This window comes from Microcebus murinus, chromosome 4 (assembly GCF_040939455.1).
Source record: "Microcebus murinus isolate Inina chromosome 4, M.murinus_Inina_mat1.0, whole genome shotgun sequence".
Lineage (NCBI taxonomy): Eukaryota > Metazoa > Chordata > Mammalia > Primates > Cheirogaleidae > Microcebus > Microcebus murinus.
The window spans coordinates 66,691,747-66,835,925 of record NC_134107.1 but is presented as its reverse complement, the minus strand read 5'-3'; positions in this window follow the sequence as shown (position 1 = coordinate 66,835,925).

Below are 144,179 nucleotides of genomic sequence, written 5' to 3'. Positions count from 1 at the left end.
TGTGTGTGAGAGAGAGAGAGAGAGAGAGAGAGAGAGAGAGAGAGAGAGAGAGAGATAATGCAATGAAAACAATCTTCTATGTTTTGTTTGTCTTATGGTAAGTTGTTCCAAATATAGGGGCAAGATAGGTTCTGTTAGCAGTAACAGATTCTTTAAGTATTTGGAGACCCACTAGGTTTTTAATCATAGGAGTGAGCTAATTATATTTGCTTTTTAAAAGCTCAGGCAGATAGTAGTGTGGATGAGGAGCAGAGGTAGAAAAGGCTGAACTGGGAACTGAGAAAATGGGATCCTCAAAATAACTTCCCCTACTACTTCTAATTTTGCTCGAACAAGTCTGTCCAGCTATGTATTGGGGTAAAAGTACAAAGAAGAGAGAAAGCAGGTGAATCTTGAGTTTCCTCTGAGATATGAAAGAATGTATGCTATTTCTTAAATACCCTGGATTGAGCACTCTTGCTGAGACCAGAAAATACAGCTTGTAGCCTATTTCCTAAAGGAAAAATAGTGGAAAGAAAGCTTTTTATCTGTTTAGTCTGTAAAATAAACTAATCTCCAACAGGCTTTCCTGTCAGTGCTAACTACCAGAACAGAGCTTTAATATAGAAGAGACAGTGAGGACAAGGAAAAATATTAGAATTATCCCAACTGGCCCATTTCTCTTCCTCAGTTTTTAAATAGAAATACCATATGGTTCCATATGATAGGACATCTTTAGTGCAGTGTTATATATAGTCTCTTTTTGGATACAATTGAATTTTTTATTTGTTTGCACTTTCATCCCCAAATAATTGATGATGTATGAATGTGAACCCAGAGTGCTAATGCCAGCAGACAGAGGATTTAACCGGAAAAAGTTTAAAGCATGAGTTCAAGTAATAGCAGCTTATTAGCATTTATTTTTCAACATTAAAACTAGATATATTTCTTTAGGGACAGTGCCAGCTACATAATTTGTGGAGCCCAATGCAAAATAAAAATGTGAAGGCCTGGCAGGGCAGAGGGGTCAATTTCCTATTTCCTGGTGCCCTCTGCCCTAATCCATGGCAAAGGGCAACCCCTCTGGGTTTACAACCTCCTTGCAGAAGCTTGCCTGGTATTGGGAATAGGGGTGAGTGAAAGGCTCTCTCTGAATTGCCCACCAAACTTGCTATGGTGCTGTTAGCCCAAGGCAGCAATGGTGGCTGCCTTGCTCCACCCCACACATGGACCCTCCCTTTGCCTGTGCCCAGGTCCCTGCAGGAGGGAGTGGGGGCAGGGGACAGACTGGGCCTTGACACTCACGGTGGTCCCTTGGTGGAGGTTGGTAGCAGGCTAGGGTGAAGAAGAAAGGATCCAGATTGGGGGTGAGTAGTGGTGAGGGGACTAGTTGGAGAATTAAGGAAGTGGCAGAAGGTGGTGGCAGATGTGTGATTTGAGGCTCCAAACTCCCCCTCTCTCCATGCTCCATTGTTCCAGCAGATTTTACTCACAAAACACCAATTCAAAGATAAAATTATTAAAAATTTTAAAATAGTGGCTAGAGAGCATTAAACACCAAGCTCATGGGCCCTTCTGAGCATGGAGTCCTTCAGGACTGCAAAGGTTGCAAGTCCATGAATCTGGCCCTATATAAGACAGGAAACAAAAAGAACCTTCAGGGTTGATGATGGACCAGGCAGGGTAGGATTCTTATGAAGAAAGTTGAAGCTAGTGAAGCAGTTTGTTAGGCTTGAGGAAGCGCACCTCTGGCTCCAACACCTCCTAGTATTTAACCTCTGGCAAATACCAGATGCAAATACTTTCTGGCTCTTCTCTGGCTCCAACACCACCTGGTATTTAACCTCTGACAAATACCTTCCCCAGGCGCAGTTTGTCTGCATCTCTTAAAATGGGGAAATGAAGAGAATTTAAGTGTGTCCGTGTATGCAAGTTCAAGGTCATGCAGCTAACCAGGGACAGAAGAGCTTAACCTTTCTGCTGTATAAGTCCCAAGTCCATGCTCTTTGCCTATAGGATTTTGTCTTCTGAGGTAACAATGTCAGTGGTTCTTAACCCTTTAGTGTGTTGAAACAGTCACAAATTAGTGAACTCCATAAATCTGCCATGGACAATAAAAAAGCACATGAAAGCCATTTTTCATACATTTTCAGGGGGTTCACAGAGCCCCAGAAGCCCATCTCGGGACCAGGTTGAGAGCCCCAAAGATGTGAAAAATACCTCACATATTGCTGAGACGTGTAACAGGCTTTCCGTCAGGATGTATTGAGTTTGTGCTAGCTGCAGTGCAGAACGCTGCATTCTCTTTCTTATTAATTTCATAGAATGTCTTGGCCAAAGCGTTTCTTTCTGGCTCTTGCTTTTTTTCTGCCTGTATTTTTTGTGGTAGAAACACATTTTCTACACTGACTTCTCCTCTGCAGGAAGATCTCCCTGCCTTATGGACACTCTGTTAGGAACAAGTCATCCTTTCTGAAGAAAAACAAGAGCAGTCTTTTGAAATGAATCCCTTTAAAGGACAGCTGGTGTGACATTAAGCTTCATTCCTTTCTGAGAGAGCCGCGATCACACTGGCTGGGCATGCGTGGGACGCAGCGCCCTTCCCTGTTCCAGCCGGGGCTGCAGGAGGCACCGGGCCGATAGATGGCGCCAGTAGCCCAGAATTGAAGTCCTCAGGCAAACGCCTGTGTGTTGTAGGCTCGGCAATGTATTATTTATGAGGGGAAATTAACTTTGAAATCTTCTTAGTTTGCCTCAAGCAAGATACGCAGTAAACCTGATTTTTTCAGTACAAGGTAACAAATAGTCTTTCTAACAAATTAGATGAATACTGATGTCTGCTTTCTGGTACTTTGGAGTTATGTGTATTTGGCTTTTTATTATTATTATTGATATTAAAAATTCCTCTGCTTTACAGAGAAGAATGTTCAAGTGGTCCTGTGAAGTCTTGGGAGAAAAAAAAATAAAAAGGTGAAAAGCCTGATGAAATGCAAAAGGCTCTCAGCCTGGAAATTTTGTATTGTTGCCTAAAAGGTAATTTGCAGCTCTCTCCATAGTCCATTGCTACGTTAGGCTGAGATGCAGTGTAGTGGGAAGAGTATTCTGCTTTGGAGTCAGGCAGGTCTAAATCTGAATTCCTTTTCTGCCATTTGGAAGTTGTGTGATTCTAGGTGATTTACTTAAATTTCCTAGTTTCTTTGTCCGTAAAATGGGTTTATGATACAACATATACACCATGTGGGGCATGTAAACTAGTTGGTGCAAGGTGAATAAATATTCAATAAATACTAGGTCCATTCCTCTTTTTAATATATTGCTGGACTGAAGATATTGCAGATGACCTATATTTATGCTATCTGTAAGACAGTTTTCAAGTGAGAATTTGTCTGAAACAAATGTTTAGAAATTGAGGAAACAAAGATGGATATATGTTTATGTAAGGCAGTTAGCATTTTATAGAATGGCAGGTGTACATGGGAGACAAGGACCATATGAATCATGGTGGCTCTGGACAGTGCATCCTGTCAACATAATATTACAAATAAAACCAACAACTGGAAATGACTGCTCTTAGAATAACAGTGAAATTTTGCATCATGGCAGAGCAATCACCTATGATTGGGTCAGATCTAAGTTTCAGTAGTTTCTAATTGTGAAACTTGGGACAGGTTGCATATAACTTCCCTGAACCTTGGTTTCCTGATATGTCAAATATGTATGGTATCATTATTTACCTATTCCATAATAACCGGATTGTCTTGAGGTTTAAATGACCTAGTGTATGATGGCAGCTTAGGCCAGTAGTAAGCATATAGTAAGCAGTTTTTATGGCTGCAGATATTGTTACTATTATAAGTCAGGATGTTTCAGTGGTTGTACCAAAAGACCTGGAGCTAGAAAATCTAGGATCAGGCTCTTGTTTTGTCACTTAAGTGCAGCATGAATTTGGGCAAATCCCTGACTTAGTTTTCTCCTTGATCAAGTGCTGATCATCATGGTAATAATCCCTGCACAAGCCACCTTGGTGGATTTTCCTGAACATTTGCTATAGCCTAACATAGCTGTAATTCAGAGATGTGGATGGAGGGGCTGAAAATCTTATTAGGAAAAGCCATGCAAAGGAAGCCCGGGGTAACTGTCTAGAGAAGAGGAACAGCTGCAGAGGAAGAAGATGGTAATGAGCTGAGAACAACCGGATGGCATCCAGAAGGGAAAAGAATTGCAATTACTTGCTGTTTCTTTCACAAGGAAAATGTGAAGGGAGAACAGCATATTCTAAAATGACCCAGGGAATCATGAGCACAGCTGACACCATACCACAGACAGTAATGAGGGAGACCTTGGGGAGGAGGAATCTAGATGGTGTCTGAAACTGGAGCTCTGGGGAAAATGACCCAAGAGGCGGCCTCTTTCTTCAGCCTTCTGAGTGAAGTGAAGGACACAGAGGGACATTTAGGCAGCTTGGGGAATTTTGGGGTCTGTGTGACACGGCCAACTTGATTATTGTTATTTATGATTTCTGAACTTTAATTACATTTGTCTTGAGTGGTTAGAAAAGATTTCTGACATTCTAGATATTTCCAGGAGGGGTTGAGGTGGTGACATCAACGACAAAGGTCATATGCCATGCAATTAATGTTACTAAGAATTGGCCTAGCTGTAAGATATCAAAGTGCTTTATAAACTGTACAGTGGCATACAAATGCTTGTCATATGCATAGCTCTACTTGCCGTCTTGAGTGGCAGAATGGTAAAGTGGACAGAATCTAACTTTGAAACCAGATGTCTTTGGGTCTGAATCTTGCCTCAGCCACTCACTAGTGGTAGGTACAAGTTGGGATAAAATGAATTCTAGGCGATGGAGCATAATACAGGCAAGAAGGAATAGAGGCAATTGGAAGGAAAGGAACCTTTTTCACGTTTAGGTAAATGTCAGCAGCAGGAAGGTCAAACAGGAAGTAACGAAGGTTTCAAGCAAGGGGATGTCACGAGCAATAGGAACCTAGGAACATTTCGGAGACCTGCACAAAGAAGCAGGCAGCCAGGTCCAGAAGGTCTGTCAGGGAGCAACCCTTAGCTGTCTTCTGAGATTCTGCGGCTCCAGCCTCTGCTATAACTGGAAAGGGCAAGGATGGTCCCAATTTTATTAATCTACCCAGGAAAAGTTTATTGAATACTCACCTTTGTGCCAAGTAATGTTTTAAGTGTTGGAAACACAGAAGCATAATGACAGTAAAGTTTCCTGGTTGCATGTAGCCCCTCAGATCCACTTTCTTTGTGTGATCAATTAACCCATCTTAGAGTTGATGGTCTTGTTCTGGTATGTGCTGGTCCAAGATGCTGGTGATGCCTTTCCTGTAGAAAATGCACAACTCCTATACTTAACAATGAACTCTCCTTGCTGTCCTTTGTTTTCAATCACTGGCTTGCTATGTCTTCTCCTTTTCAGATTCTGGACAATTCTAAGGGTTGCTTTTTGTTATTGTTGTTTGTTTCTGAATCTTTTGTGTTTAGCAGAGCATGAGGCATGTCCAATATGTCCAGCACACATTTGGCACTCAATAAAGGATTTTCAGAAATGTCATTCAGAAATGACCATAGGAAATTAATGAGTCATTTTCAAAAATATCTTGGTTGTACACCTAAATATTCATCCAAAATTATTGATAGCAATGACAGGAGATATGTAGGATATAAAAGAAATCTGCAAAAATTGATTGTAATGCTACTCATATCTTATTAATATAGAGCTTAGGTACTACTGAAAAAAATGCATTTCATGAAACTGACCAATGCTCCCATCCTGTACATTACCCAATGCCTGTATATTTACATTTTATATATTTTTCCTATGATACAACAGGTCTTTTTCTCATGGAAACGAATTATGTTGACTCAATGGGAAAAGCAAAGGAAGACACAAATGAAAGGAGATCTATGTCCTATTCCTGGGAGAAAATACTAATTGTCATAAAGATAATAATATCACCTAGTTCATATTCATATCGAATATAATATTAGAGTCTTTGTAAATATTTCATACATCTTGGCATTTTTGAAATATAAATCTTTATGTAAGAGTGGGCAAAACCTGGCTTGGGTGAGGCAAAGGCATTACATGTAACCAAAATGTTTGTAATCCCCATAATATTCTGAAATAAAGAAAAAAGTGAGCAAGAGTGCCAATAGCTTTTGTTTTTAAAGGCAATAATAATGTCATTGCTATATTATTTTAAAACATTTTAGAAAATAGCAATGATCAAAACTATATGATATGGAGCTGAAAAATTGATAAATTCAGAAATAGATTTAAATTGCTTAGGTAGATGTTTAAAAATATTTGTTAAAGAGAACTGAATACATCTTGGGCTTCAAGATTTCACAAAAGTAAGAAAAGAAACAAACATTGTATGTACTATTGGGTAGTTGAATACCAGTATAAAATATATTAACTTGAATTCATACCTTACTCTATACACTAAGACAAATTTCAGAAGGATCAAAGAGTTAAATATTTCTTTTACAGTTTGCAAAAATCTAGAAGGAAATGGCATAGTACGGTACATTTTCGCCAACTTTGAGAGCTTTTGTTTGGAGGTTGTAGTAGGGGAGCACAGCTACTTTTATACCCTTGTCCTGCTCTATCAGGGAAGGTTGTGCTCCTCAATCAAGCACATAGCTTTAAGAGGGACATATATGGAGCCATGAGGGAGGAAGGGGATACTGCCTAGCCAGCTAGATCAGCTGAATCAACCCTGGCGATCAGTGGGGTGACAGATGTTGCAACTAGATTGCCTTCACATCTGAAGATTTAACAAAAATATTGTAATAATGAGAAAAGAAATGAATATTGCATGTACTATTGGGCAGTTGAATACTGGGACAAAATATATTAACTTGAATTCATACCTTATTCTATCGACCAAGACAAATTTCAGAGGGGTCAGAAAGTTAAATATTTCTTTTAAAGTCTGCAAAAATCTACTTTCATGCCAACTTTGGATGGAATAGATATTTTTGCAAGCTAAAGTATGATAGAAGAAATATTTAAAAGAAACTAAAAGGCAGAAAACTGGATATATGGTAATCACAACTGATAAAAACTTTCAAATTAAATATATAGAAGCAACTAACTTTTAGGTAATGCCTAACAGCTTATAAAGGCTTTATATACTTGATTGATCTTCTAAAGCCCTCCTATTCAAAGTGAGTCCTCAGATCATCAGTGTTGGTATCAACTGAGGATTATTAGACGTACAGAATCCCAGACGTATAGAATCTGAGAACCCTTGAGTCAGAATCTGAATTGTAACAATATTCTCAGATGATTCATATCCACATTTAAGTTTGAGAAAATCTTTTCTAAATAACTTACTAAAGGAACTAAGGCATAACATGCTTTAATAATTTGTCCAGGATTGCAGAGTCACAGGAGTGAAATTAGACTTTCAGGGTTTTTTTTTAAACTGTAACTTCTTTCTTCATTCATTTATTCATTTATTCATTTGATACATATTGATTGAGTACCTATGTGTGGACACTGACCAGGGTTGGGTACAGTAGTGCCTTATTTGCCTGATCTTCACAGACCCTTTCCTAAAATACTTGTCCATGGTCTTTCCTCAGCACTAAGATGCTTCAGTTTAAACAGTAGAAAATACCATCATATTGAAAAATGTACTCCGCCATCAGTACATAAACATGAGTTAAAATATCATTAAAGTATGTCTTTTAATTTAACAAAATAAATATAAATGGTAAATCTCAATTTTGGTTCAAGATATAGAAAAATAAGTACATTCTTGCTGAGGGTAAAAAAAAAGTTTTTACCTGTCTAGAGCACAAGATAGTCATATGTGAGAAGAGCTATAAAACTATGTAAACCTTTTGACTATCATAGTCTATCCTTGGAAAAAATAGTCCAACAGAATAATTTCAATGGAATAATAAATGGGTATAAATAAAGATACCATAACTATATTTTTTTCTCACATCGTTATCAAAAGCAAAATAATTCAGATGTCCAATGTCATTAACGAATCAAGCATGTGCTATCATACAGCTACAGGGGTAAACAGAAAGTTGAAAACCCTTGCAAAAGCTTCCCTGCCATTGCTTAGAGAAGAAGGTCTACACTCTGTAGCTGAGCATCCTTTATAATCTAGTCTCAACCTTCTATCCAGATGCATGGGCCCTGCAACAGCAGGCTGCTTCTCCAGGCTGGGTTCTGCTATTCCTCCTAAAGGTTCTTGGCCTCTTTTTGATCCTGTACTTTTGCTCTTATTGTTCTCTCTTCATGCTCCATAATAAGACAGTCTCCTCTTATCTGAGGGGCATATGCTCTAAGGCCCCCAGTGGATGCTTAAAATTGAAGATAGTACCAAGCTCTGTATGCACTATGTTTTTTCCTATATACACATACCTATGATAAAGTTTAATTCATAATTAGGCACAGTAAGAGATTAATAATAACTAATAGATAAAATAGACTGATTATAATAACATAGTGTAATAAATGTTATGTAAATATGGTCTCTCTCTCTCTCAAAATATCTTATTTTACTGTACTCACCTATATTTGCACCTTGATTGACTACAGGTAACTGAAACTGCAGAAAGCAAAACTACAGGTAAAGGGGGACTACTGTGTTACACAGAAATCCTTTGTGATCTGTCCTGCCTTCCACTGCAGCCTCACCCTTTGGGGTTTCTCTTTTTGAAAGATTGGTTTGAGATAATCTGGATTCCCTGAATACACAGAGCCACATCACAATTCTGGACGCAGTCTTCATCTTCTGCTTGAGATTCTATCACTTCTCTGACAGGTAAACTCCTTCTCATCCTTGCAGAGTCATCTAGAAAGTACCTCCTCACCTTTTTTTAAAAAAAAAATCAAACATCATCTGCTCATTACCTCTTTATCGTGTTTCCATGGCACACTTTCTCATTACTTTAGCTTTGATCTTACTGTATTTAACTATTCTTTCTATTTTTCTTTTTTCATCAAATTTGAGCTGATTGAAGAGGACTTTCTTTTTTAAACCTTTGTTCATTTTCAGGATCTAACAAATATCTGACACATAGAAAGACATTAATATATGCTCATTTAAAGAAAGAAAGCATGGCTGAATATTTAGCTGCTGAAATATTTCTTATCCTTAATGTCAAGCTTGAATGCCACCTTTTCAAGTCTTTCTCATGGCAGCTGGACATGACTTTTCCTATCTCCAAATCCCCTTGGCACGTGTCACATTTTGTTCTTGTTTAGTAGTTATTTACTTGTCCTTGTTCTCTGCATGTCTCAGAGGCTAGCACATGCTAGGTCCTCATTATTCCTGAAGTTAATGAATGAATGAAACTTGCTAAATGCTTTGTAAAAATCCAGTGCCCTGACAGTTTCAACAAAGGGCCAAAGCTATAGTTCTCCTCAAATGATGCTTAGTTTATAAAGCAACATGGGTTGGGGAAGTAGATGCTGTCTTATCTTCAGCTTGAGAAATTTAGTGGAAGTAATTTTTCTTCAAATAGAACAAAAAATTTGATATTGCCAAGTGCCTGTCCACGAGTTTGCTTCATTGGAAGCATCACTGAAGGATAAGGGTGCTTCTGAACTTGTAATAATTCATTACATATTCTTTAACTACTCTTCACATGCCAAGAACTTTTCTAGGTCCTGGGAATAGTAAACAGATGTGGTCACCATTCTACTGAGTAGAGATAAAATATAAAAGTAAATAAATAAACCACATAATGTCAGATACTGCTGAGTGCTATGAACATAATGACAAGTCCCAAGAGGGTGACCTGAGTAGGAGCAGAGGTTATTTTAGATGTTGAGGGGTCAGCGAGGAGGTGATACTTGAACTGAGACATGAGCTATTAATACAGAACAGGATTCAGACTTACTGAGATATATATTTGATCATTTTGTTTTATAAAATGTTGAGAACTTTTTTTTCCCAATATGACACTAAACCTCTTGGAATGTCATATAAAGACCTTATGATTTGGCCTGTCTCTTCCTGACCAGCCTCACCTGCTTCAAGTCCACTATTCCCACTTGATGTTTCCGTATTACAAAAATGCTTGCAATTTCTACTGGTTTCTTCCTGTTAAAGTCCTATCCATACTTCAAGTCTCATTTACCTTCTAGTCCGGAGGAGGAGGAGCCTCTGCTCCTTTGTCTAACTATACTCTATACTTTTGTTGCGTTGCACTATAATGGCATACTTTTATGTCTCGCTTCCCTGAGGGCTGGGACTGTTTTATGCATGCCCAGAGACTGGCATTCAGTAAGTGTTTGGTGACATTGAATGTTGAATGGCAGATGCCCTCAATGGAAGCCAACCCATGAAAAGTGTCATTGAGAGTCCTGGGGAGCAGCAAGGGCATGCTGTGGGAGCAGGAGTGTGCCGGAAGGCTCCTGGGGCTCTCGAGAGAAAGCTCTCTTCTTATGCACTGAGCCACAGAGAACCTGGACATGAGCTTCCAGGATCCCTTCCAGTTTCTGACATCCTTTTCATGTTTGATATGTACTTCTGAGGTGGTGGATAGCAGTGCAAGGCAGGGTCATGATCTTGCCTTGGTTGACACACCTTCAAAGGTGGGCTCTTGAAGAAGGAAGACTAACTTGTTGCTTTAATTCTTGGCTCCATTGCCTCCTCCGTTTTCATCCTCAGCTACTGCTCATGACCTCCAGGGTCTCAGTGCTGCAGTCCTCTTCAACTGTTCTTTCATTTCCATGGTCTGACTCCAAACCCACTTTTTGCCTCAAAGGCCAGGCTCTCCTCTGAGCTACCTAAAGCCCAGTCAATGACTCTTTCTTATCAGCTTTCACTCATTGTCCTTCTGTAAATGGCTCTCTTTTCTTAGGAAGACTTGGTGCCCACTCATCCAATAACAACAATCAGCTCACCCAGCAGTTGATAAACACTATGAACCTGTTTCAGGGCTCTTCATTACGTTCTAACTTCAGGATGGTGTCTTTGTGATTTTCTCCAAACCTATTCTCTTGCTCATTCCCTTCATGCATTATTCTCAAGTCATTCCAAAGTAGAGCATCTTTGTCTGACCAAGGTACCCCTTCTTTGGCTGTGTGGTCTGCCACACCTGATGTGCCTTTCATTGTCTACCTTGAAAACACTATTTATCCTTTAGGACCCAGTTCACTTTCTCTGTGAAGGCTCTCTTTGTCTCCTGAGGGAATGTGAAATGCTTCATTCTTTGTAATCTTTTAGCATCCTACCGACCATTTACCACATTGGAGTACATGTTTATATCTCTTTTTCACCATTGTGACCTCCTACCTCCCACCATCCCTATATTGTGAACACTAAAGTCAGGAACTTTGTTCCTTTGTTTTCTTCATCTCTGTGTTCTTTGACATTGCCACAGGGTCTTTTAAAAGCTGCATATGTCATACATGTTTGTAGAAATAGTAGGTGAGTAAAAGATTATAAAATCCTACAAAGTTCTAAGATAAAGTCAATGAGTATAAGGTCAGAACTTGAACCACAGTTATCCAGTCTTAACATTTTAATAAATTTTCCAGATATACACTCATTAACCTAATTTGTTCTGACTATGTTTATTTCTGTATTTTAAAATGTATATTTATTTATTGGTAATCTATGTGCAGGGAAACTATGAGAGGCATGGATCTAGGTAAAATTGATAATCAGAAAGACTCAATCCCAGAAGGAGGGTGGTTCCTTTGACCAGGTAGTCAGCGGGGGCTTTACAAAGCAGGTGTCAGGGAGCTGGCTCTTAAGGGAAAGAGGCTTAGGAAAGGATTAGATATGAAAAGGGTATTTCTTTTTAAAACCAATCAGATTATACCTAAGGACATTTCCAGCATTGTATATTTCCATCTGTACCTAGTACTCTGGTCCACATTTGAGCAAATAGCACATTCTCATGACCTATGGAAATACTGAGTCCAGTGATGCATAACCTATAAAAGTGGCAGAAAATGCCCAGAGAAACAGCAAAAATGTGAAAAGTTTTTGTTGAAAGGCTCATCATTCACTTTTTCTCTGGGGAGGAGGAGAAATGGAGTCTGGCTGGATAACGGGGAAGTAGAAACCCATAAAAAGGGGACAAGAGGCTAATTATGCTGCTGCTGTCACTGAGCCCTGCTGCTCTGATTTGGCTCACAAATAGAACCAGTGCAGATGTAAATATTTGAGCTAAATGCTATTTTTATGTTTCAGCTCAAGGGTGCTAAAAACCTGCTTTATTTAAACTTAAACCCTGAGCTTTTTTGGGGAGGGTTCGTTTATAGTTACTAAAAACAAACATGCTCGATTAGAGTAACTTTCAGGGAACAAGGAAATTGCTTTTACTGAAAAGGATCTAAACCAATTGGCTTGGTCAGTGCATCAGCCTCATTCACATGAGTCTTGTATGGATTAGCCGCTAGGAAAGGACTGGTGGGTCTATACACAGAGGACATGGGTTTGAATCGCAGCTTCCTAATGGTGTGATCACCTTTTGTACTTTTTAACTTTCCTGAGTCTCAGATTCCTTAGCCCTGTGAAAGAAGGATAATAATGTTCAATTGTCGGTGTTATAATATGGTATGGTAGTTGGTAATTCAAGATGCCATTGCCAGTGATCCCAAATTCCTTGATCTATGAGGTGCCACATGGAGGACAAAGTCAAATGAATGTTTAATGGTGATATTTTTAGTCATTGTCATTGACTAGTCATTTCTAGTCGTGGTGTTCCAAGACCCAATACATTTCACCTGGTGAACTGAGCAGAGCCACATGGGGAACCATGAGGAATTCTTTTCTTTCAGCTAAGGCAAATCAAAGTTCTATTCTAGAAGCAAGAAAAGTGGTCTTCTAGTCTTCTCTTGGCTATTTAGGTTTTGTGTAATTTAGGAAAAAATTGCATCAAGGAAAAGGAAGGGAAATGAAAGTCTCCCCTGAAATCTGGAACAAAGTCATTATAAGAGCAAACTAATATTTTTGAGCACCTACTCTGTGTGCGGCTCTGCATGAAGCAGAATAGTATTCAACCTTTGTAGCAACCCTGTAAGTTAGTTACTATCATGTACACTTTATAATTGAGGAATGAGATTGGGAAGGGTGAAATGACAAGACTCAATAGCTGTCTGCCTGAGGTCTTACAGCTATAAGCAGGTACCAGGGAACAGACTTGAATTCATTCACTGAAATCAAGAGTCCACATGCATAGCTGGTCTACTTGCTACAGGAGACTGTATGGAGAATGTCCCCTGTGTCATCAGCTCTGTGTTTCCATATTCTTGCCCTGGGGAAAACACCTACCACCCCATTGAAACCAAAGGATGATATAAAAATGCCCCACATCATCCTTCAGAACTCTTAAAACCCATAAAGCCATATTATTAAAATGACAGGGAACCTTTACATCTAGTAGATGAAAACATTGGCATGAGAGCATTGAAACAGAGAGAAACTTAATTCCTTTTGTCACACCACAATGGCAAGTGTTATATTCCAGGTGTATAACTGATAACACAGTTGTCTTACCATGTAATTATTATTGCTTCCATTGGTGTTATCATAGTAGCAATTATCACCAAGTAACATATGGCATTTGGCAGTGACTTGGAAAACATCCTGTCATTTGGCTTCCTGATTTGGGGTGAGCATTGATGGTTTTGTCACTAATCTTGCCCTGCCAATTAATTGTTCCTCCTCCTCTTCAGCTATTGTCTCCCGTGGGGCTCCCATGGGAGTTGTACACACAGGGGACAATAGCAGATTGGGAAGCAAAGCACCACTTCGTCCTTAGCTGTACAAGTACCTGATTCCCTAAAACAAACATTTGATAAAGGTGAGGGAGGCAGTTTGGGTTAAGGCCTGAGGTCTGAAGGAGGCTCTCATCACCCCCTGGCTGCATGGAAGAAGTAAAAAAAGGAGGAGCTAGTCGAGTCTGTGAGGAGTGTGGACTCCAGCTAAACGTATCCACTTTATTGAATGTGTGGAGGAAGTGAGAGAGAACCAGAAATCCCTAAGAAGCCAGACTCTGCCTGTTTCTGTATCATATGGATATAGAAAGCAGCTCGGTGCCAGGCTGCTACTCTGTTGACATACAGTGACCCTTGGTGGTTTCCAGAACATTGAACAATCATATTAGCAACTGTACCCATGGAGAAGGACTACAGGGAATATGGCAATACAAGATCTGGCTTGGAAGGAGGGCTGCCCAGATAGTGATTTAACTTTTGTCATCATTTCTTCTAAAACAACAACAACAAAAAGTTACAACACAACAGACTGAGAATTAGCTTTGTCTTTTAACATCTTTATAGCTTTGCATAAGTAACCTCATACCTCTAAACATCAGAGGGCCAGCTGCAGTTACTATAAACACTACTAGCAGCATTGTACACTCTTTAACCTATTGAAAACTTCCACTTTCTGGTAAATTTTCAATTTCTTTTTATTTTTAAGAATAACATAAGACGTCAGCTTTTTTGGGAGTTCTTTTTTTTTATTCTTTTGCACAAAGAAGCAAGGTTGTTTTCATCTCATATAACTTACAAATTAACCTCAAGGAGTGAGGATGGCCATCCTTTCCTTGAAATGGGGACTAGGTGGGACCAGGCTCACTCATGAGCAAAGCGCCATCATCCTACCTACCAGACCCTCAGCGCATGTGATTATATTCATGCCTTAGTAACATTAAAAGTTAATACACCATTGGGCTTGCTTGTGAGAAGCTGAAACTGTGAATTTTCAATCCATAAATAGGCTGTTTTTGTCGAAGATAAATGAATAGTAGTTAATAACTTGTGTTTTGAAGTTAGTCAGGCCTCAGTATGAAACCCTGGCACTACCATTCATCAACTGTGTGACCTTGGTCAAGTTTCTTAAACTCTTCTAACCTTAGATTTCTCATTTGTAAAATGGAGACAATAGTAGGATCTACTGCTCAGTGTTATTATAAGAATTAATTGGATAGCGCATTAGTGTATATAAAACTGTAAAACACTTAGAACTTCTGGCACTTAATTGGCATTTAATAAATGTTAGTTGAAATGATCATCTCGTTACAACTCATTCTGCATTCTGAGTGCTAACAGTGTCTACAAAGAAAGTCTATGGGAGCTGTCCCCTCTGGTGCAGGCGGTAAAGGCATACACTGTATGAACATACAAATAATGATGAAACTTATTAAAGGTTATCTGCTCTTTATTATCAACATGGGTCAGCACTTCTAATCAATGTCAAAGATAACATGCTCCTTCTGCCCAGGGCAGACCACTTCCAGCCCTATTTCTTCCTTGGTACCTACTGGGAATAGGTGCCTTAATTATCTGGTTAGTCTTCAGGCTTCCATGTTTTAGGTTTAAGTCAATCTTTCTGTTCTTACCCATTGATCTGGACAGATGGCTACCTCGTTGTTATTCCAATCTACTATTTTGCATTTACTTCCTTGTTTTCCCCTTTGAATGGAACAATGATTGATATAGGCTGTACTATGTTAAATATACCCCAAATCTGTTCCCTTCTCACCATTTCCACCACCACTAACCTCCTCCTTCTGGAATGTTCTATTAAACTCCTAATTGGTCTCTCTCCTTATCCTCTTACCTCTATAATAGGTCATTTTCCAAGTAGTGGCCAGAATTCAAATTTAAAATGTAAGTTGATTTTCATTACTCTTCTGCTCAACACCCCTCCAGGGGATTTTCATCTAATCTACAATAAAATGCCAGTTCTGTGCCCCAGCTCACAAGGCCCTGAGTGTTCTGGTCCTTGCCAGATTATCTCTGACCTCTACCTCTTGTCACTTTATCTTTGCTTGTTTGTTTTACTCCAATCACCGAAGCTCTCTTGAACATGCCAAGCTTGTTTCTTCTGTCTCAAGGCCTTTTAATTTGGTTTTCCCTTTGTTTAAAAATACTCTATACTTAGATCTTTGCATGGCTCCCTTCCTTACTTTATTCACAGCTCTTGCTACATTTTTAAAATTCTCTTCTTTTATTTATTTATTTTTGTCATTTAATTTTTTTAAATTTCAGAATATTATTGGGGTACAAATGATTTGGTTACATAAATTGCTTTTGTACCATGCCCATCCCCCAGACAGTGTGCATTGTACCTGTTAGGTGTGATTTTACCCATTCCCCCTTCCCCCTCCCACCCGCTTGACATTTCTATTGCTCAGAACATACTTTGTTAACCACCCTGTCTAAAATGGCAACTCATCTATAGAAAATGCTCTTGGGCACCACCCGTGTCTTTTCAGGCTACCTTGGTAATCTTTTGCAGCTTTAGTGGACAGTTTCTTGTACACGCAGACAGCTTGCTACCTCACACATCTGTGTCTCTGTACAGGAAGGCTTTCTTGGGTCACAGGGTTTGCTTGGCTTATGAGTGGAGTGGGCCAGAAGTACAAAAGTTAAAGCTCAGAGTATTTTGGATGTTAACTGTTTATCATATGTATAGTTTGCAAATATTTTCTTCCATTCTGTAGATTATATCTTCACTCTGTTGATTGTTTCCTTTGCTGTGCAGAAATGTTTTGGTTTGATATAACCCAATTTGTCTATTTTTGCTCTTATTGCCTGTGCTTTTGGGGTCATAGCCATAAAAGAAAATGTAGTATATATACACAATGGAATACTATTTGACCATAAAAAGAAGAAAATCTTGTCATTTGTGACAACACAGATGAACCTGGAGGACACTATGTTAAGTGCAATAAGCCAGGCACATACAGACTAAATACCCAATGATCTCACTGACATGTGGAATCTAAAAAAAAGTTGCTCTGGTGGAAGTAGAGAGTAAAATGGTAGAGCTAGGGTGGTTGGGGGAAAAGGGGGCAGAAAAAATGGTGGCCAAAGGATACAAAGTTTCAGTTAGATGGGAGGAATAAATTCAAGACATCTATTGTACAACAGGGTGGCTGTAGTTAACAATACATTTGCAGCAGTCCCCAACCTTTTTGGCACCAGGGACCTGTTTCATGGAAAAGAATTTTTCCACTGACTAGGGTCAGGGGGTTGGTTTCCAGATGATTCAAGCATGTTACATTTATTGTGCAGTTTATTTCTATTATTATCATTATATTATAATATATAATGAAATAATTATACAACTCACCATAAAGCAGAATCAGTGGGAGCCCTGAGCTTGTTGTCCTGAAACTAGATGGTTCCACCTGGGGGTGATTGGAAACAGTGACACCTGGAGCATGTTGCTTATGTCCAGTCTACTCCACAATCTTGTTTTGGTCGCTGTCGCTGCAGAAAACCCTGCTTCACAAAGATAGGAAGTCGGAAATGAAAGCAGGCTTTTCAGTGCTTTTGTTGCAATCTCAGGATATTCCACCTTGAGTTTAAGCCAGTATGTATAGAGATTTGAAGTTGTCTCAAACATACTTTTTTTTTTAATTTTAATTTTTTATTTTAGTGTATTATGGGGGTACAAGTGTTAAGATTACATATATTGCCCATGCCCCCTTCCCCCTGGAGTAAGAGGTTCAAGTGTGTCCATCCCCCAAACGTTGCACATCTTACTCATTGTCAAACATACTTTTAAGGCCACCATCATTTGTGATCTCAAGCAGTTGATCCTCTTCTAGCACGGACAAGGTTGATTCACCTGGGTTATTCACAAATGGGTCATGGATCCATTCCTTCCCAGTTGAGGGGTCTTTTGTGGTTGGGAAGTAATGCTCAAACTCTTTTAAAGGGTGAGGTAGTTGATCATGCACCAGCTGGGAGAAAGAAGGCCCTTACTCGTTCTCTTTCAAAATCTCTGCTAATGTTTCAAACATGTCAAAAATCCCAATGTTCACTCATCACCCCCATAATTCCAGTTTGGTGTTGAATGCAGCCACTTTATCTGCTGACTTGAACACAGTTGTCATTCTCCTCTGAAGTGACAGATTGAGTTCGTTGAGCAGGTTGAATATGTCACACAAGTAACCAAGTTTTTCAACCATTCTGTGCCACTGAAATGTGTTGCCAGTGGTGACTATTTCTCTAAAAGAAAACTCACACCTACTGGGTACAATGCACACTATCTGAGGTGTGGACACACTTATAACTTTGACTCAAATGGTAAAAAAGCAATTTATGTAACCAAAATGTTTATACCCCTATAATATTCTGAAATAATAAAAAAAGGAAATCTCTAGAGTGACTCTTGTAACTCAAAAACTCTGGTCAGTGATCTACCTTTAGAAAGCCATCTCACTTCTACCTTTAGAAAGCCATAAGTGAAGATGTGTGTGCTTTTCATCCATCTCCTCACAGAGCTGCATGAACAGACATGAGTTAATGTCATGTACTTTAATGTGGTTGATAATTTTAATAATATCCTGCAAAATGTTGTTTAGTTTAGGTGACATTTTTCAGCTAACAAGCATTTCTCTGTGAATGACAGTGTGTACACTCATATTCAGAAGCGACCTCCTTGACCCAAGTAGTGAAACCACAAAGCCATCCAGTTGTGGCAGCCTCTCTGTCCATGCATATACCAACACAAAATGATCAATTCAATTTTCCTGATATGTAATCATTCAAAGATTTGAATAGTTCTTCAGCTGTGGTGTTGGTTAGCTACAAAAGAACACATAGCACATCCTCATGCACATCCTCCTGAAAAATATGTTTCACAAAAACAAGCATTGTTGCCTTGTTGTCAACAGTGGATGTAAAGTATTCTCATCACAAAAATGATAACAATGAAATATATGTGTTAATTAGCTAGATTTATCATTCCACAATGTCTATATATTTCAAAACATCATGTCTAAAATTTTATCTGTCAATTAAAAAAATAAATTAAATAATTAAGAGAGTTAGTGCCCCAAGGAACAATCCCCAACCAATTAGGGACAGGATTTGATAGATGCACATCCCAACTTCCTTACCTCTTGGTGGAACAGTTCTGAGTTATGTGTTACACTGCCTCTCCAATGGTCTTCCATGAAATTTACCTCCAGTTTTCCACATGGTAACCCACTCATCAAGGCATTCTTTGTTGACTTTTCTCACTTTCCCAGTCCTTTTGTAGTTTCCTGGGACCATCTACCAAATAAATTACGTGCACTCAAATATTTGCCTCAGGGTTTCTTTTTGGAGAACCCCAACTAGGTACCCTCATTTGTCATTTTCTATTCCATTTTTTTTGGTACTTATAAACTACATAAGGACAATGTCTTACTGTTAAATCTTCTGTGCCTTGCAAAGTGCCTGGCTCACAGTAGGCTCTCATTAAATCATTTTTCAGTGAATGGCTAAAGAATAGAGATGAAACTCTCAATTACTCACTTCCTTCTTTTGGATGATTTCTTTCAAACTTAGGAAAAGACAACAAAACTGGTGCCATAGTCTGGATGTAATCATTCTAACATAGTGAATGTCTTCTTTAGCATGTTAGTGTTTCATCTCCATTATTTCATTTTAACATTATTTGAATGTGTACAATGAAGGCATATTACATATTATATTTAGGTTCTTCATGCACCTTATATCTTTTAGTAATTGCAACTTTTCTATAATGTAGGTTTTATTATCCAGAGTCTGAAAATGTGGAAATTAAGGTTTATCTTAGGTCACAGAGTTTATATGTGGAAGGGTTAGGACTTAAATCCTGATGTGTCTCACACTTTTCCTCATACATACTACAGTCTAGGCAACTACTACCCTTATAAGTTGTAGCTTTAGTTTAGTTTTGTGTTAATCCAATTCTAAAGTTTAAATTGCCCAAAAGTGAGAGAGATGGTATATGTCAGTTCCCAGAAGACTTCTATAAGCACAAGAAAATAGCTGTTATAAGAAAGTACAATTCTATGAACTAGTGTTCCAAAGATGCAGGTGAAACCAAACGAATTTTCATGCCTGAGTTAATGCTCTATTGCTTTGATAGGAAGGTGAAAAGAAAGGGAAATAACTGCTATGCTAAGAAAGTTACAACAGATTATGATGTAGTAATAGTTTGTAGTTACAACTTATATCATGACAGTGTCAAATGTGTCTCTTTAATACATTTATACCAATGGCAGAATAATTGGAGAAAATTTATATTTATTGTGGAATCAAGGCAGGATGCTCCAGAGTTTACTTCTAAAGTGAATTTTACTTTAAGCAAATAATTTTAAAGCACAAGAATGACAAGGAATAGCTTTCATGTTTCTCTTTCTAATTGAAATAAGGTATTTACTTAAATCTGGGTTTATGGGATAAAAGTGATACATTTGAATGAACAATACTCCTTCTTTACGTATCGAACAATCCTTAAAGGGAATGCTAACCAAATTTAAGTGAAACTTCTGGTTTCCCTATTAACCCTCTGATTTTAAGTTAATAGAAGACAAAATTGTATCAGGAATTCTGGGCAAACAAGTATTTCAGTGAAGAAACAAAAGAAAATCATTGTCATTCTTGCTGTCCTTGTCTGGGAGACCAGTGTGGAATGATTGAAAAGGCCACTGGACCAGAAGTTGGAGACCCATGGTTAGCTCTGACTTGTCATTAATAAGTATGATATTGAACAAGTCTCCAATATTTCTTGGACTTGATTTCTTGCCTTAAGATTGAACTAGATGCTTTTTATGGGATCTTCCATTTTTAACATTCTGTGACATATGACTGTGTTATAGAAATGCATTCGATTGTTGATTTTAGTGGTGTCACAGAGGGGAAGTTGGCATTCGGAAAATACTGTTAATTGAGAGGAGAGTCAGCTAGGATCTAATAAAACAATTGGTGTAATTAGAATTTAGAGATATAATTTCATTTTGGACTCTGCTACTCTAACTCCTCATGTGTAAAGAACATATGCTTTGAAGTTGCAAAGACCAGGTTCAAATCTTACTTCTGGCACTTCCCAGCCTCTTGACCTTGATGAATTTATTTTTGATCCTTAGGTTCTTATTTCTGGAATGAAGATGATAATGTAGGCTCTGCTTCATACTGAGGGACGGGGAGGAGGAGGATATATGAATATATATCATATAATATGAATATATAATATTCATATTATATGAATACTATAGGGTGAAAGTTTTGAAAGCACACTATAGGAATGAAAATTACTATACTGATGTAAGATATTGGTATTGATTAAAAGGAGTAAAGTAGGAGGAAAAATAAAGCCTCAGGCTGTTTTTGAGAGATAGTTTAAGTCCCCAAACCAGTATGCACCTAGACAATGTTCTAATTTTTCTCATATTGAGGAAGGAACTTCTCAGAAATGTAAGTTTCTTCTAATCACAAAAATACCGACTTGCTGCTGTATGGGCTTCAAATGAAAATTAAAATCTTCAAAATGTTTAAAGAAATATGCAGTTAGCAAACTATGGGATCTTATAAAAAACTTTATTGAGCAACTATAAAGTTATGCACTGTGCCAGACTCTTTTCAGATGTTGTCTCGTTTTACTTTCGCAATGAGTCTGTGAAGTCGGTATAATTTTCCCCGTTACAACAAATGATTAAAGTCTAGAGAAATTGAATAACTTGACCAATGTCATATGACTGGTAAAGGGTAGAGCCCTGATTTAAATCATGTTTTTCAGAGATCAAAACTCATTCTCTTCCTTTTGCCCTATGTTGCCTCCATGTCGAGAAAAAAATAAATTATTTTTATAATAAATTGAGCTCCAACCTTGTGATAGACATTGAATCAGGCAGTTACATGAGACCTTTGAATCTTCGTAGAACGTCTCTTGAGTTTTATTTTCATTTTAAAGAAAGATTTTTTTTAATCTTCACTTTCTAGAATGATGGTGACACATCAGTAAATTGGTTTAAAAATCCAACGAACAAAGAAAATTGAAAACAAGCAACAAAATGAGTTTAGAGTAATAGAGGGAAAATTAATTTCCTACCATGATAGGCACACATACTTTAATATATACATATTAGTTGTGTTATATATGCTAGCATTTATATGCTAATTTTTAGAATGAATAATGCAATTGTTAGCTAGAGAGAACTAAAGGGTCAAAATTAATATATTGAAGATAAGGATTAATTGGGACTGGTTAAAAGACAACAGAATGGGCAATGATTTTTGGAATATCGGGCTCCACAAAAAACCATTTATAGTCATTGGCCATCTGTAGGATTAAAATGAAGTATAGATAGAACACATATAAAAATAAATGTTTCTCTTACCCTATTCAGGTATCTACCATGTGTCTAGCATCATGCTAAGAATTTTTACACTTATTATTTCATCTAATCTTCAAAATAGCCCTGCAATGTGTATATTATAATTTCCATTTTACCAATAAGAAAACCATAAGTCGCCTCTCCACTACCATGAAAGTAACCCTCAATAAATGCCATTTCTCTTTTCCAAGGAAGGGTAATAAAAGTCCTTGAACTTTAGGCCATCACTCACCTCTCATCATCTCACTCTATCTACTCTCTCTGGACAAAGTCATCCATTCGTGTGATTTTTATCAACTCTTATCTCTAGTCTGGGCCTTCTGAGATCCTGTCTCATTTATCTGGCTTACCACTTATTTCCCTTCTCCATATGGACATTGCATGGACTCTCAAGCACACCATCATGTAGAGAACTTGACGTCCTTTCCTGTAAATACATTCCTCCTTTATTCTTTGTCTCAGTTATTGACATCCTCAAGCTACCAGTGCAGAAAACTTTCTTTTTCTCCCTCTTTACATGTAACCAGACCTCAAACTGTATCCTTGTCATCTCACAGATATATCCACATCTGCCCATCTTCACTGTTCCTCCTATTGTTTTGGATATAACTTTATAACAAGTCTTACCATACCTGCTTCCTTTTGTCCCCTAAACAACAGGTCCTTGGCACTATTTGCAGTGCACAGGACAAAAGAGGCTACATTACTCCTTGACCCACTCACAGCTGCCTATAGTCCCTGTCCCTCTGGCAATACTTATCCTCTTTCCAAGATTCAGCTTGAATGTCACTTATTTTCTGAAGTCTATTTGTTTCTTTGCAAAAAAACTGGCTGTTCCATACATGGTGTACCTCTTTCTAGTATGGTAATGGAAGCAAATGAAACACATAATTTATTACACTGATTTATTTATAAGTCAATTTCCAAGATTGCACCAGAAACTCCTGGAGGGTGTAACCATGACTTATTCATCTCTGTATCCCACTGTCTAGAACAATAGGCAGTTCAATATGTCCTTGATAGATTTTTAAAACAAATGGAATAGATGCTGTTTTTGAATGTTTGATTTTTAAAATTTACTTAATTTAATGCAGCTAACTAAAACCACATTTAACACATATTTACATTTTAATTCAAATCTCTAGCTTTTAACAAAGTCACATTTTCTGAATAAATAAAATTTCAGTTTAAAATATTACAGCGTCATGATCTATGAGCAGATTCCTTCAATCCCAGGTGTGCTCTTTGGCAAATGCATGATTTTGCATATACTTGAGTTCTTCTAATACTAAGAAGGAAGTTGGGAAGAAATTTATATATATTATGTAATAATCTTTTCCTCACATAAAGATAGCTTTTTTAACTACTCCACCAGGAGGAAGTTTTATATAAATTTATAACACTAAGTTCAAGTAGTTTTCACCTTAATTTTTTTACTTTCTTTAGTTTGACCTGATGGTGGTTACTCTTTGTAGGAAAGCATTATGAATATGAGTCAGAAGACAAGAGTTTTGGTTCCTGGGCTGCTGTTTATATGTTTCATAACCTTAAGCAAACCACTTAAATGTCCTGAATCTCAGTTTCTTTATCTGGTTATTTCATAAGGAATTTGGCAAGGTCAAAGGGACATCATGTATATGAAAATGCTTTGTGTTTCACAAACTGTGGGGCAAAGCTCAGTGAAAAAGCAGCAAGGATAGAAAAAGGTTGGGGTTGGGACCAAACAGATAAATTTCAAAAGTTTGTTTTGCTATTTTTGTGTGACTTGGGCACATTACCTAACTTCTTTGAACATACTTGCCCCATCTGTAAAATGGGCGTTATAACATCTACCTCCTGCAGTTGTGGAGAAGATTAAAGGTGACAGAGCATTTAGGGTATCTGACATATAGTCATTGCTTGATAATTGGGGATAGCACAGGCAAGAGCAGCATTCAGTGTTTGAAATCCTCTTTCTGTATACGTCTTTTATCCTGTAGATTGATCACTGAGTAACCAAGACGAGTCTCTAATACGTGGTAAGCCAGAGCTAGTCTCCTCTGCGAGAATCAGGCTCATTTATAAACCAATGTTCCTGGAGCTGTCCACACTCTTTAAGAACAAGCATGTGCCAAGTATTTACTGTGCCTGAAACTCTCACATAACAGCAATAATTATTATAGTTTCCATTTATTACTCAGAGCCAGCTGCTATAATAGACACTTTGTATACCTTATCTTATTTAAACTTCAGGTCAGTTAAGTTAAGATGGGGATGACTATTGTTTTCATTTAAGATGATGAAACTTAGAAACTCACAGAAACAATTGGCTTTACTTACAGGTTAGCAAGCTGAAGGATCAGGAGAACTGAAGCTTTCTGATAATATAGCCAGTGTTTTTTCTACCACACAACAATCACAAGTGGGTCAAGCTCACTTTAGCACTTTGGCTATTTCTGGGGCTTTATACATCTGACTTGTTTTCCCTTTTGAGAGTGCCATCTCACACAGCACTGATTTGTTGATTCAGTCAACATTTATGACATGCCATCTCTGTGCCTTGAGATTATAATAAGTGCTAAAGGTAATAGGATAAAAATCTCAATCTATGTCCTCAAGGAACTCTGCGTCAAATAGAGCAAAGTAGAAATAATTATAATTTATTGAGTTTTGTGAAGTCAGTAGGCATCATAATGGTATTCGAGGAGTGCCAGGAAGGGCCATGGAAGATTTCCAAGCAAGGATGAATGTTTCATTGAAGACTTGGAGAATGAGAGTAACTTTGAGAAGGAGGAAAAGAGGGAAGGGGGAAAAGAATACATGAACAAAGGCATGAAGACATTTAACATTATAGCCCATTCAGAACTGTGAGAAGTTCAGGGTAGGGTGGAGACTAGAACATAGAGAGGCAAGAGAAGAGTCTAGGTGGATTTGCCAAAGATCAAATCACAGTGGACATTAAAAGCCATATCATATTTGAATTAATATTGTGGCAAGAAACAATCTTTTAAGCATGAAAATGAAAGGATGAGAGTAGAAGTTCAGATAGAGCTGTTTGAGGGAGCATGGATTGGAGGGGTAGCGCTGGAGGAGGGATACTAGGTAGGAGTCATCTAGTTTGAAGATGTCAAAGGCCTGGGCTCAGGTGGTTGTAGATTATTAGAGAGAAATGGAGGATGAAATCTAGGAGGCTGAATTGGCATAACTTAATGATTTGGTGGGATGTGAAGGATAAAAAGGTGTGTAGGAGATCCCCTGGATTCCTGTTTTCTATGACTGAAAGAAAAATAAAGGAAGAGGAATGTTAATTTTATTTGCTTAACAATATTTATTTATTATCTACTATGATCCAGGTTTTATTCTAGCACTGAAAAAAGCAGAATAATAAAAAATTTACCCTAAAATAAAAATCTACATTCTAGATAGATGATCATGAAGGCTAAAAAAGAAGAAATTAACATAGAAGAGAAATGACAGTTTGGGGGAGCAGGGCCTTCCAATTATGATCTTGGGCAAGTCATTTAACCTTTCTGAGCTCTTTTGTATCTCAGCCATAGAATAAGATTGTTCTGAGGTCAACAAAGCATTACATAATCATTTTGCATAGTGCATGACTCATTTTAATTATTTAATATTGGTTTTTATTTTTTATTCTTCATATTGTTACTATTATTTGGGACAATTTAGAGTAGTAAAAATTGAGAAATTGTATAATTGTGAGTGGCATTGGTTAAATAAACTATGGGCTATCAATATGAGATAAAATGCTGGGTAAAAAAAATAGATTATGAATTCTTCTCTGAGTGAGGGTAGAATGGGTAATTTAGACCAATCCCTCAATTGAGGACACCTACAAGATCTAGATAAAATATGAAATAAATCTGCTTAAGGATATTGGAGATGTAACAAGACAATGCAAATTAACAGCCAGACACTGCAGAGGACTGATATCTGGAGAATTGAGTCTAATATTTGGAATCACTTTTCCCTGGAAGAGTTTGCTTTCCAAGAGTTAGCTTTCCAGAGTTAGCTTTCAGAAGAAAGCTATAGAGAGCTAGACAAGCCAATTTTTTTTTTTTTTTTTGAGGTCTTGCAGGTTATATCTCCCTATTTCTTGGCAGCAACCACAGAGCAGTGGTAGGAAAACCAAGGTTGGCTTTGGAAAACAGCAACTAAAATCCCAGCTCTCTTATACACAAGAGCTTCTTTTCATTTCTTCATCTTCAGAATCAGAATATCAGTGTTGGGACTTTTAAAATAATTCAATGTATGTGAAAATTCATGATCGGGTGCCTGATACATTAAAATAATTCATTTTTACCTTTTGTACTTTAAATTATTACAAATTAACATAGAAAAATGCAATTAATCAACTCAAAAGTGTAAAGATTCAGTAAAAGTCATTAGAATAATTTACCCACATGACTTCCAGTTTAAAGATTATGCATTCACATAGAAATGATAAATACTTGAGGTGATGAATATCCTAAATACCCTGACTTGATAATTATATATACTATGCATATAACAACATATAATATGTATCCCATAAATATGTACAAATATTATATATCATTACAATTTTGAAAAGATAATGCATTAGTTAACATTGTACTTCATAAATTAACGATTCATGTTATAATTTATATAAACACTGCAAAGATGTGAAGGGGAAATGAAATAAAATTAGTAATCCAACTAAATAAATAAAAAGATATAAATAGGACAGGACAAATATAAATCGTAAATATAAAACTATATATCAATAATTACTTTCAATATAAATTGGTTAAGCATTCTTATTAAAAGATAGATATTTTTAGGCTCAATTATAAAATATCGTTAACATATTGAATTTTTGTAACCCTATAAGAAACACAAATGGACAAAAAGTTTAGAAATAAAATGATGGAAAAATGTGTCCTATACAATCACTAAGTGAAAGAGTGTCTTTATAGCTGTATTAATATCAAAGAAGACTTAAAAATTGTAAGGGATAACTAGGGATGCTTTACAATGAGAAAAGCTTCAATTTGTCATGATTATATAACGATTCTAAGTTTGTATGTATCCAGTGAAATAATCCTAGGATATATAAAATAAAATTCAACAAAACCAAAAGAAAATATAAATAAATCCATAATCATATGGGGAGATTTTCAAATCCCTTCTTTGCTTTTTTCTTCTCTCTGTAATTGATAGAGCAGATAGACTAAATCATTAAAGATACAGACTATTTGAACACATTAATGAACATGACCTAGTTGACATATATGGCATATTAAAGAAAGTATGTGTACTTTTAAAGTACCCAGAGACCTTTGCTTAAATTGACTTTATATTGTGTTATAAACATTTTTAAACATATTTCCAAAGGTTGAAATTGCACAGAGCTTTTTATCTGTCCACAGTAATAAAAAAATCTAGAAGTCAATACTAGAAAATAACTATATGTTATGGAAATCAAGTCGTATTTTTCTAAATAACCTATGGTCAAAGTAGAATTCATGATGTAAAGAAGAAAATATTTTGAACTGTGAATGATAATAAAAATATGACATATCAAAGCTTATAAACTATAGGTAAAGCATGAGTTGAGAGAAATGAATAGCTTTAAATGCACATAACAGAAAAAAACACTGAAAATTAATGATTTTAATATCCATTTTCAGAAGACAAAAAAATATCATTCTTACATACTCAACAAAAATTTGTATACATGGTCATCAAAAGATCTGCCTAGGAGTGCTCATAACAGTTCTTATAATAGCTAAAAAGCCTGAAAACACATAGTCTCCATCAATAGTAGAGTAACAAAATATAGTATGTTTTACTAGTGATATATTATACAGCAATGGGAATAAATAAACTACTACTGTACACAATATAGATGAATTTTGTATACTCAATGTGAGTAAAAGATGCTAGACACAAAAGAGTTTATGCTATATAATTTTATTTATATCAATTCCAAATACACATGAAAGTAATCTAATCTATTGGGGATGAGCAGCTATATAGCTCGTATATATATATATATATGAGCTATATATATGAGCTCATATATATGACTATATATGAGCAGCATGAACTCTAGTAAATGCATGCAATAATTCAATTTTACTAAAAATAATTATGGATGCAAATAATTCTATGATTAGAGAGAAATTTATAGATTAAACTATTACATAAAACAAAAGAAAGACATTTCAATAAAATAGGTATTTATTTAAAAAGTAGAAAAATGATAATGAATTAAACCTCAAAATTAGAGTATGGAAAATTGTAAAGTTAGGAGCAAAAAGTAAAGAACAAGAGAAAACAAACATATGAGAGAGGATTAATAAATCCAAAATTGATCCTTTAAAAAGACCAATAAAATTTATAAACTATTGGCAATACTGATAAAAATGAAAGAAGATATACAAACAATATCAGGAATGAAAGGAGTGTATCATTTTCATTTTTGTTGCCAATAAATTTGAAATTTCTATGTCAATAAATTCATATAAAATGGAGAAATTTCTAAAAAAATATAACACAAATTTGACAGAAGAAGAAATAGAAAATATGAATAGTCCTAGAATTACTGAAATCAGTGAATCCATAATTTAAAAAACCATCCAGAAGAGAAGGTACCATACCCAGATGGCTTCACCCATGAAATATGTCAAATATTTAAGAAATACATAATACCCATTTTGAATTTTTTTTCCACAAAAGATAGAAAAAAATGGAAGCTGCTGCATCTCAATATAGCTTTGACATGAAAGTATATAGGACTATCAACAGAAGGAAAACATAGGATCTCAAACCCTAAATAAATATTAATGAATATAAATATGCAATATATAAAAAAGACAATACATTCCAATTAAGTTCAACTTATTTTAGAAATGTAGGCTTGTTTTTATGTTCTTAAATCTATTTGTCCATCATATCAAAAGGCTAAAGAAAAAAATCATTTGCATATATCAATCGATACAGAAAAAGCATTTGACAAAATGCAGCACCCATCAAAATAAAAGTGTTCAGTAACACTTTTATTTAAGTCCTTCCTAGGAGGAGGAACTTCTTTAACCTGATAAAAGTCATCTACTTACAGCTAACATCATACTTAAGTATGGTGAAGATTGAATCCTTTCTCTTTAAGATTAAGAACAAGGCAAAGATGTTGCTTTCACTGTATATACACATATATTTAACACAGCATTGGAAGGTCTAACCACTGCAATAAGGTAAGAAATAATGACAAAAGTGTATATGTGGGGAGATAGAGACATGGATATGTGATCTAAAAATGTAATAAGGTATTCTTAAATCTGAGTAAGGCATTCAGTGAAGACATTATAGTGGGTACTGATAGTAAAAAAGTATCTATGGGAAGTGTCAGTGATGTCAGGGAATTGTTCAGGGGGAGCACTAGGAGAGGAAGGCTGGAAGATGGGGAGGTGTTTATCAGAGTTTAGAGGTGGTGCTGTTTTTGGTGGGAAGTCAAATGAATGACCATGAGGAAGGGTGGCTAAGGTGGAGAGAAGGAAGGGATCTTTGAAGAAGAGGTTGAGGCAATGAGAGCCCAAAGAACTGGATAGCTTTTACATAAGGATATCAAAGGCATTTAATAAAAAAGAAGTATTACTGAATATGTAAATAAAAAATCAAGCAAAAGCAAAAAAACTGAGTAGTTGAGGATCTATGTGTAATCTAGTTTGTGTTTGCTTAGAGGTTCGATGGGAAATCAGTTTGAAGTGTTAAGTTTAGGGATCCCTTCGAATGGAGGCTTCATGAGGGCCGGCATATTTCTCAGGTTTTATTCACTGATATAGTCCATGTATCCAGAACAGTGCCTGCCATGTGGCAGGTTTTCTGTAAATGTTTATTGCATGAATGCATAGGTATCATGAAGGACCTTGACCTCAAGAAGAGTAAGAATTGGATTCTACAGGCAGTGGTCAACCCAGAGGAGTTTCTGAGCAAGGGACTGGAATAGCCCTAGTGCTTCAGGAGGATTCATTCTGCAGGGGCAGGTCAGAGACACAAGTAAGGAAGAGGAAGATAGGGCTTACATGAGGCCAAAGACAGTAGGGAACAGAGGGGAGGGAAATGTCAGAGAGAGGCAGGTGAAACACAATTACAGAAACAAATTATGGCCAGTATACGTAGCAAATTTGAAGAGATTACCTAAATGCAAATATTTCTTTCAACATTTGACATTCGCAAGTCCTTTTCTTACAACCTGCTTCTTCCATCAATATCTTCTACAGTTGATTAAATACAGGACAGAAAACAGAATGCATCAGCCTGACATTTTTCTGGATCTAGGCTCTTGCCTTAGGATGAATGTTGCCTTTTGTTATGAAAACACTCCTGCTTACACCTCCTATTAGTAAAATAACTCCCCCTTCCCCCAGCCCATTGGGGTTTTACTTTGTCCTTCATAACACAATCTGTAAATTAGCAGAGACCCCATAATTTATCTTTGTGGTGCTGTGCTCATTTTATTTATAATACAGAAGCAATTAAAGTCGCTTTTATACAACACGGTCCTGATGACAGATGTGTGGCTGCCACTCCAACATGATGGCTGACATAAATCATTTGACGATCAAAGTGTCTGCCGACTTGCTAGTCTCTAGTTACAGCAGATGCCACCTCAGACAGCGTGACAGGGACATTCTTCACGGGAGCCTCATTTAAGTTAACTGCTTTACTTTGCTCCAGTTCTGGAATCTTGACAGCTTGGCTGGTTTGTGACAGCTGGGAAATTCTTCATGTGGCTTTCATAAGCCACCAAGGGTCATTCCATCCCCTATCCCCACCTCTGTAGGTTTCCATTTGCTTTCTAGCAGGACACACAAGAGCTTCATAATCTGGACCCAATCCATCATTCTGGCCTTGACGCCAGCCTTGCAACTCCTATCTCTCCCATTATACCACCTCCCCACAATCCACCAAATCTTACAATCTATAGGCACCACTCTCTTTGCAGTTCCCTGAACATGATGACCTCTTTCTCAACTGTGTCCTAGAGTATGAGGTTTCATACCCTTGAAATGATCTTCATCCTACATTCTCTACCTAGTATAATCCTATTCTCCTTGGTGACTCAGCTTAGTTGTTCTTGCCTCTATGAAGCATGTACAACCCACTTTCCATACAACTAGTTTCTCCTCTGCTTCCAAAACAGTGTCTTAATAATTTATTTTTTATCAGATCCATCAAGTTGATTAAATCATATTCATTAATTCATGGAGTTATAATTGTCATTGGTCTATGCAAGAGACCTCTCTTTTATTTCACTTTATTATTCCATTCTCTATCTTGACTCTTTACTTTTTTTCTTTTCTTTTTTCTTTTTTTTTTTTTGAGACAGAGTCTCACTCTGTTGCCGGGGCTAGAGTGCCATGGCATCAGCCTAGCTCACAGGAACCCAAATTCCAGGGCTCAAGCAATCCTACTGCCTCAGCCTCCCGAGTAGCTGGGACTACAGGCATGCACCACCATGCACGGCTAAGTTTTTCTATATATTTTTAGGTGGCCAATTACTTTCTTTCTATTTTTAGTAGAGACAGGGTCTCTCTCTTGCTCAGGCTGGTTTCGAACTCCTGACCTTGAGCGATCCTCCCTCCTCGGCCTCCCAGAGTGCCAGGATTACAGGCGTCGTGAGCCACCACACCTGGCCTACTAGTGAGTTTTAGCATGGCTTTATATACCTATAGCCATTTAGGTTTTTCCTTCTGTGAATTATTTATATCTTTATCATTTTGCTTTTTTTTTTTGCCTAATTACTCTATCAGATTGTAAGGTGGTATATATTAAAATCTCCAACTGCAATTTTATTTGATCTTTACCTACTTGTCGTTATTCTTGATACCCTCTGAGAGAGTTTCTCATCCTGATATTCAAACTCACGAATTTATTCTTTGTATGTATTCATTCTGTAAATTCAACCAATCTATTTACATTTTTATTTTAACTCTTACAGTTTTCTTGGTGCCCATTATTCTTGTTCCTGCTCATTGTCCATAGTATCCTCCTTGTGTGTTTGGAATATTTATGTTTATTTTGAGTTATTATTCTGATTAGTTCATTACAACTGCTTCAAACAATATAGGTTGCTCCATTTGTTTTTCCTTTTATAATGTCTGTATTTTGTATATCTTTCATGATCTTTTTTTGCAAGTGAATATTCCTCTGGCGATATCAGCTAGTTTGGTAGATAATATGTATTTGCAAAGAAGAATGAAATCTTGGAGCACACAATTCCCCCTCCCCATTACCCAGCTACTCTGTCTACCCAGGAATTTTTCATAGATTTTGGGTTAGTACCTGGGATCCATCAACTTCCTTATCTACTGTATAGTATATCTAGTTTAGGATTCAGGAAAGGAAATCAGCAGTCCATGTTATTTCACCAAGTTATGAACTAATCAGAAGTAGAATGCCTCCAAATACATATGTCTTTTTCATTATGTGTCCTGAAGGCTGGAGACTATATCCTATTCCTATTGAGTACCTATATATAAATACATGGTAATCATTTAATATACACTTGTCTATAATGAAGGAATAAAAGTGACACCTTCAAAAAAAAGTCCAGTCCTTAGGGATCACAAAAATAAACTTGACTTTTCTTTAAAGTCAACAAAACCTTGATTGATTAATTGTGATATGTCAGAAAGGAGGATTTGATTAATGCCTGTTATTTTTTCAAAACTTGTTATTAAAAATCCTTCTAAAATTAATTATTTTATTTGTTTGGCTTGGTGAAATTGGCATAACTGACTCTTGGTTAATCAAAGATTTTCAAATGTTCACGAAGGGAGTTATGGAGACATTTCTGGTTAATTGCAGCTACCCTAGAAATGAAAATTCAAGTAAAAATTTATCTCGGACTCCTCAGGCCTATTTGCTTTAACTGTCTGTAGTTATGTGTTCATGCCTTTCTCTCTGCTTTTTTCCTCTGTCTATAGCAGTGTTTCTTAACTGGGGCCAATTTTTTTCCCCTCCCCTCAGGGGACATTTGGCAATATCTGGAGACTGGGTAGAGGCCAGGGATCTTACTAAACATCTCACGATGCACAGGACAGCCCCTCACAACAGAGAATTGTCTGGGCCACAGTGTTAATAAACTACTATTAACCACTTTGGTATGAGCGTGGACTATAGTCGACAGCCACAGATGAACATGCACGGCGGCTTTAGCTGACAGCTGTGATATGAGTTTTCTAACTTTTCATTTATCAAAATAAAATTGAGAACACTTAAAAATAATGTAATAAAAACATATATGTATATGTAACCTATCCTGATTTACATTACAAGTAAAGCTGTCTGTAAAGTAAAACAAGCTTTCAGTGCTTTAAAGCTTTCCTCATCACACAAGAGCAAAACGGATCTGTCATCAACGCACAGCACAAACTATCCCGCGGACTATGAGTGCCGGCTGTGGGCAAGGTTTCGGGGCTGGTGAGCGCCATAGTGAAGTGGTTAAGAAACCCTTGACTGCAGGGATCCTGATTCCCTAGCTTATTTCTACTTCCGATCTCTCCAAGTGGTGTTGACTGTGCCTCTGGAAACAGGGAAATGCAATTCAAGTGTCCATTGTTATCCAGTCTATTTGCAACCTGAATTTGGCCACTAGAAATTCAAGATTCTAGGGATACCTACAATCCACCCTACCTCACTCTCTCTCTTTTTCTTTCTCTCTCATACCCAGCCACATTCTCTCTTTCTCTCTTTCACACATACACACATTCTCTCTCTCTCTCTCTCTCTCTCTCACACACACACACACAGCTGACAGTTGGCGTTGCTAGGATACCAACTTGAGTTGGTTGGACATCAGGGTCAGGTCTCTGTATGCTGATTCCTCAGTTTTGACCTTCAGTTTTTTCTAGTATGGGGTTTATTTTTTACATCCAGCTTTTTTTTTTTTCCTGAACACTAGATAACTCTCCTAAGATGTTCCCCTATTTGGATGGATAATTATAAGGTGAACAGGATAAGGCTGTACAGATGAGGGTTCAGATGATATCCTTGTCCTGCCTAGGAGAGCTGGGAAGGGATCACAGAGAAGGCAACACATGCATGGGATTCACAAAAGAGCAGGAAGGGGAAAGAACATTTCAGGTACTTTTTAGCATATAAAAAGTGTGACATTGTTTAAAGAATTATGCTTTAGGAATGAATGGGATAGTCCTGTAAATGTATGTCTGGTCCACATGGTGGAGAATAATGCATACCAAATGAGGAAGGAGGGAATTCATCCTATTGGAAAGTGGGAGCCCTCAAAGAGTTTGAGCAGCTCTGTGTTTGAAAATACTAATACTAATGGCACTGTGGAGGTTGCATTGGATGATCAGAAGGTAGTGATGATAGACCATCATGGAGGAATTTAAAAATTAAGTCAGAGACTAATCTATTGCCTCCCTCTGAGACCATCTATTTTCTGTGACCTTCCTTTTTTCTCCTAAGATGATATAGTTTAAAGCCCAATTTCTTATAAAAACTGCTTTTCAATTTCTAAAACGTATAGCCAGCAACCCTGTGGTCAAGCATCTGATCAATCATTTGACACATTTCCTATCCATCTCTTGCATTGTCATTGGAATAGATCTAGCTTTGATTCACTTCAGGGAAATTTTCCCGGAGTTTTGTACTAGAAAGCCATATCTCACAGTCAATGCCATTTAAGGCTCAGTCTTAACCATCTATCAAGAGGTTCTCAATTAATTTTACTGAGGCTAAAAGTCATTTATGATTACAGCCCTGTTATCTGAATATGTCTTCCTTATCTTTTACTGCCCCATGCTTCATTCTTGGCTCAACTACCATGGGTACCATTATTTTATTGGTAAGCCTTGGTCCTGTAGCTTCGAGCTCAAATTGATTAACTACTGCTCTTCTTCAATAGATAAAGCACATGACTAGCTTTTAGATTTCTCAGATAGAACTTATATACTTACATTTATTTTCTCTAATATCTCAGGAACAGCTCCTTCAATGCAGCTTGGAGTGATCAGACTTTCTGTGCCACAAAATCTGATACATGATTGCTCTCTTTTCTGGCTAACAACCAACAGGTCTAGGCATGTGTACAGAATTGAGAATAGCCTTTATCAATTACAATGGTTGTTTGTAGGCCATAGTGATAAGAAGGAGGAATATATAGTTATTACAGTTCTATGATTCATATTCTTATTAATGAGCACAGATTTGAAATTTAGCTCATCCAGAAGATTATAGAATGAGCTTTGCATGGTTTTGAGTCTCAGTTTTTTCAATTTTAAAATGGCAACATAAAGTCTATTTCATTAGGTTCTTTTGAAAATTGAATGAGACAACCCATATAAAGCACCTAATATATTTTATAAGTCATAATAGGTGATCAATAAATGCCCGCTTCCATTCATTTCAACAAACATGTATTCTAGACTTTTATGCATCATTGTCATATGCTAATTGCTGGTGATATAAAGATAAATAATATATAGACCCCTATTTCAAGGAGATTGTAGCTTAGTAGGGGAGACACTCATGTAAACAGACAAGTACCATTCTCTGTAGTGGGTACAAAATGGAGCAACACATAGAGTGGGGACCAAACAGAAGTAATTGGTAGTTAGTTTCACCTGGGGAAGAAGTCTTTCTGTAGTGTATGATAGGAAATATGAGTTTTAAATGGTATACAGGAAAATACTAGAAGGGCCTGGGAGAATGATTGGGGTTGGTGGATTGGACAGGCACTTGGAGAGAAGGAAAAATCAGGCTAAGGGAATGGCATTTGTAGTATGCACCTGCCCCTCTTTTTCCTTCTATTTTTTCCCTCCCACTTCATAATCAAACTCTGTTACTAAAATCTAAAGCTATGTCATGCTCTTTTTCAAGTGTTGAAGAGTAAGAATAAATTTGAAGATTAAAGATTTTGATCAATGGTATCCAAAGTAGAAAGGAGAATGAGTCCTTTCTTCATTAATTCAAAACGTTAATCATAGCTACTGACATAATGTTAAAGAATTTTCAAAGCATTATTTCACTTATATTGTTTCATTTAATTGAGCCCATATTCTTGTGTGGTAAGGATTATTAATCTCATTTTACTAAAAATGAGGAAAATGAAGTTATATGCCTGCCCAGGTCTCATGGAGGTAAATGGCAGGACTGGGACTTCACAAGTCTCTTGGAGACTGAATCCAGTGCTCCATCCTGTAGCACCAGGTCTTCCTCTGTAAACAAAGGGATTAAAAACAAGCTTGTATTTGACAAGAAAAAAAAGAATTGTGGTATAATCCTAATCAAGTTCTTTTGAAGCTTGGAAGGCTGATTTAAAAAAAGCCAGCTTATGTTAAAACTAGAGAAATTGGCTTAGAAACAGGGAATAAAAATAGTATAAACAGGGTTACCATCTAATTTATTAATATCACACAGACAAGAACATTTTGAGAATGAAGAATTAGGACTACAAGAGGTAACAATGACTATTTTGGGCCCATTGGGACAATACCGTCACCATAAGTATAGACTATTCACTAACTCATCTATTCATTTAACAAACGATTATCGATTGCCTACTCTGTGCAAGGCTCAGGGCATAGAGATAGGGATAACTTAATGAACAGTAGGAGAAATGTACTTACCAACAAAGAATAATAGCTACCAATTATTGAATATGTATATGTTCCAGGTACTCAGTTAGAAATGGAACATGTACTATCTCATTTTATGTTAAATAATTCCATAAAATACTAAACATGACTATTATCACATTAATATTATACACATATTACTATTAATATATTAATATTATTCCCATTTTACAGATGATATAACTGAGGTCAAATCACCTAATCAATCTGATTCAATGGGGGAGCTGACCTTCAAAATCACATCATGTCCCCACTTAAAGTGTGAGGATAATTTGGCTGCTTGAAACCACAATTCTAAAATAACATAGCCTCAGGAATCATACTCCTGGGTTCCCTCCTCCAACATGAATCTTCAGAATGTTGATATTTAATCAGACTATAAATTCTGAGTTGCTGTTTCAGGTAGGATTCATTTACCCATGATACAACATTTTGACTAAATTAGCTTATGCAATAAAGTAACATACTGGCTTGCACAACACAAAGTTCCAAAGGAAGATTTTGAGTATGCCTGTGGTCAATGTGTGTAAGTTGCCTTTATGACTTGTTTTATTTTATTTTTTTCCCTTTTTACATTTTTCTATCCCTTGACTCTGCTTTCCTTTATGTTGGCTATATTTTCAGAGAAAGTCTTCCCAAGGTTTCAAGACAGTTCTAACTTGCATTTTCCAAATCTAAGTCTAAAGGAAAAGAGTGAATATTTTTTCTCTGTCACTTAAGCAGAGTCACCAGTATCAGCTCTGACTGGAACTGATTCATTTGGCTCAAGAGTCACACACCTATTCCTAATGACTAAGAATAGGGGCATAGAGTAAGGCCCCATAACCTGATCCTGGATCCCAGAGTTGGAGGCTCCATCTGAATCACATGGTCTAACAACATGACCCGAGAAAGTGTGGGGCAAGTGACAATTTTCTTCTACATTCCACTTACCTTTTTTTTTTTTTTCCCTCTTGTGCCTCTTTGAGATAGTCATTCTGAAAACATTATTTATTGCTGGAAGACAGCGTCCCATTCATTGCAAGATTGATCTTTTCAATTTCCAGTGCTGGTGAGGGTATATCAAGCTTTAAAATAGAACTGAAGCTACTCATTTCTTTTTATGGATAATTAATTCACTCTTACAAAATAGGATTTATGCAAAGTAAGGAATTTAATTCTGGGTATAAAACAATTTTCTTCAATGGACCAAGATCAAATTTCTTCTCTTTCAACTTATGATTTTGAAAATAGTCCAATAAAGAATTAAACTCTGTAGTGTGTGATGACAAAGAATAACCAGCAAATTTAGTGGCACACAAGTTTCTATGAGACTTATTCTGTTTCCGAGGATGTTTCATTGAAACATTATCAATTGTATTATTAAAGACCTCGGGAAATGTCTGGACCTAGATTTTTGTAGGACCATGGAGAATAGTCAAGATTACTAAATTTATTTATCACAAAAGACATTTAAATGTTAAGACATTTAAATGATGGGACATCATTAGAAGGGACTTCATATTCCTGATCTATGTGTTTTTATAAGTATTGCCCCTAATGTGGGGGCCATATTCATCAACCATTCAGGGTGAGTCTGATATTGAACTAAATGAAGTAGACATGTACAATTTAGTTTCTAGAGGCCATATGATTTAGATTAGGTTTGGGGTTGCAGGCTGTAAAGTCAGGAGATTTGTGTTTTAATATCAGTGCAGCCACTTAGAATATTTGAGACCTGGGCAAGTTACTCAACCTTTAGTATTTTCATCTTTAAAATAGATTAATAATGATATTTAAAATTATATTGCTGTTACAGAATATATATATACCTGGAATGCTAGAAATTTAAAAGTTACATTGTTACGTTTTTCACTGCTAAAGTAATTATTTAGTTTGTCTTTCAAATTTTAGTAAAATTTAGTAGAAGCATAGCTGTTCATCTCCCAGATATAATTCAGGATGTATTTACTTCCTGATTTATCAATCTTTGGCATAGCCCTCCAACCTGTTATCACCTTCTCATCTTCAGTGACCTCCTATTTTGCTCTACTTAAAGATTCACTCTGTCAATCTAAATAACAGACAGAGAGAGACTCTCCAAAGATAGTAAGTTTATTCATAAGTGGGCATTGCAATGTGGAACTATGGTGCCATCATGAACTGTGGTAGTATTCAGGGCGGTAAAGGAAGACAAAGATTTTTAAAAGAAAGATGAGGAAACAATTATCCTTGGCTACGAGTATCTATAACAAGGGCAGTGTTGGTCTAAGGTTGGACAGACAGTTGCCGGGCAGATGTCCTTGCAGAAGTATTTTTTTGTGTAAGGTTTTGGTAGCCTTTGTGCAAATGTGTTCTGCTCCGTGGTCTGTTCCTTCTTCCCCTTGAAAATCTTGTTATTAGTATTTTTTTCTTTTCTCTATATTCTATCTCATCCTTTGCATGTAGTCTTCTGGATAGTTCTTGTTCTCAGGCAGATGTGTGTGAGACTTCCCTTTGTGGCCTTCCCAGGCTCTATTTTGTAAGAGTTTGACATAGGTGACTCCATTTTGATACTAACAACTTTCACAACTGCCATGGTGACCAAGTGATAATTTGGGCCTTGCTATCACCTGTAATTGCTTTCTTAAAGCTATCATTAATTCTAATTTCTCCTTTTTTTGCCACAAAGTTTTCTTCTAGTTTCAACTATGATCATTCTTCAACTTAAGAGAGATCCCCCTCTTCCATTTAGCCTTCTGTCTTCACCCAACCACATAACCTTTCCTTTATTCATTTTCTTTATTAAGTCTTGATTCCATGATATCATTTCAATAACACTTTTAATAATGACCTAAATCTCCATGCTCTAATATATTTTATCACAACCCTCTGGCAGAACACCAACCCTGGGTGAACCCAATAAACCCAGTCCTTTATTTTCACCATCACTACATCTGAGCAGCTAATGCTCCTGGAGAAATCCCCACTAGAGATTTATTTCTCTATAAACTTAAGTTCACTGGTCTCACCAAACGTTCATATTATATTGTTTTTGTTGGTCAACTCAATCTTCTACTCTCCATAAAAACTATTTTAAACAATCCCCATATGCGTCAGTTCTCTGGATACACTCCTTTTCTCTTCATACTCTTAGAAGATGACCTTAGCTCCCATTTATATAATAATAGAAAAAAATTCAAGTTACCATGGTGGAGCTGTCTTATTTGTTAATACCAAGCACAGACCTTTGTATACCTGCAAGTATCTAATCCTTTTCCCTTTCTTTTACAATAGAAAAACCAACAGTGTTCCTAGTGTAAGCTAATCGTACCTTCTCTGCTCTGTGTTATGCTCCTTCTTCCTCTCAGAAACCTTGTTATTATTTCTTCTCTTTTCTTTATATTCTACCCCATCCTCTGAATTAGTTGCTGCCAGTTAGAAATAACAATAACAATAGCCAACACTTATATGGCTTTTACTGTGTGCCAGGCACAGTCTTAGGTAACTTGTATATATTAACTCATTGCATGCTCACAGACACTCTATGAAGTATTATTGATATCCCCATTTTACAGATAAAGAAACCAGGTATAGAGAGATTTACTGCAGTGTCCAAGGTCATACAACTGGTAAGTGGTGGAGCAGGAATTTGATACCTACCATTTTGGCTCCAGACTTTATTTCTAAACACCATGTTATGCTCCATTTTAAATATTCACAAATATCTTCTTTTTATCATTGATCCCTTTGTCTCCTTCAGTTTTGTCTTATCTCCCTCTTCCATTTCACTGGAATACTACTTCTCCTTTTCCTTCTCCCCTTTCTTCCCTTTCCCTTTTCCTTCACCTTCCACTTCCTTCTCCTCCTCCTCCTTCTCCTCTTCTTCCTTTCCATTTGTGACCTCTATTCCTTATTTTATACTCCCCTCTCAGCCCACTTCAATTTAGTTTTGGCTCCATTATTTCACTAAAAAAGATCTTACTAAACTCACAAATTGTCTTTAGGTCCAATAGATCTTTCCCAATCCTTATTGTACTACTGAACACTAAATCTTATTCCTTCTAAGCACATTTTGGGTTCATTAACCATCTCCTCTTTATCCTGCCCTCCCTACTACCTTTCCCAGTTTCTTGTAACCATCATTCTACTCTCTAGCTTAATGAGTTCATTTTTTTAAGCTCCCACGTATGACTGAGTGAGAACATGTGATATTTGTCTTTTTATGCCTGGCTTATTTCACTTAACATAATGTCCTCCGGTTCCATCATGTTGATACAAAGTGATAGTGTTTTGTTTTGTTTTTCAGACAGGGTCTCACTCTGTTGTTCAGACTGGAGTGTAGCTCACTGTAGCCTTGAACTCCTGGGCTCAAGTGACCCTCCCAAATAGATGGGACTGCAGGCCCATACCACCATGATCAATTCATTTATTTTTATTTTTAGTTTTGTAGACATGGGGTCTCACTATGTTGCCCAGGCTGGTCTCCAACTCCTGGGCTTAAGCAATTCTCTTGCCTTGGCCTCCGAAAATGTTGGGATTACAGGTGTGAGCTATTGAACCCAGACTATTTTTTTCTACTGAATTCTTTGATTTCCTTATATATTCTGATTATTAATCCCTTATCAGATGGGTAGTTTGCAAGTATGTTCTACCATTCTGTGTGTTGTCTCTTCACTTTGTTGATTGTTTCCTTTGTTGTTCAGAAGCTTTTTAGCTTGATGTTATCCTATTTGCCCATTTCTGCTTTGGTTGCCTATGCTTTTGAGGTCTTACTCAAGGAATCTTTGCCCAGGTCAATGTCCTTGAGTGTTTCCACAATGCTTTTTTTTTAGTGGCTTCATAGTTTCAGTTATTAGATTCAAGTCTTTTAATTCATTTGATTTTATTTTTGTGTATGGCAAGAGATACATTTCTAGTTTATTCTTCTGCATATATATATATATCTAATTTTCCCAGCACCATTTATTAAAGAGATTGTCTTTTCTCCTATGTATGTTCCTGGCACCTTTGTCAACAATAAATTGACTGTAAGTGAATGGATTTATTTCTGGGATCTCTATTCTGTTTCATTGATTTTTGTGTCTGGTTTTATGCTGGAACCATGCTGTTTTGGCTACTATATCTTTGTAGTATAATTTGGAGTCAGGTAATGTGATGCCATCAGATTTGTTCTTTTTGCTCAGGTAGGATGGCTTTGGCTAATCTGGATTTCTTGAGGTTCTATATAAATTTTAGTATGATTTTTCCATTTTTGTGGAGAATGTCATTACTATTTTGATAGGAATTTCATTGCATCTATAGATTGAGTAGCATTTCAACAATACTGATTCTTCTAATCCGTGAACATGGAATATCTTTCCATTGTTTGTGTGTCCTCTTCAATTTCTTTCATTAATGTCTTATATTTTTTCTTGTAGAGACCTTTCACTTCTTTGGTTAAGTTTAGGTATTTTATTTTATTTGTAGCTATTGTAAATGGGATTACTATCTTGTTTTCTTTTTCTGATTATTTGTTGTTGGCATAGAGAAATGCTACCAATTTTTGTATGTCAATTTTTTATCCTGCAGCTTTACTGAATTTGTTTATCAGTTCTAATAGTTTTTTTGGTGTAGTCTTTTGAGAACCTATATGACAAAGCATGTAGTAAAATTGCTCTAAATTACTCCTTAGCCAGACAAAGCTTCTCGTCACTTTACGTAATAGAATTAATGTCACTGCCAGAATCGATATTCTCGAATTAAAGATGCCCAGTGCCTCTGCTTTCGTAGGGAATCCAAACATCTAAGGGATCCATGAGGCCAAGCCAGAAGGTGAGTATAGTGTCCCCCACAGTTGAAAGTGAGAAAGTCTAGAGGTGAACAATACAATACATTCAGGAAGGATCATTGAAGGTCAAAGCTACAGATGATTCATATCCAAAAGGGCCACCTAGGCAAGGAAGGCTTGAGCTGAGGAAGTGTTAAAACTAGAAATGTCTCGGTATTTCATGCAATGTTATATAATGAAAATTAATAATCATAAAATAGTTTTTATCCACACACACACACACAAAAACTAGAAATGTATTTTCTTAAGACTGTTGATCCTCTTATTGGAAAGAAAACTAACAGATATGTCTCTTACATCTCTTTATATCTCAAAAGGCATTACAGAAGAAATATCAGAAAATGTCTTGAATCATGTGTAGAAATATTACAAACAGTCAAAGAAAGGCAAGTAAAGGAAACAGCACAAATTAGCCTGATGTATTCAGAGACTACAAGAGGTAAAGGTGTATGAACTGCACAAGATGCAAGAGGAGAGATGTAGAGGCAGAAGTGACTTAGACCTGTACATAAAGTATGGCCATTCTTCAAGTGGTGCTGGTTACTGGAACTTGCAATTGTCTGAACAGCTTTATAGGTAGTCAGTGTTAACTATATTAGCTCTTTCCCAGGAAACTAAAGATTACTTGTTTGCCATACACTGGAGAAAAGAATCCCTTTTCAATAAATGGTGCTGGGAAAACTGGATAGCCACCTGTAGAAGGCTAAAGCAGGACCCACACCTTTCACCTCTCACAAAAATCAACTCACGCTGGATAACAGACTTAAACCTAAGATATGAAACTATTAGAAATCTAGAGGAAAATGTTGGAAACACTCTCCTAGACATCGGCCTAGGCAAAGAGTTTATGAAGAAGTCCCCAAAGGCAATCACAGCAGCAACAAAAATAAATAAATGGGACATGATCAAACTACAAAGCTTCTGCACAGCCAAAGAAACAGTAATGAAAATAAACAGACAACCTACAGAATGGGGAAAAATTTTTGCATCCTATGCATCTGATAAGGGGCTGATAACTAGAATATACATAGAACTCACGAAAATCAGCAAGAAAAAATCAAATAACCCTATTAAAAAGTGGGCAAAGGACTTGAACAGAAACTTTTCTAAAGAAGACAGAAGAATGGCCAACAAACATATGAAAAAATGCTCAACATCTCTAATCATCAGGGAAATGCAAATCAAAACCACAATGAGATATCACTTAACTCCAGTGAGAATGGCCTCTATCAAAAAGTCTCCAAACAATAAATGCTGGCGTGGATGTGGAGAGAGAGGAACACTCCTACATTGCTGTTGGGACTGCAAACTAGTTCAACCTCTGTGGAAAGCAATATGGAGATACCTTAAAGCGATACAAGTGAATCTACCATTTGATCCAGCAATCCCATTGCTGGGCATCTACCCAAAAGATCCAATGACATTCTACAAAAAAGACACCTGCACTCGAATGTTTATAGCAGCACAATTCATAATTGCAAGGCTGTGGAAACAGCCCAAGTGCCCATCAATCCAAGAATGGATTAATAAAATGTGGTATATGTATACCATGGAGTACTATTCAGCTCTAAGAAACAACGGTGATATAGCACATCTTATATTTTCCTGGTTAGAGCTGGAACTCATACTACTAAGTGAAGTTTCCCAAGAATGGAAAAACAAGCACCACATATACTCACCAGAAAACTGGTATTAACTGAGCAGCCCCTAAGTATACACATAGGTACTACAGTAATAGGGTATTGGGCAGGTGGGCAGGAGGGGGTGGGTATATATATACACAAGGAGTAAGATGTGCACCATCTGGGGGATGGTCATGCTGGAAACTCAGACTTGTGGGGGTAAGGGGGAAAGGGCATTTATTGAAACCATAAAATCTGTACCCCCATAATATGCCAAAATAAAAAAAAAGTAAAAAAAAAGATTACTTGTTTGCCTTTTTAATAATTAGACTGTCACTTTTTATGAATTAGAGAAAAGCTAGCTCAATCTTTATAAAACTTAAAGACCTAAACCATAAACAATAGATAATTAATTTTGTAATATTAATACTGTATCACTTTCTGATTCTAAAAATAAAACATGGTTTTGACTTAATACAAAAAAGAGAATAAATAGAAAAACTATCTCTTGTTCTATCATCTAGAAATAAAGACTTTATCATTTCTTTTTCTGATTATGTGATGCACATTTGTTGAAAATTATCTTCCTGACAAATTCATCCTTTAAAACTCATTGAATATATTTCTTCTGTGCAATCTCTCATCACCCAAGGGTAATTGATCTACTTCTATGATATATCTATATCATCTATTCACTTTGATTATTGTGCTCATTACTTAATATTCTAGCTTTTTTCCCCTGTGTATTCCACTAAAATTTGCTTTTCCAAGGCAAAGGTTTTATATATTTGTGTTCCCTGCATGTACATACTGTGCCCAGCTTGTTAAGCTCTGAATAGTTGTTTACAAGTGAATGAATGAATGAATGATGATCAATTTATAAATTACAGCATGTAATCTTATGGAGGTCAGGGAAATGGGCTTGCATACTTTTATTCATCTATTTATTCAAATTGAATTTGTGTTTATTAGACTACATTGGAATCAAATGGATTAATTTTTATTGCCTGAAATAAACTTTAAAAACAAAATTAAGATAATCTTATATTTGTAGGAATATAGATTATAGAATTATGGAAAATTGATATGGAAGATATTTTTAAATGCTGAATTTTACAAATACAAGAGGTTAAGATTACTGTATATTTAAAATGCTGATGTATTTAGGCCTTAGGCCATATATTTCTATTTAAAAATTTTTTAAATTATTGCTTTCTCTGTTTTTTTTTTAATTCTATTATCCTACAAGAAGATTGTAGTTGGTACTCAATGAATGAATGTTAAATAACTCACTGTTTTTATTAACAAGAAAAGAAAGAGCTTTCATTTTTTGAATAAATAATTATGGATCCCTTATTTGATGTGATTAAACCAATAAATTTAATTTTGGGGCTTTATTAATGTATAAACAATAGAACTGGAGAAGGCATAGCAATTGTTTGGTGTATGTAGGTTGTTCAATAAAACCCAGAAACACTAAGTGACCTGGCCAACGTCACACTGATTTTTAGTGTTAGAGGTAAGTCTAGGACACAAATGCCAGAATCTACCTAACTTATGAATGCAGTAGGTAGCTGAAGGGTGGCCAAGTAATAAAGCTGGATTCTTTGGGCCTGCATATCTGTTTTCTCTCTAGCTACGATGGGCCCATCTACAGCTATCCTGCTCTGTCCTACCATTAATGAGTATGTGGAAGGAGAGAGCCCAGGTTTATTGCTGCTGGAAGAGTAGTTATTTGGGGCTTGCCTTTTTTGGTTCTCAGAATGGTGGTGGGTAGATGGATAAACTTCTCTTAAAGAACCAAAGCAATATGGAAAGATGGTAAAGCCTCATGGCTAGCCTAAATTTTGGCTTTGAAGCATGTAAGACTTACCCAATGAGGGCCCCAAGAGTGGCTGTCAGGATCCCATAGGACCCTATTCATCTTCCTGGGGGAGGCAATATGAATCACATGGACCAGGAGAATATTGTCTGTTGAAGGGAAGAGCGTTTCAGGGTTGGTGAAAGTGTTGGAAGGAATTATTCCTGCCCTCTGCATGCTCCACGGTCAGAGTTGCAGAATTGCTGAATGGGATGCAAACAGCTAGAACTAATTTTGCAGAGTTTGATAGCTGGTTTGTGGCTTATTGAGGTTAGAGATGGACTCTTTTTTAAAATGTAGCTGATGTGGAAATTGGTAGGCCAGATGATGAGAGCCTGAACAGTAGGGTTGCAGGCTGTACGGCAGATTACACATTAGATATTCCACAGATAAGTTCATTAAAAGCGTTATTTCAGCTGACAGAACAGCACTCGCATAGAGCTGCCAGATTTGATGCTGTAAAGGAAGCATATCACTTTGGAAATAAATTACACTTTGTATTAGCTGAATGATATATTAATCTTTTCCACCACTGAAGCAGGAGAGAGAATGAGTAGTGAATGTTAACACAGCATTATATGGATACCCATTTGCAGTTCCTGCTTCTTTGACATGCATGGGCATGGAATTAAAAAACTGTCTTGAAAGAAAGTTTAACTTACTGTGATATTTAAAACAACTTTTCTTTTGTGATTTATTTAGTTACAAGAACTGAAGCAGCTTGAAAATTTAATTCTTTGGGTCACTGATTGTCCCATTACAAAAGGCTGCAGAAGGTTTCCAATTTTTAAAAAGCATCTCCAATAAAAATTATCCTTCAATATGGATTCTTTTTAAAGGATTTGGGATAAATAAGACACCTCCAATTGAAGAGCAGTCACAGCTCCTTCCAAGGTGGGAGATTAGAACGAACACAAGATTCCAGCTTGTACAGACCTGAGTTCTTACATCTACCAGCTATGACACAAAGGGCAGGTTATAAAAAGTCTCTGAGCCTCATTTCCATCATCTGTAAAATGAGAACCCTCATTATGTCTTGCAGAGATGCTATGAGGAGAAATGAGATATCATATATAACGTAGTTAGCACTATACATACAATAAATTGATTTTGTTTTTCTTCTTCCTTCTTTTGGGAGAAGAGAGATAGTCCCAAAGCTAATCACACTCTGTTTCTGGTTCCTCTTCCTAACAAGGATTTGAGCTTGTGAAATTATTTTTTAAAAGAACAAGGCTGTGGTGGAAAAAAAAATAAAGCTGATGGGTTCTGTCTTTGGCTCATTTATCCAGTTTATTTTTGAATAAAGTTCAAGACCAGCCTAGGTAACATAGCAAGAGCCTATCAAAGAAAAGAAAAGAAAGACAAGAATATGGGCTTGGAAGCCAGACATACTATGTACTAGGGGCCTACAGGCCTTTTGAGTCCTAGCTCTGCCACTCACTAGCTGTGAAATCTGGGGAAATTTATGAAACCTCTCTGAATCTCATTTATTCACCTATGGAATGGAAATAAGAGTATTTCAAAGGGCTACCATGGGTACAAAATAAGATAATAAATGAGAGTGTTTGGCAAAGTACCAAAGAATCAGAATAAAGCAACTTCTCACTATTATTATTATTATTATCATTAACATTCCTGCAGATGGGATTTAAGAACCGTTCCAGAATACCGTTTTCGTTTGGAACCCGGATGTTGGATGATCTTCTCAACACTTCTGCCACCCCACGCTTCTAATTTACTGTTTTGTATGATTCGCGTGCACATTCAACTCTTCTACTGAGGCGAAACTCCATTGTGATGAAGGATCTGTGTATCACATTCCCAAGGCCTAGGCCAGAGCCTGGCACTTAACAGAAGTTTAATAAATGGTGGTTAAGTAAATAAACAGGGGGACAGTATTGTGGTGGAGGAGGTGAGAATCCTTCCTGTTTTTAATCCAGGATGGCTGGAGTCGTGGGAAGAATGGTGTTAATGGGCATGGAGCAACATCACTAGTTCATTTATTAAGTACCTACTTAGTGTGGAAGGTACTTTGCCAAACATTTCCATTTATTATCTCATTTCATATCCACGCCAGCTCTTTGAAGTACTCTTATTTCCAGTCTATAGATGAAGAAATGAAGATCAGGGAGGTTTCACAAGTTTCCCCAGATTTCACAGCTAGTGAGTGGCAGAGCTAGGACTCAAAAGGCCTGTAGGCCTGTGTGTAGCGTGTCTGCCTTGCAAGCTTGTATTCTTTTCATTTATTTATTTTTATAGAGAAGGATCTCACTGTGCTGCCCAGTCTGGTCTCAAAGTCCCAGGCTCAAGCAGTCTTCCACTTTGGTCTCCTAAGTAGCTGGGATTACAGATGCGAGCCACTGTGCCCAGCAAAGCCCGTGTTCCTGACACTGCTCTGGAGGGCTTGTGACCTGCAGGCTGTGCTTGGCATGGTGTCCAAGTCCCCACAGAGACCATTACAGAAGGCCACCGGTCATTCAGAGCTGGATTTATAAATTCATTGAGGTGCTTTTAAAAACAATTTTCATTGTGGCGAAGACCATATAACATAAAATTTGCCATTTTAACCATTTTTAAGTGTACAGTTCACTAGTGTTAAGTATATTCACATTATTGGGCAATAGAGCTCCAGAACATTTTCATTTTGTGAAACTGAAACTCTATACCCATTGAGCAACAACTCCTATTAACATTTTCCCCTTTCTTCCCAGGCTCTGGTAACCACCATTCTACTTTACTTTGTGCCTCTATGAATTTGATTACTTTAGATATCTCATATAGGTGGAATTATATAGTATTTGTCTTTTTGTGAATGGCTTATTCCACTTAGCAGAGTATCAGAATATCTACAAGGTTCATTCATGTTGTAGCATGTTACAGGATGGCCATCCTTTTTAGGGCTGAGTAACATTCCATTTTATGCAAACACTACATTTCGTTTATCCATTCATTTATCAATGGCTATTTGCATTGCTTCTACCTCTTAGCTATTGTGACTAGTGCCACCATGAATACGAGTGTGGAAATACCTCTTTGAGATCCTGCTACCAATTCTCTTGGATATATACCCAGAAGTGGAATTGCTGGATCATATGACAATACTAGTTTTAATTGTTTGAGGAGCCACCACACTGTTTCCCATAGCAGGTTTTACTCTTTAACAATCCCTCCAACAGTGCACACGGGTTCCAATTTCTTTGTATCCTCACTGACACTTTTTATTTTCTGTTGTTTTGATAGTAGCTGTACTCATGAGTATAAGATAATATCCCATGGTGGTTTTGATTTTCATTTCTCTAATGGTTAGTGATGGGGCCTAGATGATCTTAGCAGTTGGAGTTAGTCATGTAGTGCTTTTGGGGTATACATGAATAACTATGTTCTAGGCAGTTTGTAACTAGGTGAATTTCTGGAAGAGTTAGAGTCTTAACTGGAATGTATGGGTTTATGGGAAATTACTGTCGAAGCAGTTTGTAGTCTTATCATGGAACATTTGGGTCCAAATGAGTTGGTGTTAAAATGATCTGAGTTTAGGTAGTTTGCATTGCACATCAAGGCTTGGATGTAAGTCATGGTAGAGTTTGTCTTGCAACTTGTGGTGCAATTTGATTCTTCACTTTTTGCCAAGGCCACTTGCCAATGCCTCACCTGATGCTCTCTCCCTGGTAATCTACAACCAGGTGCCTATCTGTCAAGGTTACTATAATAATTGGTTAAGAAAACAAAAATATAGTTCTTTACACAGTACTTGGTAGATAACAAGTACTGATTTGTAGCAGATGAGGGACTGTGGTAGTAATAGTGTAGCACTACTAGTGAATATGTAAAGTGGTAATCATGGAGACAGTGACAGGTGTAGCAATAGCTATTTTTTCCAAACTCTGTACTTCCAACCAATCCTATTACCACTGCCCTGGTGTAGGAACTTATCCTTTCTTACTTAGATCATTAATTCCCTCCTCCTCTACCCTATCCAACTAAAACACCACTGACAGAATGATTTGCCTAATATCCAAGTCTGAGACAGTCACTATCCTAGGTGAAACCCCCTGGTGGCTATTCCTCACTCTCGGGAGAAAGTGTAGGTCCTCACCAAGCTGCACTCAGCCTTCCTTAGCTACATGTCTGCCCAGGCCTTCAGCTTCCTCTTCCACGACTCTCTGGTCATAGTATTTCTTCTTCAGAGCTCCCAAATGCTTTAGTATCTTTCATATCTCATGCTGCATTGTTTTTCTTAAAGTGTTGATCTGTACATACCTCAATCAAAGCTTACTTAAAAGAGTAAAAGGATACCACTCATGCTTTCCATTTTGGGTTCAATTCTTTTTTCTCCTTTCTTTTTCTCCCCATTCCCTTTTCCCACCCTACTCTCCCTCCACCTCACTTCTGTCTACTGCTATAATAATGTCATATTAATTACTTAGAATGTATCTTTTAAATTATTTTCCATGTTCATACAATGTTATGTAAGCAGACATGTATATCTATTTGCATACATATACTTATTTACACATGTTACTTGATATCTCCAATCTTTAATATCAACTCCTATGAAACTTAAGACCATGCAAACATCTCTGAGTCTTTACTTTAGGGGAGAAATATGGGTAAAATATCATTGTTTCACCAAGCCACTCTGTTCCTGACTCAGTTACTAACTGAAGGGCCCAGTATCTTTGAGAGCTTGATATTTTTAATTTGAAAGTCCCATTGTCATTTCTATCACCTTAGACAGGAATGTTAAGAAGAGGTCATTGGCAAATTACTGACTCTAGATGAACAATTTGCTCTTAATTAAAAAACCTGATGAAACTCTCTCTGGGAAATGAACTCATTCAAATGGGAGATAATTTAAGCTTGTCCACTCAGAACATTTTCTCTCTATTTTTCCTTCACCCAGTACATAAAATTTTTATTTTGTCTTGTGATATAAATTGAATCTGACAGGAGAAAAAAACTCTTTTCATTCAAACCATAAAATTATTATGTTGTCTGAGTTAACATTGTGTTTTCCCTTCAGAAAAATAATGAGTATTGCTTTTCCTAGGGTGATCGTCTGGCAGCAAAAGAGAATGTGGCAAAATTACTCCTTACTGGGGTTTCAGATTTGGAAAGGAAACACTGTATCACTAATTACAAATGGGACTCTAAGTCTGAAGGCCAGAGTTCAAGCCCAGTTCTGTCATTTAACAGCTGGGTGAACTTGGAAAAATAACTGAAACTTGGTTTTTCATCTGTAAAAAGAATAATAATCCCTGGATTATATTGATGGCAGTTCTAAGGATCAAATAAAGTAATGGTTGTGAAAGGGCTGAATGACTGTAATGAATAATGTAAATATGAATGCTTATCAATATTAATGCCTGCTGCAGCTGATGCATTGTGAGAAATGATTTCACACCTGACAGTCTGCCAGACAAGACACCCACCAATCAATGAAGATGGTCACTAAGCAGAATGTCCTTATGTCATTAGAATGGAAAATTAAGCCCAACTTCTCCTTATACTCTACATTCCCCAGTATAAAATGAGGAAACCAAGGCCCAGAAGGGTGAATTGAGTTGAGAGAAGTCACACAGCTAGTTAGGGGAAGAACAGGACTGATTATTCCATTCTGTGCCCATTATTCTTTCTAAAACAACCCTGCTTCTAACCTTATTAAATTATAGTGCTCTGGCTTGATATGAACAATTACAAGAGGAGAAGAGGGAGGAGATTGGAAGTTTGTTCCACCATTCCCATTTATCCGTGGAAGTTCACTTTTGCCTATTGTTTGATGTAAAGGAGAGCTTGGACTGAATTGAAATGAAATATCAAATTCTTAAGACACAGGCTACCTTCACCTCCTGGGCTGTTGTGGTGATTAAGTGAATGGTAACAATAGATCAATAATTGCACAGCATATTGGAACAATGTTTCCAAAGTAGTATTCCAAAGAATACTTGTTCTAGGCAATCTGCTCAAATGAAGTAGATACTTACTGCATTGATACACCATTCTTGGAGATTCACAATGTAGATCAGCTTCTTAAAGCTCTTAAACAATCTCACAACAAAGACAATCTGTTTAATTTTGTTTAAAAGTTAAACTAACAAATTTCTTTGTTCAGTGAAAACTGTTTTCCCCTTGAAGCATCTAATATTTTCCGCTGTCTAGTTCTTCCTCTTGCACCTGAGAAGAAAAGGATATCTTTAAATGACAGTGTCTCCATAAGGGGCCTGTATACTGCTGTCCCTGCCATTGCCTCTCCATTTTGTGCAGGCCTGGGTAGAAAGAAAATGGGCTGCTTTAATTTGTTGGGCCTGAGAGAGTTCTCTGAAACGACAAGAGGAAGAATTCAATGTCAGGTTGGACTTTATGATCAATGACCAGATGCAAATGCAGGCCCCTTTGCAGATGCCAGAGTAAGCAGACAATGACATCCCCAAATCAGATTAGATTATCACATCTCTGTGAAGAACCATGTGGATAGAATATGTCTAGGTTCAGTTGCTGTTTGTCCCCAATACCTTGATATATGAAAGCCCCTCATCTATTCTTCCCACAACTTAGAGCAAATTAGGTAGAGGAAACCTTGAACTTCTATTTAAATCCTGAATTTACTGGGGGAAGAACTGGACCAAGAATCATTCTTCATCTTCAGTCAAATGGGAACTTGAAATAAAAATCACATTCAGAAATAGAAAAATAAAGTTGAATTTTTTGTGTCCCTGAGTTTGTGGCTTTATAAAAATATTGTACCTATTATAAATTTCACATTAGAATCTTCTGTTTCTACTGTGGCTACTCTCACAGCTCTAGAAAATTGGTCATTTGCTTAATACATTAAAACATTTTTGAACTTCTATTTTAAACATTATTCTATGTATATTAAAAAGAATAAGACACATTCCAAAAAGAATAAGATGTGCTCCTTCTTTCCAAGTTGTTCCTAGACCAGTAATGCACAACTATGTTGTAATAGATGGTCAATTGGAGACAGAGTTTAGAAGTTGACTCTACTGTGTTGATTGGTGAGGAAATTCAGGAGAAAATCGCTTTTGTAGTAGGATGGAAGGGCATTAAATTTATCTCATAGAAGTAAAATGACTTAAGTTTATAAGTTATAAAAAAAGAACAGACTGAAAAGACCTAGGAGAAGGATAGATAAAACAGACTAAAACAAAGCTGGTAGAATATCTTGTGTTCTTTGAACTGTATGAGTGAAGGGGGAAAAGGTAACAGTGTTTTAGTAGTTAAAGAATTCCAAAATCCATGAACTGCCATACACCATTCTTGATTGCCCTGGCTCTGGGTCCTCCAATTTATAATTATAATATTATAATGAGACAAATGATGTAGAGGTGAACTATACAAGAGGGTGGAATCACACTTGTTAAAGGTAATTTTTCTCTAGGGAAAGTCTGAGGAAGATTCAGGAGAGATGTAAGTCATAAAATGTTGACAGGGAGATAATCAAATTATATATTAAAAGGTCAAATTTTGCTTAGCTTCTGGGAGGGCTTCTGTGAATGGTAGCTGCTTGTTATTTCTCCTAGTGATTTGGTTACATAAAGTTAAAATAAGTCTGGTAATGTATATATTTATGTGTTCCTGTCTATTTTTCCTGTTGAGGCTGGTACCTGGAATGAACTTTGGAACACAAAAGTACTGAAAAGTTCTAGGATTGTATTCCTGTACAATTTGTTTGGGGAATCATCAACTTTAGCTCCTGCCATTTAGTTTATATTGCTCTCTTTATCCCTTACTTTGGTCCTGGAAGGCTGAAATCATCTGGGTGGAGATGTAGAATTAGAACCTGGTATAAATGATTTAGTGTATAAAATCATCTGGAATGCTCATAGGAATAGTCTCAGCCATATATGTTTTATTTAATACTAATTTGGTTTAGAAATGGGTATAGCTTTTCATGTCCATAAAGAAACCTGTAAAGATTTAGTTCAATGAATAGATTTGGAATTATCTTTGAGCAGTGGAACAAGTCTTCTATATATGGATAGGGGTGAGCCTGGGGTGGGCAGCATGAGAAGAGCATCCATCTGCAAAATTTGGAACTGGAATGACTAAGAAATTACTGTAAGACAATACATCCAGCAATGACCATCCTGGTAGCAACATCTTTGTAAGTTCAATAGCTTCCTACCAGTTAGTTTTAAGTTCTTATGCTGAATCTAAGAGAAAGCCTAGGAGGACCAACTGAGAAAGATATGTTCCATTAGGGGAAGAATGACCACAAGTTTTATGGAGGCTCTCATGGCCAGGAAGTATATATCACTCTTATTATGTATGTATCTTCTCTAAAGTGTATAGTTATCAATCCAGAGTAAAAAACCAGGTGGGGCAGTGTCCCAGGTAATGTCCATAAGAACAGGAAGATAACTTGCAAACCATAAAATAGATTGTTCTTGAAGATTCTTTGAGCCTGCCTCCAAGACTCAAGAGTACTGGTCCTCATGGAAGAGGCCAGAGTGTAGTAAGATAGGCTCAAGGGCAGAGAGAGTTTAGGTAAACTGTAAAATGACTCAAAAATATTTTTCTCCTTCTAAATCTTAAGTTTTGGTAAAGAACTCTGATAATTATTGTTCTGGGTATATTGTCTTTTTGCCCACCCTACCGCAAATGCCTATTAGCTCTAATTCAGCAAAGTCATTCACAATACAAATGTGCTAAAACATAAGATATTGTTATATGAAATAGAGCTTAATATATGATAATATCTTATTATATTATGTTAAGATAATTTCAATTCAGTATTTAGGAGAACTATGAGCCTTTTTGAAAATGACAAATCTCTCAATTTTTATATTCTCACACATACAACTACCTAGCCATGCCACATTTACACACACACACACACTCTCTCTCTCTCTCTCTCTCTCTCTCTCTCTCTCTCTCTCTCCCTCTCTCTTTTCACAAATCAAATTGAGTTAGATGTTGTTTAACAACTTATCGGTGAAAATGCTATGTTACAACTTAAATCAAGTATAAAATCACCAAATGACAATTTTTACTCCAACTAGTTTCCATTATTTGTGCACAGAATTGCTAGACCTTTTGTTGCCTGCAAGGAGAGAGAGAGAGAGAGACTTCAAACAGACACGTTTTATAACAGAATATTAACAGTTAAAAGTTTTAACTTGCAGCCAGTCTTTTTAAAAAGCATTTTTTGGGGGAAGCAATCAATGAAGTCCAAGCTTTTGCTAACCTACTACCAACTCTAAACTGTTGGCAGTTTTCTAATTTCCCTTGTTTTTTAGTCCTGGTTTTGTTGACAATTCACTTTCCACTAAGTTATCATTTTGTGACATTGTGGATATTAGATATTGTCATTCTCAATGCCTCTAAGATGTTGAAAATCAATGTTTAAAATGACTATATCAAAGGAGTGAACAATGATATTATATATAACATAAAATATGTTCAGCTAATATACTTTATATAAAAAGGGAGCTAGAGGAGAAATTTAAATTAAATCTCAAAATACAACGTTTACTGTTATTCTTTATGAAATGCATTGCAACATTAGTTAAGGTGCCAAATTATCTATGTGTTTATATCACCTGCTGTTTCTCCAGGGGAGGGTGGCATTAGAGCTCTAATTCTCTCTGTTTTGAGACAATTGGTGCTGTGTTCAGGCAATGCTGGGTCCACTTTGCAGATAGGGAGTCAAAGAAAAAGTGAAAGGAAAGGGAAACTTTTCAACTCTGTAATTTTATTTTACAATCTTCTATGGCTGTGCTGTTCCATACAGTAGCCAGTAAGCCCACTAATTAAATTTAAATTACTAAAATTACATCAAATTTTTAAAAATTTTCTTCCTTATGTGCACTAACCATACTTCATCTGCTCATTAGCCACTTGTGGTTAGTGGCTACTGTTTTGAATGACAGTGTTCTGTATTAAAGAACCCTTCCATCATCATAGGAAGCTTTATTGGGTAGAACTTCTCTATAGGACAGAACCTCTATGCTCATACATTAAAGGCTTATAAAGGATACAATGGATTTTACACATTCTTTTTAAAATTTTTTTAAATTTCTTTTTACTTTTTTTAATTTCCACATATTATGGGGGTACAGATTTTAAGGTTTCAATAAATGCCCTTTCCCCCTGCCCCCACAAGTCTGAGTTTCCAGAATGACCATCCCCCAGATGGTGCACATCTCACTTATTATGTATACATATACCCGCCCCCTCCCCCCTGCCCAATACCCTATTACTGTAATACCTATGTGTATACTTAGGGGCTGCTCAGTTAATACCAGTTTGCTGGTGAGTATATGTGTGCTTGTTTTACCATTCTTGGGAAACTTCACTTAGTAGTATGGCTTCCAGCTCTAACCAGGAAAATATAAGAAGTGCTATATCACCATTGTTTCTTAGAGCTGAATAGTACTCCATGGTATACACAAACCACATTTTATTAATACATTCTTGGATTGATGGGCACTTGGGCTGTTTCCACAGCCTTGCAATTATGAATTGTGCTGCTATAAACATTCGAGTGCAGGTGTCTTTTTTGTAGAATGTCATTGGATCTTTTGGGTAGATGCCCAGCAATGGGATTGCTGGATCAAATGGTAGATTCACTTGTATTGCTTTAAGGTATCCTCCATATTGCTTTCCACAGAGGTTGAACTAGTTTGCAGTCCCAACAGCAATGTAGGAGTGTTCCTTTCTCTCCGTATCCACGCCAGCATTTGTTATTTGGAGACTTTTTGATAAAGGCGATTCTCACTGGAGTTAAGTGATATCTCATTGTGGTTTTGATTTGCATTTCCCTGATGATTAGAGATGATGAGCATTTTTTCATATGTTTGTTGGCCATTCTTCTGTCTTCTTTAGAAAAGTTTCTGTTCAAGTCCTTTGCCCACTTTTTAATAGGGTTATTTGATTTTTTCTTGCTGATTTTCGTGAGTTCTAAGTATATTCTAGTTATCAGCCCTTTATCGGATACATAGGATGCAAAAAATTTTCCTCATTCTGTAGGTTGTCTGTTTACTTTCATGACTGTTTCTTTGGCTGTGCAGAAGCTTTGTAGTTTGATCATGTCCCATTTATTTATTTTTGTTGCTGCTGTGATTGCCTTTGGGGACTTCTTCATAAACTCTTTGCGTAGGCCGATGTCTAGGAGAGTGTTTCCAACATTTTCCTCTAGAATTCTAATAGTTTCATGCCTTAGGTTTTTTTTTTTTGTGAGTTGATTTTTGAGAGAGGTGAAAGGTGTGGGTCCTGCTTTAGCCTTCTACAGGTGGCTATCCAGTTTTCCCAGCACCATTTATTGAAAAGGGATTCTTTCCCCCAGCATATGTTTTTGTCTGCTTTGTCAAAGATTAGATGGCTATATGAGGATGGTTTTATATCAGGATTCTCACATCTGTTGCACTGGTCAATATTCCTATTTTTGTGCCAATACCAGATTGTTTTTATTACTACAGCTTTGTAGTATAGTTCGATATCTGGCATATTGTTTTTGTTGCCATTTTGTTTTTGTTGCCTAGAATTGCTCTTGATATTCGGGGTCTTCTTTGTTTCCATACAAAGCGTAAAATTATTTTTCCTATATCTGTGAAGAATGCTGATGGGATTTTAATAGGTATTGCATTGAATCTGTAGATCACTTTGGGTAGTATAGACATTTTAATGATGTTGAGTCTGCCGATCCACGAGCATGGAATGGATTTCCATCTGTTTACATCCTCTGCTATTTCCTTCCTCAGTGTTTCATAGTTCTCCCTGTAGAGGTCTTTTACCTCCTTGGTTAAGTGTACTCCTAGGTACTTTAATTGCTTTCTTGCTATTGTGAAGGATATTGAGTTTTTCATTGGGTTCTCAATTAGATTGTTGTTGGTGTATATGAATGCCTCTGATTTCTGTGTATTGATTTTGTATCCTGAGACTTTACTAAATTCATTTATCAGTTCCAGGAGTTTCTTGGTTGAATATTTGGGGTTTTCTAGATATAATATCTTATCATCAGCAAACAGTGAAAGTTTGAGCTCTTCTGCCCCTATTTGGATAACTTTAATTCCACTTTCCTGTCTGATTGCTGTAGCCAGGACTTCCAGCACTATATTGAATAGAAGTGGAGATAGTGGGCAGCCTTGTTTGGTTCCAGTTCTAAGTGGGAATGCTTTCAGTTTTTCCCCATTCAGTATGATGTTGGCTATGGGTCTGTCATATATGGCTTGTATCATTTTTAGGTATGTCCCTTCTATGCCTATTTTCTTAAGTGTTCATATCATGAAAGGGTGTTGAATTTTGTCAAAAGCTTTTTCTGCATCTATTGAGACAATCATGTGGTCTTTGTTTTTGCTTCTGTTTATGTGGTGAATTGCATTTATAGATTTATGTATGTTGAACCATCCCTGCATCCCTGGGATGAAGCCCACTTGGTCATGATAGATTATTTTTTTGATAAGCGTCTGGATTCGGTTAGCTAAGATTTTGTTGAAAATTTTTGCATCTATATTCGTTAGGGATATTGGTCTGTAGTTTTCTTTTTTTGTTGCATCCTTTCCTGGTTTTGGTATCAGAGTAATATTCGCTTCATAAAAGGTGTCCGAGAGGTTTTCGTTCTTCTCGATGTTGTGGAATAGTTTCTGCAAGATAGGTACTAGTTCTTCTTTGTAAGTGTGGTAAAATTCGGGTGTGAAGCCATCTGGACCGGGACTTTTCTTTTTAGGGAGATTTTTAATTGCTGTTTCTATTTCAGCTGTTGAGATTGGTCTGTTCAGGGAATCTATTTCTTCCTGATTGAGCCTAGGGAGGCTGTGTGTTTCTAGAAATTTGTCCATTTCCTCCACATTTTCCAATTTTTGTGAATAAAAATTTTTGTAGTACTCATAAATTATATCTTGTATCTCTTTGGGATCAGTTGTGATATCTCCTTTTTTTATTCCTGATGGAGCTTATTAGAGATTTCTCTTTTCTGCTTTTAGTTAGCTTAGCCAGTGGCATGTCAATTTTGTTTATTTTTTCAAAGAACCAACTTTTTGTTTTGTTAATCTCCTGAATAGCTTCCCTGTTTTCAATTTCATTTAGTTCTGAGTTGATCTTGTTGATTTCACTTCTTCTGCTGGATTTGGGGCTGGTCTGTTCTTCTTTTTCCAGCTCTTTGAGTTGTTTCATTAGATTGTCTATTTGTGATCTTTTTGACTTTTGGTTATAAACATTTATGGAGATAAACTTTCCTCTCAGAACTGCTTTAGCTGTGTCCCAGAGGATTTGATAACTTGTCTCTCCATTGTCATTTTCTTCATAGAATTTTTTTATTTCTATCTTGATTTCTGCATTTATGAAGTAATCATTTAGTAGGAGGTTGTTTAATTTCCACATTTTTGTGTAGAAATGTGAGTTTCTGTTACGGTTGATTTCTACTTTTATTCCACTGTGATCTTAGAAGGTACATGGTATGATTTCTATTTTTTTAAATTTCTTGAGGTTTACTTTGTGTCCTAGGATATCGTCAATCTTAGAGAATGTCCTGTGTGCTGATGAGAAGAATGTATATTCAGTGGATTTTGGGTAGAATGTTCTGTAAATGTCAGTCAGACCCAATTGTTCTAGAGTTTTGTTTAAGTCCATTATTTCTTTATTAATTTTCTGTTTGGAGGATCTGTCTTGTGCCGTCAGTGGGGTGTTGAAATCTCCGGTGATTATGGAGTTGCTATTAATCCATTCACTTAGCTCCAGTAAGGTTTGCTTTATGAATCTGGGTGTACCTAAGTTGGGTGCATATATATTTAAAATTGTTATCTCTTCTTGTTGAAGTGTGCCCTTCACCATTATATAATGACCCTCTTTGTCTTTCACTACTTTTCTTGCTTTAGAAACTAAATCATCTGAAATTAGAACTGCCATGCCAGCCTTCTTTTGGCTTCTATTTGCTGTGAATACTGATCTCCACCCTTTAATTTTAATCTATATTCATCCTTGCAGGTTAGATGTGTTTCCTGAAGATAGCATATACTTGGCTTGTATTTTCTTATCCATTCAGCCAGCCTATGTCTCTTGAGTGGAGAGTTTAAGCCATTCACATTTATTGAGAAAACTGATAGGTAAGGTAGATTACAGTTCATTCTGTTGGGTTGCATGTTGTTGCTATGATTTCTGCCTTGAGCCATTGTAATATCTGGCCTTTAATCTTTGGCTTTTGGTTGTTTTTATATTCATGGGTTATTATGATGATGTTGTGTGCAACGCTGTTTTGAGTACTTCTTGTAGGGCTGAACTGGTCTTGGTGAATTCTCTGAGCCTTTGCTTGTCTGAGAATGTCTTTATTTCTCCTTCATATATGAAGCTTAGTTTTGTAAGGAATAAGATTCTAGGCTGAGCATTCTTGTGTTTCAAAATAGTGATAATGGGGCCCCAGTCTCTCCTTGCTTGTAAAGTCTCATTAGAGAAGTCTGGTGTTATTCGAATTGGCTTTCCCTTGTATGTTACTTGCTTCTTTCATCTTACAGCTCTTAGAAGGGCCTCTTTAGTTGATATTTTGGTCAGTCTGATGACTGCATGTCGTGACGTCTTCCTGTTTGCATTGAATCTCCCAGGGGTCCTCTGAGCTTCTTGAACTTGTATATCGAGATTTTGAGCAAGGCCTGGGAAATTTTCCTCTATTATATCTTCAAACAGCTTGTCCAACCCTTGAGTGTTGTCTTCTTCCCCTTCTGGTAAGCCTATGACCCTCACATTAGGTTTCTTCACATAATCCCACATCTCTTGTAGGCTTTGCTCTTTCTCTTGTTTCTCTGCTCTATTTCTGTGACTGATTTATTTAATTGGTGGGTGTTATCTTCAAGCTCTGAGATTCTTTCTTCTGTTTGATCTACCCTGTTCTTGAGACTTTCCACTGTATTTTGTAGTTACCTGAATTGATTCTTCATTTCCAGGAGTTCAGTTAAACTTTTCTTCATTGTGTCTATTTCCTTAGTGAACTTTTTTTCCAGATCCAGGAGGCTTTTTGTGGTTTCTTTGTATTGGTTATTGAGTTGTTCTTGCAGGTCAGTGTGTGTTCTTATGATCCACATACGAAATTCCTCTTCTGTCATTTTGGTTGCCTGATTTTGGTTGGTGCCTGTTTTTAGGGGGCTGGGGCCCTTCTTTGGGGGTGTGTTTTCTGCTTGGTTCTCCGTATTTCCTGAGTTCCTTCGCTGATTTCTTCCCATGTCGATCAGTTGTTGTTTGTTTTCTTTAGGTTTTTGTTTGGGTATTCACACGCCTTCTTTAATTTCTAAGCCTGTAGGTGGTGTCTGTGGGTGAGATTCGACCACTCCCTGTATAATGAGTCAGCAGGTGTTGTGAAAAGGGTGTGCAGGATGCTGTCCCTGACAGTAGGTGGCACTTGCTTGGAGGAACAGGCTAGGCTGTTGTTTTTATGTCCTGTTATCAGCTCTTGTTCCTGTAGAGAGAACTCTAGTGCCTCAGGTGGTGGGTGGGGTCCTGGGACTTCCAGGTGTGTCTTTTTCTCCCCTTCAGTGAGGACTTGTCTAGGAGAGAGTCTGGGTGAGCTGGGTTGGGTAAGCCTGCCCTCAGGTACCGCCAATGCCATTAGCAGGGGTCAAAGTTCTGTTCTCTGCTTCCAGGCAAAGCTGACAGGTAGGGGCTGGAATGGCCTGGCTCAGTCAGAGAGTCAGCATATAGGAGTGGGGCTGTCTGAGACTTGCAGTCTGGAGCGGGCCTGGCTTCTTTCCACTGTCCCCAACTCCGCAGCTACTCCTGGGTCTCTGCCAGCAGGCCAGACCACATGCCAGCAGGCCTCCCCTGGCTGTGCTGCCTGCGGGGAGGTTCCCTGCGCAGGAATGCCACCTGGACTGGGTGCATGGCCTCCTTTTGGGGGGAGGGCTGCCCTCTAGGACGCCGATATGCCCCTGGAGGCACACACACCTCAGTAGGCTGTTCACAAATATCCCTTCTATGCCCCAGGCAATGCGAGGCCTCGTGCCCGGGATCTGATCTGCAGGTCCGACCTCTGGGTCCCAGAGTTCAAACTATATCCCCACCAGGGAGAGCAGTTCCAGTCCCAATTCACCCACAGGGAGCCCAAGCTGGGTCTACGTCTCTCAGCCTCTGAGTCTGCAGCGTTCTCCTGGGCTCACCGTGCCAGCAGCACCTGGGAGGGCTGGCAGGTAGGGAGCTCACAGTCTGAGTTCCCCTTAGTCAGCTGTAGGGCCCCAGAAGAGAAGGTCCCGTTCCCTGTAGGTGCCTCCGGCTGGTAGCTGTATTGTCTCTCTGGGCAGCCCGGGTAGGGTCGGGGGAGGGGAGGAGGAGGCAATATGGCGTCTGCCGCGTGGCTCGGGTCTGTGCACACGGAGGTGCCCTGAGGAAGTTGGGAGCCTGGTGCCGCATCCGCTACTGGCTTACCGCTCACTGGCAGCGGCCGTTGCTGGGCTTGTGTCCGCAGGTCTGTCCACTCGCTGTGGAGCCCACCAGCAGTCTGGGATGCAGGGGAGGGGAAATGGCCGATCCACCTACACTTCCTGCTGGTCTCCGGGCTGCTCCGGGGGGTCCCAGCTTCCAGTTATCCTCCGTGACCTCCTCCTGTGGAGTCTCCCGTGGCCTCAGGTACTCCTCCTTCCGACTCTCATCTGATGTAGGCTCGTCTTCTTGCTTCTTTCTTCTAATTTCTGCTAGAATCTGTCTTTTTTGCAGAGACACTCTGTCTGGTGGTGTTTCTCATCCGCCATCTTCTGGGCACCCCACCAGTCAATTCTTAATCCTCAGTCAATTAGAGAAACTGAGAGGCTGTGGATTTTTAAGGAAAGTATCAATAACTTTCAACAGGTTGCAAAAAACTTTGATCTGAACATTTCTCAACCTTGGCATACTTCCTCCACTAACTTCCCCTCCTCACCTCCTTTTTCAGATTGGATTTTACACATTCTTATTTTAGAGTAAAGTGAAAAGAAACAGTGACCAATGTGGAACATCAACACAAAATTATGAACTCTCCCTTCCTTTTAAAGGAATTTCTCTTGTGTCAGAAAGAGGTTGCAGCAGCCTCTCCTCTATTACAGCCACATGCTAACAATTTAAAAATTTACTTCCGTATTTGCACTAACCATATTTCACATGTTTCATGTGAAACAATGTAATGTTCACCTCTAACCTGGATTTTGGCCAGTGATATGATACCATTTTCTACCTAAAGAACTGTATCTTTTTGGATATGAATTAATTTCATATCTTGCAGCAAAATACATCAAGATGAGTCTGAGTCATCTTGTTTTGAGGAAAAAATATCAACCCGGAAAGAGGATTACTAGTTGTCAAATAAGAATAATTTGAAAATAAGCAACAATGATCATAATCAATAGACTTAAATTGCATATTTTGAATGATTCAGGAATTAACAATAACACAAAAATAATAAAGGTAACACAAGATGGGATAAAGATGATCATAATACATAGAAGAATTTGCAATGTCATGCATTAAAATGCTATATATGGACCAATCTAAATTTTGTAAGTCCTGAACTGGAGTTTAGACCAACAATTAGGTCTAAACCACAACCACAAATTATTGACAAATGAGAAATTAGAGGATTGCTGATCAGAATATAAGGATATGAATAATACTGAGATAATGTTTTGTTAAAACAAGGTGAAATTTGTAGAAAGGCAGGTATAAAAGCTAAGAGAATGTTGAGTGTGGGCTATTGATCAAAGGAGGAATCCAGTGGAGAAATCTTTTTTTTAGGAATAGGGGGAAGCTGTCAATTGATTAGAAAGAGAAGGAATTGTTATTAAGTCTGAAAAAAATGTAGAAAAAGAGATCAAACAGGGATACCAACTGGCAGAACACTAGACTCTGTGAATCAAGGGACCAAAGACATACACAATTGGATCAACTAGAATTATCCTTAATTATGTGCATTTTTATATAAAATTAAATTAAATATGTATGTGTACCACTCTGGCAGGTGGCAACCTTCTTCTTAAAGTTTCCTCTCTCTCCTTTCTTACTGGCCAGTAGTGTGAAACAGTCCATTGCACTAAGTGAAGGAGAACCAGGAGTCAAGAATGTATGCATGATGTGGAGAGACACAACAGAGGGAATACTCCTGTCTAGAGAAGACTCACAGAATTGATGACATTTCATATGTGGGACTCAAGAATGAGTAGGTGTTTTCTGCTCTACTAATGGGGGAGTTGGTGGAAGGAAAAGAGAACCTTTCAAGGAGAAAGCATAGTATTTGCAAAAATAAGGAAACAAGAAATGCAGGGAGCATTTAAGAACTGCAACTATTTGGACAGTTTAGAGTATAGGATGCCAAGCAGAGTGTGATAAGGTATGTTTCAGATCATGGCAGGCCTTCAATACTGGTGCAAAGCACCTGCAACTTATAAGACAAGCACTCCATTGGAAAAAAAATATGAATAGATTTAACTGGCTTTGAGTATTTGCACAGGCAAACAATATTTTAACCTCCAGCCATAAAATCCCAAATTCATTGTTTGGATTTTTCATTGCAAACAGATGAAAGAAGAATATTCATCTCAGGCTTTAAAAAAAGGAGGTGAATTTAATTTTAAAGAAATCAATATGAGCTCTTCTATTGATATTGACAATTCATATTAAGCTCCAGGTAAAGCAAATGCAATCAATTATGTATCACAGGCTAACTTTAGCATCCTCTCTCGCCATCTTGAGATCCTTAACAAAATTACATCTACAAAATCCTCCTTGCCATATAACATAACATTTGCAGATTCCAGGGATTAGGACCTAGATGTACTTGGGGGGAGTTATTTAGCCTACCATACGAAGTGACCCAAATCACCAGTTTCTGAATTGAAAGCTTGCTGAGAGATAATTACCACCATGTTTGAATAACAGTACAGAGGCCCATAAGCTGCTGAGCAATTCTTTAACAGCAGCCTGTCTTTCTGACCTTATGTGGTCAGAAAGATAGGCTGCTTTTTTAGAAAACTGTCTACTTGGTTGCAATCTTGGGGATAATCATTCAGCACCCTGCTTGCTCATCTTTCTGCAACCCCCCCAAAACAACAACAACAACAACAAACCAAAAAAAAAACAAAGAAAAACCAAACCAACATAAAACAAAAGAACAAAATACCTGCAGACCCTGTGATTTTAACTTTTATTTGTTATTCTTATAACAAATGCTGAATATAACACAGCCATTGTATTTCTTCTTTAATATTCATGGAAATCCAGTGGAATAGGTATTACTTTTACCACTTTGTAAATAAGGAAACCAAAGCTCAGGGTAGTTATGTACCCAAGGTCATATAAGAAGTGACAGGTCTGTCAAATTCAAAAACACATTATCTTTTTACTACACTGCTATTAAGCATTGCAGGGAGACAGGCAGTTTAGGATGTTACATATAGAGAAAGTTACGACAGTTCTAGAGATTTTGTTAAGCTCTTGGGGTTACCATGCCTGGCTGATAGTTTCTCAGTCTCTCTTCTAGAGTTCCCACAGGCAGCAGTGTCTTACTGCTTTCTTCCTTTCTTCCTGAGGGTAGTATCATGACCTCATTATAAAAGGGAGGAAATAGAGGTACAAAGAGATTTAATAACTTGCTCAAGGTCATGGAGGGACTGCTGGAAAATGCATCCAGTTATTAAAATTAATACCAACTAATAGTTAAGACACTTTATGTTATTTTACTTTAAAATAACAGCCTTTTTAATTCTCAAGCATGGATTACAGATGAGAGTAGCTTCCACAATTAGGTGTCAAGCCATAAGCTTTTACTACCATAGTGATCCATTAATAAAGATGGAAAAGAATCAATCAGTATCTTGTTTTGATGAAAAAGATTCAACTGCTTACTCCTAAGCTACGGGGAAATCTGGAGTCTAGAGGAATTTTTCTCTCAAGGAGATTTGACATCATCTATAAATATGAATCAAGGGGAAGGGGAAGGTATATAAAGATCAATTTATTATAGAATATCTATCCTGCTCACATTTAGTGGTAGCTATTATGTGCCAGCTAGACCCTGAATTCCATTCTTATATGCTAGTTCTTATTCTCATAGTCACCTAAAGAGTAAGTTTTCTTAGCTTTTTTTAAAAATAAACTTTACTTTTATAGCAGTTTTACGTTCACAGAAAAATTGAGCAGAAGGTACATAGATTTCCCATATACCATCTGCCCCTACACATGCACAGTCTTCCCAACTATGGATATCCTGCATCATAGTGGTACATGATGAACCTACACTGATGCATCATTAGCACTTACAGTAAATAGATTATATTAGGGTTCACTCTGGATGTTGTAAATTCTGTGTTTTGACATATTATAATGACATGTATTTACTATCTTGGTATATTCACTGCTCCAAAAATCCTCTGTGCTCATCCTATTCATCCTTTCCTCCCCCTAACTTCTGATCACATTACTGTCTTCATAGTTTTGCCTTTTCCAGAATGTCACAGAATTGGAATTATATAGTATGTAGCCTTTTGAGATTGGTTTATTTCACTTAGTAATATTCACTTAAGTTTCCTCTGTATATTTTCATGGCTCATTTATTTCTTGTTTTATTTAAATTTTTTTAAACTTCAGCATATTATGGTGGTACAAATGCTTAACTTACATATATTGCCTTTGCCCCTCCCAAGTCAGAGCTTCAAGCGTGTTCATCCCTCAGATGGTGCACACCGCACCGATTAGGTCTGTACCTACCCATCCTCTCCTCCCCTTCCAATCTGCCTGACACCTGATGAATGTTATTACTATATGTGCACTTAAGTGTTGATCAGTTAACATCAATTTGATGGTGAGTACATATGGTGCTTGTTTTTCCATTCTTATGACATTTCACATAGTAGAGTGGGTTCCAGTTCTATCCAAGATAATATAAGAGGTGCTAGATCACCACTGTTTTTTTTTTTGTTTTTTTGTTTTTGTTTTTTTTTTAGATCACTACTATTTTTGTGGCTGAGTGAAACTCCATGGTATACATTTGCCACATTTTATTAAACCACTCATGTATTGAGGGACACTTTGCAGTTGTGAATTGTGCTGCTATAACATTTGAGTACAGATATCTTTTTTACAGAGTGTCTTTTGTTCTTTTGGGTAGATGCCCAGTAATGGGATTGCTGGATCAAATGGTAGTTCTACTTGTAGCTCTTTGAGGTATCTTCATATTGCTTTCCACAGAGGTTGTACTAGTTTGCAGTCCCACCAGCAGTGTAAGAGTGTTCCTATCTCTCTGCATCCATGCCAACATTTTTTGTTTTGGGACTTTTTGATAAAGGCTATTCTCACTGGAGTTAAGTGATATCTCATTGTGGTTTTGATTTGCAATTCCCTGATGATTAGAGACGTTGAGTATTTTTTCATATGTTTGTTGGCCATTAGTCTACCTTCTTTTGAAAAGTTTTTGTTCATGTCCCTTGCCCATGTTTTGATTGGTTTGTTTGAATTTTTCTTGCTGATTTTCCTGAGTTCTAAATAGATTCTAGCAATCAGCCCTTATCAGATGTGTAACATGTGAATATTTTCTCTCATTCGGTAGGTTGTCTGTATGCTCTCCTCATAGTTTCCTTGGCTGTGTAGAAGCTTTTTAATTTGATCAGGTTCCAGTTATTTATTTTTGTTGTTGCTATGATTGACTTTGGGGTATTCTTCATAAATTCTTTGCCTAGGCCAATGTCTATAAGAGTTTTCACAACATTTTCTTCTAGAATTCTCATAGTTTCTGCCTTAGGTTTAAGTCTGTTATCCACTGTGATTTGATTTGTGTGGGAGGTGAAAGGTACAGATCTTGTTTCAGTCTTCTACATGTGGTTATCCAATTTTCCCAGCACCATATATTGAATAATGATTCTTTTCCCTATAGTATATTTTTGTCTGCTTTTGTCAAAAATTAGATGGCTATATGAAAATGGTTTTATATTTGGGTTCTCAATTCTGTTCCATTGGTTGATGTCTTTGTTCTTGTGCAAGTACTATGCTGTTTTAGTGGACTTACGTTTCTGTTGTAAGAATTAAGAAATAACAGAAGCAAATATCCTAAACTAAATAATAATTTAAGTCTATTATCCATCATAAGTTGATTTTTGTAAGAGGTGAAAAGTGCAGTTCCTCTTTGTCTTCTACACATGGCTATCCTATCCAGGGCTCCGAGCTGGGCAAGAAAGCTTTATCATATAGGGTCCTCCTGTTTTCCTGCAGAAAGTAACTATTTTGGAATGTTCCCCACAATAAATTCAGAGTACTCAGGCAATCCTTGCCCATGTGAAGGAAACCTAGGTTTTCCAGCTGTTTCCTTCTCTTGCATTTGTCTTAGATCTATCTACTCTTTGCCCCTGGGTAGCCCAGCTTTTGTGTTACGTTCATTCTAATATGTGAGGACAGCTTTAGTATAATTTTTAGATCTTAGTTAGTTTTCCATTGAACTTGTTTCAAAGGAAACATGGGTCTTAATATTTTGTTCATAAATAAAAATAATACTTCATATGTGATCAATATAAAACACAGTGGGACTGTTACCTCTTTCATTTATATACTACACTTATAATACTTTAGTCTAACATTAAATTAGCTATTTTCATGTAGCAATGTCAACCCATATTGAGCTTACTGTCAGTTTTTGTCTAGGCTTTTTACACACAAATGGTAATTACTTAATATCTTAATCATAATGTACTTGTGCATTTGATTTTTAGAGGCTTAGTGGAATGTTTACATTTATCTTCATTAAATTTCATTATAGTAATTTGGCTTGTCTTACAAGGCTGTTGACATGTTTGATTCCATTGTTCTCAGTAGCATCCCTGTAATTTAATTCAATAATCTTGTCTTCTGAATTTTTTCCAATGGTTTATTAAAAAAAAATAAAAACACTGACCAGCAAAGAATCAAACAGATGTATCTATAACCCACTTAAATATAAATAATATAAATTAGTTAAAACTCAAATGTGGTCATTTATTTATTTATACTCCAGCATTATCATATTATATTAACAATATAACATAAGAGATATGATAGACATCTTAGTGTAATATCAAGCATTAAGAATATTATTGGAGGCTATTTCCTATTTCTCAAGCTTATATTACCTTCAAATTAAGATCATCTTTAATAGTTTTTTTTTTCGTAAACACAGAAAATTCCAATTTAAAATAGTTTTAAAAATACTATGAATACTTGTCTTACATAGCCTTAGGCCCAAAAAAAAATACCATGAATAATTTATATTTTTCCTTTATATTCTTTTTTTACATATCTATCTTTGTTTCTAGATATGACCTATACTATATTAATTCTATATCTTGAAAAATTAAAACATTTTAATGTGTATGGGTTGACTAAAAAGTAAAAATTTAATATTTTGGGTTTTTAATTTTTAATTTTTATGGGTACCTAATAGTTGTATTAATATATATTTGTAGGGTACATGTGATGTTTTTATGCAGGCATATAATGTATATTAATCAAATCAAAGTAATTGAGGTATGCATCACCTCAAGGATTTAGCATTTTGTTGTGCTAGGAACATTCCATTTCCACTTTTTTATAGTTATTTTAAAGTATACCACACTTATATTGTTGACTACAGTTACTTTGTTATTATATATTGTACATTCTAACTATCTAACTATATTTTGGAATGCATTAACCATCTCCACTTTATCCTCCACTTCCAGCTACCCTTCCCAGTCTTTGGTAATGATTATTCCACTTTCTCTCTCCATGAGATCAATTGTTTTACTATCTAGATCCCCAACATGAGTGAGAATAGGTGAGATTTGTCTTTCTGGGCTTGGCTTATTTAACTTTGCATAATGTTCTCCAGTTCCATCCATGTTGTTGATAATGACAGGATTTCACTCTTTTTAATTGCTCTATAATATTCTATTGTGTATATGTAGCACACTTTCTCTTTTTAAAAAAAATTTCAATATAATAAGGGGGTACAAATGTTTTTGTTACATGGATAGCTTTTATAATGTGTTGGTTAGGGCTATAAGTGTGTTCATCATGTAAATAGTGTTAATTGTACCTGTTAGGTGGCTTTTACTCCTCCCAACCCCCCCTTCTTAATTTCAAAATATTTTCACTTCTTTTAGTGCTTGTGTATGCCCATCAATTAGTTCCAAATTATTAGACAGTGTATGCGGTGTAGCTTTTCCATTCTTGTGATACTTCACAAAGAATAATGGTGTCTAGTTCCATCCAAAGTACTGCAAAAGAAATTAATTCATTTCTTTCTCTGGCTGAGTAGTACTCCATGGTATATGTATATACACCATATTGTGTTAATCCATTCATGAATTGATGGGCCATTGTGTTGATTCCACATGTCTGCAATTGTGAAGTGTGCTATGATACACTTTCAAATGCAGGTGTCTTTTTAAGAAAATGACTTCTTTTCTTTTGGGTAGATATCCAGTAATGGGATTGCTAGGTCAAATGGTAGGTCTACTTTTAGTTCTTTGAGAACTCTCCATACTGTTTTCCAAGAAGTTGAACTAATTTGCAAGCCCAACAACAGTGTAAAAACGTCCCTTCCTCTCTGCATTCATGACAGCATCTATTGTTTTGGACTTTTTAAGAAAAGCCATTCTAACAGGGGTAAGTTGATATCTCATTGTGATTTTAATTTGCATTTCCCTGATAATTATTGGTGTTGAGTATTTTCTTCATATGTTTGTTGGCCATTCGTCTATGTACTTTTGAAAAGAATTTGTTCCTGTATTTTTTCCCCACAATGGGTTTATTTGGTTTTTTTCTTGATGACTTGTTTGAGTTTTTAATAGATTCTGGATATTAACCTTTTATAAGATGTATAATTTAAGAATATTTTCTTTCATTATGTAGTTGTCTGTTTTCTCTGCTGATTATTTTCTTTGCTGTGAGGAAGTTTTTAGTTTAATCAAGTTCCATATACTTATTTTTGTTGTTGCTATAATTGCTTTGGGGTCTTAGTCATAAATTCTTTGCCTAGGGCCATATCTAGAAGAGTTTTCTTTGTACATTTTCTTCTAGGATTTTTATGGTTTCATGCCTTATATTTATGTCTTTTATCCATCTTGAATTAATTTTTGTGAGAGTTGAGAGGTACAGGTCCTGTTTCAGCCTTCTATATGTGGCTATCCAATTTTCACAGCACCATTTATTCAATATGGCTTCTTCTCCCCAGTATATGCTGTTGTCTGCTTTATCAAAGATCAGTTGGTAGTAGGTAGATGGTTTTATATCTGGGTTCTCTGTTTTGTTCCATTGGTCTATGTCTCTCTTTTCATGCCAATGTCATGCTGTTTTGGTTACTATAGCCTTATTTTATAGCTTGAAGTCTGGTAATGTGATGCCTCCATATGTATTCTTTATGTGTAAAGATTCCTTTGGCTTTTTGAGCTCTTTTTTGGTTTTAAACGAAGCTTAGAGTTATTTTTTCTATAGCTGTAAAATATGTTGTTGGTTTTTTCATGGGGATTGGACTGAGTCTCTAAATCACTTTAGGCAGTATGGACATTTTAACAATGATGATTCTACTACTCCATGAGCATGATATGTTATTCCAATTGCTTGTGTCTTCTGTAATTTCTTTTCTTGGTGTTTTGTAGTTCTCCTTATAGAGAACTTTCACCTCCTTGGTTAAGTATATTCTCAAGTATTGTATTTTCTTTGTAGCCATTGTGAATAGTATTGAGTCTTTATTTGACTCTCAGCTTGATTATTATTAGTTTATAAAAATGCTTCTGATTTCTGTAAATTTGTTTTATAACTTGAGATTTTGCTGCATTTATTTATCATTTCCAGGAGTGTTTTGGTAGTGTATTTGTGCTTTTCTACCTACAAGATCATATCATCAGCAAAAGCAACAGTTTGACTTCCTCTTTCCGGATTTGGATACCATTTTTTTCTTTCTCTTGTCTGATTGCTCTGGCTAGGACTTCCATCACTATGTTGAACGGAGTGGTGACAGTGGGCACCCTTGTCTGGTTTCAGTTCCTGAAGGGGATACTTTCAACTTTTCCCCATTCAGCATGAAATTGGGTGTGGGTTTGTCATATATGGCTCTTAGAATTTTGAAACATATTTCTTCTATGCCTAGTTTGTTCAGGACTTTTACCATGAAAGGGTGCTGGATTTTGTCAAATGCTTTTTCTGCATCTATTGAGATGATTATATGGTCTTTGTTTTTGCTTCTGTTTATGTGGTGAATCATGTTTATTGATTATGTATGTTGAATCATCCTAGCATCCCTGAGATCTACTTGGTCATAGTGGATCATTTTTTTGATGTGCTGTTAAACTTAGTTTGCTGGTATTTTATTGAGCATTTTTACATCTATATTCATAAGGAATATTGGTCTGTAGTTTTCTTTTTTTGTCATGTCCTTTCCTGGCTTAGGTATCAAGGTGAAACTGGCTACCTAGAATGAGTTGGGGAGGATTCCCTCCTCCTCGATGTTATGGAACAATTTCTGCAGTATGGGTACCAGCTCTTCTTTGTAGATTTGGCAGACTTCAGCTATGAATTTGTCTCATCTGGGGCTTTTTCTTGTTTGAAGATTTTTATTAATGCTTTGATCTCGTTGCTCTGTATTCATCTTTTTAGGATTTCTATTTCTTCTTATTTGAATCTTGGGAGGTTTGTGTTTCCATAAATTTGTCCATATTCTCTATGTTTCCTAGTTTATGTGCATAGAGATTTTCATAGCATTCATGGATGGTATTTTGTATTTCTGCATATCAGCTGTAATATCTTATTTTTTATTTTAGATTGAGCATATTTGGGTACTTTCTCTTTTATTCATGGTTAATCTAGCTGGAGGTATTTTAATTTTTATCTTTTCAAAGAACCAACTCTTGCTTCATTGATCATTTTTTGCCTGTTTGTTTTTCATTGCATTTAGTTCTGCTCTGACTTTTGTTATTTCTTTTCTTATGCTGTCTTTGGGTTTTGCTTTGTCTTCCTTTTCTAGTTCATTGAAATGTGTCATTAGGTTAATTTGTAATCTTTCTGTCTTTCTGATGTAAGCAATTAAGGCTATAAATTTTCCCCTTAGGACTGCTCTTGCTTAATCCCATGTGTTTCTTTTGCTGCTTAGTTCAAGGAGTGGTTTGATTTCCATTTTAATTTATTATTGACTCAATAATAGTTCAGCCATTGGTTGTTTAATTTTCATAACTTTGTGTAGATTTGACCATTTCTCTTGGAATTGATTTCTTATTTTAGTCTACTGTGTTCTGAGAAGATCCATGGTATGATTTTGATATTTTTGAATTTGTTGAGACATGTTTTGTGACCTAAGGTATGATCAGTCTTGAATCATATCCGTGTACTGATGAGAAGAATGGATATTCAGTAGTGTCTTGGTAGATTGTTCCATAAGAGTCTGTTAGGCTCGCCTTTGTTCTAGAGCTGTTTAAATCTAATGTTTCTTTATTTATTTTCTGCTCTGATAATCTGTCCAGCTTTGACAGTGACATGTTGAAATCCGCAGAAATTATAATGCTGTTGTTTATCTCTTTGCTTAGATCTATTAGAATTTATCTTATGAATCTGGGAGCTTTTGTGTTAGGTGCACATATATTTAGGATTTTTATGTCTTCTTGTTGAATTGCTCCCTTTACCATAATATAATGACCATCTTTGTCTTTCTTTACTAATGTTGATTTAAAGTCATTTTTTTCTCTTATGAGAATGACTACACTTGCTTGCTTTTGGTTTCCATTTGCATCTATTATTTTTAGATCTCTTCATCTTGAGTCTGTGTGAGTCTTTATGAATCTCTACCCACACTTTGAATCCTTGTGGGTAGAGACTGGGTTTCTACTCAGAAGAAAAGTATTCATTATATCAATTTGCTGGTGAGTGCATGTGGTGCTTGTTTTTCCATTCTTGATTGAGATACTTCACTTAATAGAATGGGTTCCAGCTCTATCCAGGAAAATACAAGAGGTGTTATATCACTATTGTTTCTTAAAGCTGAATAGTACTCCATAGTATACATATATCACATTTTATTAATCCACTCATGAATTGATGGGCACTTGGGTTGTTTCTACAACTTTGCAATTGTGAATTGTGCTGCTATAAACACAATTACCTTAGTGGACATATAGGAATAACATTTATCAGGTGTTGGGCAGGTGGGAGGGGGGAGGGGATGGGTATATACAAACACAATGAATGAGATGTGCAATGTTTGGGGGATGGTCATGCTTGAGGCTCTGACTCAAGGAGGGGGGCATGGGCAATACAGGTAACCTTAACACTTGTACCCCCATAATACACTACAATAAAAATAAAATAAAATAAAATAAAAAGTATTCATTATATAAAAAAGACACCTACACTCATATGTTGATAACAACATAATTCACAATTATATATAGGTATATATAGCACATTACATATACGTAATATATTCATATCTATTGTGCGTGCGTGTGTGTGTGTGTGTGTGTGTGTGTGTATAATGGAATGCTACTCTGCCATATAAAGGAATAAAATAATATCTTTTGTAGCAACTTGCATGAAACTGAAGGTCATTATTTTAAGTAAAGGTACCAAAGAATGGAAAACAAAATGTCACATGTTCTCATAAGTGGGAGTTAAGCTGTGGATATGCATGGTAATAAAGGATAGTATGAAGGTCACTGGAGACTCTTAAGTGTTGGAGAGGGAGGGACGTGAGAAATAAAAAATTTCCTATTGGGTACAATGTACACTATTTAGGTGACAAGTACTCTAAAAGCCCAGACTTTACCACTACATATTATATCCATGTAACAAAACTCTACTTTTACCCCCTAAATCTAGTGTAATATGAAAAAAAGTTATGGTTTCAGATTATCTTTTTAATTAGATCATCAGTATAAGTTTAATTATAGGCTTATATTAATCACATTATATAAGTGTCATTATACTTTCCTAATAATAATGATAAAATTCTTCATATAAATTGATATCAGTAATCACTATTCCAATTTCCTACCACTACCTAGTCACTGTTATGGCTCAGCTCTGAATGGTTCTGTAAAAAGAAAATCAAAGTCTTAGGGCTACTCCCCCAATTCCTTATGGTAAAAGAGAAGATAAAAGCCTAGGACACCTGTGAAGAACAGACCCCACTGATCATTCATTAAGGAAATTTCTTGCTAACCTACCTAAGCAAGGGCATGCAAATTATACCTATGTATAGCACCTAAAACTAAAGTCTGTTTGATTCCACACTAATAATGAAATACAAGTTTATCCTGCAGGTAACATTACTGGAGACAAGACAGAATCAGATACTCTTCCACCTACCCAGGGACATCTACATAATTGATACTTCCTTCACTCCCTTATTTTATGTAATATGTAGATTTCATGGGCCTCACAAGAATGTAACCACTCATCAGCCCCACTCCCCACCCCTGCCTTTTTCCTTCTGTCTGTATGCCTTTAAAATGCCAAGGCTCCAACCTTCCCTTTGGAAAAACAGCCATAGCTTGTCTATGGTTCATGTTTTTCCTGGGTGCATCCTCAAAATCTTGGCTTAAAAACTTCCATTGATGGAGATTTTTGCCTTGGTCATTTATTTGGGTTAATAGTTCACATTGATAATTATCAGCCAAGTTCAAAAGAAAGGTTGTACTATCTTCTTAGTTGCTAGGATTGGCCCAGAGTACTCAGTCGATGTTGCTATTCCCAGGGAAGAATGAAAGTTTTGGATATGCAGCTTGGTTAAGGTTCTCCTTTATCCCTCTTCTACCTATCTTCTGGTAACCTTTTCTATTTAATTCCCTCTCATATAAGCTTTCTATTTTATTATTAATTTAATAACATATAATTATTTTTCTAATTCAATGTTAAAGTAGCTATTATAATTTTTATGTACCCATAAAACTCCATCATTACATTTTTTAGAAATGAGTATAAAATATGACACTTGCATTGGTAGTAAATATTTGATGAATTGAAATTCAAAGTTTGGAAATATAATAACTCAAAAAATCACACTTATTAATTCTTTTTTTACAGAACAACATTTATTACATAGTAGTAAGAATAAAGTTACACAGGGAAATCTTAAAAGATTTGTGTAGGGCCCTGGGTACCAGCTTAATGAAGTGGTATTTTATTTTTGAAACAATGGAGAATAATCAAAAGATTTAGAGAAGGTTTTGTGGAACGCAAAAGGATTTTTGGTGTTTGGGGAAGATTTAATCTTTCATTAAAGTATAGGTAGAGAATGGAGGACATTTAGGCTGTAGTTCTTGTCTAAGTGGTGAAAATAATGCAGTTGATGAATGCAAATCATTTAATTATAGGCTTATAGTAATCACATTACATAATTGCCATTATGCTTTCCTAATAATAATGATAAAATTCTTCATATAAATTGATATTAGTAATCACTATTCCAATTTCCTACCACTACCTAGTCACTGTTACGGCTCAGTTACAAATCATCAGTTACAAAGACAAATTTCATTCATGAACTTATTGCTGCTCAGCCAGGTTCATTGCCTGCTGCCCAAGAGGAGGCCGATACACAGAGACAGCAGGTGTTACAGCAGAGAAAGGGTTTACTTCTGCATAGAACTAAGCGAGGAGACAGGAGAAATTTCTCAAATCTGCCTCTGAAAATTTGAAAGAAAGGATTTTCAAAGACAGTTTGGTGGGCAAAAGGCAAGGCAATTAGATTTGCTAACTGGCTGGGTTTGGGGCAGAACCACAGGAGTATAGGAATTGTCTTCTTTGCTGACCAGGTTCTTGGGTGAGGGTCACAAGACCAGTTGAGTGAGTTCCTCAGTATGGGCCACTGGTCTGTGTGGGTCAGCTGTTGCACTGGAATGAGAGACCTGGAAGATATCTCATAAACTACTCCTAGGTTTCAAAAAGCTGATATTATCTATGGAGAAAGCTAAAGATCTTTATGACCACCAGCTATGTGACTACAGAGTAGCAATTATAGAGAAGCAAAGAGGGAGACAGTGACTAATTATTATCAAACAAACAAGGGGACAGTGGCTGATTATTATTATTGTTAGCTAGGCTTGTGCCTTCACTGAGTTTTGGGCCCTTACCCCAGTTCTTACCTTGTACCCCTTTATTGATTTGTAAGAGTGGCTTCAAACTTATTACTTCAATGTTTGCACAAACAGTTATTGCATCCCTATTATAATGCTGTGCTATGATTGGTACTGAGGATACCCCAAATGAATAAGACAAGTTTCTTGCCCTACCTTAGAGTTGTGTGAAGTAAAGGTGATCTGACATAAGTGAATTAACAGAGTTTAAAGCAGGGTGCTGTTATGAGAGCAAATCTATGGGAGGCAGTAGCTAAGTCTACAGTAATGCTCATAGATTTGCCTAAATAATTCTTTCATTAAAATCTTGTTTGAACTCGAATTTTCAAACTCTTTTTGGTTTCCAGAATTATGAGAGAATTTTAGCAAATACTCCTTTCATCTATGTATGGCTTTGCATTACCAGATTGGAAATGAAAACAACAGTATTGAGCAGATACCATTATAAAAGTGCCCTCCTGGTGTGCAGTACACAAGCACCTCTCACTATGTTAATATCATTCAGAATATATTTTTGGGTATTGTTTCATTTTTATTTCACTGTCTTCAGTGTCTATAAGAATGCTGAGCAATGAGTAAATTCTTAAGGAATGCCTATTGAAATGTCATCGTTGAATCAGTACAATTGCCTGCTGTTAACCTTTGTTTTTCTTCTCTCCACATATTTAATGATGATATGTTTAAAAGAAAGTTTTATGACTTAAAATAATCTATGAATCCATGATCAGCTTTACTGCCTCATTTAATTCTGCCCACCTTGGCTAAGGCATTGAAAAACAAAGCAGTACCTCTTTGTGTTTTTTCATATTTTGACCATGATTCTCAGTTGCAAAATACTGGTCCCTGGCTAGCATTCATGTGACAGCTTCCCCTAAGAATGTTAAGCAGGCAATGATGATGCTTTATAATTACAGTACTTGAAATGATTGGAAATAAATTGACACTCCAATTATAGATGTATGAAAGAGGCACCAGTATATCACAGTCAAGTCCATTAATTTCCAAAGTGGTTCAGGCCATCTCACTGTTTTGGTGACATTCCTTATTCACAGCTGCAATGAATCACTCTGAATTGTGGTGCCTCAAAATTAACAAGCTGAAGGACATTTTTTTTTTTTTTACCTAAAATATCTCAGGTTATTTTTTTCCTAAAGAAAAAACAAAATCAGACAGGAGTCTAAAGACATACTATTAAATTCTGTAATTCTGTATATAGAGTTCAGAATATCTGGAGCAATAGAGTTTTGATAAACTTTGTTTTTATTCTTTTAAAAAATATGTGAAAATCTATTTCTCAATATTCTTGAATTAATAGCATCAACTTTTCCAAATCTGTCAAAACTAAATTAGGAAAGTGGCATTCTTCGGTGTTTAATTTTCGGTCTTGAATATGAATATCTGTTTGAGTTAGACCTAATATCAAATGAATATCTATTTGAGTTAGACCTAAAATATCACCTTTTACATAAAAGTAGCCTGAGAAATACCCTAAATGTTTCTAAAAGTATCTCTGTAATGGTCATAGGTTGAAATTACCATACATCTGCTTTCAGAAGGTTTAGACATATGAATGACTGTTATCCATGGATTTCTCTAAAACATGACATTCATTTAATTCTCATAGCTAAATCCTATTAATACAATCTATTCAGGTTACAGCTATAAGATTCTAGAGGCACGCTCAACATAGTTATTAAATAAATTAATAAGTAAATCTGTAATTGACCAATAGATACTAAGGTCTTTCATTGCATGATGCATTCCTTATGGCTAGGATCTATGCCTTATTCATACATTGTACACATACTTGTCATGTACGGGGTGTTGAATAAATATTTATGGAGTGACTGTCCTTGACTATGGCCAAAGTATAATTTAATTACCCATAAATTTAAAATACATGCAAAGAAGATAGAGGAATATTATGGAGAAAATGTGACATGACAATAAATTCAAATTAGATATTAAATTTTAAATGTTTATTATGGAAAAATACATCAAGGTTTTCGTACAAAAATTAAATACTGTGTAAAGGTGAAATCTGCTGGCATAATTTATATGAGATATTTTTCACACTAAAATACTATTGTAAAACTTTTTATTTTACTGTAGAACTTTAGAATATTTTATCAAAAGTACTCGAAAGTCATTCATTCTTTTTTGTTCATATTTGTCCTATAAAATGTCAAGACTATACATAAGTAAAGCAACCATATTGTGAACCTCTTTGTATCCATCATCCATCCTTAACAGCTGTTATCATATGGCTAATATGGTGTCACTTATTTTCTCAACCACTATCTGTCCTCCACCAGGGAATTGTATTGAAGTACTATGAACTTCAAAATCATTTTAGTTATATCATTTTCATTATTTGTATTTCAGCATTGAATCCCTGTAAGATAAAGACTTTTAAGATATAACCACAATACCCTTATCACATATAAAAATTAACAATTTCTTAAATATTCATATATAGTGCTCATGTATGCATTCATAGTGTTCTTCAATGCATATATATTTATGTGTAACCTTATTCTTTTTTTTCTTCATTTTAAAGTCAATTTGTTTGAACCTAGATTCAAAGTCCACACCTCTGAGACATCTGTTCAGATTGGTGCTTACACCTGTCTTTTCCTTTTTCCTCATTTCTTCCCTCCTTTTCTATCTAACCTTTCTTTTCATCTCTTAATTATTTACTGTGGGGCAGGTGCAAGGTATATGAGAGGTTTTAGGAACTCAAAGATGAATAGAATATGTTATAGGTCTATTGTATTAAGCTCTGTGCCCTGGATTCCTATAATGATATCTTTGCCCACTAGTCACAAATACAGTACTTTCAAGGTTATAGACTTATATTTATTCTATTCCTTTTGCCTAGAAAGTTTTACTCCACCAACCTATCTATTCTCAAACTCTGAGGCTCATTCCAAATGGTACTTGCTTTAGGGAGCTTTTCTTGATTATCCAAATAAAATTCATCTGTTTCCTTTCCCATAGCCACTTATATATGCCATAATTTAGCAAGTTTGTCTTGTTTTACCATTGTTTGTGTATCCTCATATCCCTCACTAGATTGAACATTTTTATTATTAATTATTTTTATTTATAATTGATGCATAATAATTACATATTTATGGGATACAGTCTGATGTTTCAATGAGTGTGTTTATTGTATAATGATAAAATCAGGGTAATTACCATGTCTATTACTTTAAACATTTATTATTTCTTTGTGGTGTCAGCATTCAAAATCTTTTTTTCCAGCTATCTTGAAGTAGCCACTACATTGTTATTTGCTATAGTCACCCTGTGTAATTGAACACCACAACTTATTCTGCCTGTCAAACTATAGCTTTGTTCTATAGACTAACCTTTCCAAGGGCACCCCTTCCTCCTACTCTCCTCAGCCTCTCATTACTACTATTCTACCCTCTACTTCTATGAAATAAACTTTTTAAAATTCCAAATCTGAGTAATATCATACAGAGTTTGTCTCTCTGTGCATGGCTTATTTATCTTAAAATAATATCCTCCAAGTTCATCTATGTTGCCATGAATGACAGCATATCATTGTGTTTTATGGCTGAATAGCATTCCATTGTGTGTGTGTGTATGTGTGTGTGCATTGTTAATGAAATTGTTTTCTTGGTTTATCTTTCAGATAGTAAATGATATTTTTAATGTACCATAGAAGTCAGTTTATTAGTATCTTACTGAGATTTTTTTTTTTTTGCTACTATGTCCATCAGGGATATTGGCCTGTAGTTTTCTATTTATGGTGTGTTCTTGTCTGGTTTTGGAATCAGAGTAATGTTGGCCTTGTAAAATAAGTGAGAAAGTGTTCTTTCCTCATCAATTTTATGAAATACTTGAGAAGAATTGGTATTAGTTCTTTAAATGCTTGGTAGAATTCAGCAGTGAAGCCATCAGGTCCTAGATACTTTATTCTTCTTTCTTTTTCTTCCTTCTTCCTTCTTCTTCCTCCTTTATCTTCCTCTTTCCTCTTCCTTCATGTTCCTCCTTCCTCTTCCTTCCTCCTTCTTCTCCTTTTCTTTTTTTAATGGTAGAATTTTAATTAATGCTTCAATCTTCTCACTTATTGGTAAGTTCACATTGTCTATTTCTTGGTAAGTTGTTAGTTTCCAGGAATTTATCTATTTCTTTTAGGTTTTTCAACTTGTTTGCATATAATAGTCTTTAGTAATCTCATATGATCTTTTATATTTCTATATTAGTTGTGATGTCTCCTTTTCCATATCTGAGTTTATTTATTTGGGTCTTTTATCTTTTTTCTTAGTTTTCTTAGTACATATGATAAAAATACTTTAGATTTTCTCTCTCCCTTTTTATCAAAAAGACACCTGAACTTGAATATTTGTTAAAGAACACTTCACAATTACAAGGATGTGGAAATAACTCAAGTACCCATCAATTCATGAGTGGATCAATAAAATGTGGTATATGTATAACATGGTGTACTACTCAGCCATGAAAAAGGATACAGCAATTTGGATGGAACGCGAGGTCATTATTCTAAGTGAAGTATCTTAAGAATGGAAAAATAAACACCATATGTACTCTCTAATAAATTGGAACTAAGTAATAGGCATGTAAGTAAAGTAAAAGTCATTGGAAATCACTCAGGGGGAAGAGAGGAAGGGCAAAAACCTATGTAATGGGTACAATGAACACTATTGGGGTGACGGGCACACTTATAGCTTTGACTCAAACCATGTATCAAAAACATCTACACCCCCTTAATATTTTGAAATAATATTTTAAAAAACACAATGGCTTCTTTTACTTTGGGATTTAATTTTAAACATGTTGGAATCTGGTTCAATTTATGACTTTTACTTTTGAATAAGGTTGTTTTCCTCTGAATAAATATTGGTTGTTATTTTTTCTTACTTTATCTGATCATCAACTATAACAATTATCTAAATAATATTAAAAAACATATTATTTGAAATTCACAATCTTCTTTGCTAGTAGCTAAAAGATCTAGTGGTTACAATGACAGTCAGAGTCCATGTAGTTTGCAGAGTAGCAGAATGCAATTTTAATAATTCTGTGAAAACTTCATTTCAGAATAAGTTAATTTAGCAACTACATTAAATGAGCTGGTATGGTAAGAAGCAAGTACAAAGCCATGTGGATTTTTCTTATCATCGCCTCTTTGGTCCTTTTCTCTTGCCTTCTTCTTCCCCATCCCTGGATAATGTCTCAGGCAGATCCAGTTGCTTTTCCGGTTACCTTTAGGCCCTAAGAATTTTGTAATCAAGCAATTCCAAAGTCTTATTTAATCAAAACTTCTATTCTCTTCCTACTCTGTCTTGGATCAGGCCATCAGTGATTGAAGAAGACTGCAGTGAGGCAGGGAGCTTGTAATTTCTTTATTTCATTGACGTTCTCTGCTGTTTCCCCTCCACCTACCTCTCAAATGGCAGATCTGGCTCCTCCAGGGTTGAAGGGGATTGGGAAGGAGAGAGGTAAGGAGCAGAAGGTTTTACCTGATTTGTGTAGCTGTAGAGTTGCATTTGTATCAATCTAGTCTATCCAGAAGATAGGAACTACACAGTAGGTTAAAATGGGGAATTTTCACATGAATCATTATTAATTATGATAAAAGAGTAACAAAAAGATGTAAGGAAACTACATGGCACTCTAGGGCTGAGGGAGTGTATCCAAGGAAGAAGAAACTTGGAAGGTGTTCAGGCCTTCTTGTAGGAGAGAGAATAGTTCAGTCCCTGGTAGCAGAGAGGTTCCCTTGTTTGGCCAGCCTGGAGCTGGTGGGAGTTGCTGCCAATAATGGGCAACCTTCCGCAGCATAAGCAGGGTAGCAGGACATCAGCAGCCAGGGGTGTGGGCTCTCCGTGGGAGTCTGGCACAGGACAGGCTAGGGGCCTTTAGAGCACGTGGTCTGCATAGGGCTCTGGTTTCCAGGTTGAGAGGGCTGTGGAAAGGTTATCACCAGGCGTAGCTGCAAGGTCACGGAGGGACTGCATTCTGGGCCCATGGCTGGGGCAGCTTTCCACCGGATGGATGATGTTACACCTATGCTGCTTCCCTCACCTCCCCTGCCTTGGTGAAAACTGCAGGACAGCCTCTTTCTCCTGCAATGTTTGTGTAGCACCTTGTACTGAGAAAGCTTAACATTGAGCTCACTTTAAAGGAGAAATGCTTAAAGAAATTTTATTACAGAGCATACATTGAAGGCTGCATTCTGAACTAAGAGGAAATAAATTGATAACTGACACGGTGATCATGAGATGAGGAAGGTATTAAATCCTGATTTTCTTTTTTCTCATGATTTGTTTTGTGTGTTCTTTGAAGAGTCCCATTTGCTGTCTCCTGCCTCTTCACACTGATTGTTCACAGCTCCCCTGTTGGCTCCCTGGCTTTCAGCATTGTACCACTCTCCTGGGTCACTTCTTCCTTCCATCTTCAGTAGGGGACCCCAAGCCTGGTTCTCATCTAATGCCTTCGCTCTCATTTCAGGAGAAATGTAAACCCTATCAATGTAGCCCTCTTTTAGCCACAGACCTTCCTGTTCAGACTTTCCAGGCCTGAGTCAGATACCAATCCCTAGGTACCTCAAACTGGAGGAATATCTGTCCAGTCCTCTGTCATGAAACCTCCCTCATTTGGGAGAATCATCCTCTCTTTCATTCTTGTAAGGCTCCCCATGGCCTCAACACACATACAGACATATGGACTACTCCCTCAGAACATGAACTTGCTGTCATTCTCTTCAATCCTTCCATGATGCAGCTTGAATGTGGGTGAGTGGTGGGTACTGGCAGGACTGATTTCATAATCTCAGAGCATGTCAGGCATATGGGGTCTACCATCTCCCTAAGAGGTTAGTGCTCGTGACTGGCATTCTTGAATTTTTTTCTACATTTTGGGTCTTAGGCAACAATGGGATAAAGGAACACATTTTAATAATTGATAAAAGGATATCATTTCCATACGCTTTCCTCGTAACTGTTCTCACCTTCATGTCTCTGTAGTTGAAAGTCCAAATTTTTATTTTCTCCTCACAAATCTCAAGATGGAGCCCATTACCTTATCCACTCTAATAACTACATATTTTCCTCACATTCTTAGGAATCGTACTACCTTTCCTTTTTTATTTATGATATCACAAGCTCAGTTTCTTTTTCTTAAATTCTTTTTTGAAGAAGCCAATCACTACTTGTTTGATTTCCCAATGGGTAATAACCACAAATACCTTGCAGAACATGATTAGTGATGATGAAGGGCAATTTCTGCTAACTGGCTGGGGCAAATTTCCCCCAGCTACTATTTGGGAAAATGCCCAAAGTATAGATTAACTTCAAAGTCTCTGGAACAAGTTCTTGAGAGTATCTCATATGTGGGTGAGGGGAAAATTCTGGCAAGCTGATTTTATAATCTTTCAGTTTTTCCTACCACCTCACTTAGGGTGTGGGCTGTTTGGTATTCTTGAAATTTTTTCGCTTTCTAAGTGGCTGAAGCAATGCTCAATTGTTTTCCTAGTGGTCAAATAATGACTGCCGATTTGAAAATTTTTAATAATAAAATTTTTATGTTATATGCATGAAGAGCTAGATGACCATATTGCTAAGAGGGCTGTGGTACATTTGGACAACAAAGAAAAACTCTCTGGTTATCATAGAGGCAGTTATTTACATTTTGTGTTTAGTACATGGCTAGTCAGTTGACAACACTGGAGCTGTCACGCCATCTGTGACTTGACTTAAGGACCCATTTAGAGATTTATGTTGCAGATCCTGTACCGCCCTACACAGCAGAGGCCTTTCTGTATTTGCCAAATTTGAACCAGAGTTTATATTAAACATCTACATAAGGGATTAAGAAATGTTGATCATTGCAAGCAGTAAAACAAAAGGTTTTATTGAGTTCATCATGATGAAAACTTCGTGTATAACCTTCCCATTTAATGCGCTATCTGCTCTATCTACTGAGAAAAACATTCCATTGTTTCTGCAAGAAGATGTGGTGTTTCCTAGCCACAATTGATAGGGAGGAAGGCAAAACTTTTTATATTCTTCTTTCTTGGGGAAGCCAAAAATTAGTAAAGTATGAAGATCCAGAAATAGGTTGAAAATACAGAGACAACCAGCAAGAGCACTGACTTCACAATTTAGATATAGGCTGGTTATAACTGAGGGGTACACATTCAAAATATCTCTTCCGCATAAAAAGCGTGCAGGGGAAGAAAGCCACTGGGCTTTCAGAAGCAGGAACATTATTTTGGTGAGTTCGTCATTGCCCGTGATCTGCCCTGCATTTTCCTTAATTCTAGTTGCGTGTTCTATATACTATGTGGCCTCTTTTTGAATGAGTTTGGAAGTTCTTCTCATTTTCTTCTCTAATTGTTAAACTCCTCTTCATCTTTCCATAACCAACTGTGACAGCTCCTGTTCTGAGCATTCCACTCCTATGACCCAGGCAGAGGGTGATAATCTATCCATTCACTCTCTTCCCTGACAAAACATTTTTTATTCTTTTGTTTTAGAACCTGCTATATTTGAAAAGTAATCACTATGTCATCTATCTATTTATCTATCTATGTTCATTATCATCAACTTATCATCTCTTTCTTACCTATTTAAATGTAAACTCATCTAAGGTAAGACCTGTGTATAATTTGACTTCTTGTCCTACAGTTCCAGGTACATAGGGGCATATCTCAATTTATTGCACGTCACTTTATTGCACTTCATAGATATTGTGTCTTTTACAAATGGAAGGTTCGTAGCAACTCTGAATTGAGCAAGTCTTTCAATGCCATTTTCCAACAGTATGTGCTCACTTCATGTCTCTGTGTCATGTTTGTAATTCTCATAATATTTCTTTTTCTTCTCTTTTTTCTTTTTTCCTTTTTTTTTTTGAGACAAGGTCTCACTCTGTTGCTCAGGCTAGAGTATAGTGGTGTCATCATAGCTCACTGCAACCTCCAACTCCTGGCCTTAAGCAATCCTCCTACCTTAGCCTCCCAAGTAGCTAGGGCTACAGCCACCACGTGTGGCTAATTTTTCTATTTTTTTGTAGAGATGGGTTCTCACTATGTTGTTCAGGCTGGTCTCAAACTCCCTGCTTCAAGTGATCCTCCTGCCTTGGCCTCCCCAAATACCAGGATTATAGGCATGAGCCACCATGCCTGGCCAATTCTCACAATATTTCAAGCTTTTTCATCATTATTCTATCTATTTTGCTGATCTGTGATCAGTGGTCATTGATGTTACTATTATAGTTGTTTTGGGGTGCCATGAGCTGAGCCCATGTAAGATAATAAATTTGATAGATAAATGTTGTGTATTATGACTCCTCCACTAAAGGAGTTCCTCCACCTTTCTCCCTCTCTTCAGATCTCCCTATTCTCCGAGATACAGCAATACTGAAATTAGGCCAATTAATAATCTTACAATGGCTTCTAGATATTCGAGTGGAGGGAATAGTTACACATCTTTCACTTTAAATCAAAACTAGATATGATTAAGCTTATCACTCATGTATTGATGGGCACGTGGGTGGTTTCCACACCTTTGCGATCGTGGACTGTGCTGCTATAAACATTCAAGTGCAGGTGTCCCATTTGTAGAGTGTCATTTGATCTTTTGGGTAGATACCCAGTAGTGGAATTGCTGGATCAAATGGTAGATCTACTTGTATTGCTTTAAGGTATCTCCATATTGCTTTCCATAGAGGCTGAACCAGTTTGCAGTCCCATCAGCAGTGTAGGAGTGCTCCTATCTCTCCATATCCACGCCAACATTTATTGTTTGGGGACATTTTGATAAAGGCCATTCTTACTGGAGATAAATGATATCTCATTGCAGTTTTGATTTGCATTTCCCTGACCCATTCTACTAAGTGATGTATCTCAAGAATGGAAAAACAAGCACCACATGTACTTACCAGCAAATTGGCATTAACGATCAACACTCTAGTGGACATATAGGAATAACATTTATTGGGTGTCGGGTGGGTGGGGGGAGAGGAGAGGCATGGGCAATATATGTAACCTTAACATTTGTACCCCCATAATATGCTGAAATAAAAAAAAAATAAAAAAGAAATGATTAAGCTTAATGAAGAAGGCATGTCAAAAGCAGATAGGCCAAAACTAGGCTTCCTGTGACAAACAGTTAGCCAAGTTGTTAGCCAAATGCAAAAAGGCTCTTGAAGGAAAATAAAAGTGCAACTCCAGTGAAAACACAAATGATAAGAAAGTCAAACAGTCTTCTTGCTGATACGGAGCAAGTTTAAGTGGTTTGGATAGAAGATTAAACTAGACATGACTTTCCCGTAAGTCAAAGCCTTATCTAAAAGAAGGCCTAACACTTTTCAATTCTATGAAGAGTGAGAGGGTTTGAAGCTAGCAGAAGTTGGTTCATGAGGTTTAAGGAAAGAAGCCATCTCCACAACATAAAACTGTAAGGTGAAGCAGCAGCAAGTGCTGATGGAGAAGCTGTAACAAGTTATCCAGAAGACCTATTTAAGATAACTGATGAAGGTAGCTACAACATATTTTCAAGTTAGAAGAAACATACTTATATTAGAAGAAGATGCCATCCAGGATTTTTACAACTAGAGAGAAGTCAGTCCCTGGGTTCAAAGCTTCAAACGACAGGCTGACTCTCTTGTTATGGGCTAATGAATTTGTTGATTTTAAGTTGGAGCCAATGCTCGCTTACCATTTTGAAAATGCTAGGCCCCTTAAGAATTATGCTAAATCTACTCTGCCTGTGCCTATAAATGGAACAAAGCCTAGACGACAGCACATCTGCTTACAACATGGTTTAATGAATACTTTATGCCCACTGTTGAGACCTACTGCTCAGAACAAAAGAATTCTTTTCAAAATATTCTTTTCAAAATATTACTGCTCCTTGACAATGCACCTGGTCACCCAGGAGTTCTGATGGAGATGTACAAGGAGATGAATGAGGTTTTCATGCCTGCTAACATAACATCCAGTCTGCATAACATGCATATCTTAACCCCATGGATTAAGGAATAATTTTGATTTTAAGTCATTATTTAAGAAATACATTTTATAAGGCTCTAGATGCCATAGGTAGTGATTCCTCTGATAGATATGGGTAAAGAAAATGGAAAACCTCTTGGAAAGGATTTACCTTTGTAGATGCCACCAAGAACATTTGTGATTCACATGAGAGGAGGTCAAAATAGTAACATTAATATGAGTTTGAAGGAAGTTAATTCTAACCCTCATGAATGACATTGAAGTGACTTCAGTAGACGAAGTCACTGCACATGTGGTGGAAATAGTAAGGTAACCAGAATCAGAAGTGGACCCTGAAGATGTGACTGAATTGTTAGAATCTCATGATAAAACTTAAACACCTGGATGAGCAAAGAGGGTAGTTCCTTGATATGGAATCTACTCCTGGTGAAGATGCTGTGAATGTTATTGACATTACTACAAAGGACATAGAATATTATATAAACTTAATTGATAAAGCAGTGGCAGTGTTTGAGAGGATTAACACCAATTTCGAAAGAAGTTCCACCATGAGTAAAATGCTGGCAAGCAGCATCGTGTGCTACAGAAAAAACTTTCATGAGAGGAAGAGTCAATCAATGCAGCAAACTTCATTGTTATCTTATTTTTACAAATTTCCACAGCCATTCCAGCCTTTAGAAACCACCACCCTGACCAGTTAGCAGTCATCGACATCTAGGCAAGACCCTCCACTAAGGAAACATTATGACTCGCTGAAGGCTCAGATAATCTTCAGCATTTTTTAGCAATAAAGTATTTTTTAATTAAGGTATATACATTATTTTTCAATGTAATGATATTACACATTTAAAACACTACAGTTTAGTGTAAATATAATTTTTATATGCACTGGGAAACCAAAATAATTGTGTGATTGCTTATTATGGTGATTTGAAACTAAACTCACAATATCTCCAAGGTATGTCTATAGTAGTTGGTCAAATAGCTGGGTAATAAAAAAAGATTTCTGTGCAATGAAGTCAGTTGTAAATACTGAATATTTTGAAAGGAAATTATAGTATTTTCGGTTTCTTTTTCTTTAGCCTTTGTGCTTTCATTAACCAAACAGTTGGTTCTGGCTGCTGTCAAGCTTTTTGAAACAGAGACAGGAGGTTTCAAAACAATGCTGTATACACAGAGCACAGATGCTCCTCATTTTTTTCCCCCAAGTTCCTTCTTTTTAAGGCCACAAAATTTTGCCAAAAATTCTGGAGGAAGTCAACAAAACATGACGTAGAGCATGTGTCCAATCTGTAGCAGCTTCTCTGATTCATGTGGTCAAGCAAAAGCAAATATCTTAGATATCTACTGTTTACCAGGCACTGGGCAAAAAATCTACCTTGAATGAGTCATATGATAGTTCTTTGCCATCAATGGTAAGTAATGATCGGGGTGGGCAGGAAGAGCTAAGGCAATGGTGCTTGTTTATAGTGGATGATTAAGGGAGAGGTGAATTTTTAGGTTGAGTTGGATATCTGTGTGAACACAAAGAAGCTCAAGTAAAGAAAGTTTTCATTTCTCTCCCACTGCCTTAATTTAGATTCTCTTCCTGTCTTCCAAGACTTATCTGTCTCCACACTTTTCTCCATTATACCCATCTTGTATACCGCAGCGAAGATTATATTTCTGCTCATATTAATACCTTGATGAAAACCTTCAATGACTTCCCATTGATATCCTTAGCATGGCTTACAAAGTTCTTTGTTACTTGATCTCTTCCCACTTCTTCAGCCACATCTATGCCACTCTCTGTCTTGTATATTAAATGATAATTTTTTATGTCTATATCCATTTGTTCATAAATACCTTGAGTGCAGATCCCAAATGTTATTTATCTTTTTTTTCCCTTAGCTACTAACATAATGTTTACTATATAGTAAAAGCTCAACGGTTGTAAGCACATTGGTTTATTGAGGTCAGGGACCTTGTATATTTCTATTAAATATTTCTAGCTCTTACCACACTTCCTAGTATATTATGGGCGTTCAAACAATTTTGTTTAAATGACCTAAACTGAAATGAGGCCTTCTACAGCAATAAAAGTTTTTGAAATATTAATTTTTTTGAATATGGCATCTGTCCTTCATTGCAGCAATTTTTCTCCAATCATCCTTAGTGTGTGACAAGTTCACTGTGATAGCTGAGATACTATCTCTAGGCCTGAATTTCCCAGTCCCTCTCTAGGAAAGTCAATATTTGCATTCTACTCTGTTTTCTGGCTCTATATTGTTTGTTTGATGTCTAACCCAACCTTTAGTTTGCAAGTTTAATTCAGTTCAATTAAATTTGATGGCCATCTTTCTATTAGTTAAACATATCATATTAAGTTGAACCATATGAATTTTCTAATATGTGAGAATTCTCAATTTATAACAATAGTAACTTCATATGGTGGGCAAAGAATATTTGAACTTTCTTAAATTTTTTCTCTGTTTTCTCAATAATGTCATAAGGGTAGAATGTCAACTATATTGCTAAGCATCATTGATTATGATAAAAATGATTGAGTGCTAGGTTAAGATTAAAGGAGCTACATATGAATTATAAATATCTTATGCAAATGGCGTACCCTTAGACTTTCTGAGTATAGTAACTCTTGTAACTGCCATGTGTTGAAGGAACCTGGAAGATATGCTTATGGAGTTGTTCCAAGAGCTATTGATTTCTGTGGGAAGTGAGGCTTCTAACCTGGGTTGGTTCCCACACTGCCTATGGCAGGGAAGCTCTAAATTAGATCCCCAAATCCCCTGACTCCTGATAGTCATGCCCTTATATAATCGCTTCTCCTTAAGTGTGGGCTGGACCTAATGACTCATCTCTAACACATAGAAAATAACAAAAGTAGTAGAATGGCAATTTTAAAATTAGGTTACAAAAAGACCCTGGATTTGTTCTTATCAAACCTATCTTGCTGTCTTGCTTTATCACTCTGATGTAAACCTGGGACTATGTTGTGAGCTGCTCCCCTGTGGAGAAGGCTTACATAACAAGGAACTGAGGGTAGGTAGCATCTGGCCAAAATAAAGGAACTGAGGCCTTTAGTCCAATAGCATGTGAGGAACTGAACTCCGCCAATAACGAAGGCAATGAGCTTATAAATGAATCCTCCCCACGTCAAGTCTTGAGATTACAGAAGCCCTCGCTGACACCTTGATTACAGCTTTGTGAGAGACCCTGAGTCAGAAGACTTAGCTAAGTTGAACCCAGATTCCTGACCTACAAAAACTGTGATGTTAAAAAAAAAAGGTTTATTGTTTTAAGCTTGCAACTTTTGGGGTAATTTGTTATCAATAGATATAAATAGGTAATAGATAATGTTAGATAATATTAGTTATCAATAGATAACTAATACCCTGTCTGATGTGAGTTTCATCTCCTTGCATCTGAGCAGTCACCTGGGAAATAGGTATGTCCCAGAAAGCTATGTGCTGGATGACTACAGGGATTCTTGCTGATGAGGAATACTTGATGCTGCCCTGCTGGCAAATGGGGTTTCTTTTCTATATCCCAGCGATGCTAAAATATAGTCTATGGTCATGTGAGTTAGAATTTTAGTTGTACCTATGAAGATCTTCTGGTAGCTACAGACATAAAGACAAGCCTAATTTATTTCAGGTACTGTGTTAGAAACTGGAAATAGAATTATAGAGATAGTCTATGGTCAAAAGGAAAAAAATAGACATGTAAATAAGTAAAATATGGTATTAGAGATTATCATTTATTAAATGCATATGGTATTTTGGGATTGGAGCTTTAGAAGATGCTTCGAACATGTATTATCCCTAATAATCATTATAGTTCTTACAAGGTAAATATTATCCCTGTTTAATAGATTAAAAAACTGAACCTAAGAAAAGTTTATGGATTGTGTCAATACTACAAGTCTAAGAAGTGGGCAGATCTGGGATTGAATCTCATATCTTTCTGAATTAGAAGTCTGTTCCTTTTCACTTCTATACATCAAGCCTGGAGATATCTTGGACGATAAAGATATCTGCTATATATAGGAAGGTTGGGAGGCTGGAGTGGACTTCAAAGAAAGAAGAGTTGTCCATGTAAATTAGACAAGATTTTCCACAGCTCTAGACTAACTGTGACTACTAGGGGAGTCCTACTTCATCTCTTTATGGACGAAATGGGGCCAAACATGCTAGGTCTTTCTCTTTACATCCCCACATGTTGCTTGAGAATCTATTAAACACTTATCAATCTTAGGCAATGTTTGCCACATCTCTCTTCTGGGAACCCTGCATACTGTCTTTAGGTTCTATGATACTTTACTTTCTTAGTTGTTCTTCCTGAACTTCTCTTTATTAGAATTCTTAAAATTGTTTTTTTAATTGTTAATATATATATATTATATATATATACACACACACATACACAACTATACACTTAAAATGGCTACATTGCAAATAATGCTTTATTATTTGCATAAAATATGGCTACATTGCAAATAATGCATTTATTATTTGCATAAAATAGTAACTAAAATTATTTGCAATTTAACCACTTTAAGTGTATAATTCAATGGCCATTAATTACATTCAAAATATTGTGCAACCATCACTATTATCTTTTTCCAAACTTTTTCATCACTTCAAAGAGAAACTCTGTACCCATTAAGCAATAATTTCCCCATTCTTTACTCTCCCCAGCCTCTGCTAGTCCTTAATTTACTTTCTGTTACTGTAAATTTGTCTATCCTAGGTATTTCATATTAGTGAAATCATAACATTTTCCATTGTGTTTCTTGCTTATTTTACTTAGAATAATGTTTTTAAGGTTCATCCATGTTGAAGCATGTATCAGAACTTCTTTCCTTTTTATGTCTGAATACTATTCTGTCATATGTATATACATAATTATGTTTACCTATTTATCTATGGATGGACATTTGGGTCATTTCCACCATTTGATTGTGAAATAGGTAGAGTCCATATAAAATTATTTGTGGGTATTAGTTGTTTTCCTCCCTATAGCCTTAGTGTTTGCTACTTCCAGGCACCAAAGTGTTCCTCTTGTCAGGGACCACTTTTAACTTGAAGCTTTCAGAACTATAATGTGATATGATTTCAGCTGCAAATAAATTTGAGATTTACCTATAATCCTAAAGATTTTGTGGAATTATTTCTATACAACATCCTTCTCCCTTATCAAAGCCATGCAAACTTTCCTTGAATTTGCCTGGGATTGGGATAGGTTTAGAAGTGTTTATTTAGGTCATTTTACCTAGATGAATTGCCTTTGGAGATAAAGACATTATTGCTCCTGAGCTTTTGTTGCTCTACCCTAATCCTTGGGAGACTCTCAAAATCTAAGCTCTTCCGAGGTTTGGCAAAATCCCTCAGAATTAAAGTGGTTTCAGTCTTCTGCTCACCTCCTTGGATTTCTACCTTTGCTTAGATTTTGGTGTAATGATTCATAAGTATCTTGTCAACTCTACTTTATTTTAGAAAATTTAAAAAATATTTTAACCCAAATTTTTAATTATTTGCTATCAGAAGTTTGATCCAAATACTTGACCTATCAAATTAACAGAAAGAGGAAGTGTCATTTATATCTCTTAAGTTTTTTTTATAGTTTATTTTATTGAGATTTCTGTGCTTTAGTTTGTATAATTTCTTCTGATTTAGTTTCCAGTCCTCAATTTTTCTGTTTAGATAGGTTTAATCAGTTGTTTTATCCTTCCCATTGATTTTTTTGGGAGGGAGGGCACATACCTTATCAAATAATCCAAGGTGTTCAGTGTATGGTTTGTTGAGGTTTTCAAAGATGTATACACTTGTATAATCAGAACCTCAATTAGGATTTAAATTGTTTCCACATCCCAGTACATTCTAAATTTTAGTGTGGCTCTTTCTATTTAGTATTCCCTCACAAACCACACTGTTCTAATATCTACAATTAAAGCTTAGTTTTTCCTGTTCCCTAAAATTTTATATAAATGGTATCATATAGAGTATATTATTTTTTATCTCATTACTTATACTCAACAGCATATTTTTCAGATTCATGTTTGGTGTTATGTTTATCAGTACTTCACTGCTTTTTTTAATTTTATCATATTATGGGGGTATAAATGTTGCTAAGGTTACATATGTTGCCCTTGCCCCCTCCCCCCAGTCAGAGCTTCAAGCATATCCATCCTCCAGGTGGTGCACATAGCACTCATTATGTAAGTCTACACCCATCCCCTCCTCCCCCTTCCCACCTGCCTGACACTCGATAAATGCGTTTTTTTTTATTTTTTTGACATTTTGGTTACATTTTATATCTTTGCCTCTCCCTAGGAAGGGTTAGAGGTATGCCCTTCCCCTCCACAATGCTCACCACATTCCTAAGATATCTGTCTACCCCTGCTAACCCCTGAATCCCTGGTGAACACCACTACCATTTGAACACCATAGTTTTAATCAGTCAGTACCAATTTGATGGCGAGTAGATGTGGAGCCCATCTTCCTGATCTTGTGTTGCCTCACTTTGGATAATGAGCGTAAGCTTAATCCAGGATAGTATAAGCGGTGCTAGCTCGCTGTCATTTCTTAGAATTGAGTAATATTCCATTGTGAGCATATACCAAATTTTAATCATCCACTCATGAATTGATGGGCACTTGGGTTGTTTCCATATCTTTGCAATAGTGAATTGTGCTGCCATAAACATTTGGGTGCAGATGTCTTTATAATAGAATGTCTTATGCTTTTTTGGGTAGATGCCCAATAATGCTATTGCTAGGTCGAATGGTATTTCTAATTTTAGCTGTTTGAGGTATATCCAAATTCTTTTCCACAAAGGTTGCACTAATTTTCAATCCCACCAGCAGTGTAAGAGTGTTCCTGTCTCTTCACATCCTTGCCAGCATTTGTTGTTTTGGGATTTCTTGATACTTGCCATTCTCATTGGGGTTAGGTGGTATCTCATTGTGGTTTTGATTTACATTTCTCTAATGGTTAGAGATGTTGAACATTCTTTTTATGTGTTTGCAGTCCATTCTGTCTTCTTTGGAGAAATTTCTGCTCATTTCCATTGCCCATTTCTTGATGGGGTTGTTTGATTTTTCTTGTTAATTCTTTTGAGTTCTAGATAGACTCTTGTTATTAGACCTTTATCAGAAGTGTAGAGAGCAAATATTTTCTCCCATTCTGTGGGTTGTCTATTTGTTCTAATGATAGTTTCCTTGGCTGTGCAGAAGCCTTTTAATTTGATCAGATCCTATTTGTTTATTTTTGATGCTGCAGTGATTGCCTTGGGGGTCTTCCTCAATAATTCTTTGCCTAGACGAATGTCTGATGGGGTTTTCCCAACATCTTCTTCTAGGTTTCTTAAGGTTTCATGCCTTAGGTTTAAATCTGTTATCCATCTTGAGCAGATTTTTGTGAGAGGTGAGAGGCAGGGATCCTGATTCATTCTTCTGCATGTAGCTATCCAGTTTTCCCAGCACCATTTATTGAAGAGAGATTCCCACTATCTCCTATTCAACATAGTACTTCACTGCTTTGAATTTTTAGTAGCGTTCCATTTTTTGAATCTGCCATAATCTGTTAATCACTTGATAATGGACATCTGGGTTATTTCCATATCTTGGCTATTATAATACTTCTTGTATATTTTATTTTGTGTGGAGCTATGTTTTTATTTCTCTAGGGTTACTACCTAAAGGTAGAATTGCTGGGGCTATTTGAAAATCTGAAGATCTTTGGTTATCTAAGAAATCTATTATTTGTTGTTTCTGCTGAATCATATGGTTATTTGTTTCCTTTGCATTTATTAATATTTTATTGGTTCAACTTAATCTGTATGCAACCTGATGGTATAAATTAATGATGCCTTCCTTCAGAGGGTTTCATTTGTTTCTGTTGGGAGCTGGAGGGCACTGCTGATTTAGTGCTGCATTAGTCCTGTTTAAAGGGTTGGGGAGCACTCCCAGGTTCTTCTCCATCTTCATTTCGGCTCAGGACAGCTTAAGCACTGATGTAGACATCTGCCCTAGAGTAACCTGGCTTCCATATTCTCTTACAGTCTACCACCCTCAAATCCTATTTTTAGCAATTTGTTGCTGTTGTTGTTCTTCCTTTCCTCCTTCCTTTCTTTCTTTTTCCCTTGATTTCCTTTACTTCCTTATGTGTTTGCAATTTATTATAAAGCTTGTTGAAATACGTCCAAGAATCAGTTCTACTGTCATGGGAGTGTCCTTCTACACTGCCATACTGCAGAAAGGGAAGTCAAGAAACTGATCTCTAGGCTAGGAAAGTCACTCCACTTCATTTAGTCTCAGAAAATTTTCCCTGTGTGAAATGGAGACTCTAATAAGGGCACCTCACGACAATGTTGAGGATTGTAGAGGTAGTGTTTGTGAACTCACTTTGTAACCATTGGTTACACATCAGTTAGCATGTAGAAAATGTTCAATTATTTCTTGTCAAATGAACCAGTAAATGAACATAAAGGCCTTACCTCCTGTGGATCTAGAGAGAAAAATTGGAGCATGCTTAACAGTTTTTCTCACTAAGGCTGGAGAAAGTCTTGGCAGTGCTATCCCCTCCCTGTGAAGACATGCTGGGAGTAAACAAGAAATAAAAGGAAAATGTGAAGAGAATGTTGCTTGTATATATGAGATTCTACTGGGGATACTTGAGAAGAGTAGGTGGAAGATGATGTGAGAAACATGTTGACAGCATAAAATGCAAGGAAGATGGTTAGTGAACTTAAGAACAGCTGCAAAAGGAAGGAATGGAGAACAACAACAATCAGAAAACTGCCAAAAGAATAAAATACTGAAATAAATTTTTATTTCAAGCTCCTATTGTCTGAGAAGCAGCTATATATAATATGTATGCTCTACTTGCTGTACTCTTCCTTATTAATAAATCACCAACAATCATGTTCTTTGATGCTGTCTGTATAATTTAATTTCATTAATTTTTGTTTTTTAATACCAACACTGCCAGGCTCTTTTGTGTGATTATTTTAAACAATGCTTACATCAACAAAGTGAGGTGAGCATTTCAAAATCACTCTTTCTCCAGTTAATACAACTGAAGTGACTCATGTACTTCTTCCCTTTTGTTTTTAAGACACGATTCAGAGTCTTTCTAATAGCATTTTTTTTCTTTTTAGAATGCCTCCCCTTGACCCACAGCTTAGATTTTTCATAATAATCATTGCATAAAAACAGGTTCTGCTTTATATATGTCTGGATTCTGTGATGAACTTTTGTGTCTTGCATGCATCAAAAGCAATTGGGCAGGTCTTTAGAATTTAGAGTTTAATTATGGATCTGATTGCATTTATTGTCCTTTATAGTCTTTCTCTTTGGTTGACAGATTTTTTTAAGAATATGGTTTTTACTTTACTTTTTAAATTCTTTTTTGTAATAATAAATCAGTGCTAACACAAGAGACTTTAATCAGGAAAAAATAAGAGAAATAAGTGGTTGTGTTAATACATAGAATGCATACAATGAAACCTATAGGTTTCAAAGCTCTGAGTTTTGTAGAAGTAAACCAGGAGATGGAAAATCATACTTTATGTGATTCAGTGTTCATAGGGTAAAAAAAGACACATTGTTTGCAAGTAGCTCATGTATTACTAAATTTTTTCTTGTTTGTCCTCATGGAAAGATATTTTATAACATGGTGAATATCTCGCTGGGAAGCATCTCTCCAGAAAATGCAGTTTCAGTTGATGAGACTACTTTTTACTATGTCCTTTGTATTATGATAATGCATATAAATACAGCAAAATTCAATGAAAGCAATTCTATATGGGAAATTATGATGCAGTCTAGGTGTGTAACTCTCACATCTAATTTAGGAATGCCAAACCCTGTAGAACAATTTAAAGAGGTTTATTCTGAGCCAAATTTGAGGACCCTGGCCAGGAGCCATGCCCAAGAAGGCTTGAGCAAGTGGACTCGCTGTGCTTGGGTTACAGTTTGGTTTTGTACATTTCAGGGAGACAAAAATTACAGGTAAAGTCATAAATCAATACATGGAAGGCATACATTGGTTTGGCACGGAAAGGTGGGACACTTCAAAGTGGGTGTGGGTTTAAAGATTCTTTGATTTGTAATTGGTTAAAGAAATGAAGCTTTGTCTAAACGCTTGGAATGTTTTGAGTTAAGATAAAGAAGCCTGTTAATCAGAGACAAGCAACCAGGTGTATACTTAGACTCAAGTGATTTGTTATGTAAATTGAGGACCTATAGATCTGTCTTGCATCACTTTAGGTCTGTTAATGAGTTACAAAGGATATCTACAAAAAGGGAGGAGGCATGATGAGGCATTCTGATATCCCTTCTCATGGCCAGTACCTCAGTTTTGGGATATCACCTTGACTAAAAGGGGGTCCATTCAGTCATTTGGTTGGGGGGAGACCTAAGATTTTATTTTTGTTCACAGGAATATATGTAGATCATAAATATAGATAGATAGATAGATAATATGTATATGCATAATGTAGGAATATGTGAGTGTGTATATACACACATACACACACATATATTCTATATGTATATTCCTTTCATCCACTTTCATACCTAGAAGACCAGGAATCCTTTGCTATCTACCTAACACTCTCACCTCAGTTATGTAAAAGATAACTGGAGATGCCAAAAAAAGTGATTGGGGATTGGAGCTGCATTTTTAAAAGAGCACTGTTAGTGTGCTATGAGTCCTGAAGATTCATGAAGCAGTGGTGTTGGCAATTCTCCCTTCTCTTCATGTCAAGTTAGAGGATATTCAAGGAGGCCACTTGGATAACTTGCCTGTGTGTCCCCTGAGTCTGTCAAAATGTAGAGCCTGCTACTGCACCTATGCCCGGTTCTAAAAGTGAACGCATGTAGATAGCTGGAGTTGCCTGGCTGACAGCAGGGTGAAGGGTGGTAGCTGCATTTTAGAAGTACCTGTGCTTCTAAAGGTGTATGTACTGCAGAACAAAGGTGTATGTGTGTGTGTGTGTGTGTGTGTGTGTGTGTAAGAGAGAGAGAGAGAGAGAGAGAGAGAGAGAGAGGGGTGACTGAGGCCACATTAAAGGGCTATTGCTAAAGGAATTGCCTGGAGGGATGATGAGACATTAACAATAGGGAAAGCGTATATGAAAATCTCCACATACAATTGGAGGTTGAAAGGAGAATGTATTATTCATCTTAGGGCACTGTAGGAAGAGACAGCAGCAATTGGATTGAAGGGTCTTCTGTGAACAACCTACTAAAGCATTTGAGGAGAGAAAGCCTTAGTTTAAATATCTCTTAAGCCTGAAAGCCCAGATATGAGTACATAGCATGCCAGTTCCTCCTTTCTGCCTTTTAGACCTTTTTTGCTTCCAAATCTCTCGTATCTCCCCTATGTTCAACCCAGAAGATACCAGAAACAGCCTATAAATAGGAAAAGAAGAATAAAAGCACAGAATAAAGAAAATAAATCAAACATATGCCTTTAAAGCATATTTAAGTTGAGGTAGGGCAAAAATTTTAAATCTGAATAAAATCTAGATTTTATTTATTTTATTCTTACACTTAGTTGAGCATACAGCTACTAAGTGATGATTGTTTTGTGATTTAGAAACAACATTCAAGGAGCAGTTATTAAATAGGCTGCATACAAAATATATCTGAATGGGCTTTGGGTAAGAAGAAGGATAACATTTTTTTCCAATTGCATTTCATAAGCCCAGCTTGGTAAGATTGATATAAACTGTGCACACTTGCAATTTGTACTCTAAAATAGGTTTTACTAGCTAAAACATAAAATGACTAACAATAGCCATAATTTGTATGTTATTGGTGTGAAATGATTTGAGTGATCTGTTCATAGCACCACATTCATGTATTAGATACTGGACCCATGAATAATAGGTTATTCATGGCTTGATGGATCTACCCATCTTCAGATGCCAGCCTCTATAGCAAATAGTGCTTTAATTTTTAAAATTACTTAACTTATAAAGTGGATAATTTCAAAAATAAGATATGTTTTAGAAGAATGTATGGTTTGAATTATTCCTATGCTTGGCTTTCTAGGTAAGTAATTTCTATTTTATGGAGAGTCAGAAACAAAGAATGTTTAAAATGGTAACAGATAGTTCTAGGCAAGTACCTGGGATTCTTAGACTGAATTGTAAGAAAAATGGTGATTTTAGGTGTTTCATTTGACTCAGAGCAAAACCCCAAGGAACAGTTGACTTCAGCCCATGGCAAGAATAAGGTGGCAGGAGCTAGGTGATCTATTAGGTCCCTAATCAAATTGAGGAACTTGAGTACTTAATCATCGGACAGTGAGAAGAAAACTGAATCCAGGTGAGTATGCAAAGGATTGGTGTCCACCTACATGCTCAGGGCACCGGAGTAAGGCAGAACAACAAATTGCAGAAACCACCTGTCTTATGTGGGGAGTTAAGATTTCATCTCTAATGTTTCACCAGTATTGTTCTTGTCCCTAATAACCTTCAGGTGGAAAAAGCCAGTGGCCTACTGTCAGTCCCCTTTTTACTCATTTTATCGGCATAGCATGACAAATTTGATCCTCCTTCCATCTTGAAATATTTTATTCGTTATGCTTCTCAGACACATACTGCCTGGGTCCTCCTCCTGTTACCAAACACTTGGCACTTGGCCTCGAGGCTGCATCAGAACAACAAGAACAAGTGGTTTGAGGTGAAGGAAAGAGAAGTTTATTACTTTGTTGGCAAAGGAGGAAAATGGTATACTATCATCTCAAAACCCAAATTCTTGGCCATAAGCAGAAATACAGAGCTTTTAAAGGGAGGGCCCTCCTTTTAGGCTATTGTTGTTAATGATTATAATTGTCCCATCTCTGCTGAAGACAAAGCTGTGACCTCTGCCCACCTGGGAGGCCCACCCAGACCTCTGCTGGCCAGGCCTGGGCCTGGGATAGAGTCTCTGGGCCTGGGATGGAGTTGACAGTTCAGCTGAGCTATCTTCTGTAACACAAAGAACAAAAGACTACTTTCATTCTTTATATTTTTAATCATTTCTATCTAGCAGTTCTTCTATGCTTATAATCTTTTCATGGCTCCCAGGGTAAAATAAAATTTTTTTGCCCTAGATTATAAGGCCTCACATGATTTTTCCCCATCCCTTCCCAGCTATCTTTCTCTCATTATCTTTCACTACCCTCTCCTTGGCTCATGCCTTCCTTCTTCCTATTCTTTTGAGTACACTACACATACTCCCACCTCAGGGACTGGGCATTACTGTTCCCTCTACCTGGAGATAACCAGAACTTTCTTTCTCACTTCCTGTCTTTTCTTAAATGTTGACTCATCAGAGGGAAGTTTCCAACTACACTATATAAAATGGCATTCCATCCTAGTTACTCTGAGTCTTCTTGCATGCTTTATTTTTCTTTGTAGGACTGATCAAATTAAATGTTTATTGTTTATTGTTCATCTATCCCAGTAGACTATAAACTCCAGCATTGGCAGGAATTTTGTTTTTTAAACTTTGTTTTGTTTAATAAAGTTGGTTTTATTGTCAGCACCTATCACAATACCTAGGGCATGATCAATACTCAATAAGTATTTGTTGATAAATGAATTAGTATCTACTGATGTGCTCACTGTCTTGGTCAAGGTTGACTCAGGAAGGGGATATAGTCTTAGTATTGGGGACATTATTGTTTGTACTTGGAACAAACTGCAAAAATCAGGGAATGATATTGAATTGCAAACTCAGTTTTGTTTTTTTTTTCTTTTTGAGACAGAGTCTCACTTTGTTGTCTGGGCTACAGTGCTGTGGCATCAGCCTAGCTCACAGCAACCTCAAACTCCTGGGCTCAAGCAATCCTTCTGTCTCAGCCTCCTGAGTAGCTAGGACTACAGGCATGTGCCACCATGCCTGGCTAATTTTTTTTCTATTTTTAGTTGTTTGGCTAATTTCTTTCTATTTATAATAGATGCATGGTCTCGCTTTTGCTCAAGCTGGTCTTGAACTCCTGAGCTCAAGCAATCCTCCCGCCTCAGCCTCCCAGTGTGCTAGGATTACAGGCATGAGCCACCGCTCCTAGCCCAGACTCAGTTTGACAGGTTAAATAAGTATTCAAATTGAACAATTCAAAGTGGTTATCTAAACAACTATTTGCTTTTCCTAATCAATACCTACAGGAGGCCACTAATAATATAGTACTCTTGGTTTATTTGTAAAAGGTAGTGGTTTTAGAGGGATTGCTCTAGTTTTTGGACCTACATGTTTTTCCATTTTGTTTATTCCACTTATTTCTTTCTTTTTGTTTTTCTATTTGAGTGCAGCTGGATTTAATCTGTGAGATTCTAGAAAACAGAACAGAGATCAGTGGATGAAGATATTGAGAAAGGACTCTGTGATTAGTTTGTGTAACCAAACGATACATTCTTTGTCAGTATTAATGTTAAAATTGTTTGACCACTGGTGGGAGTATTACAGATGGGAACACAGCACTGAATTTTTATTTTAGACACGCCTATGTTAACTAATCATTTTACCAGCACTGTAGGGCTAGGAGTATAAAAAAGAAACCCCAAACAATATGTCCGTTAATATTGAGGGAAGGCAAGATAGTCATAGCCTTTATTTATATCCATGCTTTTTGTCCTGTAGTAGACCATAAACCAATCAAAGGCAGTGACTGCATTTGATAAGACTGACAATAATGATGGTTATGACACCAATGCTAATGGCATCAATGATGACAATGTTTGTCTCTAGGTAGTTAAAAGCAAAGGCTCTGAAACCAGACTCTAGTTCAAATTATGGCTCTACCACTTACAAAACATATGAGAAATTTCAAGTTATTTAATTCTTATGGATCTTAACTGCCTTATTTAGAAAAAGAGGATAATGAAAGTATCTATTCCAACTTACTCTATAGAGTTATGTTGAGGATTAGTTGTGGAAAAATATGCAAAGTATTTATCACAGAACCTAATCATAGCAAGTGCTCAATATACCTTAGCATAAGCAATAAAATTTACAATAAAAGTGATAATAGCAAAACAAATGCAATACTAATTACAGTGTTTGCCATTATCATCCTTATAGTGAGTAGCTATTAAAGCTGTGAGTCTATTAGTTTATGTTGCAGGTGGGCCTGCCCACCTGGCCTGTGAGAATGCGCCAGCCTCAGGAGGCTCTGTGTCCCTGTCTCAAGCCCTGCTTTTATTTGCCATGCAAATTACAGGATAGCACAGGGCGAGAACAGCCCTGGTATAAAACTGGGAGTTCTGTGCAGCCTGTTGGGGTGGTTTCGTGTCCTCATTATTGGAGAAGAAAATGTATTCAGCATCATCTAGGTCCTTTTGTGCCCACATTTCCATATTGATTAAACCTTACCATTCCTGGCTTCTTCAAATTGCTCTCTCATGTCTCATCTCCTTGTTGCCTTGCCATCTGTTTAATGTGTCTCTTACTGGCCTGATAAGTTAGGCTTCATTTTTCTTTGCAGGTTTCCTGCAATCAGTCAAGTAAAAATAAAAATGATAAATAAGCATCTATTGGGTGCCTACTATATTTCTGGTACTTTGCATAATGTTATCTAATTCACAGTAATCCTATCAAATGGGAGTTATAGCTTTTTCTACTTGACAAATGAGGAAACATTCCCATAAAACTACCAACGGGAAGAACTGAGAATTAAACTCTACATCCACTGCTCTTACCGTAAGTCTACTTTTTCCAATGCTTAAAGGCAGCACCATGTGTCTGGCAATCTAAGAGGAAAAAGCTAATCTAAGTAAGGCAAGGGTTCTGCCCACAAGGAGCTTGCAATTTAGATGAGAATTCAAAAAAAGCACAGGCCTGTATTATCCAGGTGGGTAGTAGAAATGGATGCAATTGTCCATGCAAATGCAATAGTGGGTGATAGGAAATAGGACAAATTGGGGAATGCATTTCCCTTTTAAGAAGGACAGTTACTACTCAACTCTTTGTAGGCATGAAGGAAGATAAATCCATTGTTTCCCTCTGAATTTTTAAGAGAAACAGGAAATTTGGATTTTTGTGTATCTTCTTACTTTTAAATATTGGGAATTGAAGAAAAAAACCAAAACAATAATAACAGTAGCAATACATGGACCTATAGAATGAGCTTTATAGTGGAGCTTGTTATCATTTCCCTGACATGTCTGGCAAAATAATTTCTTTTCTGTTTTTGCAGCACCAGAATGTTTTCATATCAGGCCTGATATAGCCTGGAATGTATGAGGGTGGTGTATGAAAGCTTGGTTATATATCATGTAACTCATGCTTATATTGTAAAGTATGGAGCTTTGAGATCAATGGATGCTCCAGGCCAAGAATAGGTGGTACTTGGCATATACACAGATTAGCTTAAATGCATAAAGGTGGCTGTTATGCTTCCAAGAGTTTTGATATGATTATTGATCATATAGATGTTGTCATCTACAACTGTGAGGCTTTGGGCTAGAAATCTACACATGTCTCTATACCATGGAGACCCTGGCTAATTTCTCTGTAGGATATCTTGACTATTTTTATTTTACTTTATATAGTTCAAGTAAGTAGACTCTGTTTGATTTACCCAGGTTGTTCCATATCTGGTATTTCTGCCATTTCTTACTCATTATTGGCATCTGTCAATTGAGTGGTTGTGTAGAGTTCATAAAAGGCAACTGTAGGCTTGTTCTCATCTGCCAAATAGAGACCTCTGGCCCAGATCTTGAAATAAAATGTGCCCATTAGAATTGTGAACTGAGAATTCAGAGGTACACAAAATAAACAAACAAAAAAACACAAGAAATAAAACTGGTTCCCAGAGTTCTGGAGGAAGATAAATTCCTATGAATCTGGAAGGTGCAACATGGCCAGTCTTCAAAGTGAGGAATAATGATGATGAGCAAAAGATAGAGGGACATTTCATCTATGGAGGGAATAAGGTGAGAGAGAAGGTTTAAGGTCAGACACTAATTGGCAATATATACTCAAGAGCACCAAAATAAAAGCCGTCCTAAAGCATGAAGTTTCTGAGAAAGAGTCACTGAATGATAAGGGCCAAGAACTTTAGATTACACCCAATAGGGGTGGGAGAACATTAATGATTCTCTAAGAAACATTTGATTCTATAAATATTTCTATCACTTATGTACACAAAAGTAACTTCCAGGTAGTAGGTTTATTACGATGAATTACAAACTCACTTCCTGCCCTCATGACATTTACAGTGCAATGAATACAACAGCCATGGATCACATAAGCATGCAAATAAATACATAGTTGTAAATGGTGCTAAGTATTGTGAGAGCATGTAACAATAGGAGGACTTAAGGAAGTCTGTGGAAACAGAGATGGGTTTCTGGAGGATGGTGCTTAAACATTTGAGTTAAGATTTGAAAGACAAGTAAAATAACCAAGAGTGAACAAAACAGTGTGTATGAGGGCCCTGAGGAGAAGGAAGCATAGCTCTACAAGGGGAGAAAGACCAGTGTGGCCGGAGCACAGAGAAACGGGGAGGTTTGTGCAAAATGAGGCTTTACTTAGGTAGAAAGGTACCAAGGGATTTTGCTCTTTTATTCCAAGAGAATGGAAAACCGTTAAATGGCTTAAAATGGGAGGGGGGTGATGACAAGGTTCCATCTAAATTTCTAGAAGGCAGCTGGGGCCAGAGGGCCTAGGAACACCTGAATGCTTTGGCCCAATTGGCCTTTCTTCTTATGAAGAACTATAGAGATATAAGCACAAAAAAGATTTTCAAAAAAGACAAAATGAAATTTAGTTAGTTTTATGAACAATATTTGCTCCTCTTTTGTTGGGACTTCATATCTTCTCAGCTATACCTCTTACCCTAGCAATGCTTTCCCAGCTGATATCTCGAGGCTTGTTTTTTTTTTTTTTCTTTTTTAATATCTAGGTTTTTGACCAGACTTTTGAAGCTGTAATAAGACAGTGCCTTGGCTCAGGTTCCTGCCTTGTGTCTTTAATGTCCAGCCTTGGGGCTTCTCTTTTAACATCATAGGATCTCTTTTGTATCCATGTACGTGCAAACTGTCAATGTGGGGAGTTAATGCCAATGTGGTTACCTTTGAATCAGGTAGACACAGGCAATTGATAAATGTTTCACCATTAGTATACTGGGGAAAATGATTCTGAGACAAATTTCCAAGGAAAGATTATTATGAAGATCCCTACAGAAGCCTTATAAAAGCCCTAGGGGAGCCAAATGGTACATAGTTTTATATTGTCTTTCCCTTTTTCCTTTCTTTTTTCTTCCTTTCTTTCTTTTTAACTTTTAATTTTTTTTACTTCAGCATATTATGGGGTATAAATGTTTAGGTTACATATATTGCCTTTGCCCCACCCGAGTCAGAGCTTCAAGGGTGTCCATCCCCCAGATGGTGCACACTGCACCCATTAGATGTGAATATACCCATCCCTTCCTCCCCTCTCCTACCTGCCTGACCTATCCTGCAGGAATTATTCCACAACACCAAGAAGGAAGGAATCCTCCTCAACACAACATTTGTAACACTCCCTGCCCTATATTCTCACCCCTTGGGATCACTTTCCATAAAAAGCAAACAAACAAACAAACAAAAATTATAAGCATGTATGCTTTGGTCTCAGGCTTCAATTTTCAAGAGAATTCCAGCTAAGACTGAAGCTCCATCCCAACTTTGAATTAAGAAATTGGCTGATCTAGCAAATAACGTCTGGGGTCTCTGCCTAGCTTAACACCTTTTGTTTTTCATAGAAGACCATTTTTTTCTTCCTAATTCTAACCAGCCGAAGGTGGTCACTGACATACATTTTTGTAGTTTCCCATTTAGACTATATTTTTCAATCATAATGAAGTTAAATTAGAAATGAATAACAACTTAACTAAAATTATATTCCCAAATACTTGGAGGCTTAAGACATATTTCTACATTGATGAAAAGTCAATGAAGATATTCTAAAGAAATTATAAAACACATAACTGAATACTAATAAAAATAGTCACATCAAAACTTATAAATGCAATCAAAATGTTACTTTAAGGAAAAATTTTAATCATGAATACTTATATTAGGTGGGAAAATAATCTGAATTTTTTAGAATACATTCAATTTAAGACACTGATAAATACATAACAAACTAAACCCCAAGAAAAGAAAAACATAAGTAATAAAAGTAAAAGCAGAAGTTAATGCCAAAGATAAACTAAAGAGGATAAGTAAAGCCAAAAGTTGGTTCTTTGAAAAGGTTAAAAGACTAGACAAACCTGTGACAAAATTTATTATGAAAAAATATATCATGGGATTTCTAGGTCTTAGTAAATGTATATGTTCAGCTTTAGTAGATCTTGACCAACAGTTTCCCAACTGACCCCCTCAGCAGTATGTGAGCATTTTATTTGCTCAACAGCCTTACCTTCCTTTTTTTAATTTCAAAATATTCAGGAGAATTGTATAATTTCTTCCTTATATGTTTCGTAAAATTCATGAGTGAGTCGCTCTAGGGATGACCTTTCTATTATGAAGGTCATTAATAATTGGTTCAATTTCTTTCATATGTAGATAGATTATTCATGTTTATTTCTCCATGTGTGATTTTCAGTAGTTTGTGTCTTTCAAAGAATTGACTCATTTTATCTAAGTTATCAAACGTGTGGGCATCAATTTTTTTTTCATAGTATTCCTATATAATCCTTTTAATGTCCACAAAATGAATAATAATGACCCTCTTCTATTTCTGATAATGGTAGTTTGTGTACATGGATTCGCTCATTCTCTCTTTCTCTCCTTCTGTCATATGGATGACTAGAGGTTTACCAATTTTATTGATCTTTTCAAAGAACTAACCTTTGTTTTTGTTGATTTTCTTCCTTGTTTGCCTGTTTTCAAGGAATGTTATCAAGGATAAAGAGGAGCATTACATAATGATGAATGAAGCAATACTCCAAGAAGACACAACAAACCTTAATGTGCATGTGACTAAAAACGGAGTGTCAAAGCATGTGAAACAAAAACTGATAGAATTTAAAGGAGAAATAAATGAATTTATTATGATAATTGGAGACTTTAGTCCCATCTATTAGAAATGGGCAGATTCAGCAGGCTGAAAATCAGTAAGGACATAGTTGAGCTCAACAGCCCTATCAATCAACTGTATGTAGTGATATCTATAGACTAATTCATCCAACAATAACAGTTATACACTATTCTAAAGTCATAAAACATACCTTAACATATTTAAAGGAATAGAAATCACATAAAGTATGCTCTCAGACCATAATGGAATTACACTAGTAGTTAATAACAGAAAGGTAGTTGGAAAATTCCCAAATACTTGGAGATTAAGCAACAAAATTCTATATAAGACTTGAGTCAAAGAAGAAATACTAAGAGTAATTTTGAAAATACACTGAACTAAATAAAAATACAACACATCAATATTTGTTAGATACGGCAAAAGCAGTGCTTGCAGAAAATTTATGCATTGAATGCGTCTGTTAGAAAAGAAGATTTAAAAACAATAACATAAGCTTTCACATTAGGAAACTAGAGAATAAAAGGGCAATTCAAATCCAAAGCAAGCAGAAGAAAATAAATAATAAATATTAAAGCAGAAATTAGTGAATTTGAACATAGGAAATCAGAGGAGAAAATCAACAAAACCCAAAGCTGTTTCTTTAAAAGGATTAATTAATTGACAAGCCTCTAGCCAAGATAGCCACCAAAAAAGAGAGGGGACATAAATTATTAAGATGATAAATTAAAGGAGGATATCACCAAAGAGCTCACAGACATGAAAAAGCTAACAAAAGAATGCTCTGAACAACTCTATGCCTACAAATTTGATAATGAAATGGACCAATTCCTTGCAAGACACAGTCTGACAAAGCTTACACAAGAAGAAATAGACAATTTAAAAATAGGGTTATATCTATAAAAGACATTGAATCAATAATTAATAACCTTCCAAAGGAGAAAACACCAGACCTAAATAGATTCACTAGTGAATTATATCATATACATAGGGATATACCAGCTTTCTACAATTTCTTTCAGAAGATACAAGAAGATTGAATACTTCTTAACTCACTCTATGTGGGCAGCATTACCCTAATACCTAAACCTCACAAAGACATTACAAGAAAAGAAAACTACAGACAACCTCTCATGAACATAGATGGAAAAATCCTCAACAGAATTTAGCAAATCAAATCCAAAAATGTACAAAAAGAATTATATACCATGATAAAATAGGATTTATCCCAGGCATGTAAGGCTGGTTCAACATTAACAAGTCAATTAATGTAATCCAACACATCAACAGGATAAAAAGAAAAAATGTCACATGATTATTTGAATAGATGGAGAAAAACCATTTGACAAAATCCAACACCCATTCTCGATAAAACTGTCAGGAAACAAAAAATAGAGGGGAACTTCCTCAGCTTGAAAATGAGCATCTATAAAAACACCCATACATAACATTACACTTAATGGTGAGAAACTTGGAGCTTTCCTAAGACCACAAGCAAGGCAAGGTTGTTTCATTTTACCACACTTTTCAACATCATGCTGGAAGTCTTAGTTAATTCAGCGAGATAAGAAAAGTATATAAATGGTAGACAAGTTAGGAAGAAAGAAACAAAACTATCTTTGTAGATGGCATTCTTCTCTTTGTAAAAAATATGAGAGAATTGACAAAAAAAAAAAAAAAATCCCGGGACTAATAAGCAATTATAACAAGGTTGAAGGATACAAGGTTAATATACAAAAGTCAATCACTTTCCTATATACCAGCAATGAACAAATAAAATTTGAAATTAAATATTTTGAAGGCATCTTCAAGATTCCCATTTCAGCAGGGCTTGAGTTATAAACCTCAGTGAGATTCTAGTTATCTCTGTTTTACTGTTAACCTGCTAGCTTTGTGTGATACCAAATAGCTCTCTGCTCTCTTTAATTTTGCTAATGGCTTTCTCAGCCTTGAAAGTGTCTCTGTCTGTCTGTCCGTCTGTCTGTCTGTCTTTCTCCCTTGGCTGCTATCTTCCAACTTCTACTCTTTGATATAACACGGTGCACCTGGTGAGAGCCCCTTGGGAAGTAATTGGCAGGCATGTATACAATTTGCTCCGAATCTGATATTCTTCAGGATCACATCCAACACGTTGACCCATGTGTGGCCATTAAACTTTTGTTTGTTTCTTCTTACACAAGCAAAGTTTGTTATATACAGTGGGTTTGATCCTCAGCCTTCAGATTTCCATTTGAAAAGGATTATAACTTTTTTGAATTTAGTTCCTTTATTCTTTTTAACATCATTAACTCTCTGATGAGATTAAAAACAAACACTGATTTTTTTTTACATTATTCAGTGTTTTCTTGTTATTTTGTTGTAGAAAGTGGTATCTTGTGATCTTTTGCATCCTAACCAAAAATGGAAACTTCTTTGTTCTGTTTCTATTTTTATTTTTTTCTCATTTAATTATAGATTTGAAAATTTGTTATAGACAAGCATTCATATTTTGCCTGGTGAGTCACTGGGAATGATACTCTAAAATATTAAATAAATTTATGGTACTATTTTTATTGTTCATATTTTACATTTCACAATTAATAAACAATAAATAATTTACCAGTTATTTTGAAAGATATAATAAAAAAGATTGAGTCAGAAGCATCAACCATTCTGCCTACAATGATGAATAACTTATCACAGAGACACTGTTGACTGTGACTTATTTAAACGAGTTGCACAGAAGGTTGGGCATAGCCTTAAAAATAAATTGTACTTATCATAATCAACTTAGTCATAACTACCAAAATCCAGATGTAGAGATCATTGTTGTCCAGTGTTTACAAGGAGCAATTTTTTAGTATTTATATCAAGTCTCTTTTATAAACATTTATAATACAAAATTAGAAAAAAGAGGTATGCAAAATGTCCTATAGCAGTACTGTGGAAGATTGAGGAAAGGATGTTTCAGAGATAAAGGATGAAGATTTGGTGCCCCTGAATTCTATGCTTCCTATTTTCTCCCATTTTGGGTTTCCTGGCAAAGAAGTATATGCCAGAAAACAAGAGCCAAATAGAGAACAATGTTTCACTTTGTTAACAACTGGGCAAACACAAGCCCAATTCAGGATACTCTGGTGAACTTTACTAGAGAACACATCTAAGGCTGGAGACATAAGTGAGGGCTCTCTTCCGCTTGTTTTGTTATTGCTGATTTATTAGGTTGGATGCTAAGAACAGAACTGACTTGAGTTAGTGACCCAGACTGAAATCTAAAACAGAGAGAATGAATATTCAAGGTCGTTATGGGCTTACTGCCCAGATGTGTTTATCCAATGAAGACAAGAAATACAGAAAGTGCAACTTGAATTTTTTGGGGGTAATCCTCAAGGTTCATAATACCCTACAGTGGCCCAACAAGTGATTAAATTCTACTCAATGATATTATCAATGTCCCTGGATATCAATGTAGAACATCTTCGATTAACTTTATTGCTTTGCTCACAATGGTTACTGTGTATCAGAATATCTTAAGATAGTTTCATTCTCAAGGTAAGGAAGGCAGTATATCCTTGGTATATCCTTGGAAGACAGTATCTGTGTGTAGTGTGTAAGGAGCTGGAAATCACCCCAGTGGTTCAGGATCTGGTTCAGGATCTTCTATTGTAAGCTGCTGTAGAATATGAGCATTTGCTAGAGTAAGAAAATGGTAAGAAAGACTCCATAGGATTGAGAAATTCTAATATAGTTCATCCTTCTTATAGTTCTTAAAACTAGAGTTATTAGTTACGAAACGTATTTTGGAAATCATTGCAAAATAGCAATTTGTTAATAGAGTTCCAGATTTGTATCCAGTGTTTCACATTGTAAGATTTACATTTGAAGGCTTTGTGCTTGGGCTTGGTCCTTTAGTATCCTGCAATTTTGAGTATTGCTACTGAAACAGCTGTGCACTCATCTCCCCAACAGCTGATAAAGAAGAGAAATAATCCCAAAGCAGGTTGCCACTTCCAGTTCTTTAGTTTGGAATTGAATCGTCTCTTTTAAAATATATTGTTATCTCATAATTTCAGATCTGAAAACTTTCTACCAGAAGTGGAGATGTGAGGGCAAATAATGAGGATTTACTGGAATTACTTTAGTCTTGACATGTATCAATTATTAATGATTATAATATAAACAATTACTTGAGAAATTATATTTTTATGCTTAAATTGTATTATTAGACAGTATAGTTGGCCCTGGCTTTTTCGTGATTCATCTTTTAGATTTGCATTTAACTATTTAGTTTTTCATTTTCTTAGAGCTTTTCTAGAGGACTAACTTGATTGTTTGCTAAAAAAAAAAAAAAAGGTGGCCACTGATTTTTTTTCACATATGGTTATTAATGACTTACAGATAAATTAAACAAGGGGTAGGGTGCTCAACCCTGGCAGATGGATTAATTTGACTTGGAACATATTATGACCTATTTTTTTTCAAAATACAGAATTTGAAGTTTTATATTACCCTTAGGCTCATAGAAGGATTTTATCTGACCGATTCACTCTACAAATGAGAAAACTGAGACCCAAAGAGAAATTAAATAACTTCTTCAAGATCACCTGGCTATAAGCAGGAAGCCAGTAGAATCATTGTTTGGACCTAAATACATTGATATTTGCACCACACATTATTACGTTGATCTTCCATACATGTACCCTATCAAAACGCTGAGGACAGTTTTTAATAAATCATATATATATTCATAAACAACAGAGTTATTGAATAGAAGGATTGGAGCCTATGCTCATTAAGGTAGGACCATGCATATATTCTCCAGGTAGGGTGCTCAACCCACCAGACAGATTAAGCAAAAAGCTTTGCAGAATTCCACTTCTTTGTCCATTTTATTGTGTTTTTATCATACCATGACATGATTTACAAACTAATGCTTGCCTTCACAGTTAAAGTGAGGAAAAATGAACAAATGCTCTGTTAAACTCAACAGAAACATAACATAGCTGACATGCCCGAAATATTGAAAATATTTACATATAAAACATAGTAAGGCTAACACACTTCTGGGCTGAAAAGTGGCTAAATCTTCTAACCAAATTTCAAAAACCCTGCCACAGCAATTAACATGCTAACAAATGTGAGAACACATTGATTCAAGGAAAATTATCTGATTAATTGACTGTTTTTAACTGTGAGTTATTCCTTCCACCTCTAAATGCCCTATTTGCTGTTAATTTTTATGTTTCCAGTTGGTAAGAAACACATCATAAACAGTGAAAATAGAACTCGTGCTAACTTCTTTTGTCCACATAGAGTCTGTACTATTTGGATATGGCAAACTACGATAATAGTAAAAACAATAATTATGTAGTTTATATTTGGTAACATAAAAATATTTAAATGTAATTTTTATCAAGTGACTACCATATTCAAGCCACTTTTGCTTGCATAATTTCATTTTAATCCTACAGTATAAGGACCATTTCCTTTTTTTTAGATAATCACACAAATTCAAGAAGGTTAGGTAGTTTGCTCAAGGTCTAAAAACTGGTATGTAAAGGAGAGTGCTAGGTTTTAAACACAGGTCTTTGTGATTCGCAAATCCACATTCTTTTAATATGTGACTATATTTTAGCCTTACAATAATCCTGAATGGTAATTGGATCAGGTATTATTATTTTCATATTATACATTTGTTACAGTCCTTCAGAGAAACAGAACCAATAGGATGTATGATATGTCTCTACATCTATCTATCTGATAGAAAAAGAGAATGAGAGAGAGAGAAATAGAGAGAGAGAAATAGAGAGGAAGAGAAAGAAAGAAAGAAAGAAAGAAAGAAAGAAAGAAAGAAAGAAAGAAAGAAAGAAAGAAAGAAAGAAAGAAAAAGAAAGATTGATTTTAATGAATAGGCTCACATGATTGTGGAGCTGGCAAAGTTAGAATCCATAGGGTAGGCTGTCAGGCTAGAGAATCAGGTAAGAGTTGGTGTCTTAAATCTGAAGGGTGGAAATGGAAGAAGAATTTCTAGGCTGCAGTCTGGAAGCAGAATTCCTTCTTTCTTGGAAAACCTCAGTCTTTGTTCTTCAGGCCTTCAAGTGATAAGGCTCATCTACATTACAAAGTGCAATTGGCTTTATTTGAAGTTCACTGATTGCAAATTTTAACCAGGTTGAAAAAATACCTTTACAGGAACATCTGTAAACACTGGTCACTGTAACCTAGCCTCATTGATACATAAAATTAACTATCACAATATGAGAATCTCAAAGCTGTTGTAGGCAGTTTGATTTGTTGTAGGCAGTTTGACAGTCTATAATGATTTCTGCTTCCTATTATTTATGCACTTGTATAATCCCCTCCTCTTGAGTGTGGGCTGAGCGTTTCAACTCATTTCTAATTAATAGAAAACTATAAAAGTGGTAGGTTGCCACTTCAGACATTAGGTTATAAAAGACTGTGGCTTCCATCTTGGCTGCCCCCTCTTCTCTTGTGGGTTCACTCTGATGGAAGCCAACTGCTATGTCGTGAGGTGCCCAGTGGAGAGGCAATGTGGCTAGGCAGGGACATCTGCACCAACAGCACTTAGGAAATGAGACCAGCTAACAGTCAGGTGAGTGAGCTTGGGAGTGTGTTCTCCTCTAGTCAGGCCTTGGGCTGACTGCAGCCCTGGTGGACAACTTGATTGCAGCCTTGAGAGAGACTCTTGAGTAAGAGGCACTCATCTAAGCCACGTCTGAATCTCTGAACCACAGAAACAATGAGATAATGAATTTTTCTTGTTTTACTTTTTTAATTCTTAATTTTTATGGATATATAATAGTTGTACATATTTATGGAGTATATGCAATGTTTTGATACAAGCATGCAATGTATAATGATCAAATTAGAGTAATTGGGTTATCCATCACCTCAAGAATTTATTCTTTCTTTCTTTGTGTTAGGAACATTCAAATTCTATTCCTTTAGTTGTTTTGAAATATAGAATAAATTATTGTTAACTGTAGTCACCCTATTATGCTAACAAACACTAGATCTATTCTGGGATAATTTGCCCCTTAGCCATAGATAATTATCACAAGAACCATCAATTTCTTGCTGCTAAATTAGACACATGTCTGAGATGTATACTTCTTTCCTTCCAGTGACTTTTTGATGAGAATTGGTTGCTGGATACGGAGATGTCATTGAGAGATAGACAACAAAGGGTGTCGGTCGACTTGTTAGTTTTTAACTAGAAGTTAAGTCTGGGGCACTTGAAAGATACTCAATGAGCATTTTTAAAAGAATAGAAATAAGAACCAACCAGGATTAGTAAGAAAGTACCTGAGAAAGCTAATAAACAACTTTTCTAAATACCTATTCACAATTTTTTTTCCTGTTCATTTTTCCTGCTCCTTTAAAGAAATCTTAGTGATCCAAAATACAATCAGAAATCAAAATCAGCTCCTGATTAAAATACAGCTTTTCCCCATATACTTTGAAAATCCTCCCATGCATGCCATAAATTAATTGGAGAATATTCAGTTAGATTACTTTTCACAACCAAATGATTTGCTCAAGGGTTGAACATGTCATTTGAGACTCTACCCTTGTCTCAGGTGTACTTTGAGCCCATTTGTATGAGCAAAATTTATAAGAAATATATATTCATGGTTGTTGGGCCTGATTTTGGCAATCAGCTGGTGTAATTAGGATGCACAAAACTATAGCAGCAGCTTTCATCGGTGGCCCACAGATGGAGCTACTAGATTAGGAAAACCAAATTGGGCTTCGAAGGCTCTGTTTTACTTGCATTTGTGTGAAGTATGCAAGGTTTAAAACGATCCAGCTTCCAGATTATCTCCAGTTTTCTTATAGTAGGACAAACCAGCCTTTAAGCTCTCCTATGACAAAATCTGCAAGGAAGGCAGCAACTCGACAGTAACTGGCCTCAACATTTTTGAGCAAATCTGAAGAGCTTTATGAAATGTAATTTTCTTTCCTTTGGCAGAAGAGGTCCAATGATGGTCATTGGTACCCAGAAATCTCATGACTTTTGATAGCATCCCAGATGTGAAGTCACCAAAATTCTGTGTTGTGATACAGTAGTATTTCAAGATCATTTTGAGGTATGCCACATGTACATTTTACCCCATTCATAATAAAATATTAACATCTGCACATGACTTATTTATCTTAAAATAAATTCTTTAGTATATTATTAGCCATATTCCTATAGTGGTGATACATTTTGCTATACTTTTTAGAGATGATGAGAAATACTTGGAATTAGATCTGAGAATTGTATGGACCTCTTAGTCTATGTTATCTGTCTCCATAGTGTGCTATTAATATATACCATGTTCATTAATATATTAATTTACTTGACAAATAGTTATTGAATACCACAGTCAATTGCACATTGTTCTTGCTGCTGGGGATACAATGGTGAACAAGACAGCAAAGTCTTTGATTTTTACAGAGCTTACTTTCTAGAAGGAACACTGACACTGAACAAATTAATAAACAAAATAATTTCCTGATATTTGTATGGTATTAGTTTCCTATTGCTGCAATAACAAATTATCACAAACTGAGCCCACAGTTCTCCCCTCTGGACTTGGTGGATTTTCCCTTATGGCTCATGGCTCTGCCCTCTGAATAATCCTTCCTTTTATTATGCATGAAGGGTAACTAGTGTTTGCTGCTGAGTATTTTTATCAGCCTGTTTCATGCCTGTAGAATTTTGGATGTTCTACAACCTCATTTAATTTCATGATTTCTTTGTCCCTGTCAGTCAGGATGGCAATATTTCTGCTGATATAACATTCTTAAGAGCTTGCAGATCTCTCATGTATGTTTTAGGAATTCACTCTATTAGACAAGAAGCTCCTCCCTAGTCTTTTCTGGACACTCTCACCCTTGTTCCTGGTTGATGATTAGATGACTGAGTGGGTTCATGAGTTGCATGCCTAATCTCTTCAAAGAATCTTCTATTAATATGTGATTTACTACTCTTAGCTTTCATCCTTCCAAAGCACTAGCAATAAGTCGTCCAGTGCCACCTTTGTTTTTCTCCTGGAGCATGTTTCCCTGACAATGAATCTCTTAAATTTAGCATCTATTGTAACCTGGATAGGCTGAGAATTTTCCAAATCATCAAGTACTGGTTCTTTATTACTTAACACATTTTCCCTCAATTTATCTCTTATTCATCACATTTTACTGTCAATGTAAACAGCAATAATAAATCAAGCTGCAACTCCAGGCTATACCTTCAATAATTTTCTGGGAAATTTCCTCAGCTAAATATTCAAGTTTATTGCTTGCAAGTTCTACTTTCCACATAACTAACTGTAGGACACAATTCTACTAAGTTTTCTTCTGTTTTATAATGAGGATTCTCATTTCTCCAATTTCTAATAACATGTTCTTCATTTCCTTCTAAGCCCTTACTAGTAGTTTCTTTAATGTACATAGTTCTACCAGCAGTCTGTTTGTTACTATTTAGTTATTCTCTAAAACTATGTAGGTTTTTTTTTTTTTATTATCCTCTCACTTCTTTCTGAGCCCTCACTTGCAGAGTCTTTAACACCCATATTTATACTAAGGACATCTAGGCTTATTCTATCATGCTTCTCAAAATTCTTCCATCCTCTGCCCATTGCTCAATTCCAAAGCCACTTCAAAACTGTTAGGTATTTGTTACAATAACTCTCCATTTTCTAGTTACCAAAATCTATATAGTTTCTTTGTACTGCTGCTGTACAAATTTAGTAGCTTAAAACCATACGACTTTATCATCTTACAATTTTGGAGGTCATAAATCCTAAAATCAAAGTGTCAGCAGGGGTACATTCCTATTGGAGGCTTTAGGGGAAACTTACTTTCCTTTCCTTTTCTAACTTCTAGAGACCACCTGTGTTCTTTGGCTCATAACCTCATCCTCCATCCTCAAAGCTAGCAGCATAGCATCTTCCAGTCTTTCTCTGATGCTTGCCCTCCTGCCTCTCTCTTATAAGGACCTGTGTGATTATATTGGGACCACCCTAATAATCCAGGATAATCTCCCCATCTCTAGTTCCTTTACTTAATCATATCTTCAAAGTCTCTTTTGCCCTACAAGGTAATATATTCACAGGTTTTAGGGATTTAGGATGTGAACATCTTTGTGGAATCATTATTCAGACCACCGTAAATATGTTATGTGAACACAACAAAGCCCAGTGTAGTAATAGGCAGTTACTTTGGATTAGGTGGTCAGAGAAAACATTTTTGAGGAAAATATATGAATGGAATCAAGAAGTTAGCCATGCCGGAAACTGAGGATGGAGTATTCTGGCAAACAGAATGTCAAGCGCCATGCCTTAAGGTGGGAGTTTGTCATGTTTGAAGAATAGAAGAAAAAAAGCCAGTGAGGCTGGAGCAGAGAGAGGGAGTTGTTTAAAATTAGGTCTTACAGGACCTGGTTAGTCACAGAAAAAAATTCAGATTTTATTCTAAGTTCAACATAGAAAACCTCATCAGAAGGAATGTAAATTAGTATTGCAATTATGGAAAATAGTATCAAGATTCCTCAAGAAATTAAAAATAGAACTACTATATGATCCAGAAATTCCACTACTGGGTATATATCCAAAATAGTTTGTTGAAGACATATTAAAATCTTTCACTCTCATGTTCACTGTATCATTATTCACAGTAGTCAGGATATGAAATCAACTTAAGTGTCCATCAGCAGGTGAATGGATAAAGAAAATGTGGTGTATATACACAGTGGAATACTATTCAGTCTAGAAAAAGGAGAAAATCCTGTAATTTGTGACAATATGAATGAACCTAGAGGATATTATGTTGAGTGAAATAACCCAGGCACAGAAAGACAAATACTGAATGATCTCACTTATATGTGCACTCTGACAAGGTGATCTCACAGAAGTAGAGAGTAGAATGGGGGTTACCAGGCATTGAGAGTATGATTTGGGACATGTTGGTTAAAGGATACATAATTTCAGTCAGATAAGAGGAATAAATTTAAAAACATCCATTGTAAAACATGGTAAGTATAGTTTAAACCAGTGTTAAGATACCCTTTAGACATTTGGATAAATGGTTAGGAACTCAGGATAGGGGTACATGGAGGAAGAATAGATTAGGCAATGTCATTTGGGTAATAGTTGCATCCATAGAAATGGATGACACAAAATGAGTTCTCAAAATATGTTAGTTAAGTTATTGGTATCCGTTATTTCAAAGTGATTTAACCACTTCGGTACAAGCGTTGACTATAGTCGATAGCGACGGATGAATGCGCACAGTGACTTTAGCTAACAGCCATGATATAACTTTTCTAATTTTTAATTTATCAAAATAAAATTGTGAACATTTAAAAATAATGTAATGAAAACCTATATGTATGTTACCTATTCTGATTTACATTACAAGTAAAGCTGCCTGTAAAGTAAAACACACAAGCTTTCAGTGCTTTAAATCTTTCCTCATCACACAAGAGCAAAATGGATCCATCATCAATGCACAGCACAAACTATGGTGCAGACTATGAGTGCCGGCTGTGGGCAAGGTTTCATGGCCGGTGAGCATGGTACCGAAGTGGTTAAGATAGGGGTCAAAAAATATCAACTTTCATTTCTCATATTTTTCTTCTGTTTTGATGAAAATCATGGAAAGAATTCTAACTAGAACAACAGCTCACGGTAACTTCCTGACACCAAACAAGGAATGTCAAGTTCTATACTTTTGTATAATTCATTTAATCTCCTTAATATTGGTATAAGATATTTATCACTATGCTTATTTTACAGATGAAGAAAATGGTATCAAGGCATTCATAAATTATACTTTTCCGCAAAAAAGTGAGATTTTGCATAAACTGGAAATTTCTTCAACTTTGTATGTTTGTGGGTCTTCTCTTTTCTGCTCTTCCAATTCTCCATATTGACCTTTTATCAGAGTTAAGTTGGATAAGCTTTGAGCACTTGCTTTGTGCTAGGCAATGTAGTAAAAATGTTATGGATATGAAAAAGAGCAAGTCCCCATCCACAATGAGTTCATAGTCTAGTGAAAGAGATGTAATGACTATGAAGTTAGCAGGACAAAACTATAAATATAATAAATAGGGGGGCGGAGCAAGATGGCGGACGAATAACACCGCCAGACAGAGGGTCTCTACAGAAAAGACCAATTCTAGCAGAAACTAGAGGAAAGAAGCAAGAAGACGAGCATACAGCGGACAAGGGCCGGAAGGAGGGGTACCTGAGACCCCGGGAGACTCCACGGGAGGAGGCTGCGGAGGAGAACTGGAGGCTGAGACCACCGGAGCAGCCCGGAGACCAGCGGCAAGTGTAGGTGGAATTGCTGTTTCCCCTCCCCTGCATTCGGGACTGCTGGCGGGCTCCCCAGTGGGTGGAGAGACCTGCGGACATCAGCCCAGAGACTGCCGCCGCTTGCCAACGGTGAGCCTGTAGCAGACGTGGCACCAGGTTCCCAACTTCCTCCGGGCACCTCCGTGTGCACGGGCCCGAGCCGCGCGGCAGGCGCCATATTGCCTCCTCCTCCCCTCCGCCGACCCTACCCGCGGCTGCCCAGAGAGACAATACAGCCACCAGCCGGAGGCACCTCCAGGGAACGGGACCTTCCCGTTTGGGACCCCGCCCGCCCTCCCAGGTGCTGCTGGCACCGTGTTCCCAGGAAAACGGTGCCGACTCAGAGGCTGAGAGACATAGATCCAGCTTGGGCTCCCTGTGGGTGAATTAGGACCGGAAATCCTCTCCCTGGTGGGAATACAGTTTGAACTCTGGGACCCAGAGGTCGGACCTGCAGACCAGATCCCCTGCACCGAGGGCTAGCATTGCCCCGGGCACAGAAGGATTATACGCGAACAGCCTACTGAGGGCTGTGTGCCTCCAGGGGCGGATCGGCGTCCTAGAGGGCAACCCTCCTCCCAGGAGGAGGCCCTGCGCCCAACCCAGGTGGCGTTCCTGTGCAGGGAACCTCCCCGCCGGCACCACAGTCCGGGGAGGCCTGGTGGCTTGTGGTCTGGCCTGCTGGCAGAGGCCCAGGAGTAGCTGCAGAGTTGGGGAGGGTGGAAAGAAGCGAGGCCTGCTGCAGACTGCGGGTCTCAGACAGCCCCACCCCCACCTCCAGACTTTCTGGCTGAGCGGGACCATTCCAGCCCTGCCCTGACAGCTTTCCCTGTAAGCTGAGAACAGAACTTTGACCCCTGCTAACGGCCTGAGGGCAGGCTTACCCAACCCAGCTCCGCCCAGAACGAGAGCTGATAACAGGACTCAAAATCAACACCATAGCCTGTTCCTCCAAGCAAACGCCACCTACTGACAGGGGCGGCATCTTGCACAGCCTTTCCACGGCATCCACTGACTCAATATACAGGGAGTGGTCCAATTTCACCCACAGGCACCACCTAACGCCTCAGAAACTAAACAAGGTGTGTGAATACCCAAACAATAACCTAAGGAAAGAAACAACAACTGATCGACATGGGAAGAAGTCAGCGAAAGAACTCAGGAAATATGAAGAACCAAACGGAAAACACACCCCCAAGGAGGAGCACCAGCCCCCTAGAAACGGACACCGACCAAAATCAGGCAACCAATATGACAGAAAAGGAATTTCGTATGTGGATCATAAGAACACTCACCCAGCTGCAACAACAACTCAATAACCAACACCAAGAAAACACAAAAAACCTCCAAGAAATGGAACAAAGGTTCAACAAAGAGATTGACACAGTGAAGAAAACTTTAACCGAAGTCCTGGAGATGAAGAATCAACTCAGAGAACTACAAAATACTGTGGAAAGCCTCAAGAACAGGGTAGATCAAGCAGAAGAAAGAATCTCAGAGCTTGAAGATAACACCCTCCAATTAAATAAATCAGTCACAGAAATAGAGCAGAGAAACAAGAGAAAAGACCAAAGCCTACAAGAGCTGTGGGATTATGTGAAAAAACCTAACGTGAGGGTCATAGGTTTAGCCGAAGGGGAGGAAGACAACACTCAAGGGCTGGACAAGCTTTTTGAAGATATAATAGAGGAAAATTTCCCAGGCCTTGCTCAAAATCTCGATATACAAGTTCAAGAAGCCCAGAGGACCCCTGGGAGATTCAATGCAAACAGGAAGACGTCACGTCATGCAGTCATCAGACTGACCAAAGTATCAACTAAAGAGGCCCTTCTAAGAGCTGTAAGACAAAAGAAGCAAGTGACATACAAGGGAAAGCCAATTCGAATAACATCAGACTTCTCTAATGAGACTTTACAAGCAAGGAGAGACTGGGGCCCCATTCTCACTCTTTTGAAACAAAACAATGCCCAGCCTAGAATATTATTCCCTGCAAAACTAAGCTTCATATATGAAGGAGAAATAAAAACATTCTCAGACAAGCAAAGGCTCACAGAATTCACCAAGACAAGACCAGCCCTACAAGAAGTACTTAAAACAGCGTTACGCACGGAACATCATAATAATAATCCACGGATATAAAAACAACCAAAACCCAAAGATATTAAAGGCCAGATATTACAATGGCTCAAGACAGAAATCATAGCAACAACATCCAACCCAACAGAATGATCAGTAATCTACCTTACCTATCAGTTCTCTCAATAAATGTGAATGGCTTAAACTCTCCACTCAAGAGACATAGGCTGGCTGAATGGATAAGAAAATACAGGCCAAGTATATGCTGTCTTCAGGAAACACATTTAACCTGCAAGGATGCACATAGACTAAAAATAAAAGGGTGGAGATCAATATTCCAAGCAAATAGAAACCAAAAGAAGGCTGGTGTGGCAGTTCTAATTTCAGACGATTTAGTTTTTAAACCAACAAAAGTAGTAAAAGACAAAGAGGGTCATTATATAATGGTGAAGGGCACAGTCCAACAAGAGGAGATAACAATTTTAAATATATATGCACCCAACTTAGGTACACCCAGATTCATAAAGCAAACCTTACTGGAGCTAAGCAAATGGATTAATAGCAACTCCATAATCGCCGGAGATTTCAACACCCCACTGACGGCACGAGACAGATCCTCCAAACAGAAAATTAATAAAGAAATAATGGACTTAAACAAAACTCTAGAACAATTGGGTCTGACAGACATCTACAGAACATTCTACCCAAAATCCACTGAATATACGTTCTTCTCATCAGCTCACGGGACATTCTCTAAGATTGACCATATCCTAGGACACAAAGAAAATCTCAAGAAATTTAAAAAAATAGAAATCATACCATGTACTTTCTCAGATCACAGTGGAATAAAACTAGAAATCAACCCTAACAGAAACTCACATTTCTACACAAAAACGTGGAAATTAAACAACCTCCTACTAAATGATTACTTCGTAAATGAAGAAATCAAGACGGAAATAAAAAACTTCTATGAAGAAAACGAAAATGGAGAGACAAGTTATCAACTCCTCTGGGACACAGCTAAAGCAGTTCTGAGAGGAAAGTTTATCTCCATAAATGCCTATAACCAAAAGGCAAGAAGATCACAAATAGACAATCTAATGAAACGACTCAAAGAGCTGGAAAAAGAAGAACAGACCAACCCCAAACCCAGCAGAAGAAGTGAAATCAACAAGACCAAATCAGAACTAAACGAAATTGAAAACACGAAAGCTATTCAGGAGATTAATAAAACAAAAAGTTGGTTCTTTGAAAAAATAAACAAAATTGACACGCCATTGGCTAAGCTAACGAAAAGCAGAAAAGAGAAATCTCTAATAAGCTCCATCAGGAATGAAAAAGGATATATCACAACTGATCCTAAAGAGATACAAGATACAATTTATGAATACTACAAAAATCTTTATGCACACAAACTGGAAAATGTGGAGGAAATGGACAAATTTCTAGAAACACACAGCCTCCCTAGGCTCAACCAGGAAGAAATAGATTCCCTGAACAGACCAATCTCAACAGCTGAAATAGAAACAGCAATTAAAAATCTCCCTAAAAAGAAAAGTCCCGGTCCAGATGGCTTCACACCTGAATTTTACCATACTTACAAAGAAGAACTAGTACCTATCTTGCAGAAACTATTCCACAACATCGAGAAGAACGGAAACCTCCCCGACACCTTTTATGAAGCGAATATTACTCTGATACCAAAACCAGGAAAGGATGCAACAAAAAAAGAAAACTACAGACCAATATCCCTAATGAATATAGATGCAAAAATTTTCAACAAAATCTTAGCTAACCGAATCCAGACACTTATCAAAAAAATAATCCACCACGACCAAGTGGGCTTCATCCCAGGGATGCAGGGATGGTTCAACATACGTAAATCTATAAATGCAATTCACCACATCAACAGAAGCAAAAACAAAGACCACATGATTCTTTCAATAGATGCAGAAAAAGCTTTTGACAAAATTCAACACCCTTTCATGTTACGAACACTTAAGAAAATAGGCATAGAAGGGACATACCTAAAAATGATACAAGCCATATATGACAGACCCGTAGCCAACATCATACTGAATGGGGAAAGACTGAAATCATTCCCACTTAGAACTGGAACCAGACAAGGCTGCCCACTATCTCCACTTCTGTTCAACATAGTGCTGGAAGTCTTGGCTACAGCAATCAGACAGGAAAATGGAATCAAAGGTATCCAAATAGGGGCAGAAGAGATCAAACTTTCACTGTTTGCTGATGATATGATATTGTATCTAGAAAACCCCAAGGATTCAACCAAGAAACTCCTGGAACTTATCAATGAATTTAGTAAAGTCTCAGGATACAAAATTAATACACAGAAATCAGAGGCATTCATATACGCCAACAACAATCTAATTGAGAACCAAATCAAAGACTCAATTCCCTTCACAATAGCAACAAAGAAATTAAAGTACCTAGGAATATATTTAACCAAAGAGGTAAAAGACCTCTACAGGGAGAACTATGAAACACTGAGGAAGGAAATAGCAGAGGATGTAAACAGATGGAAATCCATACCATGCTCGTGGATCGGCAGACTCAATATCGTCAAAATGTCTATACTACCCAAACTGATCTACAGATTCAATGCAATACCTATTAAAATCCCATCAGCATTCTTCACAGATATAGAAAAAATAATTTTACGCTTCGTATGGAACCAAAGAAGACCCCGAATATCAAGAGCAATTCTAGGCAACAAAAACAAAATGGGAGGCATTAATATGCCAGATATTAAACTATACTACAAAGCTGTAGTAATTAAAACAATATGGTATTGGCACAAAAACAGGAATATTGACCAGTGGAACAGATGTGAGAATCCTGATATAAAACCATCCTCATATAGCCGTCTCATTTTTGACAAAGCAGACAAAAACATACGCTGGGGAAAAGAATCCCTCTTCAATAAATGGTGCTGGGAAAACTGGATAGCCACCTGTAGAAGGCTAAAACAGGACCCACACCTTTCACCTCTCACAAAAACCAACTCACGCTGGATAACAGACTTAAACCTAAGATATGAAACTATTAGAACTCTAGAGGAAAAAGTTGGAAACACTCTCCTAGACATCGGCCTGGGCAAAGAGTTTATGAAGAAGTCCCCAAAGGCAATCACAGCAGCAACAAAAATAAATAAATGGGACATGATCAAACTACAAAGCTTCTGCACAGCCAAAGAAATAGTCATGAAAGTAAACAGACAACCTACAGAATGGGAGAAAATTTTTGCATCCTATGCATCCGATAAGGGACTGATAACTAGAATATACTTAGAACTCACGAAAATTAGGAAGAAAAAATCAAATAACCCCATTAAAAAGTGGGCAAAGGACTTGAACAGAAATTTTTCTAAAGAAGACAGAAGAATGGCCAACAAACATATGAAGAAATGCTCAACATCTCTAATCATCAGGGAAATGCAAATCAAAACCACAATGAGATATCACTTAACCCCAGTGAGAATGGCCTTTATCAAAAAATCTCCAAACAATAAATGCTGGCGTGGTTGCGGAGAGAGAGGAACACTCCTACACTGCTGGTGGGACTGCAAACTAGTTCAACCTCTGTGGAAAGCAATATGGAGATACCTTAAAGCGATACAAGTGAATCTACCATTTGATCCAGCAATCCCATTGCTGGGCATCTACCCAAATGATCCAGTGACACTCTACAAAAAAGACACCTGCACTCGAATGTTTATAGCAGCACAATTCATAATTGCAAGGCTGTGGAAACAGCCCAAGTGCCCATCAATCAAAGAATGGATTAATAAAATATGGTATATGTACACCATGGAGTACTATTCAGCTCTAAGAAACAATGGTGATATAGCACACCTTATATTTTCCTGGTTAGAGCTGGAACCCATACTGCTAAGTGAAGTATCCCAAGAATGGAAAAACAAGCACCAGATATATTCTCCAGCAAACTGGTATTAACTGAGTAGCACCTAAGTGGACACATAGGTGCTACAGTAATAGGGTATTGGGCAGGTGGGAGGGGGGAGGGGGGCGGGTATATACATACATAGTGAGTGAGATGTGCACCATCTGGGGGATGGTCATGATGGAGACTCAGACTTTTGGGGGGAGGGGGGGAAATGGGCATTTATTGAAACCTTAAAATCTGTACCCCCATAATATGCCAAAATAAAAAAAAATAATTAAAAAAAAAAAAAAATAAATAAATAAATAAATAATGTTATATCCTATAATAGAAATATGCACAGGCTGTTAATAAAGTGAAAAGATCAGACACCTAATACAACCTGTGGAGTAGGGAAAATTTGGGAAGGTTTCCTAAATGATATGCCTTTCTGAATCTTAAATGATGAATAGTTTTGGTTAAGTACAGGAGGAAGAGAGGGCATTCTAAATAGAGAGCAGCATCAATACAATGATGGATATGCACAACTAAGTCTTATGGTCAGAAGCTCTAAGAAATTCAGTTCCGTTACTTTTCATTTTTTATTAAAAATGCTATTCTTTTTATTTGGTCTGAAGCTGGAGTGTTCCAAGCAAGGCTATTACAGTAGTTGGGCCATGCTACCATGCAGGGTAGAATGTCAATTGAGAGCTAGAGAAAAACAAGACTGTGTGTAGCTGTGAAAATAGAGCTGGGTGTAGGTGAGCAAACAGACTTGAATCTCGGAGGAGAGCAGGATGAAGTAATTGGTGCAAGCCTGACCAACTGGTTCAGAGGTGAGACTGTGATGTGGTACCTGTCATGAGTGCCTGGCACAGGGTCGGGGCAGGGGTGTCATTTAACATCCCAGGGCTAGCCAGAAAGGAAGCCAGTTTGATATCTCATCTCAGGTCAAATTATTTTTGCAGGCAAATTAGATGTTTGCATGGAGCTTTGTTTTATGACAAATAAAATCAGATAGAGAAAGAATACTGTTTGTTTCTGTCCTTGAACTCTTTAAAAGAAAACAAGAAGATGATTTAGAAATCAAAAGTAGGATGCCAGGCCTGACACCAATTAATGTATCATGTGTTAAGGAGTTCTCCTGGCGAATAAACACCAAGCTGTTTCAAAGAATGATCTTGGATAATAAGAGACAGGTAATGACAGGAACATACGCTTTCCCAGATGCAGCAGATATTAAGCAGGGATCAGGAGAGACTAAGTAGCATGCTTAAGGTCTCTGTCTTTCTCTCTTTAGGAATTGTCAGGAGGATATGTTGCTAAATTTCATAGAGTTGAACAACTGGAGTTTTGAAGGGAGAAGGAATAAAGCATTAATTCAGTATCACCTAGATGCTAGGCATATAACATTTGCATACTTTGATAAAATCTCACTATCATCCCATGGAACTAGTTATACCTGATGGGGAAAAAGGACATCTAGAAAGGATGTGTATCTGGTCCAAGGTTCATAGCTGGTATAAAAATGTGAATCTGCTTAGCTACAAATAACACTTATTCCTACTATACTACACACTCCACTGGAATTATAGATCTTAATTAAAATAAATTCAAAGAGATGACAGAAAAATGCACATCGAGAGTTGGGCATTGGGTACAAGAATGTAGAAATGGCCTAGGAAGTCAGTACAGCTGTGTTCTGGTCCTGGTTCTGTTATTGATGTAGTGGTCAGTGATAAATTATTCCCCACTCTCTAGACCTCAGTATAAATGAGGGCTTTGAGTAAGAAAAATTGCCAAGACTTGTTTTATTTGAGAAAGTCTAGGCTTTGATGGCACTTTGTTAGGTTGGTTAAAAAAAAAGTTAAGTTTTGCTGTGAGAGAAGTAATCTTTTATCTTATCAGATTCCTGATGCACTATTCTTCTTTTGTGCCTTGACTGGATGCCTAGAGCTCCCTATTGTCTGCATTTTTGCAGCCCTACCAATCTCTTGCTATAGGATCTTGTTTCTTTATCATCCTGGATTATAATAAAACATACGTCATTGAGTTTTTATGATAAAATAAGTTGATGTAAAGTATTTATACCAAAATCTTACACATATAAGTAGTTCAATAAAGGTCATATAATGGTTATTATAGGATAATTACTCTGACTATACCCCCACTCATTTACAACAGTCTTCTCCTCCAGGATCAAAACTTGCCCATTTTATATACTTTGGCAAGTATACAATTGACGCAATTGGCTTTGCTGTTCACTAGCCAATTAATGACAAAATATTAATAACTTGTAATTATAACAGAATGCCATACTCATGCTCTAAGGAAACAAATTCCCATTTTAATAGGATCTTCTAATGCCTGGACACAGAGAGATCAATGGAAGGAGTCACTGCATGAGCAAAGACAAAGAGAGAGGCACTGACTGTGAGTCCTCCGATTCTCTCTCTCTCTCTCTCTCTCTCTCTTTTGAGACAGAGGCTCACTCTGTCACCCTGTGTAGCGTGCAGTGGCTCATCTTAGCTCACTGCAATCTCAAATTCCTGGACTCAAGTGATCCTCCTGCCTCAGCCTCCTAACTAGCTGGAACTGCAGGTGTGTGCCACCACACCCAGCTGATTTTTTCTACTTTTGGTAGACATGGAATCTTGCTTTTCTCAGGTTGGTCTTGAACTCCTGAGCTCAAGTGATCCTCCTGCCTCAGCCTCCCAGAGTGCTAGGATTAAAGGCGTGAGTCATTGCACCTGGTCCTGATTCTTTTAACCTTTCAGCACAAGCAGAGCTTTTGAATTGGCAGACTAAGAAGGCTGCTTAAGTGATTTAAGTCCAGGTTTCCATTTAGAAGCCAAGAGATTTGTAGCAAGTCCTTATGCAATAGAGGCAGGAATTATTTATGATGGGATGTAGAGCAATTTTAGTTGTTTTCTGTCTTCAATTCTTCATACATTTAAACTGTTAAAATGGTGGTTTGTTAGTTTGTTTCTTTTTAAGCTTTGCCTGGAGGGTACAATGTGGTAGTGTCATTTCTTGATCTGGAATCTCAGGCATGATCATCTATGTGTCCCTGGAGAAAAGCCATGAGGAGGCTTGTATACCTGAGATAAAAAGGAAGCAGCCACAAGGAACTCACACATAATGCTGGCCTATGTAAGCAGGAGAGAAATAAGGTAATCTGGAATGGCAGCTTCTGCATTTTTGGACCCTATTCAAAAACCACCCATGGATTAAGCTGAATGTTTAGAGGGCAGAGGGTCAGAATCTGTGTGTATTTAGTTGTGTTAAGGACCTGAAGCAGGTGTCATATGTTGGCAGGGGTAGATCTGTGCTCAGGCTTATAGGGAAGGTGTAGAGCAGGGGTCCTCAAACTTTTTAAACATGGGGCCAGTTCACTGTCCCTCAGACCATTGGAGGGCCAGACTATAGTTTAAAAAAAACTATGAACAAATTCCTATGCACACTGCACGAATCTTATTTTGAAGTAAAAAAACCAAACGGGCAAAAACACCCGCATGTGGCCCTCGGGCCGTAGTTTGAGGACGCCTGGTGTAGAGCCTTGTTTGATGCATCCAATTAATTTTGACAATTTTATAGAGTTTCTATCACCATACTATATACCTCCAAGCTCTCTATAAAATAAATGCCCCATCAGAAGTCATCGGATGAATTGTGTGATACATAGTTTGTCGAGTGCCCAGAGTGTTTCAGGGTTAAGGGAGTATAGTATTAATTTTTACTAGAATTGACTTGAACACCGTAGTAACTGGAGAGAATAAACCCAGTAGAAAAGAGATTATACAGAGATAGAAGCCAATAAAACATTATTCCAGAGTAAAGTAGCAGTTCATGGATTTAGTTTTAAAAGGAGAAACATTTCATTGTCTGAAAAAAAAAATGAGGTGAGCATGGTGGTTGAATGTAGGTATCAAAATCATGTAAATATTTTGCATAATTAAAATAAAATTAAATTAGAAAAAACATTAAAGCAATTCCCAAAGCTGAAAAAAATGGAGCCTAACTATCTGTCAGGTTGGTTGTATAACCATATACAAAAAATATAAATAATTTTAAACATTTTGAAATATGCTAAGGATGAAAAAAATCACTAAACTTTTTTGCAGTTGTATTATTGGTAATAGAACAAGTGGTAAGTGATTTTATTAATATCTTAGCAACCAAGATTTTCAGCATAAGATTAAAGAAATGTAAAATCAGAGAGCTTAAGAAAATTTTCCATAATTTTACATTTGAATTAGAAATATCAGCATAAATGTGTTATTTTTTCTTAAAAGTACTTATTTCTCAGCTTTGTCTGCTAACAAAAATTTATAAGCAATGGCATAACCCAGTAGCAATGGTCTCCTCTAGTGCCTGTTTGTAATCTCCAAACACTGTTTTCCATGCAAGTTATCTAAGGGCTATGATGTGGATCTAGGGCAGAAAATGTATGCAATTAACCTGTAATATCATGTTGTTTCAGAAAGCAGAGAAGCTCCCATAAAATTCCAGGGGTGTTTGAAAAAGACCAGGGATTTGTTTAAAGGAATAAAGATGGGATAATTTGAACATGAAATAGAACAACGACTATAATGGATTAAAACATACCAAACCTAGAAAAATATGAGAGACTATAATAAAACTCACAAACAACAAACAATAATTTGTCATAGTTGGAGGTTATTTTGACACCAATTTATTATTCTGAAAATCAGTGGAAAAAATAAATGAATTAAGCATTTGTCTTGCTTACCTTTATGAATTTTATTTCAGGGCAATAAAATGATGAAAAGGGAATGTTCTTATTTGTAGAAGAACTGTAGTTAATAAATACAGAAGGGATGATGGATTTAGAATATTACCATTTGAAATACCCAGTGGGGAAAAATAGTTCTATGCAAAGATCATCAATGTGTATTGGTGAAGGAAACTTTATAATGATGGATCACACTGAAAATACTTGAACTTAATAATCAATCATAACATGTCTAAAATAAAAGTAGGTCAACCAAATATGATGTGTTTGCTAATGTGATATAATAAGAAGTATAGATATGTAGTACCATTTATAAGGTATTAGGTAGTCCCACAAAAACAAAACAAAACTAAAACACACACACAAACAAACAAAAACCCTGAATCCAATCAAACATGTAGATCTAACTACTAGTGTCCTGGGAATGTGGGAGATAAAGGAAAAAGTTAAATACCATGGAAAAGCAATCAGCTAAATCAAGAATATGGGACATTATAGAGGACAAATGACCCATTTTCTTTAAAAAATAAATGGCAACACAAAAAATAGATTTTGGTATGGTTTGGGAATGCAGGCTTCTGAATGACAGAAGTCTAGGAATATAAGAAAATGTAGATGCAAATATGAAGATAGTAGAAATAAAACTTTGTGGGCACCAGGATCAACAACTAAGAAATGAGGTCTGGGAGGAGATCAGCAGGTAGAAAAGGTAAGGGGTCAACAGAATAGAAGTTAAGAATGCAAGGGGAAGGGAACCAGGACCTGTGAGAGTTGGAGGTAAGAAGTCAGGCTCAGGTAGAATAGTGAAGCAGGAGACTTCTGAGGTGAAACATATTTGCAAATGATATCTGCAAATAATCTGCAAAGGAGGTAAATGCTTCAAAGTGAAGGAGACTTAAGGTTAAGACTGTGATTTTTATGAGCCATCTATGTGGTTTTGAAATATCCAAGGATGAAAGCAGGAACTGAGGTAGAAAGGAAAACTACCGCCGAACTTAGAGGCTTCATTGAATCAAGAAGAGTTCTTAAGACGATGTATGTTTATAGTGGAGAGTAACAGAAGAGGTGAGATACAAGTTTCAAAGGATGATGATTTTGACTGGAAGGCAGAATAAGGATGATCTGGAAATAACAATGAGAAATCAGGTGAGTGTCAAGAGGAAGAGTTCAGGAGATATTAGGAGGAAGAGTTCTTCCTGAACCCACGTGTAATTGGTGCAGTGATTGAGTAGGTTCTTCTGAAGAAGACAAACCGTTGTGCCTTCAGGTAAGAGCTGGCCTTTAGTTAAGGGTGAGTTAGGTACAGAGCCTACCAAAAAGGAGGAACCTAGAGCATTTTTTTTTAACAGTGAAAATTGTATTCTTATAAATAAGTGGAAAATGTGGAGAGAAAATCTATCAATAAGATACCTGGACAAGCATGGATGGTGTGAGATAACTGAGTGAATTTCAAGATTATGGGGCATATAGAATTGAACCTCCATCATATATACCTCTCTGTGGGGATACTTACGGTGGGCAGACAAAAGGTTGATTTGACTGGCCAATGAGCTATTAAGAGGATTCTGACTTCAAAGAGCATGCCTTCTCCACTGCTCCACTTTGGTGCTTGGGAGACCTAATTGGATAAAGCCAGGAACAGGCTTTAAAGCAATTACAAAAATAGGAACCTGAGATTACCTAACATATCAGATCAAAGAATATGCTCCACGGCTCAGAAAGAATTTTTTTGTTCTTAATTCAGCTGAATTTGGCCACACCATGTGCCCACTCAGGTTTCTACTCCTAGCGCATTTATAAAACACATGGTAACTGTGCTATCCCTGAGGTTAAAACCCGAGTCTCATTTACTTTGATATAATAATGCTTATTGTGCAGAACTACGATATAGACTGAAACTTAGGTATATAATATTCCTGGAAGAGGACCAGGCACATATGCAGCACTCAATAAATGGTGAATATCACCTCTATTATTGCTTTTATTATCACCATCACCACTCACCTACTTCCTGATCAGAAATATTGTGGCATTACTGTATGGTTCCTCCAAATGTTTTCTCCTAGTCATGGCTTCTCATTTCTTTATAATGCAAAAGGCAGTGGTAAAATTTACTCAAAAGATAAAGAGAACTCTATGTTTGCACAAAATATATTCTGAGACTTTCCTAAAATTTGCAATGCTAGTATAGAATGGTTTACTCTAGTAAACCATTATAGTATGGTATGGTTTACTCTATAAAGGAGGTACACATATTCATATGGAGAAAATCAAAGATGATTCAAGAAGATGGGTTAAACACACCTATTGATCGCCTCAGTAACTTGCCCTAACACATAGATGATTCAAATTCATGACTTGGCAAAACTAAAAATTGCTAATGGATTATCACAGTTATTTTGGATTAGTCTTAAAACGCCAATGTTAATTCTGAATTATAAGCACTTATGGAATCATTTTGATTGGTTCATAACAATATATATGAATGTATATACAAATAAACAATAAACAAAATGCAATACACAATAAGTGAATATAGATTTTTAAATTACCCAGAGTTCCAGAATGGATCTTGATTGGTTGGTTGGTTGGCTGAGTTAAGATTCTTATCTTTTTTTTAATTCTACTTTTCTCCAGAAAGTTATCAAAGCATTAAGTCTTTTAAGCATCTGCTGATGTGAGATTTTAAAATATTCAGAGATTAATAAAATCTTGGATTGAACATGGACCTTTAAGGTTAAATGAACTTTTAACCTTTAAAAGCCATATAGCCCAGTGACCTACCTCCCAGCAATTCTGCAATTAAAATAACTCACATATATTGGAGACTTGCAATAGCTCAGTAAAATAAGTAGAATGATGATTAGTTTTACAAAGGGGGAAACTGAAGGTCAAACACGCTAAGTGATGTCCTCAGTTGGGGGCTGGAACTCAAAACCAGATCTTCTGACTCCAGATGATTTAATCACTTCATGACACATTTTCCCTAATAAAAGACTTCATGAATGGAAAAGAAAAATAATTTCTTGAGCAATATGTAGAACAGCTAATGAGGTTAATTAGTTATAATCCTGACATTTGTTTTAATACACAAACAGCCAGTGATGATGGAATGAGCACAGGACTTAGAGTCAGGAGAAATAGGTCTAAGTCCCAGATCAGCCTCTTGACTTTGAGAAAGAAAGATATTTAACCTTTCTAATTTTTAGATGCCTCCCATGTTGAATAATAATACTTGCTTTAAGAAATTGTTATCATGTGAATTGCTGTATGTGAGGTGCTTGTGAATGACAATGAATGATCTGAATGATTGATGTCATTGTCATACTTGTAGTTATATCAGGAATCACATAGGTTCCAGAGATCCATTCAGTTTCCTAGGGCCTTTTTCCTGTGTGACCAAGGGACCAGGAAACACATAGTTTAACTTTGGAAGAGCTGTCTGGAAGGAATACAAAACAAGTTTCCAAAAGCTAGTTGGAATTTAATAATGCATGAAAAATACACCAAGGGGAGGAAGAAACCAATTAGGAAGCAATTAAGGAGATTGCAATTACAATGTATCTTAATAAAGCCCCAAAAATATTAGACTACAAATAAAAGACAGAGTAGTTACCTGTGGAAGAAAAGAGAAGTGGAAATTAAGAGAGTTTCCAAGGAAGAGACTATGAAAACAAAGTGTAGGAAAGGAAAAAATAAATCTATATTTCATTATCTTATTTTTCTACATGTCTAAAGCATCCTTCAAGGGCATTACCATATGACATTTCTCTGAGCACTTCTGTTAAATTAAATTCTTGGACTTACTTCATAATATTTAAAAAGCTAACTTTTATAATTTCCTAAATAGGAAGTACAAATGATTAGTGAACTCTTGAAAAATGATCAACTGTCTTAGAAATCAAATGAATGAATATGAAAACAATTTAATATCCTACTTTGCTTTGAAAATTAGAAACAATTTTTAAGCACCTTTTTTTCTGTTCTGATTTGGGTCCTGCCCAATATTGAGCACCTACTTGAAGGTCAGTGCTTCCTTGATACATGATTGTCAAACAAGTGTAATGTTAGAGAAAGGAGCTGTGGAAAAGAAATCAGGGGACTGAGCCAATTATGGTCTCAGATCCTAAGGAGGTCAGGAGAATTCAGATTTAGGTTCAACTACTATATATTAATTACCTCCTTACTGTATGAAAAGTGAGAAGTTTTAACCTACATATGTTATTAATCTCTACAGTAATCTCTGCCTTTTGTCATATTGTTTGTTTGAGCAGAGGGGAAAAATAAGACTGAGGGTTAGGTACCTTTCCCAAGTTCAGGGTTTTAGTGAAAATCATAAAGGTTATATGTGTGAAAGGGTTATAAAAACTAATTAAATACTATTATTATCGTTATAAAAAAGAGCAACCAATTGAGCAATCTGAAATGCTAAAGGTTGCAAAGAAAATAAGTGAGTGGTGTGTGTACCTAAAATTTGTCAATAGCGAAAAATAACGAGAAATGTTAAATTTTATTTTAAATGTTCACATTCATTTTCTACTTGAAAATGATGTAAATCAAAACAAAACGCAGTCAATATATTTGAAGTCAGCTTTAAACAAACTGCACAATTTTTTATTAGATTTGGTTTTCATTATTTGCAATATTAATATATATGATGTCCTTAGTCATTTAACACTTTTAGATGTGCCCAGACCCTGAGAGATCTAGTTGGTTATTGATCTGGCTGACCAAATACTTAGTCTGTTCTGTTAGCTTTGGCACTGTATTAGTTCCACTTTAGTGGAATAGTGTTTTATTGTTTACCTTCTTTTAATCTTTGCTAATTATGATAAAGATTGTATAACTATGTTTTTCATGTTTGAATGTTTCATATGTGTGAGTTTTATTTTTCCCAGAGTTGGTATATACATTCTGTGAAGCAAAGGCTATGTTTTATTCTATGTACATTGTATGTTTTTTAAATTTTATGTACTTTTTTCCAACACCACTTGATGGATTGCTGGACAGACTGCAGGCCACCCCTTACCCCCCCCCCCCCCCAATGTATGGGGAATAAGGAACAATAAAAAAATCTGGAATCACAACATTGGAAGAAACTGTGAGGTAACATGTGACCTGCTCATGTCCTGATTTAGCAGTTTGCAACTCTGCATTCCCAGGATCATCTAACCTCTGTATGAAGCTCTATCCACAATTCCACCAAGGTTCTGGGGACAATTCTGGAGAGAGAAGTTTGAGGGAGCTCTATCACTTTCTAATGTCAGATGATTCGGCATTAAAACCCTTGTTTCTAAGCTAGTTATGACTTTTTGATCCAGTTTAAACTCTCTGGGTTTCTACTTTATTACCAAATTGACTCCCATGTTATAGGATCTTATCGGTTCCTGAATTTCCACCTTGGTAACCTTTCATTACTCTATGCTTTCTATATAAGATGTAGCCTACTTTCCTGAGGCAGTGCTGTGAATTGGAGAGAAGATTGGCTTTGGAATCACACAGGTCCAAGTCTGAATCTTTATTATTCTAGTCCCTGCTATGTGATCATAGATGTTCTTTATAAAATTGAGTTATCTAATATGTAAAATAGAATCTATTATATCCAATGCAAAGAACTGTAATGAAGAATAAATAAAATTCTAAAAACCTAAGTTGTACCTACAATTTTTAAAAATTTAATATAATAGTTGCACATATTTTTGAGTACATATGATATTTTGATATCTGTATACAATGTGTGATGATCACAACAGGGCTGATTCGGCTATCCATCATCTCAAACTGCCTAGAATTTTAAGAAATAAATTCCTTTTGACTTTATTTTTCTCTTATCCATCCAACTTAGAAACTAGAGCATTCTTGTAAACTTCAGGTATATGCCTCGACTTAGCTATCTGCTTATAGATGTCTACAATGTCAAACCTGGTCCCACTGCTAGCCTGCCTTTGTGTTTTAATATAAGCAGTCTCCTACTTTTATATATAATGCCCTCCTAGCAACTTGTATGAAAGGCACAAATGCAAAAGAAGATAGAGCAATAGAGCTAAATTTTTTAAGGTATCCATCTCAAGACATTATGTAGGTATTCCCTATATTATGATGCAAATATTCTATTTTATGGTTAAATATAATACAATGAAAATGTAATTATTTACATAATGAGTGAGATGTGCACCATCTGGGGGATGGTCATGCTGGAAACTCAGACTTGTGGGGGAAGAGGGGGAAAGGGCATTTATTGAAACCTTAAAATCTGTACCCCCATAATATGCCAAAATAAAAAAAAATAAAAATAAAATACAGATTAAATATCAAATACAAATAAGAACAATTGTTAAATTTTTTCTTTAAATTGTTTTGCTCAGTTTATTTGAAAAGGCAATGAAAAACACAAATTTTAATGTTGAAAGCAAGGGCATGCTGTTCACTATTTTGCAAGACATTTTGCAACTTTGTAAAACTTTTGTAAAGGTAACATGGACTTCCAGCCTTTTACTCTTTATAAAGAAATCTGCTGTACTTTAAGAAGATAAAAACTTCTTTTGCATATAAATTATTGAGATGCTTTTATAATGTCCACTATTAAATTATAATTTTAAGTAATATTGGTAATTTTTTAGAGAGGCTGCCTGCATTCCTACTCTTCACAATGTTCATCCTTTCAAACAGAGGTGTACTAAAGTTAGATTGCATCAGACAGGAGGGCTGATTGCATTTCCTCCCAACTCTGTTATCATGATGTCACGTTGGCAAGCTGTGATGGGAGTATTTGCCCACTTGAATTCAACTGTCACTGAAATTGTTAAGTACTACAAATCAGGAATATTTCTGTTGTATTTTACTATATTTTAATTTAATTTAATTTATTTTATTTTAGCTGATTGTCAGAGTTTCACCCCACCCTACTATCCCAATGCTTGTCATTCGGCTTACACTTTAGGTTGTAGACACTCAGAGTCATCAGCTTATACCTGTTATTGTTTGTTCTATAGAGAATCTCTTGAGTTTTCATCTTTAGTTAGGTGGGTTCAGGAGGCATTCATTAACCTGGAGAGAAGGAAGCAATAAAGTCTTCTAGTTGCTGAAGAAAAGTTCAATCACTTCTTGGTGTATAGAGCTGGTCACTGGGTAGAAAGTAGATTATTTGTACAAGGATTTTCAGAGAGAGAAGAGATCAAGATCCAGCTACTACTTTTCACATTTTCTGAAAAGGGAAATTGCTTAGTGTGGACCAAATTGCTTGCATTTAAGATTCAGTGAAAAGGAAGGTGAACATGCCTGATGTAACAAGACTATACTGAATTAAGAGGGAGTCTGAGCAAGTGAATTGGTCTACAAACAAGAGTGTAAGGGTCTGTGCTTGTTTTTGCATGTTGTGCTGCCGATACTTGCAGTTGCTCCCATCCTGGCCACCATGACAATTTGAAAGTGGCAAGTTGCTGTGCTTACAGAAAAATTGCTAAGAATCAGAATGTGAAGGAGAGTGTGATTTTGGAAACCCCATATGGACAGGAAGTTGGATTAACAAGGGTTTGCCAGTTGCAGAGAACTGACTGAAGTCCTGGACTGCGGCACTGCATAGCACAATAGAAGGACTAGAGAGGTGGGCAGGAATAATCCCACTTCCATTCATTTTCCACCTGACCTTTGGAATCAGGTCTGCCTTCCTGGGAAGTTTGGTAGGACATGCACTCAGGAGTGAGTTATTGGACTTTCTGATACTAGGCCAGGGAGAAATTAGTGATTAATTTGGAAAATAAAAGAGATATGATCATATTCATTAATTCATTTATTCAACAATGATTTATTCAATTCCCACTACCTTGAAGGTGCTATATGAGTACCTGGGCTACATCAATGAACAAAGTAGCCAAAGCTCCCTGCTCTCATGGACCACATTTGTATTGTTTATATCCTGAGTATGAGACAAATCACATTGTATATTTTCCCGATGTCTATATTGTTCCTACTAGAAAAATTCTTCAGAAGTTAAATTATAGCATTTGGTACATACTTTAACTTCTTTTATCTTCCTTCACAATCGAACATATTCAATTTACATTCAAAGATAATTTACTTATGACTAAGAATTTATATTTTTGACATGTATCTTTGTTTTTACCTTTGCACAATTATATTTTGATTTTTTTAATATTTTCTATTCATTTGGCAAAATGGGTAATTGAATTGAAGATTTGATGTGACCATTTTTTAATTGTACTTTATGGAGGTGATTCTTGATAATTTCTTACTAGATATTTGATCAATAATTGTTGATTATTTACTTGAACTATTCCAGGGGAAATGTGGAGTAAAGATAGCATGGTGTTGTTCTTGGGTATGCACAATCCATAAATAAGTCAGATTTTTTTTAAAAAATGTAAGTTGATTTTATTTTCATAATGTTGAGTCCTAAGCAGAAAATAGGGTTTAGATCTGACCTATCCAAAAACATTATAAACATTTGCACTGGGTTAGAGAGCAAAGAGAATTTAGACCTGAATTTAAATCCTGTGCTCCCTCTTACTGACTAGATAAACTTGTGCAAATAATTTAAACTTGCTTAGAATCTATTTCTAATTTATCAAAGAGAGACAATAATGCCCTTCACTGGTTAACAGAATTTAAGAGATAATATGTATGAAATAATATGAATAGCTAAGCCTGTTGAGTAGTACCTATGTGCTGGTACTTTTATAAGCAGTCTCTTCTTTCTCACCACAATATTTCAGGTGAGTACTATCATTATTCCCATATTATGGATAATTAAATTGAACCACAGAATTTAAATAACTTGCCCAAAGTTACATAGTTAGTAAGTTGCAAACCTGGGTTATGGTTAAGAGCAGATCTGCTCTTAATCCTGACTCTACTGAAAGGTTTCTAAACAGTAGCACTATTGGTATTTTGGGCTAAATAATTCTTTGTTGTGAAGGGCTATCCTTTGCAATGGGTTAGCTATCTCTGGCCTCTACTCATCAGGCCAGCAGCACCCCCACCCACGAATGTGACAGCCAAAAACGTCTCAGATTTTGCCATATGTGCCCAGAAGAGCAAAATTACCACTAGTTAGGAACTTCTACTCTACTGCATATAGCCTAATAAGAATGTATAATATATAATGCACCACAGGAAGAAATTATTAGCAAGCACGTGTTTTAAAGAAGTGCTATTTATCTGTTTCCCTACTTTGGATACTAGAAACACAAACAAAATTCATGACCATATATCTATGTATTAAAATACCTTACAGATTTATTAAGGAAGATTCTAAAAAAATAATAAAGGATTTTTGAGAATTATTAAGCCTATGAAAGAAATTGGTTTTAGTTTACTGTGTATATACGTATTGATACAGTTTAAATATTTGTCCCCTCCAAATCTCAAGTCGAACTTTGATCCCCAGTGTTGGAGACGGGGCCTGGTGGGTCATGTGTGCAGATCAGAGGAGGCTTCCTGAGGCCCTCAGCAGAAGTGGATGCTGGTGACATGCTTTTTGTAAAACTATGAGCCAAATAAAATTCTTTATAAATTACCCAGTCTCAAGTATTCCTTTATAGCAATATACAATTACTGAGACACTTATGTACACTGAACAATAATTAAACAAAGAGACCATAAATTGTGTTGTGATTAGAATAATGATATTAATGATGGTGATGGTGATGATAGAATATTTTAGGTTTTGTTAAAAGTACTTTATATGTATGATTACATTTAATCAATAGTAGGTCTACCTATTTTCATTATTATCTAAGGTTTTTAGATGATGAAACTGAGGACTAGAGAGGTAAACTATATTTCCCAAGGCTAAACAACTAGTAAGTTTGCGGAGCTAACTGTGATTTTCCACTTCTTCTACATGTAATTCTGTGTAGCTATGAATTTTTCCATTAAAACAAGATTTTGTGCTTTAGGGCATCCAGAGAGGTGTATTTTAAACCTCTTTTGGTGGCGATAATCACTTTTTCCTTGTATTGTGAATACACTCCACAGGACCATTTTCTGCTTATTGCCCCTGAACACTGTTTGGTAAGTATATCTTGGTGCATTATTTAATCTCTTTATGTTCCATATCATTGACAATGACCTGAAGTGAGGAAAAAGGGAAAGCAGAATTTCTCAGGGATTCATATTGGCTACCTCTGAACACACATGTAATTCCCTGAAAACTTCAAACAAAAATGAGAAACAACAACTACATCAATAAACAGAATAGGACACTACTTTTGTATCCTCCACGGTTATTGCCTGTGAATGACAGAGACCACTAGATCTAATATTAAAGATTAAATAGCTTACAGAATTTTTAAATGAGCGAGAGAAATAAGCAGTTAGGCCCAATGCAGTCCAGCACAACACAATCAGGAAAAGCACTCAACTACACAACACAACTATTCTTTTAAAAAAACCACAGCTGCTACTGCCTGCCCTTGCACACCTATGATAGGATTAGATTCTTGAACTTAATTCCAGTCACCCCAGATATACTAAATGTTTATCACCATCCACTTGCCTAAAGGGCCTGTACCATGACTACCAGCAAGTAAAAATTCTCTCACCATGGTCATTTTGGCATCCAAATCATCAGTTTGTGTGTCTGTTGGGTAGAAACTAAGTCATCTGTACCACAGTTCCAACAGAGTCTGAGAAATGTAGTTGTATCTTTCCTGTCTCCATAATATAAGATTGCAAGCTAGAAAGAGGTTGAAAAAAACTGCAGAATGAGCAAATTTGCAGTAATTGTCATAATTTTTTATGGAATTAGAGAAATAGAAACATGCCATCTTTTTCTTAGTGCAAAAATTTCAAGGCATGACCCATAGTGGTTGAATCCTCATAAACTGAAAAGCACTGAGAACATTGCCTTGCAAACAGTAGTGGTCAAATAAATGTTTGCTGAATTGGGCTAAATATATAATGCAACTTTAGGGTACTTTAGAAGAAAGGAAACATTCATTGAGCAATTATTATGATAGCAACTTTATATACTAATTATATTTATTTTCCCCTACAACCATGGGAAGAAGTTTTCCCCATGTAGTAGTTACACTAGTAGGGTGAGCTAATTAGGGGAAAACAATAATTACAAAAAGCACACACAAAAAAATCAACAAAAAAACTCTTTCCCTCCTTCAGCCACAAAGGGCAATGAGAAGTAATGGAAAAATAGAATATACCCGTTTCCCTGAACTTTCGGTCATGACAAGATGCAAGAGGGACAAGCTTTGAATTTTCTGGGAGAGTGAATTTTGATTTAGATAGGTTTGAACTTTTGAAACAAGTGAGATAGTCTATTTTTTATAATTTTAATTTCAATAGGTTTAGGGGGTACAAGTGTTTTTTGTTATGTGGATAAATTTCGTAATGAAGTCAGGACTTTTAGTGTACCTGTCACCAGAATAGTGTACATTGTGGCCAATGGGTAATTTATGATCATTCACCCACCTCCCATCCTTCCCTTTTGCTACTTTCCAATGCCCACTTACTACTCTATGACCATATATACCTATCGTTTAGCTCCCACTTATAAGTGAGAAGAGACAGTCTTAATTGTTAAAATAGAGCTGCCGTTATAATTGATAATGATAGTAAAGTGATGGAATCCACCCTAGGTGCTATCATGGGATGGAGTAGGGAGATCCAATAATGTTTTAAGGCAGTGTTAGAATAAAAAGTTTACTTTCATAACCCACTAAATTCACACTGTACAATGAATCGATTATATAGGAACTAAAGTGTATATTTCTTGACTGAATGGACAAAAATGATTACAGCAGCTAGATTTCTAGTACCCAAAGCAGATAGGCCAGGTGAGACCACCCTGCCACTCCCAATCTATACTTCAGTGTATGGCCTATATCATACTATTTTTTTTTTCTGACGGTGACTCATTTTACACTTCACGTATATCTGTATCCTTCATAATTTTTACCCAGGCAATGCAGACAGTAGGGTTTTTATGTAAGAAGCTTAATGTACTATTAGTTTAGTGTAATACTAGTCTGTTTTGAAGCATGATCATTATTAGGTCTCTTGTGCATAAAGACAAGTAATTCCTTGTTTTCCTTCTATATTCTATTAATGGCAATGATAGCAAGTTCATTGACAGATAAAGTCCTTTGCCTTTGACTAGTTCAATAAGCTTTGACCTCCTGTATTAAATAAGTTCATTAAAGCTCTTGATTAAACTCTCTTTTCTTTATTGATGACCTGAAATGTTTTATAGGATTGGATTTTATTCTATCAGATTTAACAACTGTTTTGAGCTCAATTTTCTAATAAGTACTGAACTTCACACTGTTGTACATGTGATGTTCTTTACCCACAAAAACACTGTTATTTTTGTTTTACTTTGGGAGGGAAATTGAACTTAAAAGATGGTATGTAACTTTTAAAAGTATTCCAGCTGGAGAGCGTTAGAACAGCAGAGGGAGTATATATAGTGCTCATGACATGGCTATCAAGCAACGAGGGAAGATATCCAAGCAACGTATAACAGACTTAGCGGAGCAGTTTTTATTGGGGAACACATCCAGGAAGAGCAGTAGAAAATGTACCAGTCAGTCCCATATTTCCCATTACATTCTAGGCAGTGCCCAGCCATCTGGCAGGACCAGACATCAGATTGCTGAAAAGGGACCTGATACTTGGCTACGACACACCGAAGCTGCATTCTGAGGAGAGACTTCGTCCTTTCCTTGGTGTGAACAGAGGCTGAGGTACAATAGGAATATGATGCTGTGGAACCTTGGATCTAGCCTTCTCCTGTCATCTAAGTGGTCGTATTTGGGAACACACTGGCATCTCACTTCACATGATGAGTAATGCAAGTGCAATCAAAACTTGCTGTTGACCAAGATTGATTATCGCAGGGGTCCTCAAACTTTTTAAATGGGGCCAGTTCACTGTCCCTCAGACCATTGTAGGGCTGTTGGAGAGTGCGGTGCACATTCCACACATGCGCACTGTGGGCCCGGGATGAGTCGGCTGCTAAGCAGGACCGGCAGCAGCAGCAAAAACATCCAGCCAGCCGGAT